A 122,055-nucleotide genomic window follows, 5' to 3' on the forward strand; every position below is an offset into this window, starting at 1 on the left:
AAGTCATATTAGAAATATGAATAATGATATTTTAGGTGAAGATTATTTTGATAAAGATAATGATAAGAAACAGAAGACAATTAAAAGCATAAAAAATAAATTAAACAATAAAAGACCATACATGGAAGATGTAAGAAAATATATTAATTCATTAGATAATAAAAAAGATATAGAGATAACCGAAGCATTTAAAAGTGATATTGGCCCAGCAGCTATCGAGTTTAAATTTCATAAAGGAAAAACATTAGAAGAAAATAAAAAACATTTAGAAAATATGAAAGAAATAATAAAAATAATAACTGATGTTGAATATCCTAAAATAAGTATTTCATCAAAAGTTAAATTCATAAAATCTGAAGATAAACCAATATATAATATAAATTCTCATTCACAACATATTATTTCAAAACAACATATTGATGATAAATTAGGTAAATGTTATAATGAAGTAAAAACTAAAATAGAAGAGAAATATTTTGAAGGATCTGGTTTAATATTTGATGAAATAATATTTATGACTTTACATGTTAATAACACAAAATATAATAAGTTAACTAAATCAAAACCAATTGATGAAAATAACGTATCATATTATAAAGAACCAGATATTGAAGCATCGAGTTATATTAAACTACCATTTAAAACTAATGCTGTTATAAATGTACAAAATGAAGATGATAAATGTTTTCTATGGGCTATAATAAGTTGTTTACATCCTGCAACTTATAATATTTGTAGATTAACTCATTATAAACAATTTGAAAATAATTATAAGATAGATAAGTATCCTGTTATAATTAAAAACATCCCAAAAATAGAAAGAGATAATAATATAAAGATAAATGTATTTGATTTAATCAAATTACCAAATACAAAAGGTAACAATATAAAACATTATACATTAGAACCTTTATACCTATGAAAATATTATGATTCAAATGGTGTTATAGATATATTATATTTTGAGAATCATTATATGTGGATTAAACAAATAGATTTATTCTTTAGAACAGAAAGTGATCACCATAATAAAATATATCTATGTAGAAAATGTTTACATAGATTCAGTAATGAAAGTACATTATTAAATCATAAACAATTATGTGATAATCATGATTATTGTAAATTAGTTTTACCAAATGAAAAAGATAAAATATAAGAATTAAAAAAATATGATTACAAAAATTAAGTTCCATTTGTAATATATGGAGATTTTGAATCATTAAATAAAGAATTAACTGATCAAGATAGAAAAGAAATATATTATAAAAGAAAGAAATTAAATTCTAATGAAAATGATTTTTCAGATGAACCACCAAAAACAAATACTATTAAAAAGATTCATCAATCAGCTGCTGCTTTCGGGTTATATATAAAATCTGATTATCCAGAACTAATTAAAAGTGAATATTATCATTGTAGAAATGAAAATGTTATCAATCATTTTTGTGACTTATTAATTGAATATGAAATAAGATTTAGTTAATTACTGAATACAAATATAGAAATTATAATGACAGAAGAAGATAAAGAAGAATTTGCGTTTGCAGATAAATGTTATTATTGTGAAAAGATACTTAATTTTAGAGATAAAAAAGTAAGAGACCATGATCATTTGAATGGAAAGTTTAGAGGCGCTGCACATAAGAATTGTAACTAACAAGCTAAGAAAATTAACTTTGTACCAGTTATATTTCATAATTTATCAGGATATGATGCTCATTTATTTATCAAACAGTTATGCCATAAAATAGAAGAAATTAATAATGAAATAGAAAGATTAAATTCAAATAGATCAAAAGATAAAATACCAACTTATAAATTTAGAATGTTAGCTAAAACATCTGAGAATTATATATCATTCCAATTTGGGTGTTTAAGATTTATAGATTCATATAGATTTTTAGGTAGTTCATTAGATAACTCATTAGTTGATGATGAATTGAAAATATTAAAACAACACTACCCAAATAATGATGATTTCCAATTAATGAGATATAAACGATCAATTCCATATTCTTTCTATAAAAATCATAATGATTTCAATATAACTGAATTATTGAAAGAACAATTCTATGATGAATTAAAATGAATATGTTAAAGATGAAGTATATAATAGAACATTGAATATTTGGAATCATTTCAAAATAGAAAATCATGGACAATTAGTAGATATATATTTAAAATCAGATGTATTATTATTAACTGATATATTCGAAAGGTTTAGAGATCTAAACCTAAAATATTTCAATATTGATCCTTGTCATTGTTATTCATCACCAGGATTAACATGGGATTGTGGATTAAAATTTACAGATATAAAAATGTATTTGTTAACAAATATAGATCAATTATTATTATTTGAAAAATCTATAAGAGGAGGAGTTTCAGGTGTATTAGGGGATAGATATTTCAATGTAAATGATAACCCTGGATATAAGTTATTATATATAGATGCAAATAATTTGTATGGTTGGGCAATGATGGAACCACAACCTTATGGAGTATTTGAATTAACTGAAGTTTTACATAATGAAAATAATGATAAATTTGATTGGAAGAAAAGAATTCTAGATATTGCAGATGATTCAGATACTGGTTACTTCTTCGTTGTAGATTTAGAATATCTTGAACATATTAAATTTAAATCTAGAAATCTAGCATACTGTCCAGAACATAAGACTGTTACTCATGAAGAATTATCAAATTATCAAAAAAGAATTAACCCGAAAATCTTATTCATACAGAAAAGTTAATGGTAACTCAGGAAGATAAATATAATTATGTAGTACATTACAGAATGTTAAAGTTTTATCTAAAACAAGGAATGATTCTAAAAAAAGTACATAGATATATTTCATTTAGTCAATCTAAGTGGTTAGAAAAATATATAGATTTTAACACCAAACAGAGAACTGAAGCTAAAACTGATTTCGAAAAAGATTTCTCCAAGTTAATGAATAATGCATTCTATGGTAAGACTTGTGAAAATATTAGAAATAGAAATGATATTGAGTTAGTTAGTAATGGTAAAAGGATAAGGCATTTACAATCATATCCTAAGTTCATTGGTAACAGAATATTTGATGAAAATTTAGCCGCAGTTAAAATGAGAAGAACATCAATGAAATTTAATAAACCAATCTATGTTGGCGCTTCAGTTTTAGAATTATCAAAATTACTAATGTATGAATTTTATTATAATGTATTACAACCACTTTTTGGAGAAAAACATATAGAAATACTATATTTTGATACTGACAGTTACATATTAAAGATAAAAACTGATAACATAACAGATGATCTGAAAACATTAAAACATCATTTTGATTTTAGTAACTATCCTAAAGATCATGAATTGTTTAGCAATGATAATAAAAAAGTTCCAGGGAAGTTTAAGGATGAATTAGGCGGTGAAGAAATGATAGAGTTCATAGGTATTAGATCTAAATGTATTCATATAAAACTAAAGAACATGAAGCTAAAAAGTTAAAAGGAATAACCAAAAGTGTAGTAGAAAAGACTATTCATTTCAAAGATTACATCAATTGTATTTTCAATGAAGAAGTTAGAAAACATAAGATGAGATGTTTAAGATCTGAAGATCATGAAATGTTTATTGAAGAAATTGAAAAGATAAGTCTAAACCCATTTGATGATAAAAGATATATTCTGGATGATGGAATTCATACAGTTGCTTATGGTTGCAATTTAGATGAATACTTAAAATTTAAAAGAGAAGAAACAAAAGAGAACGAGATAATGAAAAGAGTTCTAACGTGTTAATCAAATTTTAATAAAAATATGTATTATAAATGGAGAGTAAACAAGCACACAGTGAGAACAACAAATTATTTCTAGATAGAATAAAAGATACAACAAATGTAAAATCTGTAGAGTATAAATTCAAAAAGTTAACAGAATTAACAATCCATAAGAAATATCTAATTACAAATATTGATACAGTTACTAATAACTATGGAGATAAATTAGTTATACACTTAGAATATGGAGGATTAAAAGGAAATACACATAAATTCAGAACATATTTACCAGATAGATTTCATAGATTATCAAGTGAAGACTTAGAAGAATTATGTTCTTGAGATTTCTATTTCGTATACAAAGGTAAGAATGAAAAAGGGCATCATGAAATAGATTTCGAATAAAATATGTAAAATAAATGGTAGAATTAAAAGAATACAGAATATTTGTTGATTCTAGAAGACTTACAAATTATAAATCTCATAATTTACTAGTACAAATAGATACAGAATTTAAGAATTGTGAAGATTTAAAATTAGTAAATATAAGTTTATGTAATTCTTTTTATAATATATCGGATAAAACTGTTGAACATAGAGCCTTTTTAATTTTTAATAAAAATAAAAATGAATGGGCCTATATATATTTAAAACCGGGGTTATATAATTTAGATACATTGGCACAAGAAATTAATAGAAAAGCCTGGCACAAGTCAGGTAATAATTCCGGGTTTAATATTAGATTTTTAAAAAGTGAGAGTACTGACAAAATAAAGATAAGGTTGTCTAATAGTGAAATACATGCATTTATGGTAAAAAACCTATAGCTAAACTGTTAGGAATTCCTCCAGATAAATCTTTTACAAATATTGATGCTACACCAAACTTAATACCTTTTACACACCTTTATATTTATTGTAATTTAATCGATCCTACAAAAACATTCGAAGCAACTAAAGATACAACTTGTAATTCTGGTTTACTAAACATTTTACCATTGAAGAATGTTAAAGAATTTGGAACGCAAATAAATTATAATTTAACAGAATGTGATTTCAAACCATGCATTCCTAAATTTAATAATTTTAAATTAGAAATAAGAAATCATAATGGATACTTAATTGATTTGAATAACTTTCCTGTAATTTATGAATTAGTTATAAGATGTAAAGAGTAATTTTCTTCACTATATAAATGAATATAACTGTTGGACCGAGTATATGTTTTGGGTTTGATTTTAAACATGGTAAAGAAATGAGAATTAAACTAAATGATGTAATTACTGATATAAAAAGTAAATCATTTAACAATGCATCAATGATTAATAAAGAAAATTATAATATAGAAAAAGTAATTGATTTAATTAAATCACCTTTAGAATATTATGAATTAAATGAAGATGGAATTATTGATGATATTAAAAACATATAAACCAAAATATATGATAATCATAAAACTAGTAATGAAATAAATGTTGATATAATCATAAATAAGTTAACTAAATATTTTGAAGATAGTAATTTTTTTGATAAATAAATGAGTGATAATAAGTGGATAATAACTGGATTATATAATGGCGCATTACTATCAGTTGGAACTGTTGGTTATTCAATGGTATTAAAAAAAGTATTCAAAATGGGAAGTGTTAATGTTGATAGATTTGATATCACTGATATTTTAAAATTAACATTAGCAGTTACTTTATCTAATTTAACTATTGATTATTTGGAAAAACAAAAATATATTCCTCCTATATAAATGCGTAATTATTTTACTAAATAAATGGCTTCTGCAGTTATAACTATTATAGGATCGGCAATTGTTAACGCTTTAGCATTTGCTGGTGGTGGTTATTTATTTAAACATATTGATAAAAATGGATCATTAACAGAACAAAAAAGACATAACTTAGCATTAGAGAAATACAATAAAGCAGCAGAAGAATATAGAGAAAAAAGACAAAACTATATGGATTACATCAATAAAGAATTATATGATCAGAAGATTTCACATAGAGATTTTCAATCAGTTGATGATGCAATGAGTTTATATAACGCGGTAACCAATAAAGAAAAATTACATCTATACAAACCTAAATTATCAGATTATTATACCCCAAGTAATGAACAGAAGAAATATGAAATAATTTGGATTTTAGGTGGAACTGTTATTGTTATATTTGTTGCTTATAAGTTTACTAATTAGTAATTTTTTTTGCTAAATAAATGGAAGATAAAGTTGATGATATTGATATTATTCCTCATGATATAAATAAAACTAAATTAAAAAAATATTTAGAAAAACAAATATTAGAATTTGAAGTGACTTAAAGATAAAAAAGAAAAAATATTTAAAAAGTAAAATTATATATTATTTGATTATAAGTGGTTCGGTTACAATTAGTTCTGTATAACATTTCTAGCAATATTCAGTCCATTAACACCTTTAGCTATATCAATTGGTGTATTAGGATTAAGTTCAAGTGTTTTAACCGGTATAAGTTCAAAATTAAATATAAAAAGTAATAAAGAAAAAATTAAAACTAATATAAAAGAAATTAATAAATTAAAGAACACACTAGATTATATAATAAGTTTAAATGGTCATATAACAGTTGAAGAACAAGATAAATTATTAAAAGAATTAGTTAATTATTAATTTTTTAATTATATAAATGGCAGAATGTTTTCCAAAAGCTTTCCAATATAATAAATCAATTAAATATAATATTCCAGCAATAGATTTTAATAAAGATATTACATATAGAAATGAAGTTTTAAATTCATTAATTGATTTATATATTTATGTTACTGAAAGTAATAATTTTCATGTAAAGATGGTGTAGACTCCAAACACGAAAATTTACGAAGTCGCAGATCTCTCAATGTCAAACTGACGTCTTACATTTATTATCATCATTACCATCGAAGCCGTTTCTAAACAAGCAACAACAACTAAATTAACACACAAATATTATAATAATAACAAGAAATTCGGCTAATAACAAATAACTTACAGAACATTTGAGAGTATTAAATCATGTAGCAGCCACAACGTCAGTACACACAAATATAAAAATTCAATACCCACAGATCACCAGATCACCAGACTTTATACAATTTCACACATGAGTAACTTACACACTAGGTTGAGCATGAGCAGTAGAACTGCCAGAAATATGACCATAATACAAACATAAACTACATTCCCGGCCATAAAATACTAAAGTTAACTAAAATTTAACTTAGATTTTATAGTCTTATAAATTTACTTAACGTCACAAAACTGAATAATACGTGTACTACGGACAAATAATATGTTACATACCGACAACTAGTGAGCAAACTAATATACCAACACAAATAATTATACATCATAAACTGAAGTTATAATAATATTACACATTAGATAAAGAACTACTGTAATCCTTAATGTATAATCTATTCAAACGTACATTACTTATTCCATTACTTATTCCACTGCTCGTTCCAGCATAACGCACTTATTAACTGGACGTATAGGTGATGGAGAAGAGCGGGTTTTTATTTTAGCACTTCGCACAACACCATCTGAACCTGGATGCACTTCAATGACACGACCCAAAGGCCATTGGGCGCGGGGCAGTTGCTCATTTGATACTATAACAAGATCACCTACAGCTAAGTTTCGTTGCGTATGAAACCATTCCTGACGCTGCTGCAACGATGGCAAATATTCCCGAGTCCATCGCCGCCAAAATACAACAGCCATGTACTGAACCTGGCGCCAACGTTTCCTGATGTAAAGATCACGTGCTTGAAATATACCGGGGGGTAAAGTTGAGCCAGCTCTCAGTAACAACAAGTGATTGGGCGTAAGAGCTTCTAAATCTAACGGATCATCTGAAACAGCAGTTATAGGCCGACTGTTAATAACAGCTTCCACCTCACACATTAAAGTGGATAAGCCCTCATCATCTAGTACTTGAACTTTCATGAAAGCAGCAAGAACGTTACGGACTGTACGAATTTGACGCTCCCACACACCGCCCATATGGGAAGCAGCAGGCGGATTGAAATGCCACTCAATTTCCTTCTGTAACAGAAAATCGTGAATGTTATCATGGTTCCAATCTTGTATAGCCTCACGCAATTCCCTATTTCCTCCGACGAAGTTGGTACCGTTGTCACTCCAAATACCTGTAGGTGTACCTCGTCTTGCCATGAATCTGCGTAAGCCATTAATAAATGATGTTGTATCAAGCGAACGGCATATTTGTATGTGTACAGCTCGAATTGACAAACAAGTGAATATGCATCCGTAGCGTTTAACTTGCGAACGAAGCTGCTTTACGAGAAACGGACCAAAGAAGTCCACACCCACGTATGTAAATTGGGATTCACAAGGAGTTACCCTTTCTTCGGGTAAATCAGCCATCTTGTTTTCTAAGTATTTACCATGCCTACGTCTACAATCGTAACAGTGATTCAAAACCTTCCATACTGCAGATTTCCCGTTGACGATCCAGAATTTAGCACGAATTACCGACAGAATATGATCACGACCAGAATGACCATACATCTCGTGATACTCTTGGATAATCAGATCTGAAATATGCGCAGATTTTGGCAGGATAATAGGATGCTTAACTCGATCGGAATACGAAGATCGCCTTAATCGTCCTCCTACGCACAGCAACCCATCAATCATAATCGGATCAAGCTTTATGATCGAACTAGATTCCTTGATCTTTCCACCAGCCAACTCTTCTGAATAATACAGCTGTTGTACATATGAAAGCACGGCTTTCTCGGCTTGCCTCAATTCACGTACCGTTATAGGATCAGCAACTTTGACACCATTCAACCGTCCTGCCAAATTTACTTTGAAAAGTAGAATCCAAGCGATACATCGCTTCAGCCGTGTCCATGACGAAAATCGCTGGAAGTACATCATACATGGGTCCTCCGCCTCAGTCACTACCAGTGTACAGATATGTTTTTGTATCTTCTTCACTTCGACATCAGTAGTGGGTATAGCATCCACATCGGGTTGATTCGGCCACTCCGACTCCAAAGACGATAGAAATGCCGGCCCCGTCAACCATCTTGAGTTTCCATCCAGCAACTGTTGAACCTTAAACCCGCGTGATGCATCGTCTGCTGGATTATCAGCACCATTAACAAAGAACCATTGATCAGGGGTAGTCAGGTCTCTGATAACAGCAATCCGGTTTGCAACATAGACCTGAAAGCGTAGATTCTCATTCCTGATATATTTTAATACGGATGTGCTATCAGTCCAGAAGTACGACGGTTCCACCTTGATACCAATCTCATTGCGAATTAAACGGTCGAGCCTCGCGGCGACTGTTGCTGCAGCTAACTCCAGTCTAGGGATGGTTATAATCTTCAAAGGTGTAACCCGTGATTTAGCCATGATGAAACTACAATGAATTTCACCAGCTTCATTTACCAACCGTAAATAGCTCACAGCTCCATAGCCACATTCAGAAGCGTCACTGAAATGATGCAGCTGAGCAGAGCAGACGTCTCCAAAGTTCGTAGGCTTGAAACATCGACCTATGCGTAAATTCTCTAACTTCGGAAGTTCGGCCAACCATGAACGCCATTTCTCCTCATAAATCGCTGGTATCTCATCATCCCAGCCAAGTTTCATCTTACATAATTCTTGCATAAGTGATTTTACAGGCAAGGTCACTGGAGCGGTAAATCCTATCGGGTCGTATAACGAACTTGCTACAGAGAGCACTCCACGACGGGTAAGTGGTTTATCCTTTATCTTAACCTTAAAGAGGAACTTATCGGTTTCCATATGCCAGAGCATCCCGAGAGCTCGCTCTGTAGGAAGTTGCGATTGTTGACCAAAATCCATATCCTTTAACGTATTAGCACGCTCAGACTCGGGCACCGACTCAATTACTCGTCGAGAGTTGGAGGAAATCTGAGTTAAACGAAAGCCACCACGATGAAGTAATTCTATCAGTTGATTCAGCAACCGAATAGCAGCGTCCTCAGTGCATACCGACTTGAGACAATCATCTACGTAAAAGTTCTGTAGTACAGTATTTACGGTTGTCTTATCGTATTTATCGTCGTTATCGAAAGCAGAATGCCTTAACGCAAAGTTACTGCAACTTGGTGAGGAAGATGCTCCAAAGAGATGCACCTGCATTCGATATTCCTCTGGCTCCTTGGATAGATCGCAGTCAGACCACCACAGGAAGCGCAATGCATCTTTCATGTCGGGTGTTACTCGAACCTGATGAAACATTCCCTCAATGTCTCCCATAAATGCTACTGCGTCTTGTCTGAACCGCAGAAGTACACCAACTAATCGATTGGTCAAATCAGGACCTTGTAGCAACTGATCATTTAGCGAAGTTCCATGGTACCTAGCAGAGCAGTCGAACACAACTCGAATTTTCTTCTTTTGTGGATGGTAAACTGTATGATGTGGCAAATACCAGACCATGCCATCTTGACGGTCAAGTTCTCCTGCAGGAATCTTCTCGCAGAAACAAGACTGAATCATCTTTTGAATAAACCCGACGTATTCACTAAACAAACTGTCATCTTTCTCCAACTTTCTCTTCAGCAGATTCAGCCTATGAGTAGCTACAGGCCGATTATTGGGTAAAGACGGTGGATTATGGCGCCAAGGCAAAGCCATCTCGTAATGACCATCCTTTGTCAGCTGAACCGTAGATTCCATGATGGCGAGAGCCCTTTTATCTTCTTGAGACATCTCGGTCTTATCATCGTATACACAATCATTGAATTCCGCGTTACAGTAGGTAAGAAACTGCTGAGACAATACTTCATCGCCTTTTATAACGTTAGTAACCGTTCGCCTTGCAATATCACTTCTACCCAATGGACCGTTTATTGCCCAACCGAATAAAGTCTTGACAGCATACGGACCACCACATTCACTTCTTCTTATTTCAGATTGTTCCAATGCTACGCTGTTGTCATTCCCGATTAAAAGGCCAATTTCCGCGTCAATCTGGGGTAGTACAATACCATTCATGTGTCGCCATCTATCAACATCTTCTTGACGAGGAATATCATCTTTCGATACAGGTAGGTATGGGCGAGAGTACACATTCGTTAGCTCTATCATATACGTCTCGTTCAAATCGTAAACTTCAAAGCTATCAATCGGAATTTTTTCTCGTTCCATAGTCGTCAAAGAAAGTCGAGTTTTTCTGGTTCCAACGCCAAGACGATACATCAAATCTTCAGTACAAAACGTCGAATTCGAACCCGTATCCAAAAGCGCATAAGTAAGAACGACGTCATTCTCATTAGATCTCAATTTCACCGGAACAATAGGAAGACCAACCACTTTCTCCGATTCTCTTATAAAGGCATTATGCACTTGTGACTTTGTATTGTCCGATGAGCTACTACCGCGGTCACCACCATTGTCGAATTTATTAATATGTAACAATGTTGAATGCTTTCCGTCACGGCAGATTGCGCACTGTGTTGCCTTTCAACAATTCCTGGCTCGATGACGAGGGATTAAACAGTTAAAGCACAAACCTTTGTCTCTGACGAAATTGCGTCGCTCTTCATACGATTTGGCTTTGAAGACTGCACAATCGGTCAACGCATGTTCGGCCTGACACATACTACAAGATTTGTGGCCTAATCCCTGTGGTGAAAATGTATTGTCCTCGCGCTTGACATCACTCGATCTGCTGTAAAACGATTTTGCGAATTTATTTTGCTGCGACCTTTTTTGACCATCATTGATATTGCCGAAAACTGGATGATTAATGATTCGTGCTTCATTTTCTACGAATTTGCTAATATCAGCGAGAGTTATTTCTCGAAATGCGAACTGCGTAATATAGTCTGCCTTTACGCGCCATTTTTTTCTAATTTCAAATGGTAAACGACCAATTAGCTTTCTCAGATTATCTGGATTCTCTATTTTGCTCAAGTATCCAATTTGTTCCAACGTATTTTTACAACTTGTCAAGGCTACAGAAAATTTCGACAATGACTCTCCATCTTCCCATTTGATAAGCGGGCCGTTGATTACGCGATCAACTAACGTAGTTGCGATTCGATAACTATCACCATAACGTGTCAGCAAAAGTTGCGTGGCTTCTGGATAACCCACGGCTGGATCTTTGGGTAAGTAGCTTTTTACTAACTCGTGTGCATCTCCCTTTGTATATTGGGTAAGGAAATACAATCGCTCGCTATTGTTTACAGTTTTCGCTTCTATCAGATTTTCGAAAGCGCGGATAAAGTAACAGTACTCCGTGACATCGCCAGAGAAAATAGGCATTTCTGGTTTGGGCAGCGACATACGAACCATACTTTCTATCATCAACTGCAGACCAGGATCAGTACCGGAACTCTGTGGATTTCCGCTTAATGAATTGTCCGGGCTAGACGGCTGCGATGCCTGTGCTTTCGGCGTAAAACTAGGTGCTTCGACCATTAAATATTGATTTGTTTTTAAACGCAAATTACATGTGAGATTTTCTTCCGTATCGAAATAAACAAATGACGCTTCGATTTCTTCATCATCTAACAGTGAGTCATGCACGACTTGGTGGGCATTTTCGAATTTTTTCCAGGCTTCATCAATTCTTAACAAAGCAGCGTTCACTTCATCAGCTGAGAGATTCTTCTTTAACATATCCCTCAACTCATTTCTTTTCTTAGTGAGCGCGGCTTTATATCCAGCTCTGGATCGTTTCAATGTTTCTAAATCATCGCCGTGTGGCTTACTCTTTCCGTCGACAGACATATTCTTCTTACAATTGTTCTAAACCAATGTAGACTCCAAACACGAAAATTTACGAAGTCGCAGATCTCTCAATGTCAAACTGACGTCTTACATTTATTATCATCATTACCATCGAAGCCGTTTCTAAACAAGAAACAACAACTAAATTAACACACAAATATTATAATAATAACAAGAAATTCGGCTAATAACAAATAACTTACAGAACATTTGAGAGTATTAAATCATGTAGCAGCCACAACGTCAGTACACACAAATATAAAAATTCAATACCCACAGATCACCAGATCACCATACAATTTCACACATGAGTAACTTACACACTAGGTTGAGCATGAGCAGTAGAACTGCCAGAAATATGACCATAATACAAACATAAACTACAGATGGAAAATATATTTCATGTGTATACAATTAATTTCAAAAATTTAAATGAGGCAAAACAATGGTTATTAAAATCTAATATGAAGTATTGGCAGAACCAATTAAATTTTGCTGTTTATTGTGCAACAACAGGTTGTGGAATTAGTTAGAATGATCATTTAAACAAACCAAGTTTACCATTGATGTTATCACTTTTTAGATTTCATACTTATTTTCAAATAAAATTAATATTAGATGAATTAGAATGTCCTTTACCAGGTTCAAAATATTTTAAAGAATTGAATAATAATATTAATTTTTCTAAGTTTTATAAAATATGTAATGAATTTAATATCAATTCAAATAAAGATTTTAGAGCAAAAATTGGAACAAAGGGTGGATTAGGAAAATTGTATACTAAAGAATTTGGAAAAATAATGACAAATTCAGATATAAGAACACTAAATTGGAATGAATTACCAAAATATTATAATAATATACAACAACAAAACAATAATGGTTGGATTAATTTTATTTCAGAAAATAGTGAAGGTTTTACTAAAGCTGGAATACAAAGAATAAATCAATCTATTAGAACTTATTTGATATGTATTTTAGGTGCGCAAGTTGAAACAAGATCCCCAATAATTGGAAATGATAACACTTCATTCGATGCACAGAAACAATTCAAAGTATTATTTGAAGATTCAATTCATAATGATAAAAATAGGCCGATTCCGGAAAACATTGTAAGATATCAAAATTATTTAGATAAATCACATATTAGATTAAATTATTGTATAGGCCCTAATCTATTAATCATTTCTAATGATTTAGTATTAAAGATGGGAAACATAATTGGTTATAATAATCTAATTAAAACTGCAACAATAAATAATTCATTCGGATTAAATGTTATAAATAAAAAGGTTATTACTGCTCCAAAATTAATGGAAGGTGAAAAAAATAAAAAAACATATTCAATCAACAGAAACTAAAACTAATAATATTAAATTAAATAATGATTCTAAAATAAAAGATTACAATACATCAGAAGATATTAAAACTGATATTATTCAACATGATATAATTAAACTAAATGATGATAATAAATCCCATGAAAATACTAAATTAGCTTTAACTTGTGTAGGAATTGTAATCGGAGGAATATTATATTTTAAAATTTAATTTTTTTATTATATAAATGGATGTAGAAGGTGGAGAAGGTTTTCCATTGGATCCTTTAGATGAACCTGGTATAAGTGATGAACAACAACCTGATTTTAGTGAAACAAGTTTTAATGACGGTAATGAGCCAGGACGTAATTCTAATTTAAATACACCTGCATATATTGATAAAACACGTTCAAAGATAAGTATTGAAAATGAAGTACCAGAAATAACAGAAAAAGAATACAAATATAATGAAATTATTCATGAATTTAAACCGATGTTAAAAAGATCTGGTTTCAATATAACAAATAAAGGTATGAATTATTTAGTAAAAGATTTTGAAATATTTTAATGGTGATTATTATTGGAAATTGAAAGGCGACTATTATTTTAAGATTTCAAATCTTAAAAGTAACGATAAAATAATAACACAATCAACTTTTAATTTATTTAAACCAGATAGAATTAAGAAAATCATGATGTTATAACTGATGTTACAGAAAAAGAGATAATTGATAATAGAAGAGAATTTAAACAAAGAAATGCTAAATTTTTTAAGATAATTAATGAAAATTTAAGACAAAAGAAAATTCCTAAAGAAGTTATTAATTCCAAAACTAGTAAACATAATTCAAGAGAAGTTCAAACTGAAAAACTTTTACCGAATGCATTACTTGATGCAACAGATCAAGAATTAGAAGATTTAAATATATTTTCTGATGAAGCAATTAGAGAAATTATTAGTATAAGAAATGAAGCTGATAAAATTGCACATAATAAAAGTATAAGAGATATTAAAATTAACAATTTAGAAAAAGAATTAACTGATAAAAATAAAGAAATAGAACAATTAAAGTCTGATTTAGATCGTCAAGTAATTGATGAAATAGAATATAGGCAAAAAGAATCACGTTTAGAAAAAGAAAAAGATGATTTAGAATATAACAAGAAGAAATCAAATTATTATTAAAATCATATGATTATAATATTAATAGATTAAAAGTTGTTTTTAAAGAGTTAATACTAAAACCAAATTCTGACATATCACTAAAAGATAGAATAAGATTATTATTTAAGTTAGAAGGAATAACAATTCTTTCAATTCTAACAGCTGTAACTATGTTATTTACAACAATTGGTTTAGCAATATCAAATGCTTTAAAATCTACTCCTACTCCCAATAAACCAGATAAACCCCCAGATAATAATTCTATACAAGATAAAGTTAAGGATGGTTTAAAGAAATTAGCAAAATATTTATGGGAACTATCAAAGAAATCTGCTGCAGCATTGCCAGGAATTATTGCATCAATTGTCGGTTTTATATTAAAATCTGCAGGGAATATTATTACTTTTGCTGCTGAACATATTATTTTATTTTTAATTACAGTTGTAAGTGCTATTATTTTTTGGTTAGTGAACAAGATAAAAAATAAATAATTAATTTTTTTGTTAAATAAATGAGTGGGAGTTATATCAATCCTTCTAAGAATCATAGAATATCTAATGCTATTAAAGCAGAAAGATCACATCATATAATTACTCATAACCCTTCTAATATTAATCCCGATGAAACTTTATACGTTAGAATTCCGAGATTAACACAAAATACTTTTTACGTTCCAAATAGTATTTATTTATCTGCCGATATAAAAGTAATCGGTAATAATAATAATTATGTTGTTGATAATGTTGGAAGATATTCGATTAAAAAATTAACTATAAAGATTGGTCCAGAAACAGTTTTCTCATTAGATGATTATAATTTATTTATGCATTATAAAGATTTATGGTTAACTAAAGAAAATAGAAATAATATGATATTTCAAGGCATCCAATCAGAAAACCAAAATAAATTAAGATCGGAGCTAATGACGCAATAGTAACTCGTACCGCAGATAATTTGATAAAAAAGATTTATGGAAGCAAATATAAAATTCCATTAGACTTTGAATTGATAAATAATAATGCGCCTTTATATAAATATGCAATTCAAGAAGACGTTATATTCGAAATAACATTTGCTCCTGTTAATGAAATCGTAATATCTAGCGTTGTTAAAGATATGAGTTATAAATTATCGAATATATGTTTAGAATATGACACAGTAACTGATGAAAATATTTCAAGTATAATTCAAACTAAATACAATCAAGGATTTTCATTATTATATGATTATATTGATAAATTTAAAACCGTAACTATTAATGCAAATGATGAAATCATTAATGAGAATATTAACTTCCCAAGGAGATCTATTAAAGGCATATTAATATTTTTTACCATTGCAACATATTCTAATGGTGCAATACAGGTTGATAAGTATTATAATCCTGAAATAACAAAAGTAGATATAACTATCGAAGGAATAGCAAATAAAATATTTTGTCAAGGAATGAGAATGATTGATCAATGGCCAGAAATTAGAAAACATTTTATGAATGAAAAAGTAAAATCATCTGAAATTGTAACATTAATCAAATTGATTATTATACCAGCAATAAATATGCATTATGGTTAGATTTTAGAACAACAGAGGATAATTCATTACATGGTTCTGGAAAAAAACTACAAAACACTAAAGATGGAATACAATTATTCATGACAAAGAATAAAGGAATCAAAAACTTTAAAATGCACATTTATATTATATCTGACGCGCAATTAAATATTGTAAATTCTCAATTAAATAGTGTTATGTATTAAAATTTTAACTTTAATAAAAATATATATAATAAATGGAAGGAGGTAAAGTATATAAACATATTCCATACATCGATACACGTGAAAATAATGATGGTTTATATTATGTAATACCTTGTAATATAGCTTTGATATTTGATCCTATTTTCAAAATTTATAAAACTAAACTAATAGAAATAGATAATAATAAAAGTGAAGTTGTTGATAATTTAAGTAATGTAATTGATAATAATGTAATACCTTCTACATCTAATAATGTAATACCTTCTACATCTAATAATGTAATACCCTCTACATCTAATAATGTAATACCTACTACATCTAATAATGTAATACCCTCTACATCTAATAATTTAATACCCTCTACATCTAATAATGCAATAATATTAAATGTTAGTGAAAATAGAAATTATTGTGATTATTGTAAAGGTGAATTTTCAAACGCTCCATCAAATTGGAATAATCATATGAATACAAGTAATAGGGGTTTAGTTGTTTCAGATCAAAGGTCGAACGGTCGAGCCCATTAAAAAACAAATATTAAAAGTAATTAAAAAACTATAATATATTTTCATAACCGCGTGCATTTTATATCAAAACTAAATATTTATTATAAGATATCAATAATATAAAAAGCATATTGTATTAAATCAATTGGTCCGCTTCGCTACCGCTCCGCTCCACGACCAATTGATTTAATTACAATACACAAATTTAAATAATCAAATATATTCAAATGATAATAATTATTCTATTATTCAACCGAAATGCACGCGGTTATGAAAATATATTATAGTTTTTTAATTACTTTTAATATTTGTTATTAATGAACTCGATCATTAAACCTTTAACCCGAAACAACTAAACCCCTATTACTCTTAAAATATTCACATATATATGAATAACATTTAAATCATTGAACTTCTAAAATCAATTTTAATAAAAAATATAGTATTAAAATGGAAGCAAATAAATACTACTGCCCAACATGTAATATCGATATAGACAAGTCTCAAAAAGCAAGACACAATAAAACTATAACACATTTAGAGAATAAATTGAAACTAGAATATAAGGATGATATATTAGAAACTAAATTAGAAGAATTAAAGAATGAAAAAGAAACATATAAATGTGATACATGTAATCAATCATTCAGTGATAAAAGATATTATAAAGAACATTTAAAATCTATAAGTCATATTGGAAATAAGAATAATGATATTTTAGGTGAAGATTATTTTGATAATGATAACGATAAGAAACAGAAGACAATTAAAAGAATAAAAAATAAATTAAACAATAAAAGACCATATATGGAAGATGTAAGAAATTATATTAATTCATTAGATAATAAAAAAGATATAGAGATAACCGAAGCATTTAAAAGTGATATTGGTCCAGCAGCTATTGAGTTTAAATTTCATAAAAGTAAAACAATAGAAGAAAATAAAAAACATTTAGAAAATATGAAAGAAATAATAAAAATAATTACAGATGTTGAATATCCTAAAATAAGTATATCAGTTAAAGTAAAGTTTATAAAATCTGAAGATAAACCAATATATAATATAAATTCTCATTCACAACATATTATATCTAAACAACATATAGATGATAAATTAAATAAATGTTATAATGAAATAAAAACTAAAATAGAAGAGAAATATTTTGAAGGATCTGGTTTAATATTTGATGAGATAATATTTATAACTTTACATGTTTATAACACAAAATATAATAAGTTAACTAAATCAAAACCAATTGATGAAAATAATTTATCATATTATAAAGAACCCGATATTGAAGCATCAAGTTATATTAAACTACCATTTAAAACTAATGCTGTAATAAATATACAAAATGAAGATGATAAATGTTTTCTATGGGCTATAATAAGTTGTTTACATCCTGCAACTTATAATATTTGTAGATTAACTCATTATAAACCATTTGAAAATAATTATAAGATAGATAAGTATCCTGTTAGAATTAAAAACATCCCCAAAATAGAAAGAGATAATAATATAAAGATAAATATATTTGATTTAATCAAATTACCAAATACAAAAGGTAACAACATAAAACATTATACATTAGAACCTTTATACCTATCAAAAGATTATGATTCAAATGATGTTATAGATATACTATATTATGAGAATCATTATATGTGGATTAAAAGAATTGATTTATTTTTTAAATCAGAAAATGATTTTGATAATAAAATATATCTATGTAGAAAATGTTTACATAAATTCAGAACTGAAGGTGCATTATTAAATCATAAACAATTATGTGATAATCATGATTATTGTAAATTAGTTTTACCAAATAAAAAAGATAAAATATTAGAATTCAAAAAATATGATTACAAAAATAAAGTACCATTTGTAATATATGGAGATTTTGAATCATTAAATAAAGAATTAACAGATAAAGATAGAAAAGATATATATTATAAAAGAAAGAAATTAAATTCTAATGAAAATGATTTTTCAGATGAACCACCAATAACAAATACTATTAAAAAGATTCATCAATCAGCTGCAGCTTTCGGGTTATATATTAAATCTGATTATCCAGAACTAATTGAAAGTGAATATTATCATTACAGAAATGAAAATGTTATCAATCATTTTTGTGACTTATTAATTGAATATGAAATAAAATTTAATGAAAAGTTAAATAAGAATATAGAAATAATTATGACAGAAGAAGATAAAGAAGTATTTGAGTTTGCAGATAAATGTTATTATTGTGAAAAGATATTTAATTATAAAGATAAAAAAGTAAGAGACCATGATCATTTGAATGGAAAGTTTAGAGGCGCTGCACATGAGAATTGTAACTTACAAGCTAAGAAAATTAATTTTGTACCAGTTATATTTTATAATCTATCAGGATATGATGCACATTTATTTATATAACAGCTATGTCATAAAATAGAAGAAATCAATAATGAAATAGAAATATTAAATTCAAATAGATCAAAAGATAAAATACCAACTTATAAATTTAAAATGTTAGCTAAAACATCTGAGAATTATATATCATTCCAATTTGGTTGTCTAATATTTATAGATTCATATAGATTTTTAAATAGTTCATTAGATAACTTATCAAAATCATTAGTTGATGATGAATTAAAAATATTAAAAGAATATTACCCAAATTATGATGATTTTAAATTAATGAGATATAAAGGAGCAATTCCATATTCTTTCTATAAAAATCATAATGATTTTAACATAACTGAATTATTGAAAGAACAATTCTATGATGAATTAAAAAATGAATATGTTAAAGATGAAGTTTATAATAGAACATTGAATATTTGGAATCATTTCAAAATAGAAAATCATGGGCAATTAGTAGATTTATATTTAAAATCAGATGTATTATTATTAACCGATATATTCGAAAGGTTTAGAGATGTAAACCTAAAATATTTTAATATTGATCCATGTCATTGTTATTCATCACCAGGATTAACATGGGATTGTGGATTAAAATTTACAGATATAAAAATGGATTTGTTAACAAATATAGATCAATTACTTTTATTTGAAAAATCTATAAGAGGAGGTGTTTCAGGTGTATTGGGTGATAGATATTTCAATGTAAATGATAATCCTGGATAAATTATTATACATAGATGCAAATATCCTTTATGGTTGGGCAATGATGGAACCACAACCTTATGGGATGTTTGAAATAACTGAAGTTTTACAAATTGATAGATTTGATTGGAAGAAAAGAATCCTAGATATTGCAGATGATTCAGATATTGGTTACTTCTTTGTTGTAGATTTAGAATACCCTGAAAATATTAAATTAAAATCTAGAAATCTAGCATATTGTCCCGAACATAAAATTGTTAAACATGAAGAATTATCAAATTATCAAAAAAGAATTAAACCCGATAATCATATTCATACTGAAAAGTTAATGGTAACTCAAGAAGATAAATATAATTACGTTGTGCATTATAGAATGTTAAAATTCTATTTGAATCAAGGAATGATATTAAAAAAAGTACATAGATATATTTCATTTAATCAATCTAAGTGGTTAGAAAAATATATAGATTTTAATACTACACAGAGAACTGAAGCTAAAACTGATTTTGAGAAGGATTACTTTAAACTAATGAATAATGCGTTCTATGGAAAAACATGTGAAAACATAAGAAATAGAAGTGATATTGAGTTAGTTAGTAATGGTAAAAGAATTAGACATTTACAATCGTATCCGAAATTCATAGGTAACAGAATATTTGATGAAAATTTAGCAGCAGTTAAAATGAGAAGAACAAGTATGAAATTTAATAAACCAATTTATGTTGGTGCATCGGTTCTAGAAATTTCAAAATTATTAATGTATCAATTTTACTATAACATATTACAACCCCATTTTGGAGAAAAAAATATAGAAATGTTATATCTAGATACTGACAGTTATATATTAAAGATAAAAAGTGATAATATAAAAGATGATTTAAAAATATTAAATCACCATTTTGATTTTAGTAACTATCCAAAAAATCATGAACTATTTAGCAATGATAATAAAAAAGTTCCTGGTAAGTTTAAGGATGAATTAGGTGGTGAAGAAATGATAGAGTTCATAGGTATTAGATCTAAAATGTATAGTTATAAAACTAAAGAACATGAAGCTAAAAAGTTAAAAGGAATTACCAAAAGCGTTGTTGAAAAGAATATTCATTTCAAAGATTACATCAATTGTATATTTAATGAAGAAGTTAGAAAACATAAAATGAAATGTTTAAGATCTGAAGATCATGAAATGTATATTGAAGAGATAGAGAAGATAAGTCTAAACCCATTTGATGATAAAAGATATATTTTAGATGATGGAATCCACACAGTCGCCTATGGTTGCAATTTAGATGAATATATAAAATTCAAAAGAGAAGAAACAAAAGAAAATGAAATTATGAAAAGGATTCTAACGTGTTAATAAATTTCAATAAAAATTTGTATAATAAATGGAGAGTAAACAAGTACACAATGAATTCTTAGATAGAATTAAAGATACCACAAATGTAAAATCTGTAGATTATAAATTCAAAAAGTTAACAGAATTAACAATTCACAAGAAATATTTAATTACTAACATTGAAACAGTTACTAACAAATATGGAGATAAATTAGTAATTCATTTAGAATATGAAGGATTAAAAGGAAATAAATATAAATTCAGAACTTATTTACCAGATAGATTTCATAGATTATCAAGTGAAGATCTAGAAGAATTATGTTCTGGAGATTTCTATTTCGTATATAAAGGTAAGAATGAAAAAGGGCACCATGAAATAGATTTCGAATAAGAAAATACGTAAAATAAATGGCGGAATTAAAAGAATACAGAATATTTGTTGATTCTAGAAGACTTACAAATTATAAATCACATAATTTACTAGTACAATTAGATAGAGAATTCAAGAATTGTGTAGATTTAAAATTAGTAAATATAAGTTTATGTAATTCTTTTTACAATGTATCGGATAAGTCTATTGAACATAGAGTCTTTTTAATTTATGATAGAAATAAAAGTAAATGGTTTCATCTTTATCTTAAACCAGGATTATATAATTTAGAAACATTAGCTCAAGAAATTAATAGAAGAGCTCGGTTGAAAATGGGTGCATCTGCTGGATTTGGATTAAGACTGATTAAAAGTGATAGTTCTGATAAAATAAGAATAAAATTAGGTAATGAAGATCAACATCAATTTCTAGTTAAAAAACCCTTAGCTAAAATTTTAGGAATAACCCCAGATGTAAGGATACGCAATGCTGATGCTACACCAAATATAATGCCATTTACACATTTTTATATTTATTGCAATTTAATCGATCCTACAAAAACATTCGAAGCAACTAAAGATATAACTTGTAATTCTGGTTTACTAAACATTTTACCATTGAAGAATGTTAAAGAATTTGGAACGCAAATAAATTATAATTTAACAGAATGTGATTTCAAACCATGCATTCCTCGTTTTAATAATTTTAGATTAGAAATTAGAAATCATAATGGATACTTAATTGATTTAAATAATTTCCCTGTAATTTATGAATTAGTTATAAGATGTAAAGAGTAATTTTTTCATTATATAAATGAATATAACTGTTGGACCGAGTATATGTTTTGGGTTTGATTTTAAACATGGTAAAGAAATGAGAAAATTATAATATAGAAAAAGTAATTGATTTAATTAAATCACCTTTAGAATATTATGAATTAAATGAAGATGGAATTATTGATGATATTAAAAACATATTATCCAAAATATATGATAATCATAAAACTAGTAATGAAATAAATGTTGAAATAATCATAAATAAGATAACTAAATATTTTGATGATAGTAATTTTTTTGATAAATAAATGAGTGATAATAAGTGGATAATAACTGGATTATATAATGGCGCATTACTATCAGTTGGAACTGTTGGTTATTCAATGGTATTAAAAAAAGTATTCAAAATGGGAAGTGTTAATGTTGATAGATTTGATATAAATGATATTTTAAAGTTAACGTTAGCAGTTACTTTATCTAATTTAACTATTGATTATTTGGAAAAACAAAAATATATTCCTCCCATATAAATGTATAATTTTTTTGCTAAATAAATGGCTTCTGCAATTATAACTATTATAGGATCGGCAATTGTTAACGCTTTAGCATTTACTGGTGGTGGTTATTTATTTAAACATATTGATAAAAATAGTTCATTAGGAGAACAAAGAAGACATAACTTAGCGTTAGAGAAATACAATAAAGCTGCAGAAGAATATAGAGAAAAAAGACAAAACTATATGGATTACATCAATAAAGAATTATATGATCAGAAGATTTCACATAGAGATTTTCAATCAGTTGATGATGCAATGAGTTTATATAACGCAGTAACAAATAAAGAAAAATTACATCTATACAAACCTAAATTATCAGATTATTATACCCCAAGTAAAGAACAACAGAAATATGAAATAATTTGGATTTTAGGTGGAACAGTTATTGTTATATTTGTTGCTTATAAGTTTACTAATTAGTAATTTTTTTTCTAAATAAATGGAAGATAAAGTTGATAGTATTGATATTATTCCTCATGATATAAATAAAACTAAATTAAAAACATATTTAGAAAAACAAATATTAGAATTTGAAAGTGACTTAAAGATAAAAAAGAAAAAATATTTAAAAAGTTAAATTATATATTATTTGATTATAAGTGGTTCGGTTACAATTAGTTCTGTAATAACATTTCTAGCAATATTCAGTCCATTAACGCCTTTAGCTATATCAATTGGTGTGTTAGGATTAAGTTCAAGTGTTTTAACTGGTATAAGTTCAAAATTAAATATAAAAAGTAATAAAGAAAAAATCAAAACTAATATAAAAGAAATTAATAAATTAAAGAACACACTAGATTATATAATAAGTTTAAATGGTCATATAACAGTTGAAGAACAAGATAAATTATTAAAAGAATTAATAAATTATTAATTTTTTAATTATATAAATGGGGTTTCCAAAAGCTTTCCAATATAATAAATCAATTAAATATAATATTCCGGCAATAGATTTTAAGAAAAATATTACATATAAAAATATAGTTTTAAATTCATTAACTAATTTAGAAATTTATGTTAATGAATCACAGTTTTTTATTTCTAAAATGGAAAATATATTTAATACATATGAAGTTACTTTTACTCGAGATGAATATCATATATATAAAGTAAAATCTAATATGAAGTATTGGCAGAACCAATTAAATTTTGCTGTTTATTGTGCAACAACAGGATGTGGAATAAGTTGGAATGATCATTTAAATAACTTAGATAAAAATTTGAAGTATTCTGATTTAAAATTAATTCACACAATATTTAGATTTCACACATATTTTCAAATCAGAATAATACTAAATGAATTAGAATGTCCTTTACCCGGGTCTAAATATTTTAAAGAATTGGATAATAATATTAATATATCCACGTTTTATAAAATATGTAATGAATTTAATATAAATATTAATTCCGATTTTAGAGCGCATGGTAAATTGCAAGGTGTTGGTGAAGAGTTTGAAATAAAAAGAATTGATTATATGCATAGAATTTCAGCTTATCATAATTATAAAATTGATAATAATAATGGTTGGGTTAATTTCATTTTAGAAAATGGTGAAGGTTTTACAAAATCAGGTATACAAAGAATAAATCAATCTATTAGAATTTATTTGATATGTATTTTAGGCGCCCAAGTTGAAACAAGATCCCCAATAATTGGAAATGATAACACTTCATTCGATGCGCAGAAACAGTTTAAAGTTTTATTTGAAGATTCCATACATGATGATAAAAATAGATCGATTCCAGAAAACATTATAAGATATCAAAATTATTTAGATAAATCTCATGTAAGACTTAATTATTGTATAGGCCCTAATCTATTAATTATTTCTAATGATTTAGTATTGAAGATGGGAAACATAATTGGTTATAATAATCTAATTAAAACTGCAACAATAAATAATTCATTTGGATTGAATGATATAAATAAAAAGATTATTACTGCTCCAAAATTAATGGAAGGTGAAAAAAATAAAAAACATATTCAATCAACAGAAACTAAAACTAAGAATATTAAATTAAATAATGATTCTAAAATAAAAGATTACAATACATCAGAAAATAATAGAACTGATAAAATTCAACATGATATAATTAAACTAAATGATGATAATAAATCACATGAAAATACTAAATTAGCTATAACTTGTATAGGAATTGTAATCGGAGGAATATTATATTTTAAATTTTAATTTTTTTATTATGTAAATGGATGTAGAAGGTGGAGAAGATTATGAAATGGGAGAAATGGGAAATAATAATGAAGGATATATTGATGATGATTATAATGATACAGGTGCTAATATCGATAATGATGATGAATCAGCATATAATACTAATTTAGGTGAAGATGATTATGATGATGATGATGGAATTAATACCGAAGTACGTGAAAAATTAAATAAATATTTAAAAGCTCCTGAAAGTGGTAGAATTTCAACTAGAACAGAAAGAAAAGAATTCATGAAACTATTAGAAAAACAACAAGAAAAATATCCTAATGAACATTTGGAATTATATAGAATGAAATCTAGAGTAACAGATACAATTGTTAACGAATTATTACCAAAAGTTGTAATAGATGAAATTGATACTGAAGATGTTGTAGAACAAATTTTTAAAGATGACCCATATTTCACAAATAATTTAGAATTTAAAAATGATTCATGGTATTATAATCTTGAATTAAATAGGAATACTGTATCAATTCAATTATCTAGAATGGGTCAAGAAAATATTTTTGAACCTGGAATGCGAGCATTATCTACAATTGAAGGTTCAAAAGGTGGTAGAGAATTTCTCAGAATTATATGGAATGCAATCGATAGAATAAATGAAGAAGAACCAATTCCTAATATTAATATAAACAAATATTCACCATTTAAAAATCCAAATCCTACTGATTTTGATCCAGAAATGGAAGATCATAGAAATCGATTAGATAAATTAAGATCTTCAACACCCGAAACATCGAGAAGAGACACTCAACAAATTGATAATGATTCAAGTCAATTACAATTAACATTAGAAAAACAAATTGATAGATTAAGAGATTCAGAAGAACTGATGAATAGTATATCAGATACATCTGGTTCTGAAACTGGAATAAATCGAATACAATCTTTACTAGAAAAAGGATTACTTGATTTAACTGATGAAGAATTAAAAGAATTTCCTGAACAAGCACGTAGAGAAATTAAAGGTATACAAGAATCAGCTGGTGAAATTGCTAATATTAAGATGAGATTTTCTAAAATAACCATATTAGAAAAAGAATTAGTTAATGTAGATGAAGAATTAAAACAATTAGAATTAAATAGAGATCTTCAATTAATCGAGGAAGCTGATTATGAAAGCAGAAAGTTAGCTTTAGAAAAAGAAATAGATGATTTAGAATATAACATAAAATTACAAAAAGAAGAAAGAGATACATTATTAAAATCATATGATCTTAATCATATTAAAAAATTAAAAGTTATTTTTAAAGATTTGTTGATAAAACCAGATTCTAAAATATCATTGAAAGATAGAATAAAGTTATTATTTAAATTAGAAGGAATAACAATTCTTTCAATTCTAACAGCTGTAACTATGTTATTTACAACAATTGGTTTAGCTATATCAAATGCTTTAAAATCTACTCCTACTCCCACTCCCAATAAACCAGATAAACCTCCAGGTAATAATTCTATACAAGATGAAGTTAAAGATGGTTTAAAGAAATTAGCAAAATATTTATGGGAACTATCTAAAAAATCTGCTGCAGCACTACCAGGAGTTATTGCTTCAATTGTTGGTTTTGTTTTAAAATCTGCAGGTAATATTCTTAACTTTGCTGCTGAACATATTATTTTATTTTTAATTACAGTTGTAAGTGCTATTATTTTTGGTTTAGTAAATATGATATCAAAAAATATCAAGTAAACCATGATATCAAAAAATAAATAATTAATTTTTTTGTTAAATAAATGAGTGGGAGTTATATAAGTCCTTCTAAGATTTCTAGAATATCTAATGCTATTAAAGCAGAAAGATCACATCATATAATTACTCATAACCCTTCAAATATTAATCCCGATGAAACTTTATACGTTAGAATCCCTCGATTAACACAAAATACTTTTTATGTTCCAAATAGTATTTATTTATCAGCTGATATAAAAGTAATCGGTAATAATAATAATTATGTCGTTGATAATGTTGGAAGATATTTGATTAAAAAGTTAACAATAAAGATTGGTCCGGAAACAGTTTTCTCATTAGATGATTATAATTTATTTATGCATTATAAAGATTTATGGTTAACTAAAGAAAATAGAAATAATATGATATTTCAAGGAATTCAATTAGAAAACCAAAATAAATTAAGATCAGAAGCTAATAGCGCAATATTAACAAATGATGTAGGTAAATTGATAAAAAGTATATATGGAAGCAAATATAAAATTCCATTAGACTTTGAATTGATAAATAATAATGCACCTTTATATAAATACGCAATTCAAGAAGATATTATATTTGAGATAACATTTGCTCCTGTAAATGAAATTGTAATATCTAGCGTTAATAAAGATATGAGTTATAAATTATCGAATATATGTTTAGAATATGATACAGTAACTGATGAAAATATTGCTAGAACAATTCAAACTCAATACAATCAAGGATTTTCATTATTATATGATTATATTGATAAATTTAAAACTGTAACTATTAATGCAAATGATGAAATAATAAATGAGAATATTAACTTCCCAAGAAGATCTATTAAAGGTATATTAATATTTTTTACTATTGGAACGTATACTAATGGCGCAATAAATGTTGACAATTATTATAATCATGAAATAACAAAAGTAGAAATAACTATCGAAGGTATAGCGAATAAAATATTTTGTCAAGGAATGAGAATGATAGATCAATGGGTAGAAATTAAAAAACATTTTATGAATGAAAAAGTAAAATCATTTGAAAATTGTAACATTAATCAAATTGATTATTATACCGGTAATAAATATGCATTATGGTTAGATTTTAGAACAACTGAAGATAATTCATTACATGGTTCTGGAAAAAAACTACAAAACACTTAAGATGGAATACAATTATTCATGACAAAGAAAAAGGGAATCAAAAATTTTAAAATGCACATTTATATTATATCTGACGCGCAATTAAATATTGTAAATTCACAATTAGATAGTGTTATGTATTAAAATTTTAACTTTAATAAAAATATATATAATAAATGGAAGGAGGTAAAGTATATAAACATATTCCATACATCGATACACATGAAAATAATGATGGTTTATATTATGTAATACCTTGTAATATAGCTTTGATATTTGATCCTATTTTTAAAAATTATAAAACTAAACTGATAGAAATCAATAATAATAAAAGTGGTGTTGTTAATAATAGTGTAATTGATAATAATGTAATACCTACTACACCTGTAATACCTACTACTACATCTGTAATACCTTCTACATCTAATAGCGTAATACCTACTACATCTAATAACGTAATACCTACTACATCTGTAATACCTACTACATCTAATAACGTAATACCTTCTACATCTAATAATGCAATAATATTAAATGTTAGTGAAAATAGAAATTATTGTGGTTATTGTAATGGTGAATTTTCAAACGCTCCATCAAATTGGAATAAACATATGAATACAAATTCACATATTACTAATGTTATAGAACGTGTTGGTTTAAGAGAATTTATAGAACACCCATTTAGATATGTTACAAAGTTTGTTTCAAATAAAAAAGTAAATGGTGAAAAAATATATGAAGATTTATTATTAGCAACACCTAATAAAGATGAATTAGATTTAACTGATGCTAATGAAATATTAGGATCAAACACTGTAAATGAAATATTAGGAGCAAACACTAATAAAGATGATAATGAAAATGATGCCATACACCCACATGATGATATAGTTACAGTTAAACATATTGATAATAAAGATTCTATAAAACTTAAAGTAGAAAATAATGATAAATTTGATTGGATGAATAAGTTTAAAAATGAAACAACTATTGGTGGTGTGGTAAAAAAGGTGAAAAAGGTGAAAAAAAATTATAAAGATGTTGATGTAGATTCGGTAGAGCATTTAAATATGTTGTTAAGACCGTCTGATAGTGAAAGTGATTCAGAAATTGATTATCTAAAACTTGAATAATAAAAGTTGAAAATTGTATAAAATAATATTAAATAAAAAAAGGGTTTTAATTATTCAAGGTATCTAATGGGGTATCAGGTATTAGGGTATCTAATAGGGTATCAGGTATTAGGGTATCAGGTATTAGGGTATCTAATGGGGTATTAGGTATTAGGGTATCTAATACATAGGTATACAAATAGTTATTTTATAAATTTATATTCATAAGGAAATTGTAATCTCAGTAATAATTTTGAACCTTTATTATTTTTTAATTTATTCATATATTCATCATGTAATTCAGTAGGTATAATTTGATTTTCTTCCAATGATTGTTGCATAGATTTTCTATCTTTGTTGTAGAATAAAACTAGAAATCTTATATTCTCTCTAAAATCTTTCACAATTGAATTATATTTCTGATTTAAAACCCATGTTGTTATCCCAAAATGTCTACCAGAGAAAGCTAAATAACATAACTCACTTTCTCTAATTTTAGAATCATGTAAATTTGCGCAATCATCAATAATAAATAATGTATTTGATCCTTTATAAATATCTAATACAATTTTTATACAATTATCTAAATTTTCTTTTACTATTTTAGGGTCTAATATAATAAACTTTTTTATCTTAACTATATCTCTATTATATGTTTTATTCATTTCATATGTAGGACAGAATAATATTATATTATCAAAATGATTCTTATAAATAGTTTCTAACAAATCTAATATGAAATGTGTTTTACCACAATTTGTAACTCCAGTAACTAACATATTATGTGGTTCAAATATAAATAAATCTTTATTCATTTATTCTTTTAATTTTACTAGATAAAATCCATTCATTAAATTTATCATCATATCCTTTATATTTCACCAAAGAATACTTTTTTCCTTTAAGAGTTTTTGTTTTCAATACTTTTTCTATTTTGTATTCTATTTCATCTGGATTTGGTACTAATGATAATTCTTGTTCATAAAAATAACCTAATATTTCTTCATCTTTTAGATCTTCTAGTTTATAAACAAATGGTTTAGTTAATATTATCTTTTTAATTTTAAATATTTCTTCAGTAAAATTAGGGGTATAACCTTTATAAAATGTTTTTCGATATTTAGAAATTCTAACGTGTTGTCCTATCTTAAATTTAGGTTCACCGAAATCATGTGTAACAAATGCTCCATATAAATTATTCCAAACTATTTCCGAATTATCTTCTTTTCTAGCTTGTATGGGTTTCATATTTATAGAACTATGTTTAGAATTATTATAACCTTTCACTAAATCATCTAACACATCGATATATTTATATGTTTCATTAGCGGTGAAATATTTCCACATTCTAGTTTTCAATGTTTTATTAAATCTTTCTATAACAGATGCTTTTTTATCTGAATGTGTTGAAAAATATTCTACATCGTTATCAGATAATAGTTTTTTAAAATGTTTGTTATAAAATTCTTTACCTTCATCAAATTGTATTTTATCTGGGATAGCTTCTTTAAATATAGATTTAAAAGCATTTGTTACTTCTATACCAGTTTTATTTTTAATCGGGATACTCCATGCGTATCTACTGAATATGTCTATAACATTCAGTATCCAAAAATATCCTTTGTTGTATTCTTCTAAGTTCTTCATGTCAATTAAATCAGCTTGCCATTGTTGGTCAATATATGAAACCATAACTTTTCTTGTTAAATATTTTTTATCCATCTTTTTATGAATTTGATATGTGGGTTGATTTTGTAACCATGATTTTAATTCACTATATTTTATATCACTATTATCGGATTTAATTTTATTCCATAATTCTGAAACGTTAGAATATGATACTTCACTTTCTGGGTTATAATATAAATCTCTTAAATATTGTTCTTTTTTCATCATATTTTAATCCATTAATAATATTTTAGATTTATTTTCATTTGATTTATTTTCTGGTGGTTTATTGTCTGTACATGGATAACTAAGTTTCCGATCATCTTTATCGTCAGATTTGAATTTTGATTTGTATATTACACCGGATAATATAATAACTGTTACTAACCCAATTGTAATATATAAGTAATTATTTCTTCCACTATTAGAAGAATTAGATGGATTATTATTTGAATCAATACCAGGTGATTCATTTATATCAGTTAATTTCTTTTTCTTAGCTTTTTTTAATTCTGATGATCTTTTACCTAATTCTCTTGCCCATTTAATTTGTTTCTCTGATCTAGCCTTTTTCTTAACTCCATCACTCATTTATTTTAGTTAATTTTTGTTCTGATTCATCTTCTGTTTCAACGTTTGGTTGTAGTACATCTGTTTCGTTCTTACCTGATTTATATTCCATAGGTTTGATGTTTGAAAATGTTATAACTCCAGTAGAAATCAATGTCATAACCGATCCTAATTGAAATGAAGCATATCCAACCCATTTTTGTAATTCAGTCATAACTAAATAGTCATTTTTCAAATCATTATATAATTTATTTTCATCATCAATTGGTATTAACTGCTTACATAATTTTGAATAACATTTGATAATACCATCACTTATAGAGTCGTTTATTCTAGCTAATCTTGCCTCTTCATAAATCTTAAAATATTTTATTACTTTATCGGGTTTCATAGAGTCTAGTTCTTGAAAAGTTATTATTTTTCCTAAGAAGTCCTTAGATTTCCCACCAGCAATTAATAATTCAAGATGATGCTTACAATATAAATAGTATTCATAATCTATATTGTTATTAACTTGAGCACAATTAGTTGCAACTGTATCTTTATTATCACTTATACCCAAATCATCTAATGTCTTTTCAATATCAATACTATTCTTATTAGATTTCTTTGACATTTATATTAGAGAAATTTAATAAGAAAAATATTATAAGTATTATAAAATGATACCAGTATCTCTTTAGATTAATACTAGCTTAGTAAAAGGTAAAGAATTTTAGTATTGACTACTGATACTAGCTATTTGAATTTAAAGAATTTCTATTTGAATCTATTTAAAATATAAAGTATTCTCTTTTGAAAAAAAAGTATCAAAAATATAATAGAAATAATAGATAGTTGAAGGTATGTAATTTTTATTATATTTTATTTAAAATCTATTATTCTTTAACCACTCATTAAAGACTCAACGTATTGTTCATTATGTGTTGAATTCCATAATTCAATAAATTTTTTTGCTTTATCCAGTTGATTCAAATATAACTGTAAATCTAGTTTATTAGATTTAATTATATTTTCTTTCTTTTCAAGAGGTCTTAGATTCTTCCAATTCCAAATAAGTTTTTTATTATATTCATCATTCATGTTAAATTTAGATATTGGTAACACGTGATCAATGTGGTAATAATCCCCATAATTATCTATATTCATTTTATCATCGAATTGAAATATTATCCATGATTTGAGAAATTCATCTGAACAACCCAACAAATTAGATAGTGTTTCTGAATGTGTTTCTTTGTTGAATAATTGTGTTATTCAAGTCCTTAAGCATTGTTTCAATCTAAAATTAAGATCTGTTTGATATCTTTCTCTCATATATTTTGTCATATAATAATTATAATGTTTTATATTATCTTCTCGATATTGTTTGGTGTATAGTTTAGCACAAGTTTTACAACAATTTTGAAAACCATCTTTGCTAATCTTACGCTTACTAAATTCTGTTATAGCTAATTTATCTAATTCACATTTAGAACACTTCTTGTAGTATATGTTTATAACGCCAGTGTTATTTGTAATATTGATAGTTTGTGGTTGTTCTGGTTCCATTTATTATATGTATTTTTTTTACTAAATTGGTTAATAATTTTAGAATCCTCTTCCATTTCTCCGACTAACGTCATCCTTTTTCATTCCTCGCTGTTTTTGATAAGTCAGTTTCGATTCCTTGATATCTAAATAATACCACTGGGCAAAACCGCGCATTCATGCGCGCTTTTGATCAATGCGCATGCGCTAATCATAATTATATATTCATTCTGTAAATTCTGTAAAATAGAAACGACCGAACACAGAAAATATCAAAACGTGTTCACATTAGGTAAAACCGCGCATTCGTGCGCGCTTTTGATCAATGCGCATGCGCTAATCATAATTATATATTCATTCTAGAAATAGAAACGACCGAACATAGAAAATTCAAACGCATGTACACTAGGCAAAACCGCTCTTATAGGAGCGTTTTTGATCAATGCGCATGCGTTAATCATAATTATATTTACATAATGAATATATAATTATGTAAATAGAAACGACCGACATAAAATATCAAAACGTGTTCGCATTAGGTAAAACCGCTCTTATAGGAGCGCTTTTGCTTAATGCGCATGCGCTAATTATAATTATATATTCATTCTGAATAGAAACGACCGAACATAAAAATTCATCAATCAGATTTACACAATACATTATACAAGTTGTTCGGTCGTTTCTTCCAATACATCATTTGATTTCTATAAATACAATTTATAATTACAAACATTTTTTCAATTGCTGGTAAATATTTAACTACATCAACAAATGTTAAACTTAATCATTGGAGTCTTAATGTTTTTGAAATTCTTATATAGTTTCTTCGACGATCTTTTGGGCGATTCTTGTGTTTCTTGTGTTAATTTCTATTGGTTTGATATCCATTGCTGTTGATTCCTCAGTCAGAAAGAGTATCTTGAGTTTCTCTATCACTTCTTGATGCGTATGGCGTTTTACTAATCTAAAAGATATTAGCGGTAACTCTAACTATCTAAAAGATATTCTAAATACGCTTAAATATATCTAAAGGTTTCATATTTAATAGCCTTAATAACTACAACAAACAGTACTTACATTTAGATTTATAATTGTAAACTATAAACTCCTAATTTCGTTTCGAAAGATAGAATATCCTGAGCACAATATTACAGCGTATATCCCGTCATCTAGTTCCGGCGCGCCTTTCTAGAATATTCTCTACACGTTTCTGATTATGACGCGTCATCTCTATTCAGAGTTCCAGCACAGTTTGTAATATTATGAGTCATAATGTCTCGTTGTTATAGTAACAACTGTAACAGCTGTGAATTTATAGATTTATTCTATGGCTCTGTACATTGAATGTATATAGGCCCAAATAGAATCATGTTCTAGTATAAACATCTAGAACAAGCGTGTTGAGACTTGTAAATTATGAGATTTGTGATTCGCTACGTTCGCTGTATACACAACGTGTTGAAGTTGAAAAAAACAATAATAAAAGCATTTAGATTAATGAAATTAATTAACTCTTTACAATTGAAATATAAGCTGGTAACATATGTTTACTAGAGCTAATACAACCAACTATATAGCTGAGTATTATCGGGTGTTTATAACGATTCAACATATTTTTCACCATGTGTTGAGTTCCTTAATTCGATAAATGTCTTTGCTTTAACCAACTGGACTAAAAACAAATGTGTTATAGTTTTATTGTGTCTTGCTTTTTGAGACTTGTCTATATCGATATTACATGTTGGGCAGTAGTATTTATTTGCTTCCATTTTAATACTATATTTTTTATTAAAATTGATTTTAGAAGTTCAATGATTTAAATGTTATTCATATATATGTGAATATTTTAAGAGTAATAGGGGTTTAGTTGTTTCGGGTTAAAGGTTTAATGATCGAGTTCATTAATAACAAATATTAAAAGTAATTAAAAAACTATAATATATTTTCATAACCGCGTGCATTTCGGTTGAATAATAGAATAATTATTATCATTTGAATATATTTGATTATTTAAATTTGTGTATTGTAATTAAATCAATTGGTCGTGGAGCGGAGCGGTAGCGAAGCGGAGCGACCAATTGATTTAATACAATATGCTTTTTATATTATTGATATCTTATAATAAATATTTAGTTTTGATATAAAATGCACGCGGTTATGAAAATATATTATAGTTTTTTAATTACTTTTAATATTTGTTTTTTAATGGGCTCGACCGTTCGACCTTTATTAAGGTCTAACACTAAGAAAGATGATAATGAAAATGGCGCCGTATGGCACCGACATGGTGATATAGTTACAGATAAGCATTTTGATAATAAAGATTCTATGAAACTTAAATCAGAAAATAAAGATATAGTTGAGATGACTAATAAGTATATCGATAAACCAATTATATATGAAGATACGGTAAAAAGGGTGAAGAATAAGTATAAAAATAATGAAGAATTAGAAGAAGATTCGGTAGAGAATTTGAGAAAATTGTTAGGGTATGATAGTGAAAGTGATTAAGATATTAATTATATTTAACTCAAATAATAATATTAGTTGAAAATTGTATAAAATAATATTAAATAAAAAAGGGGGTTTTTAGTATTTAAGGTATCTAATACATATCTAATACGTATCTAATACGTATCTAATACGTATCTAATACGTATTATTTGAAAATACCTTAAATTATATTTCTTTTTTAAATTTATATTGAAACCTCAGTAATAATAAATAACCTTTATTATTTTCAAACTTATTCATATATTAGTTGAAAAAAATAAAAATAAATTGGTTGAAAATTATATGAATAATATTTATTTTAAAAATGGGGTTTTAAGTATTAATGTATTTAATACGTATCTAATACGTATTTAATACACATTAGATAGATAGATATATAAATAGTTATTTTATAAACTTATATTCATAGGGAAATTGTAGTCTCAGTAATAATTTTGAACCTTTATTATTCTTTAATTTATTCATATATTCATCATGTAATTCAGTAGGTATGATTTGATTTTCTTCCAATGATTGTTGCATAGATTTTCTATCGTTATTGTAGAATAAAACTAGAAATCTAATGTTTTCTCTAAAGTCTTTAACAATTGAATTATATTTTTGATTTAAAATCCATGTTGTTATCCCAAAATTTCTTCCAGAGAAAGCTAAATAACATAACTCACTTTCTCTAACTTTTGAATCATGTAAATTTGCGCAATCATCTATAATGAATAATGTATTTGATCCTTTATAAGTATCAATTGCTATTTTAATACAATTATCTAAATTTTCTTTTACTGTTTTAGGGTCTAACATAATAAACTTTTTTATCTTATCTATGTCTCTATTATATGTTTTATTCATTTCATAAGTAGGACAGAATAATATTATATTATCAAAATGATTCTTATAAATAGTTTCTAACAAATCTAATATGAAATGTGTTTTACCACAGTTGGTTACACCAGTAACTAACATATTATGCGGTTCAAATATAAATAAATCTTTATTCATTTATTCTTTTAATTTTACTAGATAAAATCCATTCACTGAATTTATCATCATATCCTTTATATTTCACCTAAGAATAATTTTTTCCTTTAAGAGTTTTTGTTTTCAATACTTTTTCTATTTTGTATTCTATTTCATCTGGATTTGGTACAAGTGATAATTCTTGTTCATAGAAATAACCTAATATTTCTTCATCTTTTAGATCTTCTAATTTATAAACAAAAGGTTTAGTTATTATTATCTTTTTAATCTTGAATATTTCTTCTGTAAAATTAGGAGTATAACCTTTATAAAATGTTTTTCTATATTTAGATATTCTAACGTGTTGTCCAATTTTAAATTTAGGTTCTCCGAAATCATGTGTAACACACGCCCCATATAAATTATTCCAAACTATTTCTGAATTATCTTCTTTTCTAGCTTGTATAGGTTTCATATTTATAGAACTATGTTTAGAATTATTATAACCTTTCACTAAATCATCTAACACATCGATATATTTATATGTTTCATTAGCAGTAAAATATTTCCGCATTCTAGTTTTCAATGTTTTATTAAACCTTTCTATAATAGATGCTTTTTTATCTGAGTGTGTTGAAAAATATTCTACATCGTTATCAGATAATAGTTTTTTGAAATGTTTGTTATAGAATTCCTTACCTTCATCAAATTGTATCTTATCTGGAATAGCTTCTTTAAATATAGATTTAAAAGCATATGTCACTTCTATTCCAGTTTTATTTTTGATTGGAATTGACCATGCGTATCTACTGAATATGTCTATAACATTCAGTATCCAGAAATATCCTTTGTTGTATTCCTCTAAGTTCTTCATGTCAATTAAATCAGCTTGCCATTGTTGATCGATATATGAAACCATAACTTTTCTTGTTAAATAAGTTTTATCCATTTTCTTGTGTATTTGATATGTTGGTTGATTTTGTAACCATGATTTCAATTCAGTATATTTTATATCACCATTTTCTATATCAGATTTAATTTTATTCCATAATTCTGTAACGTTAGAATATGATACTTCACTTTCTGGGTTATAATATATATCTCTTAAATATTGTTCTTTTTTCATCTTATTTTAATCCATTAATAATAATTTAGATTTAGTTTCAATGGCTTTATGATTTGACTTATTTTCTGGTATAATAGGTTTATTGTCATTGGAATCATCTTTATCATCAGATTTGAATTTTGATTTATATATTACACCGGATAATATAATAACTGTTACTAATCCAATTGTAATATATAATTTATAATTACTTCCAGCATTAGAAGAATTAGATGGATTATTATTTGAATCAATATCAGGTGATTCATTTATATCAGTTAATTTCTTTTTCTTAGCTTTTTTTAATTCTGAAGATCTTTTACCTAATTCTCTTGCCCATCTAATTTGTTTCTCGGATCTAGCCTTTTTCTTAACTCCATCACTCATTTATTTTAGTTAATTTTTGTTCTGATTCATTTTCTGTTTCACGGTTTGGTTGTAGTACATCTGTTTCATTCTTACCTGATTTATATTCCATAGGTTTGATATTCGGAAATGTAATGACGCCAGTAGAAATTAATGTCATAACCGATCCTAATTGAAATGAAGCATAACCAACCCATTTTTGTAATTCAGTCATAACTAAGTAGTCGTTTTTCAAATCACAATATAATTTATTTTCATCATCAATTGGTATTAACTGGTTACATAACTTAGAATAACATTTGACAATACCATCTGAAATAGAATCATTTATTCGGGCTAATCTTGCCTCTTCATAAATCTTAAAATATTTTATTACTTTATTTGGTTTCATAGCATCTAATTCTTGAAAAGTAATAATTCTATTTAAAAAATCTTTAGTTTTTCCACCGGCAATCAATAGTTCTAGATGATGCTTACAATATAAATAGTATTCATAATCAATATTACAATTAACTTGAGCGCAATTAGTTACAACTGTATCTTTATTATCACTTATACCCAAATCATCTAATGTCTTTTCAATATCAATACTATTCTTATTAGATTTCTTTGACATTTATATTAGAGAAAAAAAGCAAAAAAAATATTATAAGTATTCTTCAAATGATACTAGTATCTCTTTGGGTTAATACTAGTTAGTTAAAGGTAAAGAATTTTAGTATTAGTTATTGTTTTTTTAGTATTTTTTATTTGTGATATAAAGTATTCTTTTTTGAAAAGAAAATATTAAAAATATAATAGAATTCACTAGCTAGTTGAAGTTATTGTTTTTTAAATATTTTTTATTTAAAATCTATTATTCTTTAACCACTCATTAAAGACTCAACGTATTGTTCATTATTTGGATCATTGTTCCATTGATCAATAAATTTCTTTGCCTTTGTTAACTGTTCTAAATATAACTGTAAATCTAGTTTATTATATTTAATTATGTTTTCCTTCTTTTCTAAAGGTCTTAGATTCTTCCAATTCCAAATAAGTTTTTTATTGTATTCATCATTCATGTCAAATTTAGAAATCGGCAACACGTGATCAATATGAAAGTATTTACCATAATTATCTATATTCATTTTATCATCGAATTGATATATAATCCATGATTTTAAGAATTCATCTGAACAACCCAATAGATTAGATAGTGTTTCATAATGTGTTTCTTTGTTGAATAATTGTGTTAATCTAGATCGTAAGCATTGTTTCAATCTAAAATTAAGATCTGTTTGATATCTTTCTCTCATATATTCTGCCATATAATAATTATAATGTTCTATATTATCTTCTCGATATTGTTTGGTATATAGTTTAAAACAAGTTTTACAACAATATTGAAAACCATCTTTGCTAATCTTACGCTTACTATATTCTGTTAAAGCTAATTTATCTAATTCACATTTAGAACACTTCTTGTAGTATATATTTATAACACCAGAAGTGTTATTTGTAATATTGATAGTTTGTGGTTGTTCTGGTTCCATTTATTATACATATTTTTTTACTAAATTGGTTAATATTTTAGAATCCTCTTCCATTTCTTCGACCAACGTCATCCTTTTTCATTCCTCGCTGCTTTTGATAAGTCAGTTTCGATTCCTTGATATCTAAATAATACCACTGAGCAAGACCGGGCATTCAAGCCCGGTTTGGATCAATGCGCATGCGTTAATCATAATAGAAACGACTGAACATAAAAATTCACCAAACAGATTTACACAATACATTATACAAGTTGTTCAGTCGTTTCTTCCAATACATCATTTGATTTCTATAAATACAATTTATAATTACAAGCATTTTTCAATTGCTGGTAAATATTTAACTACATCAACAAATGTTAAACTTAATCATTGGAGTCTTAATGTTTTTGAAATTCTTATATAGTTTCTTCGTCGATCTTTTTGCGATTCTTGTGTTTCTTGTGCTAATTTCTATTGGTTCGATATCCCCATTGCTGTTGATTCCTCAGTCAGAAAGAGTATCTTGAGTTTCTCTATCACTTCTTGATGCGTATGGCGTTTTATTAATCTAAAAGATATTAGCGGCAACTCTAGCCATCTAAAAGATATACTAAATACACTTAAATATATCTAAAGGTTTCATATTTAATAGCCCTAATAACTACAAAAAACAGTACTTACATTTAGATTTAGAATTGTAAACTATAAACTCCTAATTTCGTTTCGATAGATAGAATATCCTGAGCACAATGTTACAGCGCCTGTTCATTTCTTGCCACGTCATCTGGTTCCGGTTCTAGAGTGTTCTCTCCACGTTTGTAATAATGACTCATATGTCTCGGCGTCATAGTAACAGCTGTAACAGCTGTGAATTTATAGATTTATTCAATCGTTCATTACATGAAATGTATATAGGCTCAAATAGAATCATGTTCTAGTATAAACAGCTATGCATTATTTCAATCACACTTTACTAACACTTTTAATGTTTAAAAATCTAACTCACACAAATATGAATATTGAAATAATGTTGTAAATATATACCTTTATATTGAATAATCTGTCAATTTAAATGTTATTCATTCACATGATTATTTTAAGAGTAATAGGGGTAATGGGCTTTCAGGTTAAAGGTTGAATGGTCGAGTTCATTAATAACAAATATTAAAAGTAATTTAAAACTATAATATATTTTCATAACCGTGTGTATTTCAGTTGAATAATAGAATAATTATTATTATTAAAATATATTTGATTATGAATTTGTGTATTGTAAATAAATCAATTGGTCGCGGAGCGGAGCGGTAGCGATATATTATAGTTTTAAATTACTTTTAATGTTTTGTTTTTTAATGAGCTCGACCCTTCGACCTTTGATCTGAAAGCCTATTATCCCTATTACTTATAATTATGATATCCGATCTTCCGCTGACAACGTAAGTGAATTTTAGCGACGTGTCCATAGTGGTAAATTTTTTTAATTTCAATTGGACTGTCACAAAAACGACCATGAAGACATCCAATGTCCAATGCGGTTTTAAAAGCATCTTCACATGTAATGAAAAGTTTCTGGTTTACTTTGTCTTTCGGAGTTTCCACATAACTGTTCGCCTTCAAATTCAAATCATCGTAGGATTTTTTTAATATCCAGCAATCCAATAAATTCTCCATTACAGCAGCATTGCTTACTGGTCGCCCAGTTTGTTCAAAAATTAGGTTTTTTAACTTTTTTGAACTTGTTCATTATTGTTTCTTTGATACTTTCATCTCCTCCTATTTCAATTCGAAAGTTTTTTGCACGTTTTTTTGCGGAGCTTGGGCCTGGAATATCCATGTTGTAGTTGTGACTTTCTCAAATGATATGAAAAATTCTTCAAGGAGTCATTGGCCAGGGCACACTGACACATACGTTTCGATATATTTCTTTTTAATGGGCTGTTGCTGTGTTATAATCATAACTTTCATACCGTTAGTTTATGTCAAAATGCAAAAGGCATATAATTGCCTTCGAAGTAAACTAGGGTAATTACTTATGTTACCAAGCATTATATGTGTTGTGTCTTTTTGTATGCAGTGTCTCAGTCATTTGCCCAAGAGAGCTCTGAGAAAAATGAACGCAAATTCCAGCACCCGTGTTATTGACTCAAGTGTCTGTGAAATGGATGAAACTTCGAGGAACGATGAATATACACCAAATCAAGTGTCTTCTATGATGGAGACAGAAGAGAATGATACAAGTTTTAGCACGAAAAAAGTATTCGCTATTATAGTGACTCCTGATCAAGAAGAGATAATCCGAGGATTTATGAATTTCAATGGTTGGGACGTTGAAATTGCTACTTCTACTTCAGAAATGAGTGGGGTAGACGAAATTGATAATCCATTTCACATTGACCAGGATGAAGACGAGGTGAAATGTGAACATTGCTTTTGTCGACCGTGTGTCACAGATATTTCAAATAAACAGTTATGGTGGGAGGAAAACTGTGAACAACCAGACGAATTAAATCCACGTAGGAGAAAAGTTGTATACAAGAGGTTTTGGACAATGTTATTCCATCGAGGCGCATTTAGTGATAATCGTTACAAAGAAAAGAAGATAGCATGCCTTGAAAGTGATCCAACACGAAAAAACACTGTGTGGCATCGGAGAGATATTATGCCGGATTGTGTTTTGAAATTAGTGAGAACTTGGTATCCGAATCCTGAAAATCACCAGTATATGGGACACAAATGGAAATAGTTATGAACTTATTGTTTAATTAACCTGGATATGAAGTATAAGTATATGTGTTCTTCTTGGATTAATAAATGTGTTTTGGTTATCAAAAAATGACAACTTCTTTCATTTTCATTCGATTTTCTTCAAATTTTCACCGTTTGCTTATACAGCATCTTGTTCCCTAGATATCAATTTTGAGATAGATTTTTCCCCGAAATCAAAAGTTAGCCTTGATGAATTAAATACGTAGTGTCATGACTACTTGATCGTCTTCGAGTTGTTTATTGCAACGAATGGTATGTATATAAACAAACTCCTGCGGCTGGTACAGAGTGTTGCTGCAAGACTCCTCCCACTCCAGTCAATCATCATTTGAAAATTTTGAAAATTATCATATAAAATCGGAAATACCACATCATTGGCTGCTCCTCTGTCAAAATGAATTAATCATAAATAAAAACGCCTTTGGATTTCATCACTCATAAGTACAGCGATATTCTGTATCACAGAGTCGCAAAACACGTATGGCCTAGGTTCTCCGTTTTAAAAGTATCGTTAGGTTGTTGACTGGTGGATAACAAATTATCACATACTCTACCCAGTGATGAAGAAATGGGTCCGATGCCTTGTCCGACAGAAGGTATCACCACGCAAAAGCCTATTAGTATTTTAAGTAAAGATTCCATGTTTTTGGAAAATTCATCAATTCCGTTGTTCGCAATATGACAACACCGTGAATTTGGCGTGAGGTCTTGTCTGAAAACTTACCTTTTTAAATAAACTTTTTTTTAAATGTAATGATGATGTACCTGTACCTATTTTATTTAAACCTCTCTTAATTGAAGTGAGGAGCGGTATGAAAATAAATGCTATTATTATTATCAATTTTATCAGGAAAGCTAGGAAATAATATATAGAAAAATTTACATAAGTGTTTAATCTAAGGTGCTGAAATAACATCTCAATTTTACAAAACATAATCGCGAGGTAGACCTTGATATACATCTTCACCCGTCAAGGGATTCGAACCCATTACGCTAAAGCTGTTCCCCGAACCCCTTGACCTCACGAGTCGTTGGAGTCGTTACTAGCCGACCAGAATCCGGTCGTACCAATCACAGCGCTTGTAACAAACCGACAGTAGACTTCTGTTGGTTTTCCCGTTAAATGGACCAATCAGCGAACGTTTTACCGAACAAGGAAGTATTTCGCAAATCGATATATGACGTCATGCGCAACAGCGCCAGTAATGAAATCACGCTTCGTGAGGCCAGGGGGCTGGTGGAAGCGAGTTTGGGAGTGATACTGGACCCCTGGCAAGCGAGGATGCTTGATACAGGGTACGACGACTTTACCTTAATTCTCCGTTTTGACTTCCGTGGCCAGGCGAGTTGTTTCAAAATGGTTCGCTAAAACGTAAGCGGCTCTCCATCTGAAACACCTCAAATAATGTTCATCAATGTTGTGATAGAGATTATATGTTCCCTATAAACACGATTTCGGAGTATCGGGCAAGAAAAAACTCATAATTTTGCTTGAAAACATTCATGTATTTTCAAACTTACGCGGGAAAAATTGACATTTATATGTTAAAAATTGCCTTCTTATTAAGTAGAAACAATTCCTTAGAGAATCAACAAATTAGTGGGCAAATTTTGAATTCATTTTGTCCTCGGTTTCTTCGTATTGTTACCTTCGCCACCGCACAATCTAAAATTATAACAACGCCGGTTCAACTTGTTGACAGTGAAACTACTTACAGTACGAGAGCAACATACCCCACGAATAAATCATATACCGTACCTGAGATTTTTCATTAACCAAATGAATAGACTCAGTCATAAATTATCTTAATCACGTTTTACAACTTATTGAATGTTTATACCATAAACGCGCAGGCCACCCGCATCAACCTTTCCTTATACACTGCAAGCCACCCGAATCAACCCTAACACTTTTTTCGTCTGCTCGACAAAAAAGGTTGAAGTGGGATTCTAACCCAATAGTTTACGATAGACTAGATATCGATCCAATTCTTCAGAATACCGTAAAGAAATCAACATTCTTCCAAATTGATATTCTCGGGTATGTTGAGTATGAACATGACGAATCTGAGTGCTCACTTGAATCCAAGTAAGTTGGCTGAATTTTGAAGGCCAAAGGGAAATAATTTTGGTGGCACACCTCATCAAATATCTTATCATATGAAAGCCTTAGTGCTATTCACTACAAAATTACACTTGAAACTTAAAACACGTGAACATGAATTGGGAATGAGCTATTCAGTATCGTGATAAATTCTCTTTTTTGAGGAATAATAGACACTGCATAGTGTATTCCCGTGTGCTAATGGGTTCGATGTTTTGCTGATTGAATAGATCTTCTAAGCTTTTTCGCACTGAAACGAATACTGTCGGTCCCATACGCTCCAGATTAAGTGGGCTTTGGTTGTATTTCATCTTAGATTCTAGTGATCGTCACACTTACATTCGAATAGCTGTGTTCCATCTTTTTTTTACTGCTTCGGTTGACCCTTCGTCTGCATCCCTGCACCCGCCACAAATACAGCTTATCACCGATTTTGTCTAAAATGTATTATATCTTTGTAAAATCAATTTTGCTCATTACGACGGATGATATATTGGAGTCAGATTTTCTGCAACATAAAGCCCTATTGTTATTCTGTTGATTATTATTACGGTTTTCTGCTACTTGCACAGAAAACCCTGTTTTTTTCTGGACTATTATCATACATAATAATTTTCATCTCTTATTTGTACAAGACTATTTATTCCCTGAATGCCGTCTTTCGAATTAATTAAAAAGGAAAATAAAAACGATTTACAGTGAAACCTCGATACAGTGAATTTCACACGACGAGACAAGAAGCCCATTGGCCTTAAATCATTAGTAGATTATACTGTAGTAAGGTATCAGGTGGATAATGTTTTACATCTGCCGGCGAATGTTCTCAATGACCATGTTGATTGGGAGGACCACAGATTTAGGTTACGGTTCCTGAACTTCGCTGAAAAGCTGAAATACTGAAACGCTGAAATGCCGAAAAGAAAACGCTGAAATTTCAGGGAATTTCCGAAAAAAGCTGAAATTTCAGGGAATTCACGAAAAACGCTGAAAAAATCTGTGGTGAGAAAATCATCAGGTTTTTTAAAGAAATGACATAGCATCTGTGAGAAAAATGTAACAATTCTTATTTTTAGTTTATCTATAAAAGGAGGAATCATGGACCAAGTTGATTTGCTAAGATGGACATACAGATACCGAGAAAAGACTTCTTGTAGCAGCAGTGATTATATTTCATTCAGTAATAACTTGATTCAACCAGAGAAAAATAAGTCAACAGCTGATGTACAGTTGTACCCCGCTTTACTTGGTTTTCCTGGGAGCAAATTTGTAGTCTTTAAAAGCTAAGCGATATTCCGAGGTAACGAAGGGGATTTCAATAGAATACGAAGCAATGGAACCAGAATTCAAGCCCAAGCTAAGCGAATCTGTGGCTTTAACGCTTGATTCGGATAAAATGTAGAACTGATTTCTTTTGTGTATAATGTATAATGTATATCTCTTAAGCTGTTAATTAATATAGTTAGATAAACGTTCAATTATTGGATCTTTCTTGTTGACTCGTTTCATTTTGAGAGTTTAGAGTTCCAGTTAATCCACAATGTGCAGTGCCTAGCCTTCATCTACACTAAAGCCAAGCCTGTGTATGTGAAAATGTTGTTCGACTCTCATAGGCCAGACCAATCGAGGTATGAAGGCAGATGGTAGTCTCCAGCAACTTGAGAATGTAAACCAAGTTTTGACCTCTACCTTTAAGGCCTCCTTGTAGAAAATGTAGAAATATGAAACCCAATCTAAGCTATGCTAAGTACAATGACAATTGAACCTTTATTTACGAATTTCAATGACACCGAAAATAAAATCGAAAATATAGCTGCAAAGCAGCGATGACGGGTTTTCTGTAAAGCCATTCAGAATGATGGGAATTGTAGTAAATTGAAATATCGATACATAGAATAAAATGCATTGACAGATTCGAACCTAATATGCAACCACTGTGTAAACGTCAAATATGATTCAGCTTTGAAACCGAACATACGTGGACGTACAATCACAAATATCAATATATTTGACCAGGCACTTATTTTGGCATTCAAACATCATGATACTGTATTATCACCATCCTTAAAAATGGATCTGTCCTATTAAGAACTCATCTTAAGCACCTGCTGAGCCGATAGATTGAGTGAATTCACAGATAAGAACGTATTATGATTTAGAATAGATAAGATTTAAGAAGTTAATATTTTTATTGAAATATTTGAATAAATACATATATCGTAGTGTAGATTCAATCAATAAATTATGAATTGATTTGGTCTGGGTTTCCGGCTGATGTTGATTTTGGCTTTTATGGATTACAAATTCTACAGTGATAAACAATTGATACCTGCAACATGTGTGTAAATCAAACCTATTCCACTAGTGTTTCCTAATAAACGGGAGAGTCACTCTTGATCTGAGTTATTAGAACTAGGGGTCCAGGGACACCATGCCCACTTGGGAAGTGGTTCCAAATGCTCAACAATCTAACAATTCAGGTATCAAAGGTATAAAACATCCCTTTTCAAAGAATACCCATCACAAATTGCAATGAGAAATGGCAAACTCAGAATTCGGGCCAAAATTGACATTTTTGGGCACTAAAAAAGGTCATAGGACGGCCATCTTGAGTCCGTATCCCAATTTTTGTTATGCTGATGGGCCCAGGGGCATTCACATATATCCGAAAGATCAAGGTAATTGATCAAAGCATCTTCAAAATTTCCCTCAAAAAGTTCAAAAATGTGTAAAAAGTGTTGATTTTGGCGAACAACAATGGCTGCCAGTCGGCCATCTTGATTCTGACAGGGCCAGTTTTTGAGCTGAAGATGTGTCTAGGGTAGATACATGTGAAACCCAAATATCAAGACATTACATTGAAGCGTCTTCAAAACTTCCTAAAATAACTGATTTCCGTCTACGGACGGACGACGGACGAAAAGTGAACGCAATAGCCCGCTGGGACTAAAGTCCCAAGTGGGCTAAAAATAATGTTCATTTAGTCATAGAAATTCATTGCCTTTTTGGAGTTTCTGTAATAATATTTGTTCTGCCCTAATTTTTATTACTGTATGAACCAATGATATGCTTTGTAAATATGATGTAATAAAATAAATTTGAATTAAATTTGAACATGAGAATCAAGCATAACTTGTGTTTTTTCAACTTGTCTTACTTGTCTTTTGTTAACAGTTCCAGAGTTTCAATTACAATCAAATCCAAATTGGCTAAAAAGTACATAGGACTAAATGAAATGAACGGTTAGTTACTGCAAACCTATTCCAGTGTTATGTCGATTGTGTTGAATCACTTTCCTTGAGTTGAAAGAATCAGATCTTCTATGGTACAACATCGGTCGAAGAGAGATATCTTGGTGTTGACTGTCCTTGACCATCTAACTTCATGCGTTTGACATTGGAATCAGCATCATACCCATTTGAACTGCAAAATATTCATACAACATGAAAACCTACAGTACATGTATACAGTATTAATCAAACTTTCACCGATGTTGGATATTTGAATGAACATTAGGTTTATTTCAGTACTCTAAAGCAGGAAATAATAAGCCCAATCAATAGGCCCTATTCCCATTGGAACAATTATATAATGCGTACAGCTGTACCGTACACTTATCAGTCAAGAATGGAGAAATCGGTATACCGTACCTACGAACAGCAAAATGTACAGGCCTACAATGATTTCTGGTAATACAAGCCGTGACCACATGAACGTTTTGGTTTGACTATTAATGTCAGCAGGTCAGAGAAGGCCTGGCCAAACTTAATCACATGGCTCAAATCAATTAGCCTTTCTGCGTGTGAATATTTCACTGTATTGTTTTAAAAATAGGCCTATCGAGTGAATTAGTACATAGACTGAATTAGACTTTAGGCTAGTCCTGACCAAATCCTATCCATATTAAAATGGCACCAGTTATAGTAACATCACTGTAGGGCCGACGAGAGGGAAAAAGTTGTGTTTGTAGTACATAGGCATGGTAGGCTTGTCGTACTCACTTAATACTTAAAACGCTGTTGTTACCTGTACGTGACTGTACGGTGATTTCTACAGGTTAGCCATATGTGAGTACGTTGACGCTCAGACTTGCAATATTGGGATTCGAAACCAAACGAAAAAAAAATCCAGTAGTAGTCCAGTGATTTACCCACTGTGCCACAGAACGTAACTGGTGGGTGGATGAAATTTGATTTACAAATAGCCTAGCCTCACCTAACCCAAACTCTATTCTTTTACGCATGCGCATTTGCAGATTATAGGAACTCACGTACAGCGTTTTTAGGGAACTCACGTACGGTTAACCTGTGAATATCACCGTACAGTCACGTACGCGTTACAATTTCGTACTTAAAATGGTATTGGCTACTAGGAACTCACGTACGGCGTAAGTAGGGAACTCACGTACGGTTAACCTGTGGATATCACCTTACAGTCACGTACGCGTTACAATTTCGTACTTAAAATGGTATTGGCTACTAGGAACTCACGTATGGCATTATATACTTAGTAGGGACCTCACGTACGCGGTTAACCTGTGGAGATCACCGTACAGTCACGTGCGGTTAACAACTACGTACTTAAAATGGTATTGGCTTCTATATAATAGGCCTATAGACAAATAAATACCGGTAGGCTTTCTTATAATCTTAGCTTCCACACTTCACAACCGAACCAACTGACCAACCAGTATATTTAGTCCCAGTACGCACCAACCGGCACAGGCCTAACACTGTTTGTCAACTGTGTTTACCGTTGTAGGCTATCGATAATCACCTGATACTTTTCTGTCGTTTGTTTTCTCTCTGAGACGAAGACGAACGTAATTCTAGTGCAAAAGGTAGAAAGTTTCTAATGTCCGATAAGATGAGATAAGATAAGATAAGATAAGATATTTATTTCACTCCAACCATAAGAATGGTACGTGGAGGCAAGATTGAATACAAAATATGGAATATAAAAATTTACAAAACATGAACAGAATTATATACATATATACAAAACAAAATAGGAATTAACAAAATTTAATATCAAACTTTCAGTAATAAAACTATTTACAAACAAAGCAAGTACAGAGATTGAATTATATACAGCAAGATATATCACACGTATATACACAATTCACTGGAGGGATTTGTATAAACTTAAACCTAACTGGATAAATTTAGCTAATTGTGGGGTAGGATTCCTTAATATTTCCAAGTTTCTGGACATACTTAAATGGATGGAATTATCACGCAGATCACTTAGCAAAGTGCAGTCATAAATGAAGTGAAGCTCATCTCCTACGGTGTTACAGGCAGGGCACAGTCTTTCACTTCGGTCTATGAGCGTTCGATCGATTATTTACCGGTAATAAATAGGAACCAATTCTGAATTCGAATAAGCTATGCACAAGACTTCCGTCAAGTTGAGTTATATATTTTTCAAGCCTAACATCGTTCTTATATAGTTTGAAATTAACATACTGCTGATCGTCATTCACTTTTTGAAGCATTTCTTGTACGTGTTGGTCACGGAGGACTTGTTTCACGTACTTGGAGAGCGTTTTATAATTTTCCGTGTATTGCTGTAACCATATGTAAGATAAGCCAATGTCGTCAAATATTTTCTTTATATACAATAACCAAGGGGATTTGTGTTTTTCGCTTACATACAGATTACGATTACGATTTATTTACACTCCAACCATTTCCATGGTATATGGAGGAAAACTATTACACATGTATATACAAATATTTACAAAACAACACTAAAGTGATTAAAATTTAGAGAATGAAAACGTAACGAAATATATATATACATCAACTATTTACAATACTATATATACTATTATATACATCAACTATTTACAATACTATATATACTATTGGAGGGATCTATATACATCTAAGCCGGTCTTAATGAATTTAGCTAAGTTGACCGTTGGGTTTTTCAGAATATCAAGGGTATTAAAGGTATTCAAATTCAAAAAGTTTTTGCGTTGTTCGTTAAGTAAGGTACAGTCAAACAGAAAATGGGATTCGTCACCTAAAGTATTACAAGTGGGGCATATTCTATCGGCTCTGTCTAAATGAAGGTTTGAAAATTTGTTCACAGGTAAAATATAGGACCCGCCCCTAAATTCAAATAAACTAGTTCCTAAGTCATCACCAAGTTCTATTATATACTTCTCTAACCTAATATCATTTTTATATTGCCTAAAGTTAGTGTATATCGGATTAGTATTTATGGCAGATACAGTTTCTTGAAGGTGCTGGTCACGGAGTATCTGTTTTATTCGTTTTGAAAAAGATTTACTGTTAGTCATGAATTGCTGCGTCCAAATGCAGGACAAACCACAGTCATCAAACGTTTTCTTTATATATGATAACCAAGGGCTCTTAAATGTATCCCTTAAAAATAAATTGAAAGATATTTTATAGAGTATTGAATTAAGTTTGGTTTGCTTTCCAGATACTGTTTTCACCCAAAAGTTAATCATCCTGCGTCTAACATCTATATTCAAAGGGTAACGTCCTAGCTCTGATAAAACTTGTAAGTTGCGAGAATATTTCGTCACTTTCATTAAGATTTTACAGAAGAAGCGATGAACATTTTCTAATAAATCAAGATTTTCATATCCCCAGATCTCACACCCATACATGGCTATTGGAGCAACACACGTATCAAATAATTTAAACATAACATCTATGGGCAATTTCAAACGTCTGCCTTTTTGAACGATCGAAAACATAGCTCTGATAGCTTTATCGTAAAGATACCTTTTTGCCTTAGCAAAGTTACCATTCCAATTGAATTTTACTCCGAGATAAACATAATCTTCAACTACCTCTAACTCTTGATCACCAAACATAAATTTCGAAATCGTTTTTATCCGGGATTTACTTCGCGCAAATACTAGTACTTTAGTTTTCTCTGGGTTAACAGTGAGACCATTAGCCGCGCAATATTCAAATAAGGTATCTAAGTGTAGCTGAAGAGATTTCTCATCCTCAGCAAGAATAACTGTATCATCTGCGTATAGTATTATGAATAAATTCAGTAAAGTATCAATATCCTGATCACGATTCAAATTTAGTTTTTCTATAAATGACAAAGTTGGTTTTCCACGATCAATGAAAAATTCTTCAATGTCGTTTAAGAATAACGAAAAGAGGATAGGTGAGAGATTTTCGCCTTGTCTTAAGCCTCTATCAGCTGCAAAGTATTGTGACGTGCAACCATTTAATTCAACACATGATTTTATGGAGTTATACATATTTTTAACCACATTGAAAAAGTTTCCATTAACATTGTTAGCAATTAATTTTCGCCATAACTTTACCCTACAAATCGAGTCGAAAGCTTTCTTAAAATCAACAAAGGCGCAAAAAAGTCTTCTTCCCTGACAAAGATACAGCTCTACGATTGTTTTAAGCGTGTAAATATGATCAATGGTGGAATATTTCGATCTAAAGCCAGCCTGGGCTTCACTTATAATGTGATTCGTATCTAGAAATGTTGACAATCTTTGATTTAGGATACTTGTAAATAATTTACCAAGACAGCTAACTAAGGTAATACCTCTATAATTATCAGGATTAGAGGGATCGCCATTCTTTTTGAAAATGGGTTTGATGACGCCTATAGACCACATCTCTGGAACATATCCTGTTTTAAGAACTAAATTGAATAATTTTTGTAATATATCAACTAAAAACGGATACTGACTAACTCCCAGCAGCTCATTCGTGATTCCATCAATGCCTGGGGCCTTATTGTTTTTGAGTAAAGAGATAGCCTTAATTACCTCATCACTGGTTATATCACTGTTCAAAATATAATTGTCATAGACAGGATGGTCACCCACGTCTGGGGGCTCATCACCGTCATCGGTTTCATTGTTAACATTATTCAAATCATTTAATCTCATAAAATGTTCAAGAAAAATATCAATATCTAAATTAGCCTCATTATTTTTTGTTCCGCTCGCAGAGTTTAGCATCGACCAATACTTTTTTTGGGTTATTAATTTCGCATTCTCTCAATTCCTTAATAAATTCATCCTTTTGTTTCTTCTTATTTTCTCGGATGACCTTTTTATAGTTTTTAGACGAGTTCTTAAGGGATTCAAAATTGGAAAGGGTAGGGCAACCCCTATATCTTTTTTTCATATAATTATATTTCTTCTGTGCATCTCTACAGTCCCTGCCAAACCATCTGTTGCGGGCCGGTTTTTTGCAGTTATTACTTTTCCTACTTTTTCTATGGTACATCAAATTACACTCATCAGCACTTGATAATAAAGAAGATACAAATCTATCGGTAAGTCCATTAATGTCATCTGGCGATTGATTTCCTAGATCTTGCAACCCGTCCAACAGTAACTTATCTAAATCATTATCTCGTAATCTTGATTCTACATTCAGGAAAAATTGATTTGATCTAGTACTGACCCACCTAATTGAAGTTTTAAAGTTCGCGTGTTCATTACCCCTTTCATTATCGCTAGCAATGGTGTCCCTAGAATTCGTATACACGCACAGATTAATAGGATTATGTCCATCAGATAATAATGGGTCAAAAGGCATTATTTCAAAGTCCTCAACATAACCAAACAGTTCTAAATCACACACAAAATAATCGATGACACTAGTGTTCCTAAAAGTATAATTACCTGTCTGATCATTGCCACATCTGCCATTGAGGATAATTAGTGAATGGTTCTTACACAAATCTATGAGTTGATAGCCTGTATTATTCTTTCTTTTGTCCTGATTATTTCTAGTAGTGGGAACGCCTAAATTAATCAATGAGTCAACAATAGGGTCTAAGTTATCATCTTGAATTATCTGATTATCAGGTTCCAAAAAGTCTGGCATACAAGCGGTGTGAGCATTAAAGTCACCAGAAATTAACACATTGAAATCATACTCAACTTTCAATTGCAATAACTCTATTTCAATTTCTCTGATAGCTATTTCTGAATAATAACGACTATTTTCTGGAGGAATATAAATTACACCTAAAAGTACATGTTTGTCGCGATTAAATAAATCTTTATCTAATAAATACCAAGATACAAACTGAGAGTCAGTCGAAATTGGTTTTATTTTATTTTTCATGAACTTCCTATATATGATACCGACGCCACCTGATCCTTTTTTTGAAAACTTTTTCCTATTTTTAAAGTGCGCCATATGGGAGGCGGGCAAGCTACAACCTAAATTACCGTCTAAATCATCTAAGTGAGTTTCAGTTAGACATGTGATGTCATTATTGCTAATAAATTCACAGAATTCTGGGATATCGAGTTTAGCTATAAGGCCACATACATTCAGCGTAGAAAACTTTAATGATGATTTGATACAAGGAATTTCACTTATGTTTGCTGCGTTTGCTGTACTAGTTACATTTTGCTTATTTAAATCAGAAGTGTTAATATTTCGCTTATTTACATCAGAAATGAAATTGTTAGGAGTTACATCAGGTACATGATTGTTACTATTTACATCAGGGTATGTATCTACCGTATGAGAATTTACATGCGAGCCAACGATATCTCTATTTACATTTGGATAACTGTCACATAAATTTACACTATTTACAAATTCTATAACATAACAACAACTTCGAGATACAAGGACAGTCCGGTCTACGAATTGTACGCAAAGTCCCTCCGCTGGTTCCTAGTGGCTGTCCATCGGTACGCGGTCACGGTTTTCGCGGATAACGAGTTTGTCCCGTACAAAGAAAGCTTGTTTTCCGTTCGCTTTCGCGGCTCTCAGCTCGGGTAGCTTTTCGCGTCGTCTCGCCGCCCATTCCTCAGGCACCTGTTCATTCAGTCCTAAAGACGAGCCCGCGAGATTTTTCGCAACTGAACGTACCAGTTCACGATCTTTGAAGAACTCGAATTTTGCAACAATTGGGCGCGGTTTTTTCTGTTCGTTTTTCCTTCGTCCAAGGCGATGTGTTCGCGCGAATTTGAATGAGTCCACGGTCGTCTTCGGTAACTTAAGGTCTTTCTCGCAAAAGCCTTTAATTAAGTCCTCGGTATTCTCATTTTCGGATTCCTCGACGCCGTAAAAGATCAAATTATCGCGCATGCTACGCCATTGCTGATCTAGGAGTAGTTCATGGTCCGATTTGATAATTGCGTCCTGATCAGCGACGACTTTCTCTAAATCGCGAACTTTGCTTCTAAGTTGTTCGTTTTCACTCTTTAGTTGTAATACGTCCTGGTGGCAAAATTCAAGCGATTGTTTAACTTCGGTCATGTCCCTCTGCAAGTCGTCTAGAAGCTCTAATTTCGAAAGCTGGGAAAGAATCGCATCAAGTTTTGACGATATTCCATTGTCTGCTTCCACACGTGATGCCGTTTCCTCAGTCGATTTATGATTCTGGCGATTCGGACGATTTGATGCTGCAGTCTTCTGCTTCTTGTTAGGGGGTGAAACACTTTGTCTTCCCGCCATTTTCTCCAGGTCTCACCGAATATCACACAGATTTTGTGGTTGAAAAAGAAAAACAAATCGGTTAAGTTTCAATATATAGAAACGGGATTAACTGGACGCAAAGAATTAAACTAATCTAGGCCCTACGCACGTTAGTTCGTTTGTCATCAACCGGTGCGATTAGTCTTTGTCGACTATGCAATGTTAATTCGTTTGATATAAGCTAGTTTTTAGTGTCTGTCGTGGCCGAATAATTAATACTAAATTCTCAGCTAATACGGGCTAAACGCACAAAAACGGCAACGGAATATAATAGATCTAAGGTAGAAAAAATAGTTTCCTTGGATAATGTTTGTAAGTGAAATGTGAAAATTTACCTTGACGGTCGTTTAAGTAATTCAAGGAGCGCGCCGAAAGTACGTCCGCACAGTTCAGTACACCGCCTAGTCAGTAACCTGTCTGTGGTTTAGTTTCACAATCGGATATTTTCACAAACCACAGTCAGGAATGGGAAGGTCATTTTTGTATGAAATCTTCGTCAGCCAATTTGACTGACGAGTAATTTGCCTGGCATTTCATTGTCTCTTAAGATATCCGTCTATTTTTTGTTGTAATCGAGGCACAACAGATTCGTAGTTTGTCTGATACCTATAACACCTCACCTGATGATCTTAATCCATGTGCAAATCGGCCGTAAAGTGAGAGTAAATTTCCGTCGGGTCAACAGCTGCCATTTTGAAAATTACTTTCACCTGTGGACTGAGGCCAGGACAACAGCACAAACTAACGAAGCGAAACGACGAAATTGAAAAAAATTAAGAAATCAACACTTATTCACATTTTTCTTTTACCAGAATTTATTATTTCATTATTTATTATGGAAAACCTGAAGATTTGAAATATAAGTTGGAAAACCATCAAAAATAAAAATTGTCGTTTCGTCTTGGAAATTTTATATAAATCCTTGTAGGTCCCCTTGACTTATCATGCCACATGTGCAATACAGAGAAATGGCGGCCAATGGCGGAATTGGTGGAGAAATTAATTAATTTCTCAAATTAATGTTGATTAACCACTCGAAACATACATAAAATTGGATTATTTCGAAAGGTACCTGTGTTAGTTTGTGATTTAAGCCATTAATTGTGGACTGAAGTGAATAGAAAGTATATTTTTGAAGTGTTACTTTTTTCAACCGTGTTTTGGTCCTTGTCATCCCTAACGTTGGTATAAGCCCATCCGATTATAAAAAGCTTACCACCAACGATTAGGTAACTAACTATACACCGCCGTGATTCGACAGTACCGGTAGCGCCGCTACTTAGCAATAATAAGAACTAATGTTATTGACGATGTTTTGTTAAGTGGAATGACGCCGAGTACCAGTATATATCCGATAGGTTCGAATCCCCAATTTCTTCGGGATGATTTGATTTTGAAATAGCGATCGTTTTAATAGATTTGGTGTACCTTATTAAACTCCGTCAACACACCTGCCGGATGTGAAACAGGGGACGTCCTATTCCAATGACGCTAAAGATTTTGTGTGAATTTTATGGTACTGTAACGGCGGTATGAATTAAATTCAGCTTAGACTGAGAGTAAAGTATTTTAAGGCAAACTCTAATGGCCTAACTGCACATCGTCGAAAGACTTCTCATCCATCGATACTTGATAAAAATGAAATAAAACATCTAGTTCCAATTATCTCATGTAAGCATAACATTTATTTTGAAAATCTCAACCATACATCAAAACATTTTAAAGCCTTCTATATCAAATGCAATCTTTTGCTAACATAAACAATAGACAAATGGCCATATCTCTATCATATTAATTATATCACGAATGCTAAATATTGCGATATTAATTGAAATCGTTCAACCAACAAATGAATTTAGTTAACATAATATCATCACAAACCATTCATATCCTTGGCAAAGGACTTATAAGCTTTTAGAATATCCAAACAGGAAAATTTTAGTCTCATTTCTATGCGAGTAGAAACACATTATCATTATAACATCCATATCTTTGCATTATATATAACATCCATATCTGTGCATTATATATATGTTTATTATGTCATATCTCTTAATAATAATCAATCCAATAATTAGATTAATAATACTAATTTATTTATAAATTAATAATTGATAATTAAACTATCAACTCTGCTATAATTGAGTTACACATGAGGTAAAAAAAATTATGACATAAAAACTCCTGTCAGAGTAATAGAAGTAACTGTCTAATACATGAAATAACACATTTTATACAATGAACTGAGCTCTGAATCAGATGAAAATATTCAATCTGAGATCTTACGAATGATGTTATTTTAGCCCTCTACTTCTGAAAACTGAATAGCGCGCTGTGAACTTCAACTTGAAAACAAATTTGTTGAACAGCAGTGTATCGAAAAACTGTACGTACAGTGTACCGCGAACTGAACGCGGCGTCTTCTCACTTAGAAAATTATCGACTTGACAGATTAGTTCGATTTTCGACCGCGGCGGCGCTATACGACATTGGACAAAAGAAACTTTCTACCTTTTGCAATTCTAGTAGCCTTCCGCGACTCAACGACCTTGATTTAAACTTGATCAATTCAAAGTCTGTTTATTGACGCTTTTGGTTACATGGACTGATCAGCAATATACTTAAATAAAATAACCGGAATAACAAGAAATCAAAAATATTAAAGAGGTAACAAACAAATGCCCGTAAACCTGTCAGACACGCGAACGCCGGACTCGTAAACTCTTGGACTCGGACCCGCTGAGCAATAAATTCATAAAATTGACTTTGAAATTGATTGTGGAGAAGAGAGGGAATTATTCGATAGCTCTTCCTCGAAAAGAAGAGAGAATTATATGTAAGAAAACACAACATGGCTACTAATTGAATGGAGCCAAATTTCTGATGTTTACGGCTCGACAGTGCCTTTATAACGTGGATTTATCAAAATTCCCATGCAGTATCTGGAGATTGAAGTGAGCTGAAGGACATCATACGGATTGTATCGGCGACAGCGGTAAGGTAAGGAAGCCTTTACACTTTTAACAAAAACTATGTGGAAAAGGGAAAAAAAATAATAATAATCACGCGAATTTCAATAGGGTTTTCTGTGAAGAAACAGAAAACCCTAATAAGCAAATCTCGATGCTAGCACTTATTATGGGTTGTCAGGTTCAGCCTAACTGTACTTTCATTCAACTACTTCTTGTATGAAACGTGGAAATGAGAAGTTGCAAGGAATAACCAAACAATAATAAAAACAATTGAGAATTAGAATTACTGTAGTTAAGAATTTATTCAAATGAAGTGAAAACTTCATTGTTAGCTCATACGGGTACATACATGTACATAAAACAATAACAACAATTTATATCATGATGCACAGACAAATGAAAGTAAAATATTATTTATTTATTTTCCATTTTGGGGAAGCATGATGTTAGTTTTTGGAACTGATGCAGTTTTGATGAACTAATTTTTGGCTAGTAAGTATCATGTTATACAGTGTGTCCTGAACAATTATTGTTCCTCCTGATTCAACTGAAGATTCCGACTCATGTTAAGGAAATGAGGTTCTCCATCAATCGAACAAAAATTGAGCTCAGGCCTCTATCTCATTTGCCGAAATTATAGCAACATTTATGGGGGACCTTTTCTTCACTCTAGCTACTATGGTCCGGCCATACGCATCTTCAAGCTACTAACCTATTAATTGTTGTCTGATGCCAGTTGAAAATGAAATGTTGAAGGGAGCCTAAGACGATGACCTTGTAGGCGTATCTCTATAACCCGACAAAAATCGGTAAAGACTTAAGCACGGTTTAGGACCCGGCAGAAGACACCGGGCCAGGAAAAACGTGTATCGTCGGTTCCTAGCACGATTTCAACGTTTTTCGGGAATTCCCTGAAATTTCAGTGTTTTTCTGGAATTCCCTGAAATTTCAGTGTTTTATTTTCAGCGTTTCAGCTTTTTCAGCGAATTTCAGGAAACGCTTAGGTTATTGGTTTTATGTATGACTTTCATTTATGGTGAAAACGGAATTTAATTTTTCTGCCGAACAAATTAGCCTACGCTTTAATTGTTTAATTAATCCGATCATAAACAGGAACATGTTTATTCCGATGTTTTCCAGCATGTCCCAGTTAAGATATTTACATCAATCAAGATTTGCATAAAACGAATCCATTTAATACAACGATTAGAGCACTTTCGCCTACAGGAATCGTATGAACTACGCTCAGGGTGACTTACGACCCGATCATTTTCTCGGAACGGTCTGTGATTTTTTCGTCGGGACCTGTAATATGGTCCCTGTAATAAGGTTCACGTCATTCGTTGGACTCTTACCTGACCAATTGGGTATATAAAGGAGACCCGTGCGTGGCTTATTTTTATACCTTTTTCTGAATAAACACGAATGTAAATACCGTTGCCGTCCAGTGGTTTTTTAAGTTCAAAATTCGGTTACCGATACCTTATCGACATATTGAGTATGCTTACGACCGCGACGAGTTGATCGAAGACCTGTCTTCAGCCGAATCGCAAACATTGAAAAGTCATATTTCTATGACCCGATCAAATCGTCGTAGCCAAGCAGTGGCGTGTTATGCGTCACATGAGCTTTAAATTCGGCGATGATAGTCACATGGCTTTGAGCACTCAAAGTGGCGAGTCAACAAACTGTGGGATCGTGGATTGACGAAGAAAGTTTAGTGGAGCTCTGGAAAGATCATAGTTTTTCTGTTCTGTGTAATTTCTGGACATGAATGGTCTACTAGAGACAGGATCAAAAACTTACTCCGATGGAAGTATGAAGCCTTAGAGCAAATTGCCTCCACTCTTGAAATAATAGGTAACAGGTTGTTTATTGTTAAAACTCAACGTATCATGGATGAGTAGTAGTAGTAGCAGTAGCAGTAGCAGCAGCATCAGCAACAGCAGCCGTAGCAGCAGTAGCAGCAGCAGTAGCAGCAGTAGTAGTAGTAGTAGTATAACAGCGTAGGTATTGAACTAAATTTAGTGTAAATTAACAGAGCATTTTTAGGTCTAGTTTATGATTTCTATTTCTTATTTTACAAATATTGTCTTATTTTGATTGATGTTACTAAGGGGGCAGGGTGTCAGTCAGTTTTGGAGTGTCGGACTGTTTGTTTGTTTTAGAAATGTACTTGAAGTGTCAGCCAGTGTGTATTGTTTTGATAACGGCCTTCTGGTCTCTGCCACCCTTGATGTCTTATGTAATAGTATCATGGTTGAAAATTTGTTGAGATTCGAGTTTTAGCCTTTGAGCGGTTGGATGTCCAGCCTCGTCTCTCCGATATATCGAAGAAAATAAAGTGAAATTTACGGTTTGAAGTTTTAAGAACGTTCTCTCGTCGTTGGTTCTTGTTAGTCGATTTAAGGATTTTTAACGTAGTTACCCTGTGCTTGCGTTGCGGAAATCCCAGGGTGCTATAGTAGTATATACGATTGAACTTTCGTGAAGTCTAGATTTTTTGACGCCTTATAAAACGTCACGATTTTGAAACCTAAACAGTATAAACCATTCTGCGTCATTTTAACATATCACAACAGTTAATCGATGTGCAAAACGTCACAGGTCTATGTGTACACAAACAAGCTATTAACGACAACGACGCAGGCAAAATATTAACGACAACGATGTAGAATGTCTTCCTGTGATTATATAATGAGCCCTATTTGAACTACGAAATATTATATTGCATTGAATATCCTGAGAAGACATATTGTAATAGTAATGGATGTATGATTATATCAGAAGCGGCAGGCATAAATAGAAATGCTAAGTAAATCGGATTTTTCGGTCAAAATGGCGGATGTATACACGATGCGGAAGTCTGATATAATATTAATACCCTGACGGGGGATGCTGGTGGAATTTTATCGGCGGTTACAAGCGATCAATATATAAATTTGTGAGCATACAATTTCAATATTCACATGTTTTAGAAAATATGTTCGATATTAGGGGTATGCAGGTTTCATAAGAACGATCCCGATTAGCAATTTATAATAGAATAGCTGTCGTATACGGCGCAGCATCCTCTGATGGCATGTTCAATCAGGTGAATATGTAACAAGCAGTTATGTAATATCCGTCGTAAAGTTTCCTTATCAAACCCAGTAATGTTTCATTCTGTTTTAAAATTTGTATTATTATTATTGTAAGCAGTACTTACTGCATAGTAAGCAGTACATTAGGTTTTTGGTCGTGTGTAGCTGTAGGCCTACACAAAGCACAGACCCAAGAGGCATAAGTGAATGTCGGTCGCAAGTTAGTTTTGAAGGATTCGCAGTCGATAAGCTTGTATCCTACACAAATATGCCATCCGTTTACAACACCAGACTGATACATTTACAATTTCCCTCATTATATGAAAACTGAATGAAAATATCCCGACCTATAATTCGTGATACATTTAAATGTAGATAACCCATTATTGACAATTTTCAATAAAAAATTAACCACTATTTACAGGCGAAGACCTATATCATCCACCCAATCGACAAATCTCATAATTCCCATAATTTTTTAAAAATTGGCCTTATCAGCTGGTTATAGTGGTATACTTACTGTAGGCTTATTGGTGACCAAGTGCGTAAAACCAAAACAAACAAAAATAACAAACATTTCTATCATGATTGGGAAGGGACTAGTCCGGCTACAGTCAGTATCTTTTATCTGAAGATGACATATGAAATAAATCTGTGTGGTTGGCTGTAATGTAGATCTTTTCTTTTGAAATCAATCAAAATTTGTCATGCCATCAATCACTAGCAGGAGCAACAGTTTGACCACATTGACCACAAGGCAACAACGCTGTGCTCTCTGATTCTTGAGGAATGTTAGACAGGAATCAGAATTAAAATTATGACTTAATTATACTACAAATCTTCACAAAACATTATCAGAAATCAATAAAGAACTTAAATTCACTCTAATTTGACCCTTCACTTGACACAGTCAGGCCTATGGTTTTATTTGACGCAGTATAAACAGAAATAGGGATACATAAAAGGTGCGATCTATTACGTACCAAATTCATTATATATCTACAGTGGGTTTTTCATTAAACTGATAATCAATGAACAAATCGTTTCCTGCAGCAGGAAACTAAGTTTTTGTAAATCATTGACGAAAATTGTAATTAAAAGCCTTTTAATAGCATGGAGTTTCACAAAAATCATGATATTTACCTAATGACAAAACTTTCTCATTTCGATCAGGTGAGCTCGATGATATCACTCTTTAAATAAGAAATTGAAGGAAAAGAATTGTTTATACCGAATTCACAATTACTAAAACTATCGAAAAGAGCAAGTTTAGATATGATACCGGTATGAATTTAGTTACAGTTGTAGGTTTTTTTTAATTGATTTCTAAATGTAATTAAGGATTTATTGGAATTCATTGCGAACTTTTGGACATTCAGTTTTAATCTTCAAATTTTTTTCGACTATTCAAAAGTCGGTCTAGAACCGTTTTGTGCAAAAAGGCCTATCAAAAGGGAAGGAATCTTTGTTGAAGATTTCAGAGAACCTATTCATGTCTAGACGAATTAATTGTGTTGTATGATTATTGATATAAAGGTTTTATATTTTTTTCATTTCTGATAAAAGAAATAATTCGATCGGATGAGATTCATTATTGCAGATGACGGTGTTATTGTTTTGATTTGTTTTGTTTACATCCAGGCTTCTATCATTCCAGCGGGTACGTGTTAGATCGCACCTACACAAATGTTCCTTACTGTATGATCATCAAAACGTCTAGCCAGTTTAGCGGCAGCTGCCGACAGCCCCTGCCATCTGAGCCCCGAGCTGAGAGAAACATGCATCATCATCTATAGCTAGTGTTCCTTTTAATCTTTCAACATGTAACATGTACATGTCATACATGTGATCTAACAGGTATCTAACAGGCCCATCGGAAGCATGCATTGGTTTGGTAGGCCCAACCATCAATAATAGTTCAGGGAAATTGCCCACGTTCCTCTGGTAAAAGTGAAAAGAATCGTCGACTGGGGAACTACTTGGGCGGCCTATTTCTCTGCGTGTGAACCTCTGTGAAGTGTGTATAAGGAAGCCGCCGCTAGTGTTTCAAATGCACGCTGATTGGCTAAATAAAGAAATTTTATTGTATTGTTGTAATTGTATTTCATTTTCAATCGCATAAAGGATATAGTAAACAAATACATTAAAACATGTGAACAAAATAAGATTGAGATTGCCAGGGACCGGAAGAATCCAGAGACCATCGAGTCGGGTCCCGGTCTTTGACAAATAGTGGAAGTATATTGGCGAACTCATGAAGCCATACATGGACGAAAACTTGCGATGAGAATTTTTATTGAAAATTAGTGCAATACGTTTTGGATAAAAAGAAGATTTAAGAAGTGCTATTTGAGTAGAATTATGAATCAATAACTGGAGTTCACTTAAATTGAAATTCAAAGGAAGAAACACACAACCTATCAAGAATCTGATGTGGGATGCTTTTCTAGATTTTGGGATCAGAGATACTATGGAGTATACTCTCATTTTAAGAGACAATAGACACATGAACGAGATGATTGATCGGTTTAAACATAAAGGCCGCTGTGAAAAAAAAAACTTATTTATATCAGTGAGGGTAAGAAATCAGCCACGTTTAAACGGAGGGACAGTAACGGTATGTGCAAGAAATGGGGCATTGGATAAAACGCGAATTTCTCTCTTTTGGAGCATAATTAATCGATGGAGTCGGATAGGGTAAGTTTGTGACCCATACGATTTTGCAATAAAGGAAATAAGGGAGTAAAAGGGAGCTGTATAGGGTAGGTAGAAAGCATCTCGTATGACGTTTAGCAGGATGTAATTCAAAAGTTGAGACGTTAGTAATATCGTAAGACTAGTGAGAGGTCCGATAATTTAACCTAGACTATCACTTTTAAGTGCCACACCCCTCGAATTATTAAAGTATCTATTGAAAAATATACTATTGTAACCATTCAATTTAAAAAGAGTATGATCAGCATTTCCGTCTGATGCCCACGTTTTGATAACCGCGTATGTTAGCCCCGGTGCCGATCTCTAGATTTTTGCGACTAGATTCAGACTGCTGCTGGTAAATGGCAGCCAGTGAACGGTATCATGAAACATTGTCAGATAAAATTCCGTGCAAATAATGGGATTCGAAGCTAACTCAGTGAATCGATTGGTCCGGTGCCTTGTCCAACATCTGGTATCTCCGTTGGAAAACTCGATTGCTATTTATAGTGAAATTGAAGAAATTCGACGTTTTTGGAAAATTCCGCGAATTCGTGATTCCGAGATATGACAACACCAATCATTTATCCATTGACCAGAGATGAGGTTATGATTCGAATCCTCATCATCAAGACATCTAAAAAAGACATTTAAAATGAAGCCATCGTCTTGGTGTACTAGGAGCAAATTGTGTAAACAGGCTGATACATACTCTATATGTCATAAAATCTGGCCGTATATTTATTTGATAGGCAATGTCAGATTTTGGGTGGTATACTTTTTAGTACACCGGATCTAAGAGTTTCTGGCTTTATATGATTTCGAGCCAAAAGCATCATATTTGTGTTAAATATTCCATCGATCGTATATACCTTGTAACGTGTAGAGGACGATTTTGGTCACAATTAAATTCATTCTTTATTGATACCATTAATATTTTACGGTAAAACATTTTTATAGCAATACGTAAACAATGGGGTTAATATAACAAAACACAAACCACAGGAATAGATTACATTCTATGTGAGTTGCACGGAGAGCCTGCCGGCGTATAGTAGTGTCCTAGCTGTAGACTCAGCAGGCCGGCTGTTGAATGAGTCAATTCATAAGACTACAGCAGCCGCAAATAACCATCGTGATATTGAATTTAGCGCCAATTTACGACAAACAACGTGTAAATACAAGTATAATCACTAGTGTGGTCTTCATCGTATGGAAAAGATCTTTTAAAAATAATAATTTTGGTAAATCTTTTTTCCTGCGTGGTATTTACGAATCAAATCTAGCTGCTGAGTGCGTAAGGGGTCGGTGGGTCGGTACGTCTCGCAAGTGCGCAGGAGGCTGGCAGGACATTTTAAAGGGAAACTTATCTTAGAATATAGCCGAACCAATTAAGGGAGCGTCTAAAAATTTCGATAGTTACTTCAATATGAATAACTCGCGGAAGGGGGTTGGGGGATAGAGGCCTCCCGCCTATTCATCTCAACTGCCGAACTATCTATTTATTGCGGTGCAATTAAGATAACATTGAATTGAATTGTAGTTTCAAATATATTTATTACAAGCAGTAGATTTAACCGTCACTCTTTTAGATGCTGTTGGTATTTTAGATATATTTTATTTTATTCATAAATTCTATTGGAGTTCAATATCTTTTTACACTTGTAATTTTGCTATTTTATTTTTAATTATAATTTGTGATCACTTTTTTTGTGAAAAACACTCGTGAGAATGTCTAATGTTTGTCTGAGGTCTCTCATTAGAAAACCAATAGTTTTAACTTTAGCAAGTGTCTAATCAAAGGGTTAAAACGAATTAGACAGCTATTCTAATTGACGCAACTATTGATGTTTTGAGATGCTCCCTTATTTTCTCAGACCCGTCAATTCTGGTTTTGAAAGGGGAGATTTAAATTAGAACCTTCATATAATTCCGAATATTTGGGCCTTTGATTTTATTGAAAAACGCTTGAGTTTTGATTTGAATGAGTCAGGGTGGATGTTCTTGCTGTTCCTTGTATTATAATGAACATCAACGTTTTTTTGTTTTTACAAAATATCATAGTCTACTGATTATCGAGTGCTAGTGGTTTACGTCTGAACGCACTTTGTAACTCGGCACGGGCCAAATTTGACTCGGGCAATTTGGTCCGGGCAAAATCTCTGTGTGATCGCGGCTAATGGGACTTTTGATCAGCACCCACATAATGTCCGGTGTTTGAAAGTATAGGCCTACATTTGGCACTGCTGAACGAAAACACTATGTTGGTGCATTGTTTACAGAATTCGTTTGTAGCTATATACATTCCTTATTAAAATTGAAATAAATGTGACTGGTCGGCCAATCCATGCACAGGCGTCTCCGTTTGTACATAATAGGAGTCATGAAATATATCTAAATAGAGAAAATATGCCAAGATTTACGTTTCCTTTCGGCATCAAAATATTCTAAGGATCTAAATAGTTTGGCAAGATTAATTATGGGTCGATGATTAGTAGGGAGAGCTTTATCACCAACATATTAGTAAATTAGGCACTTTTCATGCATAGGAGGATATTCACTCATAAAGTGACGTAATACATTGAATACTAAGTACATGTAGTCAGAGGTAGAAATAAGAGGCATTGATATGCACTAGTAAGCTAAGAATGTGATTGTAGAATATGGAGGTTGGCTTTTCATCGTAAGAGACCCAGCAGTAACTGTATATCGATGTCATGCCGGAGAGTTAAGAATACTTGGGCCTACCTGTTTACACAGCATGCAACAGTCGTTTTCATTACAAGAACTCGTAAACATTTCTGTAAGAAAAGAAACAAAAAATCAGCTTAAATCTCTTCCCAGAAAAATTTTGACATGGCAACCACTGTTAAATTAGACAATATTTTAGTAATGTAGAACTGTACTCAAAATAGACTCCTTCCAGTTTAACTATAATGCGTACTATCTTTCATGTCAAATACCTGTCATTCGTTTCAAAAACTTCCAGAAATAACAGGCATCCAGGTTCAAGTATTGTTTTATTATAGGCAGGCCTATATTGAAAGAGATGAAGTGGTCTAGTGATGATAAATAGATGCTTGTCATTTGATTTGCAAGCAGATGCAAATAGACGATAACCGGATTGCTGTCCTGCGGCATGCATTTTGAGATATACGGAATTATTTTACAAAATGAAATTATAACGGTGTCGGAATTTGAAATGATCTAGTGACCGGCAGCACTGCAAAAATGAAATAAGAGGATTTTATATTATTATTATTAGTTTATCATATAAAAATAAAATATAAATGTTTTTTTATGATATGACACAATTACATGATAATGTATGGCGGGTAAATAATTCAAGTATATAAATGCATTGAATAAATAATAACTCAAGTATATAAATACATTGAATACATGATATATACCAAAGGCGATTGAAAGCCTTTCCACATTATTTCCAGATTTATGACATACATGGCATATATCTATGTGGTCACACTGTACATAGTTAGATTACCCATTTAATAGTTGAAGCCGAATGTTAAAGGCTTTCCTAAGAAAAGTGGAAAGTTTATATAATTTACTACTGCTGGAAATTAGGTGGATGAATTTTTCTTTGTTCGGATTTGTCCAGTAAGATCTCGATATATAACTTAGTCTTAAACCATAGTATGCAGGACATATTTAAGCAAAATGGTACTCGTCCTCGATTTCATTCAGATTACAACATTTGCAAATACGACTATTATAAGGTATCTTAGGTCTGGCCCAGCGTCCAGTTTCGACGAACAGATCATGACTAGAAAATCTAAACCTTGAAATCTTTGTGCGTACCTCCTTAGGTAAATCTAGATATGATTCATAGATTACTCCCTTCTTGAATTCACGAAAGCATTTGGCTTTAGATGAGTTTTGTAAAAAAGTATGCCATTGCTGTTTGGACTGATAGTGATCATATTTTACATGTAATTGAAGGTATTACTGTCATCTAATGTTGATAAGGTATTAGAATCGCGAAATCTAAGTTGTTCAAAACCATCATGAAAATCAGAGGGGAAAATACACAATATCCGTGTATGATGAATAACGAGAGAAATCCCACAATGAATTCAGCTAAAATTCAAAAGTTCTATATTGATATGATTACGTATATTACGAGCAACGTTTCGGCTGATGCTATTAGCCATCATCAGGCCCCCGTCAACGTGAAAATATTGATACGTAAATTGAATCCATATCATGAGCATACTAATTATTGTACAAATGAAATTAGAAAATACGACAAATTAACAGTTCATTGATACTAAAATAATGCTTAAAGTTATCGCACAGTTCATATCGCTCGCAAGCAGCTCGCAAGTTAAAGAGAGTTCATCGCACAATTAAAATGTATATCAAGCTCGAGTTTAAGATATTCCAAATTAAAAGTTCATTATTTCTAATATTTTATCGCATAGCATATAAATATACCACAAACCACAAGTAAAAAAAGAGTTATTTAGTTCGAATTAAAAGATAAATAAAAAGGTTCATTAATTTCATTTATTATATGAAATTATCTTAAGATTTATTTCAACAAAAGAGGTCAATGCACAGTTCAAATATATTGCAGTTGTATTGTGGATGAATATATTTGGATAGATATCTTGCTTTCAAATGTTCTTGAAAAATCGCCAAGTGAGGATTTTACCATGGGGATTTTTACCTACAACCAGATAAAATGCCCACAGGCTCTAAATCCAGTACTTTTATGGTGAAAGGATGAAATTAGGAATGTATTAGCAATATAATTTTTGGAAAGAGTATTTTGTCTCCCGATGATTAGATTTACAGGCAAGACTCGTTGTTGGCCAAAGTTCTTAAATTGAATCGCTTTAAAGTAATAGATTTCTTTCAAGATGGCGGACTAACACGATCACGTATTCGTTTACGTCCCAACAAAATTACTTATCAAGGGTTTTGTCTGTCGATCATGAAAGGAATAATGTCTTCACTGAATAGGAAGTGTTCGATAAAGTTTCCTCTTCAGGAGGTAAACGCGAAAATTTCTCACCAGGACGTTATAGATGCAATTAAAGACAGTATGGACGATGACGTGAGTAGTATTATCTCGATTCAAATCACGACGCGATTTTGTATCATCACTGCAGTGGATGAAATAAGCAAAGATCTTCTAAAGCAATCCGGACTATTTTTTCGTGGGAACAAAATCGTTCCGGAGGATGTTGATGTAAATTTCTTGTCAGTTAAAATAGTCGATGCACCGCATGAGATGCCCGATCAGACATCGTTAACTTTATTCGGAACTATTGTGATTACGTTGAGGGATCGATCAATAAAGGTGTGATTAAGAACTCGCAAATATTTACTGGGACAAGATATTTGAAGTTAAAACAAGTTACAAAAGTAATTCCAAATTTCACGCAAATCGATGGATTCCGTATAAGAGTATACTGCGAGGGCATAGGGTGTCAGCATTGCCTTGGTGATCACCGCTCGGCTGATAGCACGTCGCGATTAAAATGCTTCAAATGTGGCGCCTCAAATCACAAAGCCCGTGATTGTACCATGAATCAACCGAACGATACAACAACCATCGAAGCGAGTGATTATTGTGAGAATCTGCCAAACGATCAGACCAATACTACTACTAACAAAGTATTAGTAATTGGTGACTCCAACCTCCGTGACGTCGAGTTCCCATTGTTGTTTGTCAACCGGGTGCTAGCAGTGAAAAGATCTCGTCACTTCTGAATAAAGCGGAGAAACAGATACTAGATCGATCGATGATTACTGACGTTATTCTACATCTCGGTACAAATGACATCAGTAACAACAAGAACGACAGCGACTCCGTAGTTATGAACCTGTCATTAGCTATGGCCAAAACAACAGAACAATTCAATGATGCACAGATCCATTTTTCGAGTATTATCCCAAGAAAAGGGAACTCCAACAACGTGAAGGAATTCAACAGCCTTGCGATAGGAGTGAATAACCATATAAAAAAACTGTGTTGAACAAAAAATCACGTTTATCGATAACGACCCTGTTTTGAAACTTAAACCGTCCGGTAAAGCTTTGGAGCACTTTTATTTGCCCACCGACAAAAGTGGCATTCACCTCAGTCAAACCGGTAAGCTAGTGTTGCTTAAAAACTTTTGCGAGGTAATAGATGGCGTTTCCGGTGATTCTTTCTGCACACCGATTTCCGCAAAACGCAAGCTGTCCCTATCCGAAACACCACCTTCAATAGAGAATAATAGGAAAAAGCAATATGTTGAACATTGATTGTGATCCTTGCAATTCTGTACGAACATGACTAAATCCGATTCTGATATACCCAGTGCAAACAACAGTTGTTTGTATCTTAATGTATCTTAATGTTGATGAGGATTTTCCTCTTGAACGGGGAAAGCTATTTCACATAATATCAGAAGCCTGAACAAAAATTTTGACTGTTTTACCGACTTTCTGACTTGCAGTAACGGCCAATTTTCGGTCATTGGTTTGAACGAAACTTGGACAAATTCTAATAATTCTAACTCCAATTTATATCGAATTAATGGCTACTCGAGTATTTTCAAGTCTCGCGCCAATGGTCAACATGGCGGTGGCGTAGCTTTATTTCTTATAGAGAATTTATATTTCAAAGTTCGGACGGACTTGTCATCTAAGTATCTAACCTTTGAATCTTTATTCATCGAAATTGTTTCAGAAAAAAATCTAATATTATTATTGGAGTTATATACAGACCTCCAGGAGGAAAATTACCTACGTTTCAAGATGAATTCGAAGTCTTAATGGCTGAAATCACTCGCGAGAACAAACTTTGCTATTTAATGGGGGATTTTAGTATTGATCTCATTAAATATGATATGCACAAACATACAGAAATTATTCACGAAACATTATTCCTTTTCACCTTTGATTGACAAGCCTACGCGAGTGACTTGTGACTCTACTTCTTTAATTGATAATATATTTTGTAACGATTTGAGAAACATTCATAAATCTGGGAATTTTATCTCCGACCTTTCGGATCATTATCCAATATTTACTATTTGTAGTGGTGAAGAGCCTCTGTCTGATAAACGACCTTATAAAACTAGAATCTTTTCGCAGCGTGATATTTCTAAATTTCAAAGGTTATTAATCAATATTAGCTGGAGTGAAGTTTATTCATCCGATAATCCTTGTTCCGCTTACTCTGCCTTTATTGAAAAAGTTTCTACTGTTTTTAATCAAGTTTTTCCTTTGGTATCTGTTAATCCAACCGATCCATCATTTCACAAACCTTGAATAACTCCTGGTATAGTCACAGCAATTAAAACAAAAATAGGCTCTATAGGAAACTAGTTCGAACTCGTTCTGATAAAATAAAAACCAAGTATAATTCTTACAAAAATCTCATTTCAATTATTTTTCTTATTAACAAAGCTGAATATGATTATTATTCTGAAAGTTACTTGCTGCTGGAAATGATATGAAGAAAAAGTGGAACATGTTGAACACAATTTTAGGGAGAAACACTCATTCAAAACTACCAAACTATTTTACCTCCGATCAACGCATTCTTTCTGGTGATATAAATATTGCCAACGAGTTCCACAACTTTTTTTGTAAATATTGGTGAAAAGCTTGCTAGTCAAATCCCCGATACAGGGCAATCTTTTCATCAATATATGAATAATCGTGTCAATGAAAATATCTTTTTTCTCCCCACCTCACCCAATGAAATAAGTGATGTTTTTTCGGGTTTCCCCTCAAAAAAGAGTGCCGGTGTTAATGCTTTTAGTATTTGTATCATTAAACAAATAATTTAAACCGTTAAGTTCCCTCTATCCCACATCTTTAACCGTAGTCTTCAGACGGGAATAGTCCCCAACGATCTCAAAATTGCTAAAGTTTGTCCTTTGTTTAAATCAGGAGCCCCTAATTCTTTTGATAATTACCGCCCGATTTCTTTGCTTCCCAGCTTCCCAAAAATTCTGGAAAAATTGGTTTACAACAGATTAGTTTCATTTTGTAACAAACAGGATATTGTAATCCCCAACCAGTTTGGTTTTCGTCCTAAGCATTCAACTGCTTTGGCACAAACCAATGTCGTTGACAATCTTAATGAAGCCCTAGAAAAGAAAGTTATTACTATAGGATTATTTTTGGACCTTTCGAAGGCATTCGATACTGTAAACCATACAATTTTTCTAAAGAAACTCGAGTTTTATGGCATCCGGGGGTTTGTCATGATTGGTTCAAAAGTTATTTGACTGATAGGAGTCAAGTAGTTAGTTTTAATAATACTATATCGTCCCCATTAAAGGTATCAATTGGTGTACTGCAGGGTTCCATTTTAGGCCCTTTACTCTTTATTTTATACATAAACGATTGCGTTAATGCATCCAAGTTACTCCAATTTATTCTTTTTGCCGATGATACCAATTGTTTTTATAGCCATACAAATATTAATGAATTGGTTTCTACAGTAAATTCAGAACTAGTAAAACTTGGTATCTGGTTTCAAGTGAACAAACTTTCATTAAACATTAAGAAATGTCACTTCATGATTTTTGGTAATGCAAATCACTTCAATTTTCCAATTTGTTTAAATGGTGAATTAATCAAACATGTTCTCAGTACAAATTTCTCAGGTCTTTTCATAGATGATAGATTAAATTGGGATGTCCATATCAAAAATATTTGTTGTAAGGTTTCACGCTCCATTGGAATTCTGAATAGATTTAAAAAACATTTCCCATCACATCTACTTATTACCCTTTATTATAGTTTTGTTTATCCTCATTTACAATATTGTAATCTAATCTGGGGTAGTAACTATGCAAATAAGCTTAATGCACTCTTTTTATTACAAAAAGGGCAATAAGAATAATTAATAAGTCCCATTATCTTGAACACACTGATCCTATCTTCACGAAATTAAAAATTCTAAAATTGAAACACATTACTAAATTTCAACCCAGTGTATTCATGTTCAAATTCAATAACTTACAATTGCCAAATTCTTTCAACCATTATTATCAAAAGAATATAGATATGCACTCGCATTCAACTAGAAACAATAATTCTTTCCGTATTGCTAGATTCAGGACCAACAAAACTCAATTTTCTGTAAAAATCTCTGGTCCTGTTGCTTGGAACAATTTGCCAAAAAGTCTGAAAAATCTTTCGTGTATCCATATTTTCAAAAAAAACTTAAATTGTATCTCATTAATTTGTGAATCTGAATTTCCAAGTTAATTTTAATGCTTTTTGTATCTGTCATCTGTTACCATAGTGTAAGAATGTATGTATGTTAATGTGATTGAAAGCGTCTGTGTGTGTGTGTGTGTGTGAGTGAGTGTGAGTGAGTGTGAGTGAGTGTGAGTGAGTGTGAGTGAGTGTGAGTGAGTGTGAGTGAGTGTGAGTGTGAGTGAGTGTGAGTGAGTGTGAGTGAGTGTGAGTGAGTGTGAGTGAGTGTGAGTGAGTGTGAGTGAGTGTGAGTGAGTGTGAGTGAGTGTGAGTGAGTGTGAGTGAGTGTGAGTGAGTGTGACATCTGTTACCATAGTGTAAGAATGTATGTATGTTAATGTGATTGAAAGCGTCTGTGTGTGTGTGTGTGTGTGTGTGTGTGTGTGTGTGTGTGTGTGTGTGTGTGTGTGTGTGTGTGTGTGTGTGTGTGTGTGTGTGTGTGTGTGTGTGTGTGTGTGTGTGTGTGTGTGTGTGTGTGTGTGTGTGTGTGTGTGTGTGTGTGTGTGTGTGTGTGTGTGTGTGTGTGTGTGTGTGTGTGTGTGTGTGTGTGTGTGTGTGTGTGTGTGTGTGTGTGTGTGTGTGTGTGTGTGTGTGTGTGTGTGTGTGTGTGTGTGTGTGTGTGTGTGTGTGTGTGTGTGTGTGTGTGTGTGTGTGTGTGTGTGTGTGTGTGTGTGTGTGTGTGTGTGTGTGTGTGTGTGTGTGTGTGTGTGTGTGTGTGTGTGTGTGTGTGTGTGTGTGTGTGTGTGTGTGTGTGTGTGTGAAATGTACATAATGTCCATAATGTCTATTTATTTTCGTATGACATCGATCCAGTTCCACAGTTGTGAGTTAACTCTGAGTTACTTAGAATCAATTCATTTCCAATGTTTTAAATCCAGAGACCAGAGTCAAATCTTAACTCGGAATTGAGTCCTGGAGAATGACCCATGGTGTCATCAAAAATCCTTACGTACCATCGATTTGTATTCCTTCAGTTAATGCAGCGATACTCTGTATCACTGAATTCGCAAAGCGCGTATTGCCTAGGTTCTACATTATTTGGAACAGTATCGTTAAGTTGTTGACTGGCGATATAAAAAATTATCAAATACTAATTCCCGTGGTTGAAAACCTGGGTCCGATGCCCTGTCCGACAGTGGGTATCCCCGTGGGAAAACCCGTTTACTATTTATAGTTAAAATGAAGAAATTCCGCGTTTTTGGAAAATTCCGCGATTCCGTCTTTCCGCGATATGACCACACCGTTAAAACGTCCCATACTTGTATATTTTTGTATATCCTCATGGTATGTTGTAATTTATTGTGGAAATAAAATTATTATTTTTATTATTATAATAAATATTGATGAAGCAATAATCATAAATTTTGAAGTGAGTTATTTTGTAATATTCAAATTTAAGTGCACACCGATGCATGCTAAATTCTTTTTAATGCTAATTTTTTTCATGCTAATTCATTTATAGATTTAATTCATACTTTACATTCATTACTTCCGACAGTATATACGTTGCGTACTAATTGTACACAATTTCGGGTCTGGGTTTGGGTTCTTTTTGAAAAAAACAGATTCCCAGAAAATTGTAATTTTTGGGTTCTTGAAAATGGTCAATATGTTATAGCAGGTTAATGTATAAAACCGCATAGATACGCTACAATAAACAAAATGTATCCAGGAAATTATATATTTCAGAACACGGTCGATTCACTGAATTTAGCCTCATCATGTAGGATGAAATGAACTTCTGTTGTTATTGCGATTCTGCTGTCGTTAACCGTCGCATAGCTTATTAGACTCGCTATGTAAAGTAACAAAACAATGGTCACATGTGTAAATGAACTTATCGCTATTCGAAGTAATGGGCGTATTGTGAAAGGTGTTTCTCAAGCACTTCTAATTTCCGATTCGCCAAATTTGCATTCGAAATACTAAGCCAATCTATTCTCATTTATACCTGGTCTTGTCATAAGCAATTCAAGCGTTTAGTTTGTACTTGAAAATAAAATGAAATAGATTGATTGATGAAATACAAAACAAGTCAAACAAACTCAACTCACTGACTACTGCTATGATACATTTTCATTAGCTCATATATTGAACCAGATTTGTATTCTTAGTCCGAGTTATTCGTATTTGATGAAAGAACATATTCTAGTTACTGAAATTGGCTCGAACATAGATTATTGTCTAAGTTAACTAACATGCCAAAGGATGTGTACGTGGGGCACTCTGATTGGCTAGAATCCTTGCATTCGATAGAAACTGACGGCATCAGTGAACTAACGGAGAAATTAGAATTGTATGTTTGACCACGGATTCTTAAAAAAAAATACAACATGAATGTCAATACAACACACTATCAATACAATATCAGGAGAATACCAGAAGGAAATTATGTCGTATTTTGGATAGGTGATAGGTGATAGCCAAGGCTAATATATATCCAAAATTACACTACACAGTTAATATGCGGCAAAAATAATACAGCATTGTAATTCAAAATATTTGAGGCCTGTTCGTATAAATAAGGCAAGCTTTTGGAGTTTTACATCTGATGATATAAATAAGTCAACAAATTTATGTAATTGTGGATTATCTACAAAGTACGAGCTAAAAAGGTTTCGGCGGAAATTGGCAAAAAACGGACGATGGTTTGAGTCCATGGTTTTGGCTCTGTTTTTATCGTGAGTGTGGAGAACGTACATGAGAACAATGGTGGGGATTCGAATAACGTGCATCTTTTATTCAGAAAAGAGTATCATTACGTATATATACGTGGAGAAATTAATATAATAACTTTATAATCAGACAATCTCAACACGCGGAACCAGTAAAAATAACCGTTGTAAAGCCGCAAAGTTAATTGAATGAAATTGACATAATGTCAGCGTCTTACAGATGAAATAATGAATGAATCAATGAGAAGTGCTCATGCAATTCCAAACAGATGAAATCAGATTCGAATATTTACTTCTTCGTTATGCGAAGTTTTTTCTTATATCAGAGGCGATTTAGTTTAGGTTTTAGAGTCCATGGTTATACGAAATATCTTATGATTTCTCAACAGTCATCAAATACTTAGGAACGCCATTGAACGATTTTCAAACCATTAAACGTTTGGGTAAAAAGTTCTGCTAAAATTGATTACGATCGGCTTTTAGATAATCTCCACGAGGGTCACCATTTAAGTGATTTGACCTTGGGAGGTTTAAACCTCCCAAATCCAATTTGCGAAATATCGGTCCTCTTTGAACGAATCAATAATGCGAAGTTTCTATTGTGCGCTGGCCGCATTTTGTTTACGAATAGCTTACGTAATAAATTGAAAGTCGAGATCACTGGCGGATATAGCGCTCTATGGCTCACGCTCAATTCATAAACTGGTCCGCAAATAAAGTGTTTAGAAGTATAAGTGACACGTTTGTACGATTTAACGCAGTAAATTTATCATTTTTCGGAGCTTAAGGACCGGAAATTGGCAATATTTTTGATACAAATTGAGAAAGTATCAAAACATTTGGGAACGTGGACAACATCGTCAAAACCTCGTCCACATTGTCAACAACGTCAACATCGCCAACATCGTCAAAACCTCGTCAACAACGTCAACGATTAACTTAAAACAAATCTATATCGTATTAAGTGTGATTATTGATTATTAAGTGTGATTATTGCCGGAGGGCGCGCGAAAATAATCTACTGCGCAGTGACAAATGTCCAAGTAATGCAGTCTTAAGTATTTCTCCCATCGTCAACATTGTAAAATAAGGGGAGTGTTTGAAACACTATACGCCTCGCGATCCCAGACAACTGTTGAGGGGAATATTTGCAACAGTACACACCGCCCGATCCCAGACAACCCTGTAGAGGGGAATATTGACGCCCCACGATCCCAGACAATATATTTGAAACAATATACGCCACACTATCCCAGACAACTCTGTAGCGGGGAATATTGGAACCAAATTGCCGTATCTTCAATAGCCTTCACTCGTAGAGTTACGTATTTCGTGAATTATTAGTTATCGATGACAAAGGGGATTGGAGTGTAAAAATCGTTTAAAATTTTTTTTTCCAAATTCTGTCAAACTAACGATACTGGCGATGTTGATGTTGATGTTGTTGACGATGTTGGCGATGTTAGCGATGTTGACGGTGTTGATGCAAGATATCTTTAGATTTTAGAATTCACTTGTAGGGGGCGTTTATGCGCACGTTCTTAGAATGTTTGGATTTTTTAGATAACTATTTCTGAAAAAGACGAACCTCAAAGTTCAGTACCCTGGATTTTTATGGATGCGGAGAAAACTGACCACCGACATTTATATCGCTCTCATGTCACATTGTTTTAAATTTAAGAAATGATTTTTACATAATTGAAAACACGAGATTCACGCGGTCTGAATGTTGCTGAAACTGTCAAAATCACGCATCACAGATAGTTTTTAAAAAGGAGAAAAACATGAGCCAACAATACGGGACAAAAGTACCCTAAAAAAATGGCAGCTAGCAACTGTAAAATGGTTCAGTACCTACGAATAAATGCGCCTTCTATCCTTTAATTCAATTAAAAACCAACCCCTCTACAATTTAATGTCACTCAAAAATGTAGGCCTTACGATTTAGTCACTATCACCCGGACATTTGAGGGACATACTCGGATATCATACTGTAGGAGAAATAAAGGTTTGTTTGATATATCAAAAATCCCGCTGGCAGGATGTGACAAGGAACAATATTCAAGATTCACTGCCCTCTTTCCCGAATTAACTGTCCTTCTATAAAATTCACTGCTATTCATGGCCGCGAATCATTTTACAATTTACTGCTATTCACTGCTTTCACAGCCCGCGACGAACCCTGGCAGTCGAGTGAATCATTTGCAGTTTCCAATAAAAAGGTTAACTAGGCCACTCGGGAGCTGCGCTTCTCATTCACAAGCACTGATAAATACACGACATAGCGCGAGTCTGTGAAGCATAAATATTCGTGACAGCGCATGTATTCTTCCGAAACGAAATGTAGTTCCACCAACAAATAAATAACTGAATCAATTAATAAGCAATGCATTCCGATGAAATTCAATAGGATAGGGATTTCATTACCGCATTTGATGTTTTGAAAGTTCCGAAGAGAAACTAAGCCTTGTTCGGAAGTTATTTTGTGTCAAAGGAAGAAAGATCCACATGCGATAGCAAAATGGACTTCGTTAAAGCTTAAGTCCATAATAAAAAAGTAATACGGTAAACTACGGCTCGAATCGGTAATCGGTTCGATCCCGGCATAGAATGATAAAAATATTTTCTGTCCCTAACTGTCGTCAGCTTGAAAAACTAGGGGTCAAGACACACCGCGCTCACCACCATGGAAGTGCAGGTTTCAAATGCTCAACAATCAAACGATTCAAATATTCAACACCCCCTGGTGACATATACTGAAATCTATGACCTTGATACACCACAATTACAAAACATGTCACATGCTACAAATTTGCAATGGATTGTTATTACGAAATATGCCTAGGCACTATATTATTGAACAAATCAACGCCCCCTGGTGAACAATTGATTATGGTTACAAAATATGGTACCAATATGGTATGGAATTACTAAGTGATTCTACTGTTCAACGCCCTAGGTGACCATACAATGTTACAACCATGTTATAACCTTTAACAACCATGTTATAACCTTTAACTTTGCAATTGATTGTGGTTAGAAAGTATGCATAGGTTCCAATTTAGTATGGAAAATAGTAAGTTATTCTTCAATTCAACGCCTCCTGGTGACCATATACAAAATCTAATGACCTTGAAACTCACCACAATCATGGAACATGCCATGAGCTACTATAGTTTGCAATGGATTGTAGTCACAAAATACAAAATACGTATAGGTACCAATATAAGTAGACAAATTGTATACTATTCAATATTTGACTCCCCCTGCTGGCAAGAAAAAAGAATTGGGTGATTCCAAATTCCATGTGAGGAGATGTATCCTTTAACAGTGCTAGTAATAATCAAATATCAAGGCTTTAAGTTCAAACCAGCTGTTTTTCCTCGAAAAACCTTCCTACACCTGACTAAATACTAAATACCCACCACAATGACTAAATACCCACCACAAAAAAAAACAATGAAAAATGGCAAACCGTTAGGAACCTACATGGCTCAGAATTCGGGCCAAGCTTAATATTTTGTGCACAAAAAAGGCCACAGGACGGCTATCTTGAGTCCGATGGACCCTATTTTTCTTATGCCGATGGGCCTTTGGGGAATACAAGTATATAGGACTATGAAAGATAAAGTTAATTGATGAAAACGATGTTAGTCAGCCATCTTGATTCTGACCAGGCCAGTTTTCGAGCTGAGGATGTATCTATATCTTACCTCGTTTTGAACGGTTTAAATTCTTAAACGGACAATCTTCCTTCTCATCCTCGTTGTGGATGTGTCTGCTTTCAAGCATATGCACTAGTTGCCAAGCAACCAACAATAACATCACAGTTCGGAGCATTCCGGTTCACGGTTTTCTGCAGGATGAATTCATGAATTGTCACTATGAAACTGTTGTGAATAATCATCTAAAAACTTATAATACATTCAAATATTACATTGACTGTGTTTTATTAAATTCTACCTACAAATATGAGTGCAGAGTAATAGTCTATGGAATATTGTTGATTTAGACTACAATTCAGTTATGTAAATCCAGGAAATATTCTTCTAACTGTGGATGGGTTGAGAAATAAACTACCGGTAGAAATAAACTAGGTTTCTCGTGTGATTTGGAAAAGGGGGCAAGAACGTGCATACAAGGACTCGCTAACTTTCGAAATACATTTCATGCTTTGTCAAATTGAGAGAGGCTTTTTATTGGAAAAAATAACCCTTTCCCATAGCAAAGAAGGTAGATATTGATACATTGAATTAAGCTGATCACACGGGTTTCAACTGACACAAAACAACAAGCTTGCTGTTAACAGTACCTTGTAAGCCTGATAAGCGTTACCCACTTAATAGGGAATGAGTTTGATGCTGTCGAAAAGAAAAAAACCAACAGGTTAACTGACTCGATCGGTACTGAATTAACATTAACCACCTAAGATCCATAAGTGTCAAGTTTTTACCTGCAGCGAAAATGACTTCCCAATTCTGTAATTGTCCAAACCAAATTGAATGTACGCTGATTACACGAACACTTTATTATCGAACCTGGGAGGGCACACCTGAAACAACAATAAAGAACATTTCAACTCATAAATGAAACACGTGCGAACCGACAGTGTTTTACGACAACAAATGGCAAATGTTTGTTTTTCTAATAAAACTTAATAAAGAGAACGCATTTTTGTAATTGATATACTGGTACAATTATTATATGAATCAAAATATGACGCATTATACAACATTACAAAGGCAAATCCTCGCGCAACCAGACGTGAAGCGATGTACAGGATATTCAAAATTAACTAAGTAATTAGGGATTTTTGTGTGGATTTATACTATAGGCCTAAGTAAATGTCGTATCATCCGTGTAGGTATAATAGAAAACAATACAAAATACATTGGCAAATTACAGCATGCATTAACGATATCGTCGTTAGGTAAACCACCTGATCTAACGACGGTAACACCTCCAGTGTAGGCCGCCGGTTGCTGCTCTATCGGTTCGACATAAGCCGGCATGCGACGGCAACCCGACGCCTACCGACTCGTCGCAAGCCGTATCCAGCTAGTTGCCCATGTTCTACTCCGGCCTACGGTAGGCGGACAGTTGCTTTCGATCGCAACCGACATAAGCTCATCTGCGACGTGACGGAAATGAGTGAAATGTCGACAAAGATTGGGTCGATGAATGGTTTGACAATCAACCGCGAAAATAGCTTGAGTTGAAAATAGCTGAAATTCCCTTAGCAACGGGGGGAATTGATAATAACAAACCGCGCCCGACCGGTTCAGCACCGCGCAGGTTCGAATCCCGGAGAATAAAGCTCTCGCGCGCGGAGCAGTCAATCCCAGCCGCAGCACTGAAATTTATTTTATGAAATTTAATGAGCTTGCGTTGAGAGATGCGTTAGAGTCGTACGATTTGCTTAAAATTTCACGGCAGCGCTGCGGATCGGCACGATCTCGAGTGCGATCTCCTTCACTGAGCAGCAGCATCGCGGTCGGCAAAACATTTATAGTCTCCGGCCCTTCTTTCGCCAAATAAGGGATTCGGTACCGTAGGCCACGTGCACTGCTTATTTTGAACCGTAAATTCCCGGTACTCGATATTCCGAAGGATAAAATCGACATACCACGATCCTAGCTCCTCTTTACAGGGGATTATTAGAAACCGAACGCCAAACGATTCCAGAACCTCTGTAAGGGCTGGAATGGGCCCAAGTCGGATATAGCATAATATAGTGCCTTGGCGTAGAGTTAATAAGTTGTGCGGTTAATGTATCAGCGCATTAATACATTGGCGCATGAATACATTGATAATTGGGTATTAATGCGCGGCAAAGATGTAGTTCATGTAGAGGTTGACCGACGATTAGTGACAGTTGACTATGTTGTTTGTTGGTTGGCCCATTGGAGAGATGATAGAGTGCATATCTCACCCGCTGGTTGACGGTCGACGATTGACACGATGCAATGTTGTCGCCAATTTATGTACAAGGAGTGCATAGACCTATAACATCCGCTGGTTGATGGTCGACGGACGACACGTCGCAATGTTGTCGCCAATGTATGTACAAGGATCGCGGGTTGACTGGTTGACGGGTGACCACAAAACACAAACAAATAAGAGAAGAAAATAAACAACGTATTAATGTATTAGGTTTTCTTTACGAAATGATTACACAATAAAATTTAGTTATCATCGTCATCGTTGTTATCAGTTTCGGCCTCAGTTTGCGCTGCCTGAGTCAGTATGTCTCTCAGAAGCTCTATGTGAGGATATTTAGCTATGCATTAGTTGGTCAGACACCCCGGTGGTATCCCAGAATTTCGCGGTATAAGTGTCCTGATTTATTCCGGCACTTTTAAGCTGCGTCGCATCAGGTGCCAATGTCTCCGGTGCGGGTTTATAGAAAATGTGTCGAGCAGCGTTGCGCATTTTGCGGTTGGTATACTTACCGAATCCTGCACTCTCTTGTGCTTGCAGTTCAACTGAAATTGAAATAACGCCGAAATAACGATACTGTGGTCAACATGATAATGTGGATAGCTTAAATTAATTGGGATTGTTGTAAAGTGTAAAATAAAATGTAATTAATTTGAAGTGAGCATAGCGTACCTATAATTTGCTGAGCTAGAGAGCCTTTTGTTTGTCGCTGTATTTGGCGGCTGTCGACTTAAGGGCCTGGTGTTTGGTCACGTGGTGTGTTTGGTGTATGAGGTTAATAGATCGTTAGTAGTTAATTAGTTGGTTGGAAAATACGTCGACACGTTGACACATGGAATGTTAATGGCTGGCGATGTGAATGTGTCGACATGACAACTTTCTTTGGGATACACATAAACCGAACAACGTAGTAAGCATACGCGAAGGAACTATACTATGCAATACCCTACTTGAGCCCTGGAATGTATGTATGTAGGTTTGCAAGATTGCCGGTTTCTCGGAAAGTCGGGAGTGCCGGTATGTCGGGACTGTTAAGATTGGCAGTTCTTTGGTTAGCATTGTGCGTATTAATACATCAGGTAAAAAGGCCATTGTACTACTTATTCATATTTTATACTTGAGCCAAACTATTCAATACCAACGGATCCATATTGTCGACTGCCCGTAAATGTATTTTATATTCGAATGAAATTAATTATAACTATTGAAAAATCTTTCTGCCGAGATAATAGCTGCTGTTTCAAGGATTCGAACCCGCTTTCAATTGTTTGTTAGGCCTGATAGATTTCAACCACCAAACAGAATCTTCGATACATTTTGTTATAAATCAAAGATGGCTTCCACATCAAACTGATTGATAAATTTTTGCTAGATTCCGGTTCCGAGAATTTCCCAGATGCCCGGAAATTGCCTCAAATTCCATTCCATTACTGGAGCTTTGGGGGTCTTCGCATCCTCCCTCTGCAGGGACTCGAACCTGATGGCATCGCTACACTCAGCCACGGCACGAACCCCTGCATCAGTAGACCGGGTGCGCAGGTACATGCGAAAACTGGCGGCACCAATCAGATTGCTCGTTGTATAATCGTTGAGGCAAATTTTAAGGAAGAACTATAAATGGGAAAACCCGGGCTAAAATAAAACGGGATTTCTGATTGGCTAAAAATCACATCATCTGAACTGCGCATGTATCTGCGCACACGGTCGATTATGGCAGGGTTTCGTGCCGTGGCAATCTCGATGCCATCAGGTTCGAATCCCTGCCGGGGGAGGATGGGGTCTTCGGTGCGAAGCGTAGCTTCGTGCCTACGGCGCTCGCAATGAGGTCAGAATGAGGTCAAATTGATTTCCGATTTTTTTTGGTAACTACTGTTGGGATCCATGTGACAAAAGCGGAATTCATTTAAATGAACACGGAAAATCTACGTTTTCCGGTCACTTTCAACATGTACTTTCGAACAGAGATGAGGCCCACAAATAAGAAAAGAAAAGAGAGATCATCAACGCAAATTCCACCGAGTGCGGAAAAACTTTCTAGAAAGCCAAATGTAAGTGAATAAAAAATACGCTTCTTTAGGAGGAAAACTAGTCAAGGTTCAAAGATCCTTCATCGGATGTTACTTACTATTTCATTATATTAATCAACATGTTATATGCTTAGGAAACATTGATGTTGCCAACCGTATTAAAACGGCGCTAAATGATAGCGATTTCTCAATGATGACATGAGCGGAAATCCACTAAATAATTGATGTCCGTATAAAGATATATATGATGTAAATGAGTTAGTTTATGATAATGCAGGTCTTAATATACTTCAATTAAATACCCATAGCTTACAAAAAAAATTAAGTGAATTGAGAAACATTGTCAGTATTTTAAAAGATCAAGGATGTATACTACATCTAGTTTTAATAAGTGAAACACTGATGAATGAAAATAACAAATGTAAAATCCAAATACCAGGGTATAATTTAATAGAGGAACATCGCCAAACCAAACAAGGTGGTGGTGTTGCCATATTCATAAGTAATTAGAATATGACGTTTTCAGGCCAGAGGGTGAGAGGGCGACTCATCACCACTTATAATTTTTTTCCTTGTAGGTGGAGACAGAAAAGCATTCTTAGCGTAAATAAATAACAAAATAAAACCAACAAACAATATAAAAATAAAAAAATTAGTTGATGTAACCAAGAAATTGAGTATAAAATATTAAAATTAGAAAAAATAGAAACTAAATATGGTGAAAAAATATCAGCAAATTTGAGATATTGTATATGTTAGTACAATACGAGAATTTTAAGTATTTTACCTGTTACATGGGTATCATTGATTAAAGGCGAATTAAAAGATTTAGAAGGATATAAACTATTTTATCATGGAAAAAGTGAAGATGGTCATCATGATTTATAAATTGTTGAATGAATTATTTCAAAAAATAATAAAATAAAAAATAAAAAAAGATTAAAGAAAGAAGATAAAAGTTATAAAAATATAGCTGCAAAGCAGCGATGATGAGTTTTCTGCGAAGCCATTCAGGATGATGTAGAAGTAGTGTGGTCGTAAAGAAGACTTGATTGAACTTATATTCACTCAAGAAAGAAGATAGCTGAGGACAAATAGACAAGCCGGTTACAATCATTAGTGAAAGGGGTCACACACCAAATATTAGAAGAACATCGTACCATAACAACTGGTGGAGAACAGCGGTACGTCCCACCTATCGCAGCCAAGACATTTAGAGGACGGAAAATCGAATTTGCATGTTATTTTATACTACGGGCTGGATGTACTTTACGCGTTCCAGAAAAAGGACCTCGAATATTCAGATACAAAAAATGGATCCTGTAGTAGATAATGGACAGGGTCAACCCGACCAACACGAAGATGTTAACGAAGAGGCAGATGATTCTGACGAAAGCTTACACATACCAAAAAGGTATGAGTGCTTTAAAACCAGATTATTTTAACGGAATAGATGATCCAATTCCGTGGATCAAGGCATTTGTACAATATGTAGGACGGAGAGTCAACGATTAGGAAGTTTCCCCTTGTTTCTTCGGGATGAAGCGCAGTCATGGTATCAAGGACTTTCTGCGATGGGATAATCTGAGAAAAGCATTCGATAACAGATATAATGATAATGCCGAAAAGAAATGGCTACGAACACATGAACTAAAATATGTGAAAATAGTGTCAGGACAATCGGTCGATAATTTTGCTGATGAGGTACGAAGAAAAGCTTCTGAACTGGAACTACCACCTCATGTAACCTTAAGTGTATTTTTGGATGGGTTACGAACGACGATAAAGAAAATTGTATGCACTCAAATACAGGAAAATTTCGAAAAAGCGGTATCATTAGCGGGTCCTGCAGTTCAGATGCTGAAAATGGATAGCGCGGTGGATGAAGACGAACACATGCTAAACGCCTTGCACTCGTCGGCAGGAGATGAACTAGTGAAATTGCGTGCAAGAGTCACTGTGATAGAACAACAAGAGGCTAGACGAGATCAACAACAACATCGGCGGTGGGAGCAGCCGCAAGGTAATTCGCGCGCGAGGCAGAACTTTAGTTCAAGACAATGGAATCTTTGGGGACAAAACCCCAATCTTTTCGTGGTGAATGTTTTAACTGTGGGGAAATTGGAGATTACGCTCGAAATTGCCGTATACAGCGAGAAGCAGGAGGACCTAATTTTTATTTGTGTGGACAGAAAGGACATATTAAGAGATTTTGCGGGCAGTTACGGTTAACAAAGGGCCAAAATAGGCCACCAGCAAGGATAGAATTGGGCGGCTATCTAGAGCTACAAGGATGAGTAAAGCCCACGATTCTGGTGATATAAAGGTAAAACTAAGGAATAATGCACCCAAAAGATGCTCAGAAATAAGAAAACGGCAGGCTATATTGAAATCTAATAAGCAGGTAACAGTTTTGACAACTGAGCATCCATTAGGTTTACCATGTAAAATAAGGGGACACGAGGTTGATCCATTAGTAGATACGGGTGCAACAAATTTTAAACGATTAAAAGAAGAAGGGCAAGTCCATCCTTATGATGGGGAATATAGTAGGTGGGCAAAGATCGCCAATGGGGGAATGTTGGAAGTTTTTGGATGTATAACCTTAAACGTTCACAAAGGCCAAGAGGAGATTAAGCAGAATTTTATGATATTGATACGCCGGTCACAATCCTCTCTTTAATCGTTATCTATAAAATACTTGAGTAAGGCCCTGGCGAGAGAACGTGTCCGTGCACAAATCCGAATGAATAAATTGAAATACCGGATGATAATATTGAAGATAATATATTTTATTTACCTTGAACAAAGAATGATTTTCCTAATCCCTATTGTATATGAATCCCTATCGTTCCGAAGCTTCTCCTGTCCTGCTGTCGACACTCGTCTTACTAAGGTACAGATTCTTTCCAGTGACTGCTCTCTCAAGATGCGGGTCCCTTTTATAGAAAGAATCGGCATTCTTAAAATACCGACTCTCCCACTCGACTTTTGGCAAGGAGCAGCAACCTTACTGTCATGACTGTTTTGGTCATATAGAATTTGGCCTTAATGATTCGCTGATCTAAAATTATTTTCAAAACTGATTTGCTAAACTAACTTTTTCCTTCCAACCCTCCAGTCATGACGCGTTGTGATTTACTCACTCCTTGCTAGTCGTTGTTGAGAGAGCAGCTATTGTCTGTGAATTACCAACGAGCGCATACAGACAACAGAAACTTCAGACAGCTAGTTTTAACATTTAACACAAATTAATTTTTCTAAAACATTAGCGATTATAAACAATTTGTTCTTAAACAACATCTAGATTACTCAAATTAAATATCTTTTCAAAACTTTGTTTTCTTTTCTAATTACAGTACAAATTCATTGTTTCTTTTTTAATTATTATAATTAACTACGATTCGGAATACATTGTGATTGATTATCAATTCTTAAATTATTTGAAATACTTATACTAATTATTTTATCTACAATTTAACTAATTCTATTTTAATACAGGATAAGCAAAACAACCACATCTCCCTAAACTTCCGGTTTTTCCTTTTACGGAAAGTAGCCGGGAATATCATCAAGTATCAGCGTGATCCCTTCACGAGCCTCGTTATAAATACACTCCATTGTTCCGACCCAACCAAATATGGTTCCAACTATTTAAAAGTTTTATATAAAGATTTTCTGAATGTTTGCCAGATCTCACAGCAGAAGAACCGAGAAAGAATTGTTGTTTATAGACTGATTTATGGTTTGCGTTGGTAGATGAAAGCATCAAACAAGAACTTTCGTAATTCCTACTACTAGTACGTTCTTGTCTGACGGCTTTAACGTAACCCCCACGCATACGGAAACAACATTAAGAACATTTCTAAATACTACGAAACATTTTCAGTTACTACGAAAATCTAGCTGTGGATCACTATTGAAAAATTTGGCTCACTCTTGCATCCTAGGTTTAGATTTTTTTTAGAAACAAATAGGGTTGTAATATATTTTGAAGATAAGATTCTTAAACTAAAAAACGGTAAAATCGTCCACTTGACAGCAGGCTCAAAATTTAATCTTAAGATTTGTTTAGTAGCTCAAGATTCTATAACTATACCGCCCAAGGCTGAGGTCCAAATACGGGCAAAATTGAAGGGAAGTTCCAAGGTAAAAGAGGGATTAGGTTTCGTCCAACATTCTCCAACATTATGCGAGAGAGGTATCAGTTAATGGGAGCAGCTAGTATATCGAATGTAAGGGATAGAATTGCCAATGCAGTTAGTTAACCCTACATATGAAAGTATTCGCTTATACAAGGTTGCAACTATTGGTACTGTTACAATGATTGATTTAGATGCCCCAATAAATGCAGTTGATTGGATAATGAAGGGATATCGGCCCAACGGGACATACACGAGGAGGATACTTTTGACACAGTAAACACGGGGGACTTATCTGAATATAATTAGTCACAGTTGAAGAGCTTACTTGAGGAACTCTGGGATGAATTTGCAGAAAATGTTCTGCAATTAGGGGAAGCCAAGGGAGTGAGTTGCGACATTGAAACAGAAACTGAAATTCCGGTCCAGTCAAGGCCCTACAGAGTTCCATTGGCGCTCCGAGATATACTTCATTAAACGGATGCAACAATTAATGGAACATGGGGTGATTGCGGAATCTTCGTCGGATTGGAGTAGCCCTCCCTTACTTGTTCCAAAACCAGAGGGCTCCTATCGATTAGTGATAGATTTTCGTCGGCTGAACAAAGTTATAAAAATGCAAACTTTGCATCCAATTCTACATATTTTTGATACATCAACTATGTGTGGCAAATCGCAACCAAAGATATTTTCATCTCTCGATCTCATGAGTGGATATTTTCCGATACCAATATCGGAATGGTCTCATCATAAACTGGCTTTGTTACACCTTCGGGTCATTATCAGTTTACAAGATTGCCAATCGGAATTGCCTCGGCACCAAGTATCTTTCAGTCAATCATTACTCGGTTATTACATACGTCGGGAGACTCTGTTTTGGTTTATTTAGACGACATTTTCGTTTTCTCAGCAGATTGGGATGATCACATTACGTATTTACGTAATCTTTTTAGTAGACTAAGGAGCGGTTCCTGAACTTCGCTGATAAAGCTGAATCACTGAAACGCTGAAAAAAGAACGCTGAAATTTCTGGGAAATCCCGAAAAACGCTGAAATCGTGCTAGGAACCGACAATACACGTTTTGAACCTTTTTTTCCGGAGCGGAGACGCTGCCGAGTCCTGAACCGTGCTTTAGTCTCTACCTAATTAAGTTATAGAGACATGCATAAAACAATATGTGAGGAGTAATATGTCAAAGTCGAAACTTGGTGAAGCGCACAGCCAGTCTTAAGTTTTAATGAATAAATAGAGGCGAGTGCCTCTACATTGTAAAAAAAACATAGGTTTTGCGGGGGCATCTGTGCGGTGTGGTCCGTCGCCATAGAAAATCACCCAAAATGTCGAAGATCTATTCGAACGAAGATTCGCCGTGATCAAATACGGGTATAGAAAAGGAATTCATTTTTGCGAAAAAAAATGCTTTGCCGGAGTGTTGATGACAAATTGAAAGCCTTATTTGTTTTATCTTTCATACAACAATAAATCTTTCTGTATCGTCAGATATGTTCTACGAACGGCTTTAACAGTTTTATATGTTTTACACAAGAAATTTGTTCCCAAGTTCTACATTGTAAAAAATGTAGGTTTTGCTGAAGGAAGGCACCCGTAGGCGTGACCGAAGAAAATCCCCCAAAGTAGACCTTCGAGCGAATAAAGGGACCCGTGATTAAATTTTGAAAAATTTATTTTCTGCGAAAAACAACGTGGGAGTTTGGGAATGTTGATTACATATTGAGAGCCTATTGTTTTATCGCTAACTTGAGAATAAATTTTTCTGTAGTTAAAAACCGTCAGATTTCTACATTAAATCTCGGCTTCGATTTTATATTTTTTATTTACACTAAAGATTTCTTCCTTAGTATTACAACGGGTTGCATGGGTACGGAATTAAGGGAACAACGGTATTTTAAATACGGATTTTTACTCGAAACGGACAAGGGGAATATCGTTTGAAAAACGGGAGTAAATAACACATAAAGATACGATATGTTAAAAAGCGCACGGCATTTTACTCCCAGGGATTGCCAAATTTTGAGTTAATTATTCAGTACTTGTTTGAAGCGGGGCGGTCATTTTGTAACACGCGGACCGCGCGCGCGCGTTATTCTCCGGGACTCGACCCTTAGTGATGCTGTGAAACCGGCGCGCTTGTTATTCTAAAAAATTCGACCCGTTGCTAAGGGACTGTGCTTTTTGTGGGATTCGAATCCAGTCTTCCAATCGGTTTCTACGGAGAAATACGAACTAAAAATAACATTTTTTGACAATATTTTGTGAATATTCTTTGTAAATATTCTGAAAATTACACAAAATCATTTTGTTATCCTCCATTAACGTATTTAAACTACCCGCGCGACGCGGCCCGCAAGTTTCGACGAAAGTCCGTCCGTGACCGTCATTTTCGTTGCCGCGATTTAGCCAATGCCCATGTGTCCCGGATGTAAACTACACTTTTTGAGAAGGACGGTATGGAGAAATATAGAAAATTTGAATTTGCCTCATCATACGCGCGATTAACTTAATGAGCTTCCAGCTCGCGCCTTCGGCGCTCGCTGTGCGCCTATGAAAACCCATTCACAACCGTACAAACCACTTTTAAACACTATGCTGAATATTCCAAGAATGAGGTTGACTTCTACAAGACGAAAAAAACTTATTTGAACATTTCAGATGTATATAAAATATGATTATGATGATTGCCACTTCTCTTTTGTCAACATGTTACGCATGACTATGGACGACTGTGATATTCTCTGTAGGAGACCGGAGGTAAGTTCAATTTGATAGCTAGCTAATATTTCAAAGTCGAAACTTGGTGAAGCGTACAGCCAGTCTTAATTTTTAATGAATAAATAGAGGCAAGTGCCCTTCCCAACTCATAATTCTACACTGTAAAAAACATACGTTTTGCGGGGGCACGTGTTCGGCGTGGTCCGTGGCAAAGAAAATCACCCAAAATGTCAAAGATCTACGTATTCGAGCGAAAATTCGCCGCGAGCAAATACATGTATAAGGAATTCATTTTGCGAAAAAAAAACATGCTTTGGGAGTGTTGATTACAAATTGAAAACCTTGTTTGTTTTATCTTTCATACGACGATAGATCTTGTATGATATTATATATGCACTTATCTGATATGTTTTACGAACGGCTTTAATAGTTTTATATGTTTTACACAAAAAAATTGTTCCCAAGTTCTACATTGCAAAAAATGTAGGTTTTGCTGAAGGAAGGCACCCGGTGGCGTGACCAAAGAACACCCAAAATATGATAGATCTTCGAGCGAATTAAGGGACCCATGATTAAAAAAGAAAAAAATCATTTTCTGCGAAAAACAACGTGGATGTTTGGGAACGTTGATTACATATTGAGAGCCTATTGTTTTATCGATTACACGAGAATAGATTTTTCTGTAGTTTAAAAACGTCAGTTTTCTACATTAAATCTCATGGCTTCAATAGTTTTATATGTTTTACACTGATGATTTCTTCCTTAGTATTACAACGGGTTGCATGGGTACGGAATTAATGGAACAACGGTATTTAAATACGGATTATAGCGTATACGAATTTTACTCGAAACGGAAAAGGGGAATAACGTTTGAAAAACGGGAGTAAAAGACACATAAAGATAAGATATGTTAAAAAATCGAGGCATTTTACTCCCAGGGAGTGGCAAAATTTTGAGTTAATTATTTGGTACTTGTGTGGGGCGGGTCGGTCATTTTGTAACACGCGGACCGCACGCGCGCTTTATTCTCCGGGACTCGACCCTTAGTGATGCTGTGAAACCGGCGCGCTTGTTATTCTAAAAAATTCGACCCGTTGCTAAGGGACTGTGCTTTTCGTGGGATTGGAATCCAGTCTTGCAATCGGTTTCTACGGAGGAATACGAACTAAAAATAATATTTTTTGACATTATTTTGTGAATATTCTTTGTAAATATTCTGAAAATTACACGAAATCATTTTTTTATCCTTCATTCACGTATTTAAACTACCCGCGCGACGCGGCCCGCAAGTTTCGACGAAAGTCCGTCCGTGACCGTCATTTTCGTCGCCACGATTTAGCCAATGCCCATGTGTCCCGGATGTAAACTACACTTTTTGAGAAGGACGGTATGGAGAAATATAGAAAATTTGAATTTGCCTCATACGCGCGATTAACTTAAGGAGCTTCCAGCTCGCGCCTTCGGCGCTCGCTGTGCGCTTATAATGATGATGCGGCTTTTGGACAAAAGGGATCTTACTTAATTTCTTTTTAATTAATCGTGCGCATGGAATGGATTTAACAATTGCGAATAATTTATTTGCTGTGGTGAGAAAATCATGTAAAATGTATCAATTCTTAGTTTTAGACTATCTATAAATGGAGGAATCGTAGACCAAGTTGCTTAAATGGACATGCAGATACCGAGAAAAGACTTTTTATAGCAGTGATTATATTTCACGCAATCATATGCCACCAGTTAACTTCAACTGTGAAATTTGTAGCAGGATAGCTAAACGACACAATTTTAAAACAGAAAATAAAACGAACGCTATTTCAGTAATAACTTGATTCAACCAGAGAAAAATAACTCAACAGCTGATGTACAGTAGACCCTGCTTTACTTGTTTTTCCTGGGACCAAATTCGTAGTCTTTAAAAGCTAAGCGATATTCCGAGGTAACCAAGGGGATTTCAATAGAATACGAAGCAATGGAACCAGAATTCAAGCCCAAGCTAAGCGAATCTGTGGCTTTAACGCTTGATTTTGATACAAAAACAAAGGTGACGAGTAATGACGTGAAAGTGAAACAAACAACAATTAACGCATTAGACACAGAGCTATTACATGTAAACATTTAAACATTAAAGGAACATAGAATATAGATGAAATGTATACAACAATTATAATTGACATTTAGTGTTGTTAAATACTCTCGCGGAATGTATAATGTATATTTCAAGCTGTTAATTAATATAGTTAAGATAAACGTTCAATTATTGGATCTTTCTTGTTGACGTTTAATTTTGAGAGTTTGGAGTTCCAGTTTATCCACAATGTGCAGTGTCTAGCCTTCATCTACACTAAAGCCAAGTCTGTGTATGGGAAAATGTTGTTCGACTCTTATAGGCCTGACAAATCGAGGTATGAATGCAGATGGTAGTCTCAGCAAGTTGAGAAAGTAAACCAAGTTTTGACCTCTACCCGGGGACGACCCTTTAAGGCTCCTCCTTGTAGAAAATGTAGAACTATGAAACCCAATCGAAGCTATGCTAAATACAATGACAGTTGAACTATTATTAGCGAATTTCAATGACACCGAAAATAACGTTGGCTTGTACGGCTGTGATAAAGTTTTGTAAGGCTTTCATACTCCACACATACTGTTTATGCATGTCTCTACAACCAAAAATTAGGTAGAGAAAATGTTCAGGACTCGGTAGCGGTCCCGGTCCGGAAAAAAATTCAAAACGTCTATTGTCGGTTCCTAGCATGATTTCAGCGTTTTTTTTTCGGGAATTCCCAGAAATTTCAGTGTTTTTCGGGAATTCCCTGAAATTTCAGCGTTTTATTTTCAGTGTTTCAGTGTTTCAGCTTTTTCAGCGAAGTTCAGGAACCGACTAAGGAGAGCAGGCTTAACATTAAAACCTGGTAAGTGTTTCTTTGCGAGACAAAACTGTAAATTTCTTGGGTTTATTTTAGATAAGGAATGAATTAAAACAGATCCAGATAAAGTAAAAGTAATTGAAAATTGCCCAGTAGCTGAAAATCAAACGCAAGAGAGGACTTTTCTTGGGCGGATAATTTCCATAGAAAATTTGTTCGAAATTTTTCTGCACGGGCCAGGACTCTTACAGAAAAGGATGTACCGTTTAATTCAAATAAAGAATGTTAGGAGGCTTTTGATGATATTAAGAAACCGTTATAGTCAGCCAGCCAATCATGGAAAATTCGACGATCACGGCATTTTTTGTTACAGCTTGGCATCTGGGCTCATTTGATAGCAGAGTATGTGGGCTATCATGTGTGGTGGATGCCTTTTACAATTTTTTCGTTTTTTGGCCTACAGGGGGCGTTAAAGTCAGACATTTTGAAATTAAAACATCTTCATTTTCATTCGTCAAGGAAATACACTTTAAACTACTTTTGCTAAATAATTCGAATATCTCATCTTGGGTTTGGAGTAATTTTACAATCTAAACCTTTTCTGAGTTGGGGGATTGCAGCGCATATAGCGCAACGTTAATTTTATGCATACATTCATTTGTAACCTAGTTACAGCAGCAACAATCGTGTAATATTCACTTGAAAATAGCAATTTCATATGAAATATTCATTTTAAAGGTTATTAGCTCAAATAGTGATGTTGTTAATGTTTTTTGTTGATTATTTTGATATTTCTTTAAACTTACTTATAACTCGTATGTACTTGGTCAATATCGGGATTAACTGTTTATTGGTTTCTATGGTAACAGCAATTCAAATCTGCGTTCTTCATCCGTCAGGTACCGGTATTTTGGGCGTTGGGTCTTTTGTGACATTCCAAATGTTCTCAAACTTGCCTAAAGTCTTCGGCCATGTATTGGGCCGCTTATTACTACGTCTTGCTAACAATTGAATTGCAACAATGGTAACCATTGTTGCAATTGCAGAAAAATCGCGTAATTTGTCCACATTCTTGACGTAACCAATGGATTAATTGAGGATGTGTTTATCTAAAACCATATCTAATCTTTTTTCTTTAAAATTTTAAAATCATTCCAATTCGTTCACGAGTAAATTATAACTAAACGTTGTCACCATGGAAACCATAAATTATATGCATTTATTTGAAAAAATTCTTTTTTTCCCATAAAATTTTCTCCCATATCTTTTGAACCCGTTCACCGAATTTGTCGAATGAAAGCTCATTTTTGAGGCAATTCCTTGAATTTTCCTTACTTCTAGGGGATGATACTAGTTAATCTTTAGTTAAACTAATATTCCCTTAACTGCAATTTACTTTTTAGCCCACTTGGGACTTAAGTCCCAGCGGGCTATTGCGTTCACTTTTCGTGACTACTTTCCAGCCCAAAAACTGGCCCTGTCAGAATCAAGATGGCCGACTGTCAGCCATTGTTGTTCGCTAAAATCAACACTTTTTACACATTTTTGAACTTTTTGAGGGAAATTTTGAAGACGCTTTGATCAATTACCTTGATCTTTCGGATGTATGTGAATACCCCCCAGGGCCCATCAGCATAACAAAAATTGGGTCGATCGGACTCAAGATGACCGTCCTATGACCTTTTTAGTGCCCAAAAATGTCAATTTTGGCCCGAATTCTGAGTGCTGTAGCTCCCTACTGGTTTGCCATTTCTCATTGCAATTTGTGATGGGTATTCTTTGAAAAGGGATGTTTTATACCTGAGACAGGTATTTTTTGATCAGCCAATTATGACGCAATTGGCGGCCATTTTGGTGTCATCAGTACTCATTCGTAGGTGGGAAAAGTTTTTCCACATTATATTGATACCTAAGTGTATTTTGTTACCACAATCAATTAGTAACTTGTAGCTCATAACGTGTTCCATGATTGTGGTGAGTTTCAAGGTCATTGGTTCTTGTATATAGCCACCAGGGGGCGTTGAATAATACAATATCTTAGTATTTCTACATTATATTTGTATCAATGCATATTTTGTAACCACAATCAATTGCAAAGTTGTAGCTCATGACATCATCTATGATTGTCGCAAGTTTTAAGGCCATTATTTATTCTGTATGGTCACCAGGGGGCGTTGAATAGTAGAATAACTTAGTATCTCATTATCTTGGTACCTAGGCATATTTTGTTACCATGATCAATTACAAAGTTATAGTTCGTGACATGTTCTATGATTGTGGTGAGTTTCAAGGTCATTGGGTTTTGAATACGGTCACCAGGGGGCGTTGAATAGTAGAATAACTTAGTATTTCCATATTAAATTGGGAACGAGGCATATTTTGTTATCACAATCAATTACAAAATCGTAGCTGCTGACATGTTTTATGATTGTATTGAGTTTCAAGGTCATTGGTTTTTGCATATGGTCACCAGGGGGAATATTGAAATTGCAGATTGTTGAGCATTTGGAACCACTTCCCTAGTGGGCATGGTGTCCCTGGACCCCTAGTTTATCATTATCTAGGCAGTTTTCGTGGCAACAGCCAGATTCTTTCTGCATTTACAGTTGGCGCGGCTGCAATCAGTCTTGCATTTACAAGAAACCAATTCAGGACATGCTGAACATGCATTTTTGCTTGATAGTTTACACGGGCTATATGACGTTGTAATGCATCTTTCTACTTTTTTATTGATAGGGACTCAAAGTGCCCTTTCTTGCTTTTATGGAACTAGGAACGACTGAATGTACCATTTTGTTGAAAATTATCTACCTCGTCTTGTAAAAATACTTTAGCCCGAAATTTTCCATACTGCCAAATTGCATTATAATATTCTTATAAAGCATTCCAAGAGGCAGTACTACAATACCAGGATTAGTGATGCAGGGTTCGGATGGAAAAGCTATGCAGAAAGTGTTTGATGAACTTCTTCTGAAAGATGTTAGTAGAAAGCTGCCAGATAGTGATGATTGGGAAGAACGTGCAAATAGATTTGCAACTTTCTTTGCTGACAAAATTGAGAGGATTAGATATCTTTCCCAGACTCGTGTTTGGGTCCTGAAACGATGCATTTTGGAGATTGTGAGCTAGCGGAATTTGAGCCAGTCTTGGAGGAAGAGCTTATATCAATAATAGGGAAATCGCCAAGTAAGTCATGTGAGCTTGATGCTTTGCCTACTTGGATGCTGAAAGCCATCCTACCTGCCATCATTCCTCTCTATTTGGACATTATTAACAGATCGTTGTTGGAAGGATACGTTCCCGTGTCTATGAAGACTGCGTTGATAACCCCGCTCATTAAAAAACAGAGCTCAAAAACTACCGTCCAGTCAGTAACCTCCCGTTTATCTCCAAGGTACTGGAGCGTGATGACGCTGCTCGAATAACCGCTTATATGGATGCTAACAATTTACATGATATTCGAAAGACAATCATTTTCACTGAACAGCATATATCCTGACAAAAATCATTCAAGACACTCCAACGTTAGGATCATTAATGTCATGCCCTAGAAGTAAGGAAAATTCAAGGAATTGCCTCAAAAATGAGCTTTCATTCGACAAATTCGGTGAAAGGGTTCAAAAGATATGGGAGAAAATCTTATGGGAAAAAAAGAATTTTTTCAAATAAATGCATATAATTTATGGTTACCATGGTGACGACGTTTAGTTATAATTTACTCGTGAACGAATATGGAATGATTTTAAAATTTTAAAGAAAAAAGATTAGATATGGTTTTAGATAAACACATCCTCAATTAATCCATTGGTTACGTCAAGAATGTGGACAAATTACGCGATTTTTCTGCAATTGCAACAATGGTTACCATTGTTGCAATTCAATTGTTAGCAAGACGTAGTAATAAGCGGCCCAATACATGGCCGAAGACTTTAGGCAAGTTTGAGAACATTTGGAATGTCACAAAAGACCCAACGCCCAAAATACCGGTACCTGACGGATGAAGAACGCAGATTTGAATTGCTGTTACCATAGAAACCAATAAACAGTTAATCCCGATATTGACCAAGTACATACGAGTTATAAGTAAGTTTAAAGAAATATCAAAATAATCAACAAAAAACATTAACAACATCACTATTTGAGCTAATAACCTTTAAAATGAATATTTCATATGAAATTGCTATTTTCAAGTGAATATTACACGATTGTTGCTGCTGTAACTAGGTAACAAATGAATGTATGCGTAAAATTAACGTTGCGCTATATGCGCTGCAATCCCCCAACTCAGAAAAGGTTTAGATTGTAAAATTACTCCAAACCCAAGATGAGATATTCGAATTATATTTCCTTGACGAATGAAAATGAAGATGTTTTAATTTCAAAATGTCTGACTTTAACGCCCCCTGTAGGCCAAAAAACGAAAAAATTGTAAAAGGCATCCACCACACATGATAGCCCACATACTCTGCTATCAAATGAGCCCAGATGCCAAGCTGTAACAAAAAATGCCGTGATCGTCGAATTTTAGGATAGTTTTTTAAGGTTGGCTGGCTGACTATTAGTAACAGCTCCGGTATTGGCGTTTCTTTCGTTAAAAGATGAGTTTATAGTGCATTGCGATGCTTCTAATAATGCTGTCGGGTATTGATTGTTGCAAACAGGTGCTGATGGGAAAGAACATGTAATAGCATACAAGGGTCGATCATTAACAAAACAGTAACAAGGTTATTCAGCTAGTGAAAGAGAATGTTTGGCTCTTATTTCAGAAATTAAGAATTTTAAAGTATATCTATACGGAAAGCCATTTTCAGTGGTAACAGATCATAAGGCTCTTCTTTGATTGAGAAAAATGGAAGTTGATGGGTTGGCCACGGGACGATTACAGCGATGGAGTATCTTACTACAGGGTATCAACTTTCTTGAAAATACAGGCCTGGAAAACAGCATTTAGATGCCGACTTCTTATCGCGAATTCACTATCCGCAGATAGAGTCGTTGCAAGAAAATAATGCTAAGTTAAAAATACCTGACGTGTTGGATTTGGCAACTGAACAACGAAGCGATGAGACGCTAAAAAGTATCATCTCAGGCGGAGTCAGGCGAATTGTCACGGGATGATGCGCAGGCACGAAAAACATTATTGGTAAAAGATCGAAATTTTTTGGATAATAGTGAAATACTTCATAACCTCTCATATCTAAATAGGCGAAAATCGGGTTATGTAAGATCGTGTTTTGTTATCCCTAGGCAACTTCGCTATCAAATTTTGCAGGAAACCCATAATGTTTTTGGTGGACACTCAGCGGTTTCTTCAAAACGCAGAAATGCAGAAAATGTGTGTTAATTTTAAGAACAATAAAGCTAAATTGAGATTTACTTTATCCAGCTCAGTAATCATTTCCGTTATACTGTGATGATGAAAATACGCAGAAAACATAGCCAAATTCACGATCGTAATGAGCCACGATGCATGATTTACAATTAAATTTTTAGAAAAAACTGAGATTGATGATTCTGCTTTTAAAGAATTCATTCAAAACCGTGCCGACAACGGTTTTGAAAAAAATGTAGATTGCCCACAATCATATCAGAACTCATAAAAAATAAAAATAAATTCTGACACGCTCGAATTTATTTTTATGTTTTACTCACTCAACCTTTCAACATTTGATTTGAAACAACTTTTATCTAATTACTCTAATATTTATATCTGTGATATTTATATAAATGAGTATTATATAATGTACTCAATTTTAATAAAAATTTTATATCAAATGGAGAGTAAACAAGTACATAGTGACAACAATAAATCATTCTTAGATAGAATTAAAGTTACTAGCAATGCTAAATTAGTAGATTATAAATTTAAGAAGTTAATAGAATTAACAATTCATAAGAAATATTTAATTAATTGACTAATATTGAAACAACTACTAATAAATATGGTAATAAATTAATAATTCACCTAGAATATGAAGGATTGAAAGGCAATTTAAAAAAATTCAGAACACATTTAACAGATAGATTTCATAGATTATCTAGTGAAGATATAGAAGAATAATGTCCCGGTGATTTCTACATGTAGATGATAGATTAGATAAATGTTATAATGAAATAAAAAATAAGATAGAAGAGAGATATTTTGAAGGATCTGGTTAGATGAAAATAATTTATCATATTATAAAGAACCAGATATTGAAGCATCGAGTTATATTAAACTACCATTTAAAACTAATGCTGTTATAAATGTACAACATTTTGATGATTAATGTTTTCTATGGACAATTATAAGTTGTTTACTGCAACTGATAATATTTGTAGAGTATCAAATTATGAACAATTTGAAAATAATTATAAGATAGACAATTATCCTGTTAAAATTAAACAAATACGAAAAATAGAAAGAGATAATAATTTAAAAATAAATGTATTTGATTTAATTAAATTACCGAATACAAAAGGTGATAATATAAAACATTATACATTGGAACCTCTATACCTATCAAAAGATTACGATTCAAATGAAGTTCAAGATATATTATATTATGAAAATCATTATATCTGAATTAAACGAATTAATTTATTATTCAAATCAGAAAATGATTTTAATTATAAAATATAGCTGCCAAGCAGCGATGACGGGTTTTCTGCAAAGCCATTCAGAATGATGGGAATTGTAGTAAATTTAAATATCGATACATAGAATAAAATGCATTGACAGATTCGAACCTAATATGCTGTGTAAACGTCAAATATGATTCAGCTTTGAAACCGAACATACGCGGACGTACAAACACAAATATTAATTTATTTGACCAGGCATTTATTTTGGCATTCAAACATCATGATACTGTATTATCACCATCCTTAAAAATGGATCTGTCCTATTAAGAACTCATCTTAAGCACCTGCTGAGTCGATAGATTGAGTGAATTTACAGATAAGAACGTACTATGATTTAGAATAGATTTAAGAAGTTAATGTTTTTATTGAAATATTTGAATAAATACATATATTGTAGTGTAGATTCAATCAATAAATTATGAATTGATCTGGTCTGGGTTTCCGGCTGATGTTGATTTTGGCTTTTATGGATTATAAATTCTATAGTAATAAACAATTGATACCTGCAACATGTGTGTAAATCAAACCTATTCCACTAGTTGCGTGTGTTTTTTAATAAACAGGAGAGTCACTCTTGATCCGAGTTATTAGAAAAATAATGTTCATTTAGTTATAGAAATTCATTGCCTTTTTGGAAATTCTGTAATAATATTTGTTCTGTCCTAATTTTTATTACTGTATGAACCAATGATATGCTTTGTAAATATGATGTAATAAGATAAATTTGAATTTGAATTAAATTTGAACATGAGAATCAAGCATAACTTCTGTTTTTTCAACTTGTCTTTTGTTAACAGTTCCAGAGTTTCAATTACAATCAAATCCAAATTGGCTAAAAGGTACATAGGACTAAATGAAATGAACCGTTAGTTACTGCAAACCTATTCCAGTGTTATGTCGATCGTGTTGAATCACTTTCCTTGAGTTGAAAGAATCAGATCTTCTATGGTGCAACATCGGTCGAAGAGAGATATCTTGGTGTTGACTGTCCTTGACCATCTAACTTCATGCGTTTGACATTGGAATCAGCATCATACCCATTTGAACTGCAAAATATTCATACAACATGAAAACCTACAGTACATGTATACAGTAATCAAACTTTCACCGATGTTGGATATTTGAATGAACGTTGGGCTTATTTCAGTATTTTAAAGCAGGAAATAATAAGCCCAATAAATAGGCCCTATTCCCATTGGAACAATTGTATAATGCGTACAGCAGCACTTATCAGTCAAGTATGGAGAAATCGGTACACCAAACCTACGAACAGCAAAATGTACAGGCCTACAATGATATCAGGTATACAAGCCGTGACCACATGAACGTTTTGGTTTGACTATTAATGTCAGCAGGTCAGAGAAAGCCTGGCCAAATTTAATCACATGGCTCCAATCAATTAGCCTTTCTGCGTGTGAATACTTCACTGTATTGTTTTAAAAATAGGCCTATCGAGTGAATTAGTACAAAGACTGAATTAGACTTTAGGCTAGTCCTGACCAAATCCTATCCATGTTATAATTGCACGTTATAGTAACATCACTGTAGGGCCGACGAGAGGGAAAAAGTTGTGCTTGTAGTACATAGGCATGGTAGGCTTGTCCTACCCACTTAATACTTAAAATGCTCTTGTTACCTGTACGTGACTGGTCGGTGATTTCTACAGGTTAGCCGTATGTGAGTACGTTGACGCTCAGACTTGCAATATTGGGATTCGAAACCAAACGAAAAAAAATCAAGTTGTAGTCCAGTGATTTACCCACCACGGTGCCACAGAACGTAACTGCAGGGTGGATGAAATTTGATTTACAAATAGCCTAGCCTCACCTAACCCAAACTCTATTCTTTCACGCATGCGCGTTTGCAGATTATAGGAACTCACGTACGGCGTTTTTAGGGAACTCACGCACGGCGTTTTTAGGGAACTCACGTACGGTTAACCTGTGGATATCACCGTACAGTCACGTACGCGTAACAACTTCGTACTTAAAAAATGGTATTGGCTACTATATAATAGGCCTATAGACAAATAAATACCGGTGGCGGTAGGTAGGCTTTCTTAGCTTCCACACTTCACAACCGAACCAACTGACCAACCAGTATATTTATTCCCAGTACGCACCAACCGGCACAGGCCTAACACTGTCAACTGTGTGTACCGTAGTAGGCTATCGATAATCACCTGATACTTTTCTGTCGTTTGTTTTCTCTCTGAGACGAACGTAATTCTGCACCGTAATTCTAGTAGCCCTCCGCGACTGAACGACCTTGATTTAAACTTGATCAATTCAAAATCTGTTTATTTACGCTTTTGGTTACATGAACTGATCAGCAATATACTTAAATGAAATAACCGGAATAACAAGAAATCAAAAATATTAAAGAGGTAACAAACAAATGCCCGTAAACCTGTCAGACACGCAAACGCCGGACTCGTAAACTATTGGACTCGGACCCGCTGAGCAATAAATTCATAAAATTGACTTTGAAATTGATTGTGGAGAAGAGAGGGAATAATTCGATAGCTCTTCCTCATAAAGAAGAGAGAAGTTTCGGAAAGAAAGCACAACATGGCTACTAATTGAACGGAGCCAAAAATCCGATGTTTACGGCTCGACAGTGCCTTTATAACGTGGATTTATCAAAATTCCCATGCAGTATCTGGAGATTGAAGTGAGCTGAAGGATATCATACGGATTGTATCGGCGACAGCGGTAAGGTAAGGAAGCCTTTACACTTTTAACCAAAACTGTGTGGAAAAGGGGAAAAAATAATAATAATCACGTGAATTTCAATAGGGTTTTCTGTGAAGGAACAGAAAACCCTAAATATATCTTTGTTGAAAATGTTTACATAAATTCAGTCATGAAAATGCATTATCAAATCATAAGCAATTGTGTGATAATCATGATCATTGTAAATTAATCCTGCCAACAGAAAAAGATAATACATTAGAATTTAAAAAATATGATTACAAAAATGAAGTACCATTTGTAATATATGGTAATTTTGAGTCATTGAATAAAGAACTAACTGACCAAGATAGAAAAGAAATATATTATAAAAGAAAGATATTAAATTCTGGTGTAATTGATTATTCAGAACCACCAAAAACAAACACTAATAAAAAGATTCATCAGCTGCAGCCTTTGTATTGGATTATATGTAAAATCAGACTACCCAGAATTAGTTAAAAGTGAATATTATTATTAGAGAAATGAAAATTTCATTAATCATTGTTGACTTATTAATTGAATATGATATAAAATTTAGTGAATTATTAGAAACAAATAAAGAAATCATAATGACAAGATACAGAAGAATTTGAGTTTGCAGATAAATGTTTTTATTGTGAAAAACTATATAATTTTAAAGATAAAAAGTTAGAGATCATGATCATTTGAATGGAAAGTTTTGAGGCGCAGCGCATGGGAATTGTAACTTACAAGCTAAGCAAAATATTGTTCCAGTAATAATTCATCAGGGTATGATGCTCATTTATTCAATAAACAACAAATGTCATAAAACAGAAGAAATTAATAATGATATAGAAATATTAAATTCTAATAGATCGAAAGATGTAGACAAAATACCAACTTATAAATCATTGGTTGATGATGAATTAAAAATTATTGAAACAACATTATCCAAGTGATGATGATTTTCAATTAATCAAAAATATGCGATACCATATTCTTTTTATAAATCGCATAATGAATTTAATATAACTGAACTTACAAAAGAACAATTCTATGATGAATTAAAAAATGAATATGTTGAAGATGAAGTTTATAATAGAACATTGAATATTTGGAAACATTTTGGATTTATTATTATTAACTGATATATTCGAAAGGTTTAGAGATGTTAAATTTTTTGATATCGATCCTTGCCACTGTTATTCTAGTCCAGGTTTAACTTGGGACTGTGGTTTAAAATTTACAGATATAAAAATGGATTTATTAACAAATATAGATCAATTATCATTATTTGAAAAATCTATAAGAGGAGGCGTTCCAGGTGTATAAGGTGATAGATATTTCAATGTTAATGATAATCCTTGATATAAGTTCTTATATATAGATGCAAATAATTTATATGGTTGGGCAATGATGGAACCACAGCCTTATGGAGTATTTAAAATAACTGAAATTATACAACATGAAAATGTTGATAAATTTTATTGGAAGAAAAGAATTGTAGATATTGCAGATGACGCTGATCCTGGATACTTTTTCGTAGTTGATTTAGAATATCCTGAACATATTAAGTTTAAATCTAGAGATCTAGCATACTGTCCCGAACTTAAAACTGTTACACATGAAGAACTGTCAAGTTATCAAAAAAGAATTAAACCTGTAAATCATATTCATACAGAAAAGTAAATGGTGTCTCAGGAAGGTAACTAAAATTATGTAGTGCATTATCGGATGTTAAAATTTTATTTGAAACAGGGAATGATATTTAAAAAAGTATATAGATATATTTCATTCAGTCAATCTAAATGGTTACAAAAATATATAGATTTTAACACTACACAAAGAAATGAAGGTAAAACTGATATCGATAAAGATTTCTTAATGAATAATGCATTCTATGTAAAAACTTGTGAGAATATAAGAAGTAGAAATGATATTGAGTTAGTTAGTAATGGAAACAGAATTAGGTATTAACAATCATATCCTAAGTTCATAGGTAACAGAATATTTGTTGAAAGTTTAGCTGCTGTTAAAATGAAAATAACAAGTACGAAGTTCAATAAACCTAGTTATGTTGGAGCATAAGTTTTAGAAATATCAAAATTATTGATGTATGAATTATATTATAATGTTTTGCAACCACATTTTGGACAAAAACATATAGAAATCTTATATTTTAATACCGATTTTACATATTAAAGATAAAAACTAATAATCTAACAAATGATTTAAAAACATTAAAACATAATTTTGATTTCAGTAACTATCCTATAAAATCATGAATTGTTTAGTAATGAAAATAAAAAGGTGCCAGGGTGAAATATAGCTGCAAGGCAGCGATAACGGGTTTTCTGCACTGTCTGAAAATCCTGTTCAACAGTCAACACAGTTTAATAAAAGGAAGGTCGACAAACAGTCAATTATACCTACTTGAAGCCATGGACGACTGAACCAGATGGTTTTATTTGACTCTGGAAAATCGACTGTTAGCCTTAATTAGTCTTTATGGATTTCGACACAAAGCATTTGATAAGGTACAACATCAACCATTACTAAAAAAACTATTGGGAAACAGTATCAATGATGGGTCGCTGAAATTGTTCAGCAGTTATCTCCGAACGAAAACAGGTGGCCGAAATCAACGGAACGCCTCATCATGGAATAAGTCGATCTAACTACGGGAGTCACGCAAGGTAGTATCCTAAGTCCTCTTCTCTTCTCTGTCGCGATAAATAATATACACATGAGTAATCCAAAATGTACCGGACCGAGTAAATTTCCAAAATGACCTTAACAAGCTGTGTTTCGTATATGGTCAGAAACATAAAAGATGGGCTTCAAACTAAAAGGCGTGATATGGATATTGGATACAAAGAAGAGTGAGTTTGTGTTCGAGTGAGAAGATTATTTTGTTCGAATAAAGATTACTTATTTCAACGAAAAGACCATTTAGTTCCATCAAAATGTTATTGTTTCGAACGAAAAATGCTTCGATCGAACAATATACTTGTTCGAACAAAAAAAATTAATATTCCGATCAGAAAATTTCGTTCGAATGAAAACGAAAAACTTTTGAGTCCCGACAAAAAAATTTGTTAAGAGAAAACAATTTTATTCGAATGGATGTTTGAATGAAAACGTTTCTGTTCCATCGAACAATTTGTTCGAGCAAAAAACGTTTCATCAAAGAAAAAATTTGTTTAAACGAAAACAACTTTTTCCGACGAAATCTTGAATGAAAATCTTCATTTGCCAATAAAATATCGTTTATAAATGTGATTGATCATTGGAAGTTAGAACCAGTTTGATAACTTATATATGCCTTCTAATAAATCTGATTCCTCCTTTACAGGGAACTTAGCTTTAACCTAGTAGAGGCAACTAGCCTCTGTAGGCTTACGTATGTGCGTAGGCCTTGCATCCGGACAGATTGGTCTAGGCCTATGGAATTTCAACCCTCCTAAAAATAAACATCGTAATCCTACACCTTATTCAACAGGGATAGGTCTCTGGGGTATTCAATTCGTAAAATTGATTTCATTTTCGGATTATGAAGAGAGAAATCTTTTGTAATTCGTAGCAATGTTGCCGGATTTTTATTTCTATTTTGTTTTTAAGTTCAATCCAATGAGTCCGTTAATAAACGCAAGAATTATACTGTGTTTGTTTGAGACATAAAAGCTCAGTGCCGGTAGGCCTAAAGTCGCGTACAACTCGATAAACACTTCAAGTGACACAGCGAACGATCTCCTTTCCCCCGCGGCGAACGTCTACTCCGAATATCAAGCGTGATTCCAGCTTACGGATAAGAGTATGATATATACTTTTATTTAGTAAATACCTCGTGGATTTGACAATGATCGGTATGTACTGTAGGAAATATAGAGTATTGATAAATGGTTGAAGCTTGAAGCCGCGGCTGAATGAAGTAATTAGGGTTTTCTGTTTCTTCACAGAAAACCCTATTGAAATTCGCGTGATTATTATTATTTTTTTCCCTTTTCCACACAGTTTTTGTTAAAAGTGTAGAGGCTTCCTTACCTTACCACTGTCGCCGATACGTAGGTCGGCCTTGAGACACAATGCGATTTCGCGTTGCATCGCAAGTTTCGGTGCAAGTGGGTTGCGATACAATTGTCAGCGACTGTGTGCGACTAGTTTCTGCCAGTCGCAAGGGGGCGTAGGTCGGATGTGACAGTCGTGTCGCGTCGCAGAAAGTAGAACACGTGCGACTCCTTGTGACTTGCGTTGCTGACAGTCGCAACCCGTCGCAAGGGAGCGTAGGTCGATGAGTCGTTGCGACACAATCGTCGCTGCAATCGCAGGGAATGGCGTCGCAGTGAGTCACAAGCCGTCGCAAGGCCGACCTATGCCCAGCTTAAGTCATTAGGAATTAATGAAATACCAGTTTCATTTATGATGAAAAAACTCAAATGAAAAGTCTTGCTTATAAAGCTGACTGCTCAGACGGAATTTTCAAAAAAACTTCATTTTTGACAATAAAATAGATAATTGTGATTAATCGTTGCAAGTCACAACCAGTTAATCACTAATTAACATGCATTTTAATAAATTTGATTCCTCCTTTACAGTGAATTTAGCTTTAACCTAGTAGAGGCTACTAGCCTATGTAGGCCTATATATATGCGTAGGCCTAACATCCGGACAGATTTGTCGTAGGCCTATTGAATAACAACCCTCCTAAATATCGTAAATTTTGTTTTGAAGTTCAATCCAATGAGTCCGTTAATAACCGCAACATTTCTACTGTGTTTGTTTGAGACAGTAAAGGTCAGTACCGGTAGGCCTAGCCTTAAGGTCGCGTAAAACTCGATAAACACATCAAGCGACACAGCGAACGATCTCCTTTCCCCCACAGCGAATGCTTACTCCGAATGTCAAGTGTGAGTCCAGCATACGGATAGGAGTGTGTTATATACTTGTATTTAGTAAAAACCTTGTGCATTTGACAATGATCGGTATGTATTGTAGGAAATATAAGAGTATTGATGGTATTTATATAGAGGTTGAAGCCCGCGGCCGAATAAAGTAATATATTCTTTTATTTTGATACCTCATCGACATAACAGCTTTTCTCCGCTATATCTCTTCGGCGTGTTTAGTTTAGGCCTACGAATCCCCGGTACACTAAAGATTTATTTTAGTAAATACACGGTTAATTTGGTAAAGAAAAATAGCTATTGTTAAACTAACTCCTTGAAACCCACAGCCAAATCTCTGGTAGTAATAAATTAATTTGTACTCGATTTGATTCTCATGATGAGGAGAAACTCGCAGCTGATCCCCGGAATGACGATGTAGTGACACACGTCGATTCGTCGATGTTTACGGCTCGAAAGTGCTTTTAAAATCTAAAGTAGTAAATTTCCAGTGTATCGGTAATATGATTTGATGAGGAAAATGGGCTATTGTTAAAATCTTGAAGACCGCGGCTGAATGTGCAGTCCGCGGCAGTAAATTACTTCATTTATACTTGGATTGATAATCGAAGTGACTATCGGCCTGCGGGTTGATTTCGGGATGACGACTCGAAAAACATGTCGCCCCATTGAAAGGGGCTAAATTTTCGATGTTTACGACCCTAACCCTAACCCTAGCTTTTGTAACGATGATTCGTGAAAAAACATGCGGAGTATTTGTAGATCTCAGTGAGCTGAACGATATCATACGGATTGTATCGACAACAGTGGCAAGGTAACAAAGCCTTAGTTCTTTTAGTGAAAATAGTGCGACATAAAATAATAATAAGAAGAAACACGCGAATCTCAATAGGGTTTTCTGTGATGTAACAGAAAACCCTAATAATATGTTCAGCAGCAAAGTTAAGAATATTCCCAGCAGATTTTAAAACAAAACCAATAATTGATGCAATAATTCCGGGTAAAGCTGCAGCAGATTTTTTAGATAATTCCCATCGATATTTTGCTAATTTCTTCAAACCATCTTTCACTTTATCTTGTATAGAATTATTATCATTTGGAGGTTTATCCGGTTTATTGCGTGTAGTAGACGTAGATTTTAATGAATTTGATATTGCTAAACATATTGTTGTGAATACCATAGTTACAGCTGTTAGAATTGAAAGAATTGTTATACTTTCTAACTTAACCCTTACAACCCCACTACCGTATGCCATATCTATCAGTATCAGCCGGTGCTGCCATCTGCATAAAATCAAAGATTGCAACAGCCATGACAAAAACAATTTGGCTGGATGAAACGGTTCAGCAGCTCGTATATGATACTGACAGTGATGCTGGTGACTTGGAATTTGGTAGTGACCAAATTGAGAGTGACAACGAATATGACAGCAGCAGTTCAGATGATGTGACTTAGTCAGAAAGTAGGTTTATAGTGCCAGCAATGATTTTGATGATGAAATCAGTGACAATTTTTTTAGACCCTGTTGATACGGTTGTCATGGCAACGGACACCAATAACAATAATGAAGAACCAGAAACTGTCCATCTTCAAGGTCACATATATTCAAATAATTTGTGTTATTTGTAAGCTCAATGGTTATCAACACCATGGTATACAATGTATCAGTGTCAAATACATAGGTAACAATTTTCTGAGGCCTGAAATTATACCCCAATGAAACCCCTTACATCCGGCCTTCCGACATATCGGTGAAGTTGGTAAATGAGTGGAAAAATAAATTTTTCTAGTTGTTCTATTGCTTTGAAATTTTTACTACATAAAGTAAGGAAATATGGCATACAATTTCAGTTGGAATTGAATAGATCAGTGCATTTTTCTGGGAGACAGAGCAGTTACCCGAAACTTTTTCGTGAATTTTTTTCATGGCAGCTATCTTGGAGTATGTGACCTTGACCTCAAGTTCACTAATATCCAAATTATTTATGTCTAAATTGTTGGCCCAAAAGTTATCAACAACATGCTATATAAATTTTCTGTGTCAGATACCTTGGTAACTATCCTATAAAGTTTCAAATATAACCCTATAAACCCCTAAATTCCCTCCGGTACAGCAGTGGAGACACTATGTGGTATTGAAAGGGTTAAATAATAATTTTATTCTATCTTTTAATGATATTTCAGAATTTGGTTTTATCAACAAATCTTTAAAAATAACTTTTAATCTACTAATATTATAATCATATGATTTAAATGATAATTTAATTTCTTTTTCTGTAATTCTATGTTATATTTTAAATCATTTTTTCCTTTTTCTATATATGCATTTCTTTTTTTAAATTCAATTTCTTCAATAACTTTATTATCTCTATCTAACTTTAATTGTTCTATTTCTTTAATTTTATCAGTTCTATCTTTTTCTAAAGTTTGTAATTTTAAAATCTCTTATACTTTTAGCATGTGCAATTTTATCAGATGCAAGTCTTATACTAATAATTTCTCTAATTGCTTTATCAGAAAATACACTTAAATCTTCTAATTCTTGATCTGTTGCATATAGTATCCCATTTGGTAAAAGTTTTCAATTGGAATTTTATTCTATTTAAGTTTATTAGTTTTGGAAGTTATATTCTGTTCAGAGGTTGTTTCTGTTTCTAAATTATTATTGATTGTTTCAAATAAGTCATTAATTCTTTGTTTAAATACTCTTTTATTTTGATTTATTTCTTCTTGTGTAACATTTTCTATTTCATCACTATTACTTATTCTTTTAATTCTAGATGGTTCTAAATTACTCAGTTAAATTACTCGTCTAATATTTTATTTTGATTTTCATAAGAGATATCAATATAATAATCATCTTTCAAATGATAATTATATTCACCATTATCTAAAAGTTTTAATTCTCTTACTAAAAGTCTAGCACCTCTATCATTTATATTATATCCAGATTTTTCAAATATAGGTTTGAAATTATAAATATATTCATTATATTCTAAATTTTGTTTTACTTAATCTGGATTTTCATTTTCAGAATTTATTCTCGATCTAGTTTTTTATTAACTCGTCTGTTGACGGGGCTTTAGAACTACTATCTGCTAAATTAGAATTATATGCTGATCCATCATCATTATCCATATTAGTTTCATTAAAATCAGGTTGTGGTTCATCAGGTATAAATCCTTCATTATTATTTCCCATTTCTCCCATTTCATAAGCTTCTCCAACTTCTAGATCCATTTATATCATATAAAAATTAAAATTTAAAATATAATATTCCTCAAATTACAATTCCTATACAAGTTATAGCTAATTTGGTATATCATGTTGAATAATATCAGATTTTATATTTTCTGACGTATCATAATCTTTTATTTTAGAATCATTATTTAATTTGATATTTTTAGTTTTAGTTTCTGTTGATTGAATATGTTTTTTAATTTTTTCACCTTCCATTAGTTTTGGAGCGGTAATAATCTTTTTATTTATGTCATTTAATTCAAATGAATTATTTATTGTTGCAGTCTTAATTAAATTATTATAACAATTATATTTCCCATCTTTAATATTAAAATCATCAGAAATAATAAATAAATTAGGTCCTATACAATAACTTAATCTTACATGAGATTTATCTAAATAATTTTTATACCTGACTATATTTTCTGGAATCGATATATTTTTATTATTATGAATGGAATCTTCAAATAAAACTTTAAATTGTTTTTGTGTATCAAATGATGTATTTAAATTTCCAATTATCGGGTATCTTGTTTCAACTTGAGCACCTAGGATACATATCAAATAAGTTCTAATTGATTGATTTATTCTTTGTATACCTGATTTTGTAAATCCTTCACTATTTTCTAAAATAAAATAATCCCAACCATTATTGTTTTCTTGTTTTAAATTATCATCGAATTTCGGTAATTTTTTTCAAATTTAATGTTTCTAAATCCTTAGTTTCTATTTTACCATAACCTAATTTATCATTATAGATATTATAAAAGCTATAAGATGGTATGGGAAGTGTACAATATGCTGCAACATTTTCTGGGCAAGGAACTGATCTTATTGTTCCAATTTTTGTTCTAAAATCAGAATGATTTATATCTATATCAAATTCATTACAAACTTTATAAAACTTTGATAAATTAATATTATTATCTAATTCTTTAAAATATCTAGACCCTGGCAAAGGAGTCTCTAATTCATTTAATATTAATCTTATTTGAAAATAAGTATGGAATCTAAATAAACTTTGAATTAATTCATATTTTGAATTATTCAAATGATCATTCCAACTAATTCCACATCCTGTTGTTGCACAATAAACAGCAAAATTTAATTGGTTCTGCCAATACTTCATATTAGATTTTAATAATCGTTGTTTTTCATCTTTCAATTTTTCAAGATTAATTAAATATACATGAAATATATTTTCCATCTTTGCATTAAAATTATTAGTTTCAGTAACATAAATATCTAAATTAATTAATGAATTTAAAACTTCATTTCTATATGAAATATCTTTATTAAAATCTATTGCAGGAATATTATATTTAATTGATTTATTATATTGAAAAGCTTTTGGAAACCCCATTTATATAATAAGAAAATTAATAATTTACTAATTCTTTTAATAATTTATCTTGTTCTTCAACTGTTATATTACCATTTTATTATATAATCTAATGTATTTTTTAATCTATTAATTTCTTTTATATTAGATTTTATTTTTTCTTAGCTAAAGGTGTTAATGGTGAGAATAATGCTAGAAATGTTATAACAGAACTAATTGTAACTGAACCACTGATAATAAAAAAGTATATAGATTTATTTTTTAAATATTTTTTCTTTTTAACTTTTAAATCATTTTCAAATTCTAATATTTGTTTTTCCAAATATGTTTTCAGTTTAGTTTTATTTATATCATGAGGAATAATATTAACACCATCAACTTTATCATCCATTTATTTAGAAAAAAAATTACTAATTTTATATGCTACAAATATAACGATAACAGTTCCACCTAAAATCCAAATTATTTCATATTGTTGTTGTTCTTTACTTGGGGAATAATAATCTGATAATTTGGGTTAGTATACATGTAATTTTTCTTTGTTTTTTACTGCGTTATATAATCTCATAGCATCATCGACTGATTGAAAATCTCTATGTGTAATTTTCTGGTTATATAATTCTTTATTGATGTATTCCATATAGTTTGTCTTTTTTCTCTATATTCTTCTGCTGCATTATTTAATTTCTCTAACGCTAAATTTATGCCTCTTCTGTTCTGTTAATGATCCATTTTTGTCAATATGTTTAAATAAATATCCACCACCAGTAAATGCTAAAGCGTTAACAATTGTCGATCCTATAATAGTTATAATTGCAGATGCCATTTATTTAGTAAAAAAAATTACGCATTTATATAGGAAGAATATATTTTTGTTTTTCTAAATAATCAATAGTTAAATGAGATAAAGTAACTGCTAATGTTAATTATAAAAAATATCATTGATATCAAATTTATCAACATTAATACTTCCCATTTTGAATACTTTTTTAATACCATTGAATAATCAACAGTTCCAACTGATAGTAAGGCACCATTATATAATCCAGTTATTATCCACTTATTATCACTCATTTATTAATCAAAAAAATTACTATCTTCAAAATATTTAGTTAACTTAGTTATGATTATTTCAACATTTATTTCATTACTACTTTTATGATTATCATATATTTCAGTTATTATTCTTTTAATATCATCGATAATTCCATCTTCATTTAATTCATAATATTTTAAAGGTGTTTTGATTAAATCAATTACTTTTTCTATATCATAATTTCCTTTATTAATCATTGATGCATTATTAAATGATTTACGTTTAATATCAGTAATTAAATCATTTAGTTTATTTCTCATTTCTTTACCATGTTTAAAATCAAACCCAAAACATAGACTCGGTCCAACAGTAATATTCATATTTATATAGTGAAAAATTACTCTTTACATCTTATAACTAATTCATAAATTACAGGGAAATTATTTAAATCAATTAAGTATCCATTGTGATTTCTAATTTCTATTCTAAAATTATCAAATTGAGGAATGCATGGTTAGAAATCACACTCAGCTAAATTATAATTTATTTGAGTTCCAAATTCTTTAACATTCTTCAATGGTAAAATATTCAATAAACCAGAATTACAAATTGTATCTTTAGTTGCTTCAAATGTTTTTGTAGGATCAATTAAATTGCAATCAATATAAAAGTGTGTAAAGGGTATTAAGTTTGGTGTAGCATCAGCATTACGTATCCTTATATCTGGGTTAATTCCTAAAATTTTAGCTAAAGGTTTTTTAACTAGAAATTGATGTTGATCTTCATTGCCTAATTTCATTCTTACTTTATCAGAGCTATCACTTTTAATAAGTCTTAATCCAAATCCAGCAGATCCACCCATTTGCACATAGTTTTTTGATAACCAACATAAACAATTCACTCAACAATGTAGGAAAATAGGTGAAACTAAAATTACAGCCTATTGCATTTTTCACATCTCAAGCTAAAAGAAGTTTTCTCTATCAAGTGAAATTTCTGATTTCAAAATTACGTGAACATCTCAACACTGCACTTTTATACGCTAATCGTATGATCTTTTATAATAAGTTGGTAATTTCATTTCAACCAAACTGTATAACTATGAAATAAGATTTTTATTAGGGTATCACTTCTAGCAGGCGACTAAAGGATTCAATATTCATTAACGAACAAGCAGAGAACAGCCTGACAAAGTGAACATCACATGGATTACTTAACAAGAGCCCCAAGGGGCACTATGGCCAGCCTGTCAGCTTTTCACAAATATGGCAAATGATGCATTCTGTGGGTTATATTTGTCAAAATTCACTGGGCCCAGCTCAGAGTCAATACCCGTTATGATTAACACAATACAATTGTGTTTTCATAAGTAGCACAGACAGCGACTGGAGCTTGAAATTGAATTGGATTTGATGTTTTTATTTGTTCAATAAAGTAAAATTGAATTGGATTTGATATATTTTTGCGGAATAAACTTTGATTGAATTTGTAGTTTGAGCACATGGCTAATTAGCATATCAAGGTCATCTATCCGATTTAAGAAAAAGCTATTTTTCCCGGACTGCACAATGGTCAATGATATCTTCCATAGTGCTAATGAAAATATTCCTCCCAAAAACCAAATCAACTAAAGCTCTCGAAATACAATTTTAGATCTTAAAATAAAACCCGGAAGTAAAACGGTAGACGATACCGCGGGTTCACGTGAACACCTGCTGATTTCTGCGGCTATGCCAATCATAGAGGAGCCTTAGCTTTCTGATTGGCTGTTCAAAACCAATATTTTTGCGAACAGATATTCGCGAAAAAGCACATATAAATCTTAACGAGGCCCTCTTTCAAAATTCAGCTACGTAGAGTTTGGAGGATGGATAATGCTGTAATGAATGATTTGTATGAATATATGCTCAGTTGCACAGACAAAGAGCCTTTGCTCTGGAAACCATGTCATTCGCTCCACTTGTAATAGGCTCAGCCTAAGTCCAGTTGGTCATTGAAAGTAAAACGCATTTCTCTGTTTCGAAGATCTTTCGATTACTGACTGTAAATAGCTTTGTGACGGACTTTTGTGATACAATGATAGTAACGTGCAACATCAGACATCAGAGCAGTGTTCAGGCAATAACACAACACAAATACAGTTACCCTTGTCAACCAAAAGAAAAAAAATTATCATCATCCAAAATAAGTGTTGAGGTGTTACTGAGATTATATATTTGTCCACATAAAAATTTAACCAATTCATCTTCATGTTTCAGTTATACTAACAAACAAAAAATATAAACCTATGAAAATGAAAATTGCAGATTAAACCTTTTGTATGGTCGAAATAGTTTGTTGCGAACAAAGTATAGATAACGCACTGTACTGTAAGTAGATATATATGACTAATTAACCTTAGACATTTTCTCTGAGAAGTGTACCGTATTCGAATACTTCTAGTACGAAATGAAACTAAAATTGATTTATGCTGATTGGAACTAGATGCCTAGAAAAAAAAGAATTGTGAATCATACTAAACCGGCGATAACTTTTTGATTGTACGGTAGTATCTTATATCCAAATTCCTTTAATTTTCTATCATCTTCATCTGACCACTAATTCGAGACAAAGAAGCAACCTATATTACCTTCGGCTGACAAAAAGTTACCGTAATGCATTGTATCCACTGAAACAGCAGCAATGTTCACGAACAGTACGGCCATCTCGTCACAGGTGTAGTTGAATACGATCTTCTCGTGAGGTCCACGTTCCAGTCACAATCAATAGTTTAACAGCTTCATCTGTACTGGTGTGAGTCACGAGGACTTAAATTCGGGTCCTCCCCATCTGTAACCGGCTGGTTGTTGTATCGGCAGGCTGGCTGGGGAACTAGCATTTAGACCAGCGGTACAGGATTCCATCCATCGCGAACAACAAGGCAGTTAAACCTTATTATATGTACAATCTTTATTGCATCCCGGAATGAGAATGATTATCATAACTTTTCATATTTCATAGTCTTTATATACAGAATCATGAGTATAATGTGAGAACTAGGTGTCAGACAAGTTGTAGACATCAGGACTCACAAACTAACACCTACTGACATATTTGAGAGACATTAATTAATTATTGATGAGCACTGACAAAGAGCTAATTACTATGAAAACATATTGAGTAATGTCACATGTTGATTACGATTAGGCTAAAGCACATATTGATACTATATTCATTAGTTATTTACATTATTATTATTATTATTATTATTATTATTATTATTATTATTATTATTATTATTATTATTATTATTAAGCATTTCATATAGTAAGAGATATGAAATATTATGAACCATTCGATATGAAATTGTTGATATATATGATTATGAAATATGTGACTTGTATAAGGGTGACACAACCAACCTATTACAGCCGTGTGACTGCATCTAGGGTTCATGTACCATATTGGGTAATGTCTATATCAACTTTGCTTGAGAAGATATCACATGGCCTAGCTCAATCAGTTTTCATAGTTCATACCTGATTTTGGTCTAGGACAAAATGAAATGGCAGTTGAACTTACTCATCGAATCTCAATCAATTTTACTCTGTATTGAAGATAGCCAAAAGTCTTCACTGAATGGGGCGGAATAGAAAAAAGTGACTCCATAATTCGAATGTTTAACATGTATTTCCATGCCTACATAGAATGATTTTTGCCGATTTTGATTTGAAAAAAACTTCATTTAGTAGGCATTTTATGACTTGCAGGACGCTCCCCCAAAGCCTATTGGTATTATGTTGTTATAATATGTTATACTAGGTGTGTTATATAGAAATATTCACTTGAATTTGACTTGGGAAATTTTTCTTTCTTGTTAATTCACCATAGGAGGCTCTCCCAAAGCCTATTGATATCATGTTATTATAATGTGTTATACTAGGTGCGTTATATAGAAATATTCACTTGAATTCGAGGTGCACCTTTACTATACCTAGCACACCAAGTTTATATTGCTTACTATACTACATCTTTCATGTCTGTTGGAACTACTTTTTCTGGATGCATGAAACTTGCATGTTGCTTGATAGATGGCGCATGCATAGTTAAGTAGCGGACCAAGAAATACTCGCGAATTCCGATCACGAACTCCTGTTAGACCATCAATGGCGGAGCATGTGAGATAACTTGTTTTTCTACGGGATCGATGAAGCAGTAGGCGAAGACGCGGAGAAAAGGTGAAGGAGTTCTGCAAGAACGATCTTAGACTAGAGGTCGAAGTAGTCCAGTCTATCGACTTTGCGAGAGTTCACCGGCTCGGGCGTCCGAGAAGTGATCAGAAAAAACCTCGCGGTATCGTAGCGAAATTTGAACATTTCAAAGACCGAGAACTTGTTCGATCCGTGGCGAAAAACTTAACCGGAAAATCGAAGGGATTGAGCGAACAAGTGCCGAAAGAGTGGGCCGATCGTCGGCGCGAGAAACTACCCGAACTCAGGGCTGCGAAGGCCAGCGGGAAAAATGCGTACTTCGTTAAGGATAAGCTCGTTATCCGCGATCGTCGGGACCGCGCTCCCATGGACAGCAATTAGGATGCGGCGGAGGGAACTATACGCATCGAATGTCTCGAACGAATAGTGTTGCTCTGGAAAGGTCGGTGCTATGCTCTGGACTCTCTATGTAGATAGTTTTACTCTTTTCTGTGATTATCCTGATGTAAATAGTGAGATTAATGATCGTGATGTAAATAATGACTCAGATGTAAATAGTGAAAATAATGATTATGATGTAATTGATAATTTAATTGAAGATGTCTCCCCTCTTAAAAACGGTGAAGGTATCCAATTAGACACTTATTATGCTAGTATTAGTGAAGAAAACAAATTAGACGTCGATAATAATCAACCAATCAAAAGTATCAACTTTGCGAGTCTCAATATATGTGGTATTAATAGTAAACTCGGTGTCCCGGAATTTGAAGATTTTATTCGGAGCTATGATCTCATTTGTTTATCTGAAACCCACCTCGACGATGTAGATGGGAATCTAAGTCATGATTTGCCTGATTCATATGTATCACATTTTAAAAACAGGGAGAAAATTTCGAACAGGAAATCGGGTGGAATCGGTATCATTTATAGGCGTTGTTTAGATAGTATGATAGATCCAATACTTACTGAGTGCCCATTTGTATCTTGGTACTGTTTAGATAAGGATTTGTTTAAGTTCAATAAAAACATACTTTTAGGAGTGGTTTATATTCCCCCTGAAACAAGTAAATATTATTCGAATAGAGCAATTAGTGAAATAGAGTTGGAATTATTACAGCTAAAGATTGAAAACGATTTTAACGTGCTAATTACGGGTGTCTTTAATGCTCACATCTCATGTGTACCAGACTTTCTAGAACCTGATAACCAGACAATAGAGGACGATTTACACCCTGCTATTGACTCACAGCTTTTAATTAACTTAGATATCCCAGCTATTAGAAACAATCAAGACAAAAGAACTAATAATACCGGCTATCAGCTAATTGATCTTTGTAAGAACCATTCTTTGATTATACTTAATGGCAGATGTGGTGGTGACCAGTCTGGTAATTATACTTTTAGGGAAACTAGTGTTATTGATTATTTTGTATGTGATATTGACCTTTTTGAATCTGTTTATGATTTCCAGATTAAGCCATTTGAATCTTTACTGTCTGATGGGCACAGTCCACTTAGACAATGTTTACTTAAGAATTCTAAGGTCCCTATTGTTGCTGATAATGAGAACCATGAACAAGTAAACGAAAAGCCTTCAATTAGGTAGGACAATGATAGATCGGATCAGTTTTTCATGAAAGTTGAATCTAAATTGTGTGATATTGGCCTTAATGATCTACTTTTGAATGGACTACAGGACCTAGTTAGCCAGTCTCCGAACAATATAAATGAGCTCACTGATAGATTTGTATCTTCCTTGTTAGAAAGTGCAGAAGAATGTAATTTGATGTATCACAGGAAAAGTAGGAGTCGTAGAACTCCAGTTCGTAATAAGTGGTATGGCCGGAGCTGTAGGGATGCGCGAAAAGAATAAAATTATAGGAAAAGCCGTTATAGGGGCCGTCCAACCCCTTCTAACTTTGACGCTCTTAAAAACTCATCCAAGAAATACAAAAGAATTATCCGAGAAAGTAAGAAAAAACAAAAAAAAGCTTTTATCAAAGAACTAAGAGATTGCGAAATCAATAATCCGAAAAAGTACTGGGCGATGCTAAATTCCGCGACTGGTGCAAAACAGAGTAATGCTAATATTGATATTGATATCTTCTTCGAACATTTTATGCAACTAAATGATTTAAACGATGCAAACGGAATAAACGATCATTCAGAACATACGGGTGATGAACCTCCTGTCTATGACAATCATATTCTTAACTGCGACATAACTGTCGATGAATTAACTAAAGCTATCTCTTTCTTAAAAAACAATAAGGCTTCTGGTATCGATGGAATCACTAATGAGTTATTAAAATTTAGCCGTTATCCCTGTTTGGTTAACATACTACAAAACCTATTCAATCTAGTATTTAAAACTGGACATGTTCCAGAAACATGGTCCGTTGGAGTAATCAAACCTATTTTTAAGAAGAAAGGCGAACCCACTAATCCTGATAATTATCGAGGTATTACGTTAGTTAGTTGTCTAGGTAAATTGTTCACTAGTATACTTAATCATAGACTGTCAGCTTTCCTAGATTCAAATGATATAATTAGCGAGGCCCAAGCCGGTTTTAGACCAAAATATTCAACTACGTATTGATCATATTTATACACTGAAAACTATTGTCGAATTGTCAGGGAAGGAGACTTTTTTGCGCCTTTGTTGATTTTAAGAAGGCTTTTGACTCGGTTTGTCGAGTTACATTGTGGAGAAAATTAATCGATAGTAGCATAACGGGGAATTTCTTAAATATAGTAAAAAATATCTATAACTCGGTTAAGTCATGTGTTAAATTTAACGGTAACACATCACAATACTTTGCTGCAGATAGAGGCTTACGACAAGGCGAAAACTTATCACCAATTATATTTTCCCTATTTCTAAACGATATTGATACGCGCAGTAATCCAACTTTGTCATTTATTGAAAAACTGAATCTTAATTGTGATCCAGAACTAGGGACTTTACTTATTCATTATCCTTTATGCAGATGACACAGTCATTCTTGCTGAAGATGAAAAATCTCTCCAGTTACATCTAGATACACTATTTGAATATTGCGCCGACAATGGCCTTTCAGTGAATGTTGATAAAACTAAAATATTAGTCTTCGCTAGAAGTAAAAGTAGGATCAAGTAAATTTCTAGAAAATTTATGTTTGGTAACCAAGAGTTAGGGGTAGTTGAAGATTATTTGTATCTTGGAGTAAAATTCAACTGGAATGGCAGTTTCGCTAAAGCAAAAAAATGTCTTTATGATAAAGCTATGAGAGCCATGTTTTCTATTATTCAGAAGGGTAGACGTTCCGATAGATGTAAGGCTTAACGTATTTGACATGTGTGTCGCTCCTGTAGCACTATACGGCTGCGAAATCTGGGGTTATGAGAATCTCGATTTACTAGAAAACCTCCACTGCTTATTCTGTAAAATTATTATGAAAGTTACGAAATATTCCCATAATGTGCAAGTGCTGGCAGAGCTAGGGCGTTATCCTATGTATATTGACGTAAAGCGTAGAATGATCAATTTTTGGGCTAAAACGGTATCGTGCAAGCAAACTAAACTAAGTTCAATCCTTTATAAAATATCCCTCAATTTATATATTAATGACAGGTTTAAGAGCCCCTGGCTGTTATTTATTAAGAAGATTTTTGATGACTGCGGTCTATCGTATATTTGGACGCAGCAATTAATGGTTAACTCTATGACACTCTCAAAGAAATTAAAATGTGTACTCCGAGACCAGCACGTACAAGAGATAGATTTTAAGTTGAATAATAACTCGCTATACACTAATTCTAGGCAATATAAGAAGGATATTAAATTTGAAAACTATATTAATCAGCTTGATGACGATTTAGTGACCAGTTAATTCCAGTTCAGGATTGGGTCTTATCTCCTACCTGTAAATAGATTATCAAACCTTCATTTACCCAGAACCGATAGATTATGCCCCGCCTGCAACGTTTTATGAGACGAAGTACATTTTATTTTCGATTGTAATTTGCTTACCGAACCCCGTGAAAACCACTTAGATATAAATACCTTTCGGAACTTAGATGTATTAAAAAATCCAACTTTAAATATGACTAAATTCATCAAAATAGGTCTCGATGTATATAAATCCCTCCGGTAGTGTATGTATTGTAAATATATGTATTGTAAATAGTAAATAGTATATTTTGTACATAAGTGTGAGACCAGTTAATTAAGTTTTGTAGCTTTTATTACTGTTTATGTAATTATTGTAAATACTGTTTTCCTCCATATACCATGGAAATGGTTGGAGTGTGTAAATAAATATTCGTATTCGTATTCGTATTCGTATTTGGTTTTTGGTTTTTAGTAGGCGGCGCTGTAAGAGCGGTCTCGACGTGTCTTCAACATTGCCGATATCACCGTCGTTCGGTTTTTAGTAGGCGGCGCTGTAAGAGCTGTCTCGGCGTGTCTTCAACATTGCCGAT

At 32.6% G+C, this 122,055-nt stretch overlaps 2 protein-coding genes and 1 pseudogene across 2 annotated transcripts; 1 reads left to right on the forward strand and 2 right to left on the reverse strand.

Annotated features, from left to right (window-relative positions):
- Positions 1–7,235: 7,235 nt before the first annotated feature.
- Positions 7,236–12,539, reverse strand: LOC141907768 (uncharacterized). The gene is made up of 2 exons (XM_074797511.1): positions 11,315–12,539; positions 7,236–11,125 (listed from the first exon to the last, which is right to left on the reverse strand). Exons 1-2 carry the CDS (start codon positions 12,537–12,539, stop codon positions 7,236–7,238), a joined length of 5,115 nt encoding a protein of 1,704 aa, XP_074653612.1.
- Positions 12,540–44,125: 31,586 nt separating this feature from the next.
- LOC141907583 (uncharacterized) lies at positions 44,126–80,384 on the reverse strand. Its single transcript, XM_074797266.1, has 6 exons — positions 80,308–80,384; positions 80,167–80,215; positions 79,568–79,710; positions 66,691–66,743; positions 45,058–45,155; positions 44,126–44,280 (listed from the first exon to the last, which is right to left on the reverse strand). Exons 3-6 carry the CDS (start codon positions 79,692–79,694, stop codon positions 44,232–44,234), a joined length of 327 nt encoding a protein of 108 aa, XP_074653367.1. The 5' UTR covers positions 79,695–79,710; positions 80,167–80,215; positions 80,308–80,384; the 3' UTR covers positions 44,126–44,231.
- Positions 80,385–118,952: 38,568 nt separating this feature from the next.
- The window catches only part of LOC141907769 (uncharacterized), a 7,927-nt pseudogene continuing 4,824 nt past the window's right edge, over positions 118,953–122,055 (forward strand).

This window comes from Tubulanus polymorphus, chromosome 6, assembly GCF_964204645.1.
Source record: "Tubulanus polymorphus chromosome 6, tnTubPoly1.2, whole genome shotgun sequence".
In the NCBI taxonomy this organism is placed as follows: Eukaryota; Metazoa; Nemertea; class Palaeonemertea; order Tubulaniformes; family Tubulanidae; genus Tubulanus; species Tubulanus polymorphus.

What these genes read in the sequence shown, in the direction of transcription:
- LOC141907768 (XM_074797511.1), bottom strand. Translation starts at nt 12,539, where the DNA reads ATGTCTGTCGACGGAAAGAGTAAGCCACACGGCGATGATTTAGAAACA. An exon ending in CAATTTCGTCAGAGACAAAG is followed by an intron (nt 11,126 to 11,314) that starts GTTTGTGCTTTA and finishes CCTTTATAAGAG; the next exon opens with AATCGGAGAAAGTGGTTGGT.
- LOC141907583 (XM_074797266.1), bottom strand. Translation starts at nt 79,694, where the DNA reads ATGCTCCGAACTGTGATGTTATTGTTGGTTGCTTGGCAACTAGTGCAT. An exon ending in TTTAAACCGTTCAAAACGAG is followed by an intron (nt 66,744 to 79,567) that starts GTAAGATATAGA and finishes CTTTTCTTACAG; the next exon opens with AAATGTTTACGAGTTCTTGT. An exon ending in TGGAACACAGCTATTCGAAT is followed by an intron (nt 44,281 to 45,057) that starts GTAAGTGTGACG and finishes TTATAATTTTAG; the next exon opens with ATTGTGCGGTGGCGAAGGTA.